Raw genomic sequence first — 135240 nt, 5'->3', positions numbered from 1 at the left:
AAAAGCCCAAACCGCTTTGTGCAATGAAGTACGTAAACTCTCCCTATCAGCATTGCTGCTTTGAGCAATTGAATTGTTCTACAGTCAACTGACAAGCCGACACGCTGCCCATCAAATGAGAACCAGAATGTGTGCCATTTGCAAGATGGGGCAGCAATAAGCTTTCGACCACTTTCCAGCAAGATCATGTCAAGCAAGGTGGTGTACTCATGGATTTTCTCCTCTGCAAAGCCATGAAGAAAACATGAACCGCAGTCCCCAAAGGCAAAGGAGCAAACTGAGGGAGAGCAGCTCATCGGTGCCTTTCAGAGCTTCAACAGTCTGGAGAAATGGGGAAAAAACCCCATACAAAGAGAAACAGCAGCCAAGAAGCACTTTTATAAAATGCATATTGGGGCCTGTTCCAGACCTCAGAATGACTTTCAATGTTGCTTTGCATGACTATTAGACCAAGGCCTAAAGTGGAGTGATAGCTTCTGCTTGCCGGGGCATGAGAAGATCCCTCAAATGAGCGACACAGTAACAAGTAAACACCAAAGGCAACAGCGGAGCTTACCATTTCCCTCCACTGGCGACCAGCTGTGCAGTAAACCAGCTTAACCAGCCTCCCTAAGGATGGCTCTAAAGTCACTGAAAAGGAAAAAAAGAAGGTAAGTTCCTAGCCTGGAATGCAAAGGCACCATCTTGGCTCCCAGGCAGGTGGCACTGATGGCCCAGCAGGGTCATGTCCCCACGTTCCAGGAAAGATAAAAAAAGTGCAGTGTTGCCTTCACAGGCACACGGTGACCTGGGTCAGGAACGGCATGGCGGCCGACCCCTGGCCGCGCGGTCCATTAGCTCACAGACACCAATGTGGTGGATGGCAAATGGCGTTTATTGCTGAACAGCGTGACACTATATAGCCTAGGTTTACACTGTCACTTCCGTTTGCTTACATCATAAACTAAAGCTGTTGGCTACATGGAGGGGGGCCCTGTGTTTCCGTACAGCGCGAGATCTTCCGGTCGCCAGGCCCTACCTAGCAACAGTGCAGGACGTGTTTGTGGGGTGGGTTTGATGCATCCTTTCCGTTTGGTGAAAGCCTGAGGAAGGATGTACCCCACGGTAGGACCGGTGGCACTTTAGACCTGAGGTTAAAAAAGTGCTGCACATCAGTGACACTGCCCAAGCTGCTTTCACCACCAAACAATAAAAGATTTGCTTTCTTCAGTATGGTGGGAATGATGCCATAAAGTCGGTCATGGAGAGAAACCCTCTAAGCCTTGCTTGCAAGTTTCAGAAGGCAGGCATTCTTTATGGCAGTGCTGGGAGCACGGGGGAATGTTTCCTCTGAGCGTGCTCACCCAGTTACTCGAGGGCACGCGCTATGGACAGCAGAGCACTTGCACACTCATAGCGCATTACACATGCATTTTCAGTCAGGCACAGGATGGGTTACAAGTTTCTTGCTTTAATACAAATGAGCACACACCCTCAGACAGCACTGCTGAGGTTTTTTACTAGCTCCCCATGCTCCCCAAGCGGGGCCTTGCCCTCTCTCGGGGGGCTATCTGAGTCAGAGGTCGCGATCTCCCCCCACAACAATTACCTCTGCCCGACTTCCAACCAACATTCTGCGGATCGCAGCACTCTATCGGCTTGTCTCCTCCTGTGGCCACAACGTCCTCACCCAGAGGCTCTTTCTGCATCACTGAAGAGAACGGAGTTCTTTTCCCCATCCATTCTTTGTTCCCCATCATTCCCAAGGCTGACTCCCTGGATGAGAGGTCCCTTAATTTGTCACTTCTAACAGCTTTAGAGAGTCAGCTTGGCCTAACCTTTGTGCGCAGGTGTGTTTAACGTAGAGCTAAACACCAAATCAGTGTGGTAACTGGGGAGCTCAGACATCTTGTCCCTTTGCCGAGCCAGCAGCCTTCCCTTAACAGAATCCCTGGACATAAACGTATATACAGTGGAATCTATACGGTGGCATCAAACGTCCGCCCAGACACCACATCCGTCCCTAAAATCCTTCCCCCCAAACAACCCTGAAAGACTTCCCTTGACCCCCTCCTCCACCCTGGCTGTTCCTGAAGTCATCCCCCACCTCCACCTCCCCGCCCTGTCCCTAAAACCTTTTCCCCCAGACCCTGGTCCAGCCCTCCCCCACCCTTGGCCCGTCCCTAAAATCCTTCCCCCAACCCCCCGGTTCTTCCCTAAAGGCCTCCATCAACCCCCCGTCCGTCCCTAAAACCCTTCCCTCAGGCCCCCCAATCTGTTCTCTAAATAACACACACACCCTCAACCCCCCCCACGCCCCCACCCCCGGTTTATCAATACACACACACACACCTCCCCCCACCCCCCACCCCCCCCACACCCACTCCCACAAACACACATCCTTGCCCCACCCCCACACACCCCGCTCCATCCCTAAACACCTTCATCCATTCCCACCCGTCCGTCCCTAAACCCCTTCCCCCCGCCCCCTCCCCTGCCCCCGTCCCTCTGTCCCTGGCACGGCCCAACTGCCCAGCACCACCAGACCACTCTGGCCCAAACACCGTAAGGCAATGGTTCCCACCTGCAAATAGCAAGTCGAGGAACATTTTTTCTTCTTAAATAGAGAGAGTTTTACTTCATACGATGCCGACTACGCCAAATTATGTTTTGCTGACTGACTGGATACACAGCAAAGCTGAACTCTACATCAAATATAATCAAATCTATCAAATATATCAAATGATGGAATATATCAAACGCAGTTTCTTATATTACAATAAAAGAAAATAGCATGCAATATGATAAAAGGAACCAGTAGCAGTTACTGTGAGCAATATGAGAAAAGAGCAACAGAAGCGAAGCATCCAATTGTTATTCCAAAGTGTTAACATGCCTAAGGAAAGGAGACATCACCAATTCCCACCCCAATTCCCTTCGGCTGGGAGCCCCCTTGCAGCTGGTGCCAGGAGTCTCTCGGGAACTGGGAAATTCCCCTGGAGAAGGTGCCAGGAAGGAATTCTCTTGCTGCTTCCCACCGTGCATGGTAGCCATGTGAGGCACAGCGCAAGGGTTCTGCTCCCTGCTTTCTGTGGTGAGAAAATTGACACAGCACTTTAGAACTCATACAGAAGCAAAAAACATGGCTTGGGAAAGTGCAGGGCTGCTCCCCTGGAGAGGGTTCCAGGCAGGAATTCTCTTGCTGCTTCTCACCCTGCCCTGGCAGCCATGTGAGGCACAGCACAAATGTGCTGCTCCCTGCTTTCTGTGCTGAGAAAACTGACCTCTTTTCAGTGGCAATAATGCACAGCCCAAAAAACTCACCTTGACAAAGTGCAGCAGTGCTCCCTGGAGAAGGTGCCAGGCAGGAATTCTCTTGCTGCTTCTCACCGTGCCCGGGCAGCCATGTGAGGCACAGCACAAGAGTTCTGCTCCCTGCTTTCTGTGGTGAGAAAATTGACCAAAACCTTGTGCACTCATGCAGCACCAGAGCTCACCTTGGCAAAGTGCAGCACTGCTCCCCTGGAGAGGGCTCCAGGCAGGAATTCTCTTGCTGCTTCTCACCCTGCCCTGGCAGCCATGTGAGGCACAGCACAAAAGTTCTGCTCCCTGCTTTGCGTGGTGAGAAAACTGACCTCTCACATTTGCAATCATGCAGAGCCGAAAAAACCCTCACTGTGGGTAAAGTGCAGCACGGCTCCCCTGGAGAAGGTGCCAGGAAGGAATTCTCTTGCTGCTTCTCACTCTGTCCTTGCAGCCATGTGAGGCACAGCACAAATGTTCTGCTCCCTAATTTCTGTGATCTGAAAATTAACCCCTCACATTTTCAATCATATAGAGCCAAAAAACCCTCACCTTGACAAGTGCAGCACGGCTCCCCTGGAGAAGGTGCCAGGCAGGAATTCTCTTGCTGTTTGTCACCCTGCCCTGGCAGCCATGTGAGGCACAGCACAAAAGTGCTGCTCCCTAATTTCTAAAGTTAGCAAAATTGACCGTTCACAGTTGTACTCATGTTGAGACAAGACTTTCTTACTCAAAAGCAAAACCCAAGAAACCACGTACCCGTGGGAACCCCCTTGTCCTTCCGTGTGGCTGGTGACTTCCCATGGCTCTTCCACAAGGCAGGACAGATAACCACGAATTTGGAAGCCCACGTTAGTTCAAGTACACTTAGTCCTCTGACAGTCACTACTTAGGGGCCAGCGGTCCTCTCACCCCTCCACAGATCTGCCTGTTAGTCCTCTAGCAGTCATTCTCCATGGAGGGACCACAAGTCCTCCACACCTACCTACCAGCTCACCAGAAATGAGTCAGACCACGCCAGAAGTGACACTGCCTGACCTGCAGGAGATCTATTAGACCACTAACGATGGTTTCAAGACAGAAAAGCCCACCACCATCCACCAGCACAGCAGAAAAACCACCAGAAGAAACTTCGTGCACAAACCAAAGGCACCCATCCGTACTGTACAAAGGAAAAAAAAGCTGAAAAAGACACTCTCCACAAAAAAAACCACCACACAGATCACAAGATAAGATAAAAATGCCATAACCCCAGGAACACAGGGCCAACAAACACAGATTCTGTCCATAACAGTAACACACTTTGACACTAACTCGCTTGACCTCTGGCATACCATAACCTTGTTGCCACCAAACCACAGCACATCGTACCCCTAAGGCAAGACAAAACGGAGCACAAAGTCCCTGGAGATCTCCGCCAGGGCAAAAGCAAAGCACAGAGCCACACAGGAGGGGGGGTTGGAAGGGACCCATGGAGGTCCTCTGGGCCAAGCCCTCTGCTCCAGCACGCTCGCCTCGAGCAGGTTGCTGAGAACTGTGTGCCCTTGGCCTTTGAAGATCCCCAAGGACAGAGACTGCACAACCTCCTTGGGCAACCTCTGCCAGCATTTGATCGCCCCGAGGGGGAAAATTTGCCATTTCTATCTCTCCTTTCACTGTACCACATTCCAGAACAGCCATGAGATGACAAGCTCAGGCTTGAAAGCCAGTGCTGTGGCTGGCCTGAAATTCTGTCCCCCTTTTTTTCATCCACTAGTAGCTAAAGGAGGACAAAGAAGGATTTCTTTCAAAGGAGAACTTCTCTTTTCCTCTGTCCTTCTTCTCTACCAGTGATCTGGATTCTGAGTGCTGTGCCACTGTCCTAATGGCTGGGATAGGGATACTTCTTGTAGGACAGGGAGGAGGTGACAGTGGAGATGATCAGGCTGGGGAAGCTGAAGGAAAACGCAAGCAACTGGAGTTGCCTGGAGCAAGAGTGGCCAGCTTCCGAGCTAGGTCACCTCGTGTCCTCAGCTCCCATGCAGGAGCTGAACCACACACATGGACTGCAAAGCAGTGTGACCCATAGAAAAAAGTTTGCTTGGCTCGGGATCGCCCAGGGGCATTTAACTGCAATTCCGCCCTTGTCAGCAGGAAGGAAACATGCCCTGCAAGCACACACTGAGGCACGACACCTTGCCCGGGGCTAAAGGGTACCTCAGGAGACCTACATGGGACCCCCCAGCACCTGGATTGCTGGCTGGAGGATGGGTAGGTCAAAGGACCCTGATGGGAGCCCTGCAGGCTCTCATACATTGGACCAACGGGCACCTTCCCTTGTCATACAGAGCATCCTCTCGGATGCTCTGGACAGTTTCTGGTAGATCTCTGGAGAAGAGCTTCTCCCCAGGCCTCTCCCATGGGCTTGCTCACCCCCGGAGCCCTTCCCAAGCACAGCCCCAGCAGGTGGATGCAACCGGCGTTGCAGGGAAGAACAAGCAGCAGGCACCACAGTCAGCACTGCGGGAAAGCTGGGACCCCAGACACCCACCCAGGCTCTCCAATCCCAGCCTGGCCCACAAGAGTGCCTTTATCTCCCTTTCCCAGAAGTGCTGAATTCCCCTTCCAGCATTAGCCACTGGACCCACGCTGCTTCTTGCTGCAGTGTACAACAGCCACAAGAGAATTTGCTAGATGTCTCTGATTTCCTGCATTTTTCCTGAACAGGGCGGGTGTGTAACTCTCTGAATCACTTCTGTTTGAAGCAAGGCATTGCTTAGGGTCAACAGTGAAACGAGACACGGGCCATCAAAAGCTGACTACTTTTCCCCTTCTTTGCCATGGTCACGGCCTACCCCACAGACTCGCCCCTGGCCGTGTCGGCCACCGGCTGGGTGAAGGTCATGGCTAACCGGGCAGGGGCTCCTGTGTGGCGCTCATCCAGCCCTGATTGCCAAGGGTGAAGCCTTAGCACCCAGGTGGAATAAAGCCTTCCCAAGCAAGGGTGGTGCTCCAGGGGCACCACAATTCCTGCCGAAGCTCACCACACATTTCATTTCCCTGTGGCGCCTGGCAGGACACGAGCGGCTCTTGACGGCTGCTAGTCCCCCCGTCTTTTGGTAAAAATGGAAGTTTTTCCTCCTGCTGGGCCTGCTCCAGTTCCAGCGCCTTGGGGCCTGAGGCCTGGCACGGCCTGTGTGCCAGAGGCCTTCCGACCGCTAGGCCGGCCTCCACCAAGAGGAGTCTGCCTCAGGCCACAACGGTCACCTCTAGGAAAAACAGCTTCTTTTATCGAGCAGGACCCTGTCCAAACCCCAGGGCAAAGCGCTGGCCGCAGGCGCAGGGAGGTGGCCCTTGCCCCCTGCCCTGTCCTGCGCGGGGCTCCCCGGGGCGAGGCAGGCCCGGCCATACTGGAGAGGGCCCCAGCCCCGCCCCGCAGGCCCCGCCCACTTTCCGTTGGGCTCAGACCGTTGGTCACGGGGAGCCCACGGCCACCACAGGCAGCAGGGCAGAGCCGTGCTGGCACGCAGCGGCGCTGGCAGGAGGCAGCCTCTGGCCCAGCAGCGCTGCCACAGCACCAGCACCCCGCTTCCCAGCCTCGCCGTCGCCGGCTGGGCCCCCTCCTCGCTGCACGGCCAGGGCCCTCCTCTCCCGGGCAGGATGGGCCAGGCCAGCTGCTGCTGCGGCTCCAGGTGGGCTCCCCCCGGGCTCGGGGACACGCGGGCACAGCTGGGCCACGCAGCACTGGCGTTGCTCACGCCCGCCGCTCTCTGCTCTGCAGGGAGGCTCTCAGCGACGCCGAGCCGGTGCTGAGCGCGGACGTGCGGCTGACGCGGGGCCGCAAGAGGAGCGAGAGGCGCCTTCTGCTCCTCCACGAGGAACTGGTGGTCGCCAAGTTGCGGTAAGACCCTCAGAGCCCAGATCCTTGCCCCCAGCCCCGGCCCAGGGACACCCTGGCACCAGCCCCAGGCCCCGGCCCCTCGGTGCTGGAGGCACCAATGTCCGTCCCAAGGGCAGGTGGGGGACAGGGCTCTGCGCGTGGGGACCCAGCCCAAGGAGCCCCCCTCCAGCTCGGTGCCCGCCTCTGCTCTCTGCAGACATGGCACCAGCCTGCGCCCACAGCTCCGCCTGGCGCTGGACCAGCTGTGGGTGCTCAGCAGCGGGAAGGAGGCTGCGGGGCAGGATGGACAGGAGGAGGAGGAAGGCACCGATGAGGACAGCACCTCTGTCATCCTCGCCTGGCCCACCGGCTCCTGCATCGCCACTTTTGGGTGAGTCGTGGTCGGGCAGCAGAGGTTCCCAGCCGTGCCCACGCCATCCCATGAACACAGGCCTCTGCCTTGCGTGCAGAGCTGGGCAGGGAGCAGGCAGCCCGGTGGCAGGGAGGGAGGGATGTGGGATGTTTCCCCATTCTGCATCCCCTGGTCGCCTTTTGGTCCCCAGAAGGGAAGGGCAAATGCAGCCGCTCAGGCAGGACAGAGCGACCCAGGGCTTGGACAGCACCTCTATCCTGCCCCACAGCACAGGGCTGTGCAGGCACCCACCTTTGCCCAGGGCTGGGGGCAGCAGGGCCTGACGCTCTCTCTCCTCTCTATCTGCAGATCCCAGGCACTGAAGGAGCTGTGGGTGGCCACGCTGCTGGGGTAAGCCGGGGGGATGCTCCAGGAGAAGCTGGATGGACGGGGGAACACAGCCCCCAGCTGGGGAAGGTGCCCCCGTGGCTGCGAGCAGCTCTCGGGCACAGCTGCCTGACAAGAGACAAGAGACGGCTTGGGGCTCACCCAGCTCTCTCCCTCTCCCTTCCCGGTGCACAGGACACCAGAAGGACGCAAGGGAGCCCGCGTCACCCATCTGACATCCATCAAGCTCCTGGAGAGGGAGCTGAGCCGCCGCCACGCCGTGAGTGTCTCTCTGCTCTGGGCCCTGTCCCCAAGCACTGCTCCTGCAGCCGAGCAGCAGAGCCATGGCTGCTCACCTTCTTCCCCTCCTTCTCTCCTGCCCAGTGGAGGACACTGCGCGCCAGGAGCCTGGAGAGGCTGATGGAGGCACAGGCAGAGGTGAGAATGGCTGCCTTGCTCCTGCCTCTGGCTGCGCCGGGATGCGCAGGGACTGGGGTGAGCTTGTGCGGGAGGGACAGAGGGTCTGATGGTGCCACTCAGGGAGCAGAGAGTTTTGGGAAGCCAGCAGCACGCCAGCACGTTCTGACTGGTGACACTGGGAGGAACCCTGCCACATGGGGAAGAGAGCCCGGGAGGGCAGAGGGTCCCAGCTCTGCCGCGCTCAGGCTGCTGGTGGCCCTTTCTGCTGCGGGGCTGCTCTCCAAGCACAGCCCGATTCTTGGTTCTTGCAGGCTCATCCCAAGCAAGGGCCTGCGACGGCCCCATCTGCAAACGCAGGGGGACTTTGCCCCGCACCAGGTGAGTTTGGGAAAGCAAGGCAACCTCCTGCAATGCTGTGCTCACTTGTCCCGAGTGTCGCCATGCAGGTTGGGCAGCCCACGGAAGGATGTCACCTGGACGGACAAGGACAACTGCTGGGCAGTGCCTGCTGGATATGCTTCTGCGGGGACACGGAGCCTCTGCTGCTGCCCGCAGCTTGCAGGAGGGCAGGGCGAAGGCTGGCACAGGCTGACCCCGTGGCACGATGGCTCTCAAGAGCCTCTAAGTCAACACCGCCGAGCCACAGCCGCGGTTCCAGCTGCTGCCTCCCTGCCCATCCTGCCGCACCACACAGCACCGTGCTGCCGGCAGGGCAGCGCAGGGCAGGGCAGGCGCTGGGACCGCTGGCCTGGGGTCTCCATTGGTGGTGTCTTACTCTGTTTTCCTCTGCAGCAGGAGGGAGCAGCAGCAGGAGCAGCACCAGCAGGAGGAGGATGGGGCTGCCCTGGCCCTTCGCCCTGCGGCGCACCCCGGCCGCTGCCCAGGCGCCAGGGCAGGCGGGCTCCAGCTGCAGCAGGGTGCTCTTTGGGCAGCCCCTGGCAGCCCTCTGTGGGGAGGACAACACGCTGCCCCGGCCCATCCAGGTAAGCCAGCCTGGACAGACGGGGTCCCCAGCCCTCCCTCCGGCTGCTCTGGAGAGGGCCTGCGTGTCCCCAGCAGCTGCGGGGACAGGGCACTGGGCTCTGCACCCCCAGAACCTGCTTCTGGTCCCAGACCCTTTGTGGCGCTTAGGCAACCACGTCTGGGGCAGAGCTCTGGTCCTTGCCACCGCTTGGTTCTTCAGCCAAGCAAGTGGCCTCCTGCCTCTCCTGCAGGAGCTGCTGGCTGTCCTGCGCCAGCAAGGACCAGCAACGGAGGGGATATTCCGCAGAGCTGCCGGTGGGACAGAACTTCGGCAGCTGCGCGAGGCCCTGGACCGCGGCAAGGACATCGACGTAGGAAGCCAGCCTGCGCTGCTGCTGGCCGTCATCTTGAAGGTGAGCACTTCTGACGTGCAGCTGGAGGAGCTCCTGGCTGGCCTGCAGCGTTCAAAGGCTCACCTGCAGCCCTTGGCATTGCAGGACTTCCTGCGAAGCATCCCCACCAAGCTCCTCGTCGTCGACCTCTACGAGGACTGGATGGCAGCCATGGAGAGGGCCAGCAAGCAGGCCAAGGTGGAGGAGCTGAAAGCGTAAGTGTGGGCAGCAGCCTGCCTGGTGAGCAGGGACCGGGAGAGTTCTGGGACCTGCCTGCAAAGGCACGGGCTCCTCAGAAAGCTGTCTTTTCGGGCAGCTGCAAAGCTGTGCAACACGGCCGCTGGCTCCCACCCGCCTGGGGCCAGCTGCAGGGACGGCTGTGGGCACCCTCTGCTTCATCAGCCTTGTCTTCCTCTTCCCTCAGGGTGGCCAACAAGTTGCCTGCGGCCAACCTCCTCCTCCTGAAGCGGCTGATGGCCCTGCTGCAGCACATCGGCCACAACGCAGCCACCAGCAGAATGAGCTGCAGCAACCTGGCCATCTGCGTCGGGCCCAACCTGCTGAGCCCACCCAACGAGGACCTGCTCCCGCTGCAGGCCATGCTGGCGGTGACCGAGAAGGTACGCCCTACCCAGCAGCCAGTGCTGCCTTCCCGGCCCATCGGAGCTTGGCTGTTGCGAGGTCCCTGGCTGCCTCCTCCCTTGGGCCAGTGCTGGTGGGCTGGGTGCCTGGAAGAGCAACCCCCAGCCGCAGCCGCCTGCGCAGGCGAAGGGTCAGCAGTGGGAAAGGCTGCTTGACACGTCTGCAGGCACCTGGCTTGAGACCAAGGCTTTGATGTCTGCAGGTGAACGTGCTGGTGGAGTTCCTCATTGAAAACTGCGGGGACATCTTTGGGGAGGAGGTGGCCGGCCTCTCCCCTCCATCAGCCGAGGAGGTGCCAGCACCCATGGACCGGGGCACAGGTAGGAGGCGGGACTGAGGCTTGTCACAGACACTGGGGCTTGGGATGCCAGAAACCTCAACGCTGACGAGACAAGTGGTGTAGGGCTCGGCTGGGCTTTGCTTAGGTGTTCTTGACTTCCAAGAAGTCGCGCTGCTGCACGTGCTTTTGCTTTCCAGAGCTGCGGTGCGAAGAGCAAAGTGGCCCTGCAGGCACAGCAGAGACCCAGCGTCCGGCAAAAGCCTTTCTGGATGCAGACGCCTCTCTGCTGGGCATCGACAGCGGAGCTGGGGGAGACACAGGGGCAGGGCCCAAAGCGGCAGAGGTACGGCAGCTCCACAGACGCTGGGGCAACATGTCTCAGGTGGGACAGTAATTTCCCAGGAGGCCAAGCAGCCGCTGGGCCTCCTCCTGGCAGCCGCTCTCTTGTGTCTTTGGGGTTCCTCCTCTCCCCCCAGAGTGGTGCGTGTTAAGGAAAACTGGAAAGGCTGTTTCTGGAATGCACTTCATTAAGTGTGATCTGCTTCATCAAACAAAACATGCCTACAAAATACCCACAAAAGGACAGAAAGGAGTAGCTGCCACCTTGAGAGGGCTTTTGCTCAAATCCTACTCCGTCGCAGCTTCATCATCTAGGCTGCGTTGGCTGGACTGTGCAAAATGTGCACGATGCAAACCAGCATCTCCTCTGTAGAGCTCATACAGCAATTTGGCAGTCAGGCCCTCACTACCCCAGGCTGTCACTTGCCACCCGTTACCTCCCAAGTTTCTGGTTTAGGCACCTCCAGATTTGCCTCCAGGCACCCCCGAGGGCACGGCAGAGTCCCTGGCACGCCTGCCACAACTGACCAGCCTGCCCCAGGAAACCAGGTAGGAAGAGCTCCCCTTGCCTGACCTGAGAGCTCGCTGCAGGGGCTTGGGGCTTTCCCCATCTCATCACGCTGTGGGATGGAAAGGTTTGCAGGCTCCCAGCAGGAGAAGGAAAAGTCAAGGAAAAGGAAGAGAAAAGAAGCCTGGGCAGAGGAGAGGGACAGCCAAGCACAAATAAAAAGGAGAAGAGAGGAAGTGATTTTGTGGACCCAAACCTGAGAAAATGCAGGAAGCTGCAGCACGTCAGGAAGGCCAGGTGCGTACCACGCGCTGCTGCCCATCTTTCCCAGCCCTGAACATGGCCCTAAGTCAGCCCAGCTGGCTGGCAAGGGCCGGCGAGGGCTGGTGCTGAGCAGGGTTTGGGATGAGCCCCACGGCAGCTCCCCGGGGGCTCCCCGTCGAGCCCTGCTGCGCGGCACAGGGGCACTGTCAGCATCCCTGCGCACGCACAGCTCCCTAGGGACATCACCCCTGGGGAGAAGGCACCGGAGCCGGCCTCGAGTGGAGGCCAGCAAGAGCTGTCCCTTCTGGGCCATGAGGAATTCCTCGGAAACAGCGTCCCCCAAAGAGGGGGGAACCAAATCCTGCCTCTTCCTGCCTCTGGGGGCTTATCAGAGCTTTCTGACTCTGTCGTTGCAGGTGCCGACTGATTTTCACCGGCTGAACAGCTGTGACTCCTGGGCCCCTGCAGCTGCTGTTGACAATAAAAGAATCTTTTCCCTCTCCTGACTGTGTCTGCCATAGGGTCTTGTGGAGTGGGGAGCGCTTGTGCTGGGGTGGACCCTCGGGGAGGAGATTGGGATGGTCCCTTGCCCCAGCACCCTTTCCAGCGGGCATCGGGGCTGAGCTGAGGGGCTTTAGGAGGAAAAGCAAAGCACAGAGCCACACAGGAGGGGGGGTTGGAAGGGACCCGTGGAGGTCCTCTGGGCCAAGCCCTCTGCTCCAGCACGCTCACCTCGAGCAGGTTGCTGAGAACTGTGTGCCCTTGGCCTTTGAAGATCCCCAAGGACAGAGACTGCACAACCTCCTTGGGCAACCTCTACCAGCATTTGATTGCCCCGAGGGGGAAAATTTGCCATTTCAGTCTCTCCTTTCACTGTACCACATTCCAGAACAGCCACGACATGACCAGCTCAGGCTTGAAACCAAGTGCTGTGGCCAGCCTTCAGGGCCAGCAGGGACCGGGGGCGAGGGGAAGTGTTTTAGGGACGGACCGTGGGGGCCGGAGGGAGGGATTTGAGGGACGGACGCCGAGGAAGGCCTCATCCCTGCAGCGATGGCTCAGGCCCAGGGCAGGGCTCTTCTCTGGGTGCCACGGGGTCGATTGCAAAGGACCAGGCCGCCCCACGCAGGGAGCAGGTGCGTGCCGGGGTGCCAGGGGCCCTGCCTGGCTGTTCCCAGCCCAGCCCCGGCTGGGGCCAGCCCTGCGCTGCAGCCCTGGGGCCGAGGCGCAAGGAGCCGGGCATTGCTGAGGGTGCTGCACCCTGCCGGGCCCCGCCGCCGGCTGCCGGCTGCCCTGGGCTGCCCCTCGCTCCCCCAGCTCTGCCTGCTGCCAGCGCCGGGGGCACCGCCACGGGGCTTGCCCCCTGCCCACAGCTGCCCTGACCCACAGCTGCAGCTGTACGTGGTGCCCACATCGCACAGCTGGGGCGGGGGTGGCAGGTCTCTCTGGTGGCAGCCTGGGACTGGGGGCAAAGCCAAGCCCATCCCTCGCTTGTGATCTTTGTCCCCAGGGAGAGCCAGTGCAGACGTGTGCTGCGCTGGGGAGTGTCCCGCGGGGAGGTGACGGCCGACTGCAGAGCAGCACTGAGACCCGCGCGACAGCAACGGCAGCCGGTGGCCGCAGAGCAGCCCAGGGGAGCTGGTTCCCTCGACGGGCCCCAAAGCAGCCTTCCTCAGCCCCTGCTTTTGGTGACGTGTGGAGCAGCGCAGGGATGTCTCTCAGGCTTCCAGGCCTGAGGAGGCTTTCCTCCTCAGGGGCACTGTCAGAAATCCTGCTCCCAGGATTAAAGCACCCCTCCCCCCATGGATCCGAGGCTGTGTGTCCAGCCCCCTGGAGCTGGGTACAGGTGCCCTGAGCGGTCTCTCAGGGAGGATGGGGCCCCCTGCCTGGTGGCTCTGACACAGAAATGATGAGCTGAAGCCCTGTGGTGGTGGAGGGCTGGCTCAAAGCCTCCGAGTGCCTCAGCCTCTCTGCCCAGGAGCGTTTATCTCAGGCCCTTTTCCAGGGTGTGAAGACACATGCCGGTGTTGTCCTGGTGCCTCCATCTTGTTCTCACTTGAAGGTTGTGATGCCTGAGGTCAGGGACCACCTGAAGGCCCTGGCGGAGATCTCCAGGGACTTTGTGTTCCATTTTGTGTTGCCTTAGGGCTACAGTGTGCTGGGGTTTGGTGGCAACAAGGTTATGGTATGCCAGAGGTCAAGCGAGTTAGTGTCAAAGTGTGTTACTGTTATGGACAGAATCTGTGTTTGTTGGCCCTGTGTTCCTGGGGTTATGGCATTTTTATCTTATCTTGTGATCTGTGTGGTGGTTTTTTTTGTGGAGAGTGTCTTTTTCAGCTTTTTTTTCCTTTGTACAGTACGGATGGGTGCCTTTGGTTTGTGCACGAAGTTTCTTCTGGTGGTTTTTCTGCTGTGCTGGTGGATGGTGGTGGGCTTTTCTGTCTTGAAACCATCGTTAGTGGTCTAATAGATCTCCTGCAGGTCAGGCAGTGTCACTTCTGGCGTGGTCTGACTCATTTCTGGTGAGCTGGTAGGTAGGTGTGGAGGACTTGTGGTCCCTCCATGGAGAATGACTGCTAGAGGACTAACAGGCAGATCTGTGGAGGGGTGAGAGGACCGCTGGCCCCTAAGTAGTGACTGTCAGAGGACTAAGTGAACTTGAACTAACGTGGGCTTCCAAATTCGTGGTTATCTGTCCTGCCTTGTGGAAGAGCCATGGGAAGTCACCAGCCACACGGAAGGACAAGGGGGTTCCCAGGGGTACGTGGCTTCTTGGGTTTTGCTTTTGAGTAAGAAAGTCTTATCTCTACATCAGTGCAACTGTGGACAGTCAATTTTGCTGACTTTGGAAATTAGGGAGCAGCACTTTTGTGCTGTGCCTCACATGGCTGCCAGGGCAGGGTGAGAAGCAGCAAGAGAATCCCCTTCTCCAGGGGAGCAGTGCTGCACTTGTCAAGGTGAGCCCTGGTTCTGCACGAGTGCAGGTGGTTTTGGTCAATGTTCTCACCACAGAAAGCAGGGAGCAGAACTTTAGTGCTGACTCACATGGCTGCCCGGGCAGGGTGAGAAGCAGCAAGAGAATTCCTTTCTGGCATGTTCTCCAGGGGGGCAGGGCTGCACTTTCCCAAGATGATTTTTATTGGCTCTTAACGACTGCAACTCTGAAGGGTCAATGTTCTCACCACAGAAAGCAGGGAGCAGCACTTTTCTGCTGTGCCTCACATGGCTGCCCGGGCAGGGTGAGAAGCAGCAAGAGAATTCCTGCCTGACACCTTCTCCAGGGGAGCAGCGCTGCACTTTGCTGAGGTGAGCTCTGGTTCTGCATGAGTGCAAAATGCTTGGGTCAAATTTCTTACCACTGAAAGCGGGGAGCAGAACTTTTGTGCTGTGCCTCACATGGCTGCCCGGGCAGGGTGAGAAGCAGCAACAGAATTCCTGCCTGACACCTTCTCCAGGGGAGCAGCGCTGCACTTTGCTGAGGTGAGCTCTGGTTCTGCATGAGTGCAAAATGCTTGGGTCAAATTTCTTACCACTGAAAGCGGGGAGCAGAACTTTTGTGCTGTGCCTCACATGGCTGCCAGGGCAGGGTGAGAAGCAGCAAGAGAATTCCTGCCTGGCATCTTCTCCAGGTAAGCAGCGCTGCGCTTTACGGTGATTTTTTTTTTCTGTGCATGATTGCCACTGAAAAGAGGTCAGTTTTCTCACCACAGAAAGCAGGGAGCAGCTCTTTTGTGCTGTGCCTCACATGGCTGCCAGGGCAGGGCGAGAAGCAGCAAGAGAATTCCTGCCTGGCACCTTCTCCAGGGGAGCTGTGCTGCACTTTCCCAAGATATATTTTTTTCTTTTGGCTCTACAGGAGTGCAAAAACTTTGGTTCCATTTTCTCACCACAGAAAGCAGGGAGCAGAACTTTTGTGCTGTGCCTCGCATGGCTGCCAGGGCAGGGTGAGAACAGCAAGAAAATTTTGTCCTGGTACCTTCTTTATGGGAGGAGTGCTGCACTTTCCCAAGGTGCCTTTTTTGGGCTCTTAACGGTTGCAGCTTTGAAGGGTCAGTTTTGCTCACCACAGGAAGCAGGGAGCAGAACTTTTGTGCTGTGCCTCACATGGCTGCCAGGGCAGGGTGAGAAGCAGCAAAAGAATTCCTTCCCGGCACCTTCTCCAGGGGGGAACAGTGCTGCACTTATGTCAAGGTCAGCTCTGGTTCTGCATGAGTGCAAAATTTTGGGGTCAATTTTATCACCACGCAAAGCAGGGAGCAGCACTTTTCTGCTGTGCCTCACATGGCTGCCAGGGCAGGGTGAGAAGCAGCAAGAGAATTCCTGCCTGGCACCTTCTCCAGGGGGACAGTGCAGCACTTTGCCAAGGTGGCTCTTTGGGGCTCTGCATGATTGCCAATGTAAAGGCGTCCAGTTTCTCACCACAGAGAGAAGGGTGCCGAACTTTTCTGCTGTGCCTGACGTGGCTGCAAGGACATGGTGAGAAGATCCCAGGCAGGAATTCTCTTGCTGTTTCCCACCGTGCCCTGGCAGCCATGAGAGGAACAGCACAAAAGTTCTGCTCCATGCATTCTGTTCTGAGAAATTTGACCTCTCATACTTGGAATCATTCACAGAACAAAAAAATCACCTTGGGAAAGCGCAGCGCTGCTCCCCTGGAGAAGATGCTAGGAAGGAATTGTTTTGCTGTTTCTCACCGTGCCCTGGCAGCCATGTGAGGTACAGCACAAAAGTTCTGCTCCCTGCTTTCTGTGGTGAGAAAACAGACCCCTCACATTTGAAATCATGCAGAGCCAAAAAACCTCACCTTGGCAAAGTGCAGCGCTGCTCCCCTGGAGAAGGTGCCAGGCAGGAATTCTCTTGCTGCTTCTCACCCTGCCCTGGCAGCCATGTGAGGCACAGCACAAAAGCAGAGCAGTACATAGTAGTAGGTACTGGAGTAAAGGGAGCGTGGGGGAGGGGGCTGGAGCTTGGCACCCTGCTCTGGCACATGTGGGTTTCCTGAGACACGTCAGGAATTGTACCCCAGCCCTGGGTATATTTCCTCATTGCTTTTCTGAGGTGATGGTAGCTGTTGTGTCCTGGCGCAGCTGGTTCCCCTGCCCAGGGTTGGGGCGTTCATGCTCTGAACCCACAGTCGAGGTGCCCGAGCCGTCTGTGCCCTGAGCCTGGAGCAGAGGGGCAGTTGCAGTCTGTCCTTAATTTCTGGGGGGGGTGAAGGGCTCTCTGAGGTGGGGAAGATGGAGCTCCCCGTGCAGCAGCCAGGGGTGGTGGCTGGAGGTGGGCTGTGTTGCGGTTGCTGTTTTGTCCTGCCCCCGCAGGAGAATGTGGCTGCTTTCTTAGTTCTGCTGCTTTCCTCCTAATGCAGGAGGCTGGTCCCTGCAGGCTCCAGGGAAGTGGGGCTGTGGAAGTGCCTAACTCTGGGGCTAGAGGGTAGGGGAAGCTGCTGGACTGGTATGGGGGCATGCAGACTGGAAGCCCTCTGGAAATAACTGGTGTGGGCATGATGAGCAGGATTAGTTTCAAGTGAAGTGAAATTACAGTTAGAAAATTGAAACAAATAATCCAGTTACTCTCAAGACCCAGTAATAAAGCACTGATACCCAGGTTAGTGTTGTATCATCCCCATTAGATTTCTCTCTTAACGAATAGTTATTTCTGGCTTTCAATCCGAGCTCCAGCTGCAGCATGCCCTTGTGTCCGTAGGACCGTGCTGTTCTCTCATGTTCCGGGCAAGGACAAAAGGAAACGGCAACCCTGTTGTTCCCTGAAACTATGAAGGGCCTGGTACCGTGAACATGCGCAATGCTGTAGCTGTTTCGGGAGTAATGAGCTGAAAGTATTGCCTCGTTTGCAGGATGTGGGTCAAACTTGAGGGGAAGGGAATGGTGGTCTTTGCATAGAATGGTGTCTAGCTGTGTACAGCAAGTCCACATGAAGAAAAATGATGTGGAACAGGAGGAAGCAGGAGGGGGTAGGATCTGTGATTTTTTACTTATTGTCAGGATGTAAAATAATTTTAGGGTAGAGCTGGGTTTGAGGCCACTGGTCTTTCAAGTCCCAGAAAAAAAAAGAGGTGGGGACATCCATCTGTTCCTTGGTCCAGTTAGCCAGAAAGGGAGGGGAAACGGTTTCTCGTCCAAAGTAGTGCTTAGTAAATGCTGTACATACTCACCTTTGACTTTTGTCGGTGCTTGAGACCCACTTTCTGGGGGTGTTTTCTTTCCCTTTCTTGCACACCCACTTTTTGAGAGACAGATGGGGAGGTTGTCAGCAGGCTGGTGATAGAAGAAGGATGGCCCATGGACCTGTCAAGCCATGCTGCCTGCAGGATAAGGATGCTTGAGAGGAACTGCCATTAGGATAGCCTGAAGTGGCCAAGCTGTCACATCTGTTGTATTTCTATTTGAGCTAATTGCTCATGCGACTTTAATGGTTTCATGCTTTTATTTCTGCTGCTACAGCTTTTCATGCCTGTAGGGAGCCTAGAGTTTGGGTGTTAGTAAGTGAAAAAAATAAGGCCCTCATTCTCCATGGAGAAAGGCTCTTGGGCATGGTAATTTCATGCCTGGAAGGAGTCATATTTGCTGGATAAGTTTTGTAACCTAACCAAATTAGCTTTGAGAAACCATAGTTGTTAATCAGAGTGTTGAACTCTATGGTCCCTTAGTTAAAAACATCACCAACCTCCTTGCACAAAGGATGGGCGTTTGGTTTGCAAAGTAGGAGAGCAGTCTGATTTTGATGCTTGGGGCAGCAGCGATCCCTGGGTTTAAGGTTGTTCATAATAGTCTGAGCACTTAGTAGGGTCAGGCACAAAGTCACATCGGGTCAGCTGTTTTTGCAAAATGAAGCAGTGAAGTGACATTGTTCCCACCAAAAAACTTTTAAAGAGTAATAAAGGACAGTTTGGGTATTAATAGAGATTTGGATAATAATTCCAGCAAATAGTTCCAAAATACATGGAAGAGGGGGAGAAGATGAGAAGTGGCCGCAGTCTTTGATGTGTGTTTGTGGCTTGTGGGACTGCGCCCACAGCAAAAGGCTGTTTTGGAGTGTTTGTTCTGGGCTTTTACTTCTATCAGTCTTAACTCTGCCACTGAAATACGGTCTAGTTATGAAACAGGGTGGGGATGCCGGCTGCTCTCCAGTTATGAAGGAGCCACAGCCCGGAGACACAGCTGTCTCCTTTGGGTCTGCCATGGAAGGGGATGCTGGGTTTTCCAAGTCCCGTTGCTGTTCCTTGCAGGTCAACTGAGGCATGGCCACTGGAAAGCCCCGCTGGTTCACGGGGTCCTCCAGGATGGCTGGTAGATTCCCGAGCCAAGTGGTAGTGCCTCGTAAGCCGAAGCTAGCCAGAGGGACAGAGAAGCCTGCAACTGTAAGTACCTGCTGCGGCCAGGTAGGAGCTGTGTAAGGCTGGAAACTGCCCCCGCGTCCTTCCTCTACCTGCCCCTCCTGTTGTCTGGCAGCACTGTGAAGCTGGACACCACCTCCCCGTCTCTCTGCTGCCATGCTTCTGTCGGAGGTGGTGACCATGGTGCGGTAGGGGATGGACTGTGTGCTGCTTCAGGGGAAGTCCAGAGTTGTGTCTGGATGTGCCACTGGAGCCATTTAAATGAACGTACCGGGCATTGCACCGGAATAGCTGAAGCGTGAGCGTGTGCTTCTCTCCGCCCCCTTTGTGTGGGCAGTAACGTTTTGTCACCTCGGGATGCTTGCCAGCGCTGCGCTGACCATACCTGCCCTCCAGGCAGCTGGGCACGTGGTGGGCTGCTCAAACTCTGCTTGAAGGTTTCGAGAGGTATGGCTGGTCCCAGATGGAACGGGTTCCAAAACAGTTGTTCTGTCCCGTATCCCGTGTGGAGCACAGATCCAGCGCTGCAGACAGCAGCGGAGTCAGGGCAATTCCTCCTCCCCATCCTCAGACAGCCCTTTGCTGACCAGAGCTCACTTGGCTGAAGATGACCTGGTGCTGAAGCTCTGTCGAGGAGATACCTTTGCATACTTCTGTGGAGGGGTCTCGGAGGCCCAAACAGAGAAAACAAGTGCTAATTCAAAAGAGATAACTAAAACTTGGAGCCATTCCTCTCCACCTCAGTCTTGGCACAACACTGCTTTTCTGCTTTCCTGACTCACCCAGCAGTGACATCTCCACATGTGTGGTGGTTGTGAGCGTTGTGCAAGGGTGGAGTTAAGGGATTTCTGGTAACTCCTCCCAACCTTTTTCAAAGGTCACTGGCTCACTCCGGCCAAACTGGAAAGGAAACAAATGCCCGAAGAGCAAAACCCCCAACATGTCACATCAAATCACGAAGGAGAAGCTAACGGGACAAAGCTACTTGTTTGGAGCATGTGTATTGCGCTCTCTATCATTAATTTACTAATGGTAAATATTTCAACAGGTAGTTATGGGACTTCCAGGACTATCCTAGCGGCTATGATCACAAATTATTCATCGGTGGCTCTTGAAGAAGAAAAGCCTTTCTGAATAAAGGCAGTTCTGTAGCTCTTGCTGGTGTTTTGCATTTCAGCTGACTCCCTCTGCCCTCCTGAAGGAGATGTCTCTTACCACCAAGCAGAGGCTGGCCAGCACTCGGGAGATGCGGCGACCCCAGATTATCCAGATTCTAGACATGAGCGAAGCCTCCCATCGTAAGGTAGCCTTTTCTTGCCCTTTTCCTTGCTGTTTGATGTGACGTTTGAAGAGAGCGCGTGCTTGTGACAGGCTTGCCTCCAGCTTATCTAAATGCCTTGGTGACTAAGTCCTGTTGTTGTTTCAGACTGCTGCTGGTGTGGAGTTCCTTCTGCTGGGGGAAAGGTAAAACATTTTTCCCCAGTGAGATGTTGAAGTCCTGACCTGCGCTAAGCCCATATAAACAACCTCTGTTGAAGTTGGTGGCTTTTGCTGGAGATGAGCTACTGCGGCTAAAGCATGATACTGGGGGAAGGCTGGGGCGGGCCACAAGGATGCAAGCTTGCAATTTCCCACCTTCCTGCTGAAATAGCCAGCCCTTGGTTTGGTGTAGTCTCTGTCGAACACTTGGGGTCATAGGATGCCCTCAGTGGTGGCAGCGTTGGCCTTTGAGGGCTGAGGGCCTACGGTAACTACTCAAGGTGTAGCTAAAGCAATTGCATGAATGCTTTGGGTTGGAACAACGAGTGGGACCCGTACAGGGTGTTAGATTTTTCAGGCTGCCAGGTACACAGGGGAATGGCCCTGGGCAGAGGGGAGTGGGTGTGCTTTATCTGGATCAATGTTTATTTACACGTGTGTTTAAAGCTGCTTTTCTTACAGATCTGCTTAGTATAACACACGTTCCAAAGGGGTAGATGACTGAGGTAGGCTGTTGAGTGGAAAACTGCCAGCGAGAGACCTGTAGCAAATTGGTTAAGGATTGCCCTAGACAGCGCGTGAGGTTGGGAACGCCTCGGACGAGCGCACACAGAACTGGCCGTGTGCTGTGGCCGCTGGCTTCAGCACGACCCTGACTCCTGTGGAGAAGCAGGAGACGTGCCTGTGTCTTGTGAGTGTGAAGAGTTCAGCTGGAAGGGGGGAGGCAGAGCAGGGAGGAGTTTTCTCAAAGTAACGCCTCGGCGCTGTAAGCATTTGCTGTTTCTGTATGTTTTCAGACCTGCTGCTGTAGTGGTATTAAAGAAAATGGCAATAATAGAATATAATGAAGCATCCATTTAAAGCTCGTGGGAAAAGGAGATGCCAAGTCCAGCTTTACTCAGATTGCCCAGTGATGCTGGGAAAGTACCTGGAACTTACCACCTCATCTGTCGCTTTCTTAACGGCGGTGTTCCTTTCTGGCCTGTCTTCTCTTCTTCCTGGTTTCTGGGCTGTGTGTCAAAAAAGAGATTTGAGGATGTGTTGGGCTCGGTCTCTGTGTCTCAATGTAAAGATGATCCCCAAATTGTTTCCCATGGGGTCTCCTGTAAATTCTTGGCTTTCCCTTGCTCCACGAGTGCTTACAGCTCTTGCAGTGAGTGCTCTGGAGCTGTGTGACCGTGTTAGCCCAGGGCTCTGCCGGAGGTAAGTGCTGCCTTGCCTGTTGGAGAAGGAGACCTGGAGAAACACCTGCCAAAAGAGCTGCTCGCTTGAGCCTGCTCTAGTGTGGCCCAGAAACTTTTGATCTGCTCAGAACACAGGTGGGTGAGCTTCTGTTCCCCTAGCGTGAGCTGGGCAGGCGTACTCACCAAGGGACTGTCCTTCGCTGGAGGCCAGTGTTGTATTCTCTCACCGATGAGTCTTTCTCCCCGCGGCTGAAACTCTCTGCTCTCTTTTGCATCTCCAGTTCTCGGCAGTTGCCCTGGAACAGAGCTTGTTCCGGCCTTTCCCATCAGAGGTGGTATTTCAGAGCTACGTCCCCGATGAGGTCTATGAAGTGCCACTGATTCTGAGGAACGTGGACAAGGTAAGTGCTGGGATGTGGAAGTTTAACCCTGTGCTGGAACTGGAGAGCAGTGTCATCCGTGCGGTGCACAGCACAGCCAGTCGCCTGCTGCAGCACAGCGCATCCAGAATAAAACGTCTCACCGCCTTTATTTTGCAAGACGGTGGAAATCTTGCCATGCTGAGGTTTCTCCCCCTGGTTTTGGCTGTGTGTTGGTGGTACCTAGCTGAAAGGAGCTTTTCTGGTCAGCACCTTTCCCCGTGGAAGCCCTGCACGGGTGGGAATGTTGGGGGCTGTACAGTTCTTCCCTGCCCTCGTGCTTTCCCTCGAGTGTGCACCGCGTCCTGGTGGCTCCGTGGTTAATCTCAGTTTCCACAGGGCACCTCTGCCTCTGGGTGAGCTGCACAGAGAGCTGAACGGGCTGTCAGAGCTCGGGGTGGGGTCTTCTCCACTTTATGCTGGAGTAAGTTATAATTAGTGGTAACAGCGCTTCAGGAAAGGTGTTTTGAAACAGCAGTGGAAGCAGGCTGATTTAGCAGCAGCAGCGGGAGGCCTTTAGGTGCCCCTTCAGGCTCCTGCTAAGCTTAATTGGGTTCTGCTCAGGTTTTCCTGAGACAACGTGATGCTCTGCTTCCCCTTTGGAGAGCCACGGCCTGTTTGGAGTAAAGTGCCCTCAAAGGTCTCCACCTTTACTTGAAAAAAACGATCATTTTGAGACTTCCCAAGAAAGTTGAGAATGGAAAAGTTGAAAAATGTCAGCAGTTTTGTTCCACTGTCAGGAGGGAAATTGGGACCTTTTGAACTTCAGCTGGGGAAACGTTTGCTGGAATGAGGCATGTGCCAAGGGCAAGCTGGTGGGAAAAGGCAGGAGGGAGGAAAGGAGCTGAGCTCGGTGTTCTCTCCCTGCGCACTTTCATACACGCAGGGGTTTCTCTTGATACATAGCAGTAAGTGCACGGGCAGTAGAGACAGGTCAGAAAGAGGGGTGTAATTAAGGATACTCTTCTGTAATGAAGAGGAAGGGGTATGCGTGAGGGCAGGGTGGGATGGGAAGATGGAAGTGTGCACAAGAGACGGTGAAGTCGCCTCCTTTCCAAATTTCCCTGTTGGGGAGGGCAAACAGGTGGACAACAAAAAAAAGCTGTCGAGGCATATTGCAGGTGGAAGAACAGCAAGTCCAAGTATCTCCTGAGATAACAGGTTGTGACAGGGATATGGGTGAAAATGGAAGACCCTTTGGCAAGGAAGGATGCGGGTGTGCTCCCTCAGTTATTCCGGGAGAGTACTGCACCATTCCTGGTCTGGCATTTAACTTGGGAACATTGATAAGATGCAGCATGTGTGCCTGCACCCGGGGGATGCCACTGGTGTGATCTGCGCTGAATTTTGGGCAGTCTTTGCTGTAGGTATCCTCGTCCCTGATTAAAATGTGCCTCAGTCCTCACTTTCTCTCTTCCTACTCTCTGCTTCATTCCCACTGAGTCTTTGGCTTCACCTGCTCCATTATCCATGCAGCACTTCAAAATGTTTATCTTTGCCAAGTACCAGCCAACAGGCAAACAGTTAATTTGCTCTATTCATGCTTCCTCAAGTGGAAAAGATCATCTGCATTAACATTTCTGCCATTCCCAGTAAATGATAATAAACTTGTACTGTGTAAAGCTGCACCTTGGGATTTACGTGCCCTGTGAAGGGGGAGGCAATGTGTGAACTGTGGTTTTTTTCCCAAAACAATGTCGTTTTGAAGCTAGTTAGAGCTCAACCACTGGAGAGCATGGGTGTAAAAGTAAGATAAGCTCCAGGAAAATCTTTGGTATGTTTTAAATACAGAAAGACAGAGAGGATAATCCTGCGAGGGTGTTATATTCTAAATTGGTTGGCTTTTGGCGATGTCCTGGAGAAAAGCAACGTTGTGCTCCGTCTCAAGTTTTTCGTGCCAGTTTCCCACATTCCTCTGAATCATACTGAGTTACACTGCATGGTAGCCTGAAGTTGTCTGCCCCATAAAAATCCAGCTGACAGCAAAATATATTCCGCATAGAGGCTCTGTAATCATGCAACTACAGAAGTGCTGTACTATATACTTCCTGCTCTTACCTGTGTTGTAAAAATTGCTTTTCTATTTTCAGGCTGTTCCTCAGCACCCTCAGATGTTCTGGGTGGCTTTTGCTGAAGGTCTGAGCCACACGTGCTCCCCTTCTAAGGGACATGGTGACCAAAATGCTTGTCTGCACTGTGAAGTTGGCTCCTGGAACTCGCTGCCCCAGGACATTGCTGGGTTCCAAGGGCGTTTGGAGAGTTCAGGACTGCCTTGGCCACGGGTTACCAGGCTCGGGTGGGTGGCGCAGAGTGAGCCTCCATTTTTTCCAAGCCTCATGTGGGGTTGTTGTTGATCCGTGAAGCTGCCCACCAGTCCAAATCACCTGCTTCAGACTTTGAGATTTGGCGCTCAGGGGTTGCTCTCTATGTGCTAGGAAAATGCCTGTGTGCTGTCTGTGTGCTGGTGGTGCCCCAGAGGGCAGAACCGTGCAGCAGGGTGCCTGCAGGGACTGCTGGGGGTGGGCAGGGGTCCCCAGGGATCTGGCTTGCCCGCGCTGGCAGCTGCCTGGCTACAGTCACAGGCAGCAGGAGCCTCCGGAGAGCAGAGGTTGGCTTTTAATAATGAAACCACCACCAGGCAGTGCCAGTCATGTATCTCGGGGCAGAAAATGCCTTTGAAGCCCCTAGTTGATAGGCACAGCCTGGGGGGTCGCCTGGCTTTCCATCACTTGGCCAGGTTGCTGGCTCTCATCCTCTGCATCAGCCTTTCCTTGTAGCATATTGTGCTTCTCCCTTGCTTCTTTCCAGCTCCCTTTGGATTTTCCCAGCCATCTCTCTGTTTCTGGGGTTGTCTCTTTGTCTTCCTGTGGTTCCTCCTTTTGCTCTTCATTTGCTGCTTTTATTCCCAGTAAGGCCACAGTATCTGTGGTCCCCTCTTGCTGGTCTGCCTACATGACTGTAGCACCGCAGCTTGACTGCCCCGCTCAAACCCAGCACGTTAAAGTGAATTTCTTCCTTCCGCCAGGATTAACACGTACTGTTTGGCGTTCAGATAATACATGCCCCTTCTAGGGGCATGTCTGCCTGGATGTGTACGGGCAGAAGCCAGCAGATTCTCTGGGCTTATTGAATACACGGGTGACTTGATTCAGATATTATACCGCCGTGCTGCTGGTGTCTTCCCTGCTTGGCCCTTCCTTCATCGCCCTGCTGCCTCTGGCCTCGAGCTGTTTTGCCCAGGCAGAAGGGATTAATGTTCACTCTTATGTGTTACGTGCATGTACCTCCAGAGCTAAAAGTGCTTTGTGAAGGTGGTATCACCAGGCCTCTTCTCCTCCTGTTTCCACAAGCTGCAAGATCATACTTTCCTCTCTTTTCTGCAGGTTCCTGGGCTGGTGAAGGTCATCTTGGAGAGCTCACCTTATTTCAAGCTGATCAGCCACCATGCTGTGTGCCGCAAGGTACTGCCTGGCATGCTTGCGACTTTCCGCATCGTTTTCTCCCCTGATGAGAACAAGGTGAGACTGGAGGTCCCGAGAGGTGTGTGCCTTCAGTGGGAGGTGAACCTGCGGGGCTGGGTTCAGAACAGGGCATCTGCTGTGGGTTTTGAGGCACTGTCCTGGTTTCGGTGGCATTGCACTGGATCTGCAGCTGGGGGAAACTTTTCCTGTGGTGAAGATGATGCTGTCATAGGCTGGAGGCTCTTCTATGCTTCAGACTGTGATTATCCTTTGGTGCTGGAACGTTTAATGCCATGTCTGTTGGCTTCAGGGATAAGAGTGCACTGTGTGGTGGGGTGGCCTCTCATGGTGTTGGTTTCTAGTATCTGACTATTGCTGCATAATTACGGGTTTGCTCTGATAATTATAAATACAAAAGCCTGTTTGCATAAATACAAACCTGTTGTTTGGAGGACCCAAAGCTGAGCCTGATCAGAGTGAGGACCACCACCTTTGAAAACTGGAGTTGCTTCTTGAATGCATGGCGTGTTGGCCGCAGTAGTGAGACGGCGGAACGTTCTGTCTGAAGCCGGCACTTTTCTTGCACACCGGTCATAGCCCATGCCGTGCTGCGAGGTTTGCTCTAGGCTGTGGTCAGGCAGCCTGCAGCTGGTCACATCCTGGCTGGCAGCACCATGCGATGCCACCGCAGCAGGGACTGACGAGCTGTGCGTTCCCTCCCTGTGCTTTCCTGGGCGTTTTCAGGGGAAGGCGCACGTGGGACAGTAGGGAAATGGCAGGGAGGGGTGCTGGTAAGGTGTTTAGCCATCGCACCTCTCTACTCGATGTTAGGGGCTTAATTATGATGGAAAACGCTAGGGGAATGGCTAGATCCAGAGAGCTTTCCCCTTTCCCGTCTGGCAACCAGTTCCCTGCCTCACCCTGGGCTGGAGCGAAGGTGATGCTTTTTCATACCCTCTGTGTTCCAGCCTTGCCGCTGTGCTGCCCCTGAGGATACTTGCCCACCTGTGCTCCAGCTGTGATTCTAGGGGAGAAGATGCGCTGTGCTCGTGGCAGGGAGGCAGCCTGGCCCAGACACGCTGAGCTCCAGATGTCTTTAACCAGCAGGAGGCTGGTGTGCTGCAGAGGACTGAGGCATCTGGAGCGCACACAGGAGTGAAGGGGCAGGTAGCATCTGCAGGCAGAGTGTTAGCCTGGAGCCTTTGGGCAGTCACGCTGGTGTGGCTGTGCCTGCGTGCATGGGGCTGTGGTTGCTGTGTCAGCTGGCACCTATTCCCTGCCCCGTGTGCCATGCTTTTGCTCGGAGGTTGGAACATCGGTGCTGTGGCCCTGGCAAGTCTGGCACTGTGCCGTGATGTGAAGGGGCGGCGGTGTTACCTGGAGGCTTGTTAACGCAAAAGGGTTTAGTACCTGGCATGGAAGGGAGGAAGCCCTGCAGGGGAACACAGACAGACAGGCTGACTCTTTACACCAGCACTCTGCTGCCTCTTGGCACAGTTCTTTGCGTGACTTTGTGGGTGATGCAAGGTGAGGGGGTCGCTCTGAGCCAGCTGGTGTTTCTGTGCCAGGCCAGAGGTGCAGGCTCTCTTTGGGCACAGCTGTTCTCTCATCTTCTGTTTGCTGCTTAGATGTAGTTGAACACCCTGTCCTATCCTCAAACAGCATGGCTGTAGCAAACTAGAGAGGAAATGCCCTGTGGTGCCTGGCTCCCCATGCTTGTGAAATGATCTGTTGCTTTGCGGAGGGACTGAGAAATTGTTTTACGTCATTCGTATGGAAGGTTAAAATGATGTTGGCTTAGGGCAGTTCTCCATACTGCCCAAGTGACATAAGAGCTTAATCTCACCGAGGTAGGCTTTGCAGGGGACACTGCTTCCTTTAAAATGTGATTGACTAGTATTCATGAGCATTCATTTTTGGGATGGAAGTAAATCGGTTCCCATGAAGGGCAAAGAGCTGCTCTTCAACTACAGAGAAGCAGCAGAGCAACACATGAACATCACCCCAAATAGAAGTAGGGTGAGGTAACTCCCAGGAACACTCATGTCCAGTACTTTGTCCCTTGTCTTGCCCTTGAACTGGTGAGTGTGTGGCATTAGGGAGCTGTGCCAGCGAGGTCCTCTGCACAGCTTGAGCGACACCCTGGCGGTTTCTGCCGACCTGGGTTTTGTGCTCCTTGCAGGGCATTGGGAGAGGGATGTGGGCTGCTTGGTGAGGAGCACATGGGGACTCTACAGCAGAACCAGAATGTTGTATAAATCGAACTTTTTGTCTCGTACTTGATGGAGTGTGAGTCAGGAAAGTGCCGGAGTGCTGTCGCTCAGCTAGAAATGCATCAGTAGCATGGTCAGGATGTGCAGAGCACCTTGAAAAGCCCTTAGCCAAGAGGCAGGCTTTGGGAGATGGTTCTGTAAAGCCACCTGTGCTGGGCTTGCAGTTGCTTGCCTGCAGAGTATCTGTGTGTTAGTTGTGGAAGGCTCAGGAGTGCTGCCTTTGAATAACTCCTACATCTCTGATACTGCATGATCCACAGGGACTGTGGGTAACCCAGTGAAGTGGGGTCTGGGTCTTCCTGATGAGGAGCCGGTTTGTGTCATTCTCTTGCTTTGAATCTGTTCTTCCCTGGAGTAAGTCTGACTTCAGTGAAGTCACTCCTGATTGAAAGGAGTAAAATTGTGCCTCAGCCCTAAGTAATAGGGCCATGTGAGTTGTTAGTGGCTGAAATGCCACGTAGCCCTTTCTTGGAAAATGAGCAGTTTCCTACTGTCTCGCAGTCATTTGGGAATGTGCCACGTGGTCAGACTGTCAGAAAAGGAATAGCTGACGCGCCTCTTGGTTTATTGGCACTCGTGTTATAAATGAACTGCTAATTTTTCTGCTGGGCAACATTTCCAGTTTGTTACTCTTGCTGCTTCTGATTTGCACGTTTCTGTTTTATGGCTCCATTGTACAGCGTGGGTGTTCTCGTGCCAGCCCCTGTTCCCGTGTGTTCTTGCGTTATGGTCTGACGGCCTCTGCTGAACTGGAAACCATTGTGGCACTGACCGGCAGATAAACAACAGACAGAAATACTTCCATTTGTGCGTCCTTCAGGCTTATTAGTAGTTTATTGTAAAGGAAGAAGGAAGCAAGAAGCACATAAAACCATAGCAGAGCTTATTCTGTGTTGTCCTCTTGCTCTTTTCACTGTAGCAGTGCACTGTTTTCAGGCAGTGCAAGTTCAGTCTGTGAGGTTTGTGAAATTCATTGCTGATGCTCAGTGGAGACTGAATTAATGCACATTGATTACTCTGAAATATGACAGGACGGTGAGTTATTGCATGACTGAAATGAAGTCCTTTAAAATTCAGCCCAGCCCTGCTAGATGTTTTGTTGTGCACAGAAGCTATTCCAAGAATACTTTTAAGATGACTCTTGTGAGGAGGAAAGGGGCAGAAGACCAAGGCAAATGGCGCGGCGCCACAGGAACCTGAAGCCAAGTGACTCATTTCAAAGACTCCTGCGAACCGGCGGCTGAGGGGGGCAGGCGCAGGGGCACCCCCTCTGCTGCGAACGGATCTTCATCCTCTGGTCTCTCCTCTGTTGTCACGGCCCTTATTTTCCAGCCTTTTTTTATATCAGGGTTTCAGCAGGAGCTTTCCCTGCTTGGCTTGCTGTGTTACCTCATGCTACAAGGATCTTTTCTGTGCAAGTTGGCTGCTGCAAGGAATTCAGTGAAGCATTTGGGATAGGTTATGCAGGGAAACTGACATCTGAGTTTGGGGTTCTGGGCAGTTAGGCTTGATATTGCTGCGACAGTAATTACTGTTAGCCTGAGTTTACAAAGAGCCTGAAACAACACCCAAGACGAGCAGCTGCTTCAGTCTCAGTGGGTGCCAGTTCAGACGCCAGTGGTGATACCTGGAAGGCCAGAGCTTGTAATTTACTGCTTGTCACAGGGGAGCACGAGAAGGGGAGCCATCGTACAACTGTCTGTATCTTCCGTGAAACTGAGAGGGGAGTTGTATGCAGGATGAAGTCGTGTTTTCATGAAAACCTATAGCCTGAAGCTGTGTCTAAACACAGCAAACTTTAAAGCATAGATGGGATGCAACCCCTCTGTCATCCAGGCACGTTTATTTAGAAACCTGGTCTTAAACAGTCTGCTAAGGGTTTGCAGTTGCGAAGCAGAACAACATTTTGAACGGGTCTCAACTGTGCCCCTAGGCTGCAAGCAAGTGCGTAGCAGGGTTAGTGCCCTGGTAACACGAGGCAGTGCTGCAGTAGAGACTTTGCAACCTGTTGCCCCCAAGGGAGGGCAATTCAGCTTTCAAAAGCTTAAGGGACCATGGGTTCACAGTGGCACAAACAGCCAGCTTCTGCCTAGCACCCCTCTTGCCTTGGGTTTCCCCCTGTTTGGGCTGGCGCTGCATTCAGCCTGGTGCAGGGTCCCACGTTGGTGGGGTGGTAGAGCGTGGCTGAAGGGTCAGCCCGCTCTGAAGTGCTGAGTCAAGCCTTGCACGGGATGCCATGTCCCACGGTGTCCCTGGAGAGGGGGCTTGGAGCATAATGTGCATCTGCATGAATGGCGAGAGGCATCTTTCTCTCTCAGGGTCGTGGTTGTCTCTGTGAAACCAAATCCTTGTTGCTTTAGCCTTGCCCTCAGGTCCCTGGAGAAATCCCTTGTGCATTGCTGTGCAGGTGGTCCCAGCGCCCCTCACCAGCAACGGAGCTGGGAAGGCTGCCTGTGCTTGCTTTTGGGGGGGATTTATTTCTTGGGCTCTTAATTGCATTGCTGTTGATCCATTTGCTCCTTAGCAATGACAACACCTTGACAATTACTTCCTTTTACTTGCTCCAAGTAGCTCCAGTTGTTGAAGTTCCTTTTTTCTTTATCCTCCTGCTGATCTGAACTTGCATCCTCCTCTGCCTACCTGGCACCTGGAAGAGGGAGCTAAGTAAATATGGCATGCCAAGACTTAATAAGGCAGGTAGCTTTCAATTGGCTTTGCAATGCCTTTGTTACAGTAGTGTGGCCAAAAGAACAACAACAACAAAAGCAAATAACATTCTTCATTTGCTAATGAGTTTCTGAGGATCGAAACAGTGCAGGACGTGAAGTAGCCAGATAATAGGTGCTTTAAATTCATATGGGCTGCCCATAGCTTTTATTTTAGAGGGCTTAGGCTGCAAGATTGAGTACAAAATTGCTAACTCAGAACGACTTGCTGAAGATGAAACGCTTTCCTGAAATGCGGTATTAAATCATGCAGGTTGCTTGCTGCAGTTCCCTTCCTAGTATTTTACCTTCCAAATAGGAAAAGCAAAAGCCCTTCTGCAGTTTCTAGGGTGAATATTTGAGATGTCTAGAAAAGGAGATTATTCTTTTTGTCTTGGATGGGGCAGCATCTGTACTGACAAGCTTAAACCCCAGCTGAGCAGGTGGTAGGCGAGGTGCTGGGTGGTGGGTGAGGCGCTGGCTGTCAGCGCTTGCGTTAGAGCAATAGGTACGTGTCTGTGCCTGGGCTGGCTGCCTTAGTGCCCTTCCAGGAGGGGATGGGGACAGGAGCAGGAAATCCCAGCTGTGGGGGAGTCTGGATCGGTTCTGCTGAAGGGAGTTTGCTGCTGTATGCAATTCCTAAATCATTAAAATCCTAAAGCGCTTGCTGCTTCAACAGTGATAAAAATATCAAATTAATTAAAAGCACTGAGGAAAAAATCAGGGCAGCCAGTGAGTGACGAGAAGCAGAGTTTTTATCAGCTCATCCATAAGAGCGCTGCTGGGGGTAATGGCTCCTGGCCCTATGGCAGCAGATTTACCACTGATTTCAGTGGGGGCAAGGTGATAGTTCCAGCGCAGCGATGCCACGCCATACATCTGGAGACTGCTCTGCTCATCTCTACAGTAACATGATTTTGGTAATTTGATTTGCCTTCCTGCTGCTAAACGCCAGACAGCCGGGGCGCGGGGGGGATTGCCTGGCTCTGTTCTGCAGAAGGCAGTGGCTGGGACTGCACAGCCGGCTTTGCTCTGGTGGGGTGTCTGAGTGTCCCCCGTGTGCAGCTCCCGATGCTGCCTGCCTGGGGTGGGTGTGCTAACCAGGCACGCCGTCACTTACTCCTCTAGAACAGACCTTACAGAGGGGTGTGATTACGGCATCAGCCAGAGCTGTCTCCTGTGCCCCCTGAGGCTGGGTGAGATGTAAAGGGAAACGGAGTTCAGACACAGGAAGAACTAACACCCTTTAATTCTAGCGCAGAGGTGGCATAGGCTGCTGAGGGCAGGGGTGGAACTGTTAGCACTTCTAGGTACTTGTGAAACCTCTCGCAAAAACAGTTTGGGTCTGGAGCTGAGCCAGCTCTGGTGTGGGGAGATGGATCAGGTGGCTTTTGAAGGGTGCGTGTCCCCAGCCTTGGCCCTATAACGCTGTGAGAAGGGGCAGGAAATACAGCCGTACCCTGCACTGCCCTGACGCTGCCGCAATTACCGTGTCCAGCTTGTGAAGTATTTCACCGAAGACTGACCATTGACTATGCATGTGGTGAAGTCCTTTTGAAAGTGTACCTGAGCATCCCCTGCCAAGCTTCAACGAGGTCGCCGCGTTGCTGGCACTGGAGTTAGTGCTGTGGCACAGCTGGGTTCTCAGTGGTGCTTCCAATAGTCTGCAGTGGCGATCGAAGCAGGTTGCGTTAGTGCTGTGATCCCTTGCATGAAGAGACTGTTCTGGTGTCTCAGAATCAAAGCATCAGATAATTGTGGTGCTGCCAGCTTGCTGCAAAAGCAGGTGAATCAATGGGGTTGTTTCTCCTTTGCAAGTTAACGACCCTGTGCAAGTCATGCTACTGGAATGAAAGCTCATGAAGGTAAAAAGTACTGTTGCGTTACTGAATGATACTGCTACAGCCATAGAAAACAGCAGTTTTCCTTCTGCCGTGGGGAAAGTACTAAAAGCATTGTGCCGAGATTGTTTCTTTCCCCGCAGGATTATTTCCACGAGCTCATCTGCATCACAGAAAGGGGAGAAGTTTGCTGTGCCTCTCCGAGCTATAGGTGCCCGAGCTATCCTGGACTTCCCCGACCAGGTGAACTTCTCAGCCTGTCCAGTCAAGTACAGCACCCAGAAAACACTGCTGGTTCGCAACATCGGTAACGGGGCGGCCCGCTACTGCATCAGCCCTCAGAGGTAGGGAGCTCATCTCTTTTTGTGCAAAACACTGTTGTGTGATAATGCAGTTGGTAAACAGCGACAAAAAGGAGCCAGAGCGTGTGAGCTGCTGTACTGCTGCCGTGGCTGGAAATGGGCAGGGCACGTGGGGTTTGCTGTTGATTATAGTGTTTGAAGCATGGCGCAGCCTCTGCTAAAACTCTGCAAGCTGCAGAGTGGAGTTTTATAGTGCAACGGTGTCTTCAGTGCACAGTCGTGCAAGACTGATTCTGTTAGATTGAACGAGCAAATGTAGGAAGGCAGCTGGACTGCCCTCGGGCTGTGTAAGATCCTGCGTGGCAGACGACAGCTCTAGGAGCTCAGTTCCTGAGGACCAAAGGCAGTGTTAAGAAATGGGCAAGCTCTGAGCTGGTGGAAGAGACATTTAAGAATTTATCATCAGCTTTACCAGCAGTTTGTCTATAGTAGCAAGTGCAATCAGAGATGATAGATCAAAGCAACTGGTATTGAGACCCTGACAAAAACCCTGTGGGGTCCAGAACCTGGTTTTCCAGTAGGTTTGATCTGGTCCCTGGGATCCACTATTCTTCATTAGAATGAGCTCTTAAGTGGAGATGAGCTGGCAGCGGCTTCAAACCTGCACTTTAGCCCCAAAGCAGAATGCCGATGGGCGCACAGGCAAAAGGTGCAGCAAATGCCTGGTGCGTGGGTTGGGAGCCTTTTCTAGAGCTTTGTCTCTCTCAGATCTCCTGGAAAGTGCTCTAGCATGCTGTGGTAGCTACCAGCAACCCCCTTGATCTTCAGTACCTTCTGAAATGGTTGTGTGGCCCTATTGGCCAAATATACCCATTCCCTGGGAGGCCACAAGCACGTGGCATTTCGGCAGTCTCCTGGTCAAGCGCCTGATGTGTGCTGTGTCGTGGACAGCCTGTACTGTTCCTCTTGGTCTGAGAAGACAGTCACTGGTTTTCCAGTTTGCTGAACTGGAGAGGGTAATGCGTTTTGGAAACTGCACCTGCAAGGAAACCACTTCAGCTGGCTGGTAGTTAGCTCCGTGTTGCTTGGTCCCAGAGGTTTTGGTGTAGGAGCTGAGGTCCAGAATGCAGCAAAGACGTGCCATCTGCCTTAGTGCACCTGAGTTGCTTCGGTTTCTTCCCCAGGAAAACAGGGGTCAAGAGAAGGCTCTTTGCTCTTTCTCCTGGGAAATGCGAAGGTCCAAGAGGCTTCTACCAAAGCCTGGCAAGGCTGTTGAAGCAGGCTTCCAGGATGCTGTTCAAGCAGGCTGCTTCTTTTCACTGTGGAAATACATAGGCAGGAACTTGTAAATCCCTGTACAGCTTCCCTCTGGGATTTCCAGATCTACTTGTCACCACCAAAACAAGTACCCAGTCGTGTGTAGCATCTCTTGGCAATGTCCTTGCCAACTGTTCTGTCGCGTGATACGGCGTACGTTGAATCCTGCTTGATATGGATTTTATGCTGAACTTCACCAATTGAATGTTTCAGTCCTGACTTGCAACAAAGGGATGGGAAGCGTTACGAAAGCTTTATTTCAAACTACACAAGAAAGTACAATTCTGAATAACTGGATTGCGTGTGCGCAGAGATCAAAAGCTGGTAAGATTTCCCATGTCAGCCAAAGGCATCAGTCATCTCTTCCATTTCGTTATGAACTTTTGAAAGCCAGTCTGAAATTTCAAACTGATGATCTTTGAATATAAGCAGCGTTTTATTCTAATTAGGTCGCCCCCACTTTCATTCAGATTTCTTTTTTAAATACTCTGAGGTTCCTGTCTTTCTGCTCTTTTATTTTTTTTTGCTTTAAGTGTTCAGCGAAATGTCATAATGAATTCCTCATTGGGAACTTTCTTAAAGGTTGAGTTCCTCTAATGCCTGTCTGTCTACCATCTGCCTATATATATGCACAGATGTATAAGAAATAATATGAGAAATTTGGGGAACACGTGAAATGGAATTGGGCTGCTGGAGAAGATAAAATCCTAGAATAACTTTGGAAGAGACCTCTGGAGATCATGTGAGCAAACACAGTGCTCAAAGCAAGACCAGTGTCAAAGTTTGATCAGGTGTGCACTCAACACGAAAAGTAAGACCAAGTGATACCAGCCTTCGTCTTTCCTTCTCAAGGCTGTGCAAAGCCATTTATCCCAGCATCTCCCTGTATGTGCTGTGCTCCAGCCCCTAAGCTCCTCTTCTGTAGAAAGGCTTTCGTGCCCACCAGCCTGCACTGCCAGGGATTCTTCCATCCCAAATACAGGTTTTTGCATTTTCCATCCCTCGGCTGCATGCGGTTCTGCTGTGTCCCCTGAATAGCAGCCCAGCCCTCCAGTATCTCGACTGTACTCCCCCAAGCTTGTATCCTCCACTCAAAATCCGAGTGCTCCCCACTCTTGACCAGGTCACCACGTCCCCTTGCAGCCTGGGAGCAGAACAACCACGTTCTCCCTGCGCGATGAGGCCATGGTGTGCCAGGAGTGGTTTCTCCAGCCAGTGCTGGGGACTGCGCTGGGTGACAGTGGGTTCCCTGCTGCTTGTGCTGTGAGAAGTTGCTCAGGTGCCTGCCCCGAGGTCCCAGGTGAGCTCAGTGGCTCCAGCAGCCCCAGCAGAAAAGAACTGGCCTCCCAGCTGGCATGACAAGTTGGCTGGAGAGTCTCACCAATACACTGCTCCACAGGCGAGTAGGTCATTAGCTGTTAATTGTCTTTGAACAACTCTACTTACAGAGGCTTTCGCGGGAGAGACCGTTTTCCTCCTCATGTCAGGGGATTAATTTCCCTGCGTTAGAGGCTGTGACCAAGGCTGCATCATTATTAACGACAGGGGAAGTTTTTAGTTTAATGTCATTGCATTCTTTTGAATGACTCCCGTAATGATTGTTCAGCATCACAAACACTTAAACCTGTGCTTTGGACATTAATGCGTGATGTTTCCTGTCCTGGAGAGCTTAATGTGTAGATACGAGACGCAGTATTTAAGAGTTATGGCATAGGTGGTAGGAGTGCCAGCCTTACAGACTTACATTCAGGACTGTTTTAGTCTCTTCCTATTTAGTGGAGAACTGAAGCAGCTTTAGTGTGTGCTTAACTTTTGCTGAGTACGGATGTAGTGTTGTGTTAAAGCCAACATCAATATCACATAATAGTTTTGTGTGCCGCTATGTGTAAGCATGCGTGCACGTGAGAGGGGGAGGAGGCTTAGTGGAGTAGAAGGGAATGAGAGATCAAAGTTTGCGGACCATCAGCTGGCCTCTGTGTCCTTCATTCTCTCTCTGCACAACTGAGACTTCTTAGTTGCTGCAACTTCTGTCTTCTGGCCTGGGCGAATTCAGGCTCTTGCCCCTTTGCAAGGCAGCTGCAGGCGCCACAGTTTCCTAGTCCAATGCGCCGCTCGTATCACTTCTCTCTGCCTCCTTTCTCAAAATTCCCTTGGCATCAAGTGTAACCTACCAGCTTTCACCTTCAGTGCATTTTTCAGCCCATCTCCAATGCTAACCTTTCCTCTCGGTCAGTACTGCGAGCTCTGCTCTTGCAGCGGGTCACTTCATAAGGACATTCCTTGCCTCTTACAACTTTATCTAAGGACTTGTATGGTGTATTTTACTCCACGGCAGAGCTCTCAAATGAATCCACGGGGCCAGTTCAGCATCCTTCTGCTGTTGCTTGTTCAGAACTCTCCCTTGCCGTGGTATCTACCAGAAAACATGGACACGTTTTGACTCCTCTTTCGTAAAGGGGGTGTGTGTGTGTGTGTGTGGGAACCCTGACACCAAAGCACTCCCCATTATGCAGCTTGGCTCTGTGCCTGTCCTCCCCCTGCATGTCCATACCCAGCTGTTCACTGCATAGTGTAGTAATAAAAAAAAATAACAATAGTATAAATATAAAAAGTCTTTTCCTGCCGTTCTCATTGTTAAGGCTGGGTAGTGAGTTTCTTCTCCACGGCATTCACGGAGATAAATGTCATTCCAGTACATTTCAGTTGAAAATGGTGCCTGGAAGCAGATCTCAGTGCAGCACTGCCTTTTCCTGACGTTACACTGTGCTGTGCTGTGGGTTAGAGAGGATCTGTCTGAGAAGGTCCATTTAGGAATGTCCCATTAAGCTCTGGAAGCTCAGGAAATGATCCTACATGGCACAGTGCCAGGAGCCGCCTTGCATCCCTCCCTGCAGTACCCATTATACTACATGGAGGTGTGGGGCTGGAGAGTTACCATGGGATGTACAGGGATGTGACAACAGAGCCTACGTGCAGGGAAAGAGGGAAAGAGAGAGCTTGTGAGATGCTGGCTCTGTGCAGGATTTTTTCAGTATGGAGATGGAGTCTTGGATGCTTTGACCTAACAGACTGTGTTTACTGGAGTGGTTACAGTGCTCGACTTTGGCTTTTATACCATTACCAAAACATTATGTATGCCAAGATTAAGTGATCTTTGGGGTTTTTTTCCTGCAATAGGTCTTAGTTGACAGAGGGGGCAATTCAATCACCAGTAATTTTACTGTCGGTCTTGGGGTTGGAGGCAGCTTTTAATGAAATCAATTCTCACAAACTCAGATGATTTTATAATGCAAATTAAGGCACCAGAGGAGTAAAGGGGTTTTGGTTGTAGAAGAGAAACATATCATGGGACGAAGTATGTTGCAGCCTCGTTGCACGCTGCACTGACTAAACGTATGGTTCCAGGAGGAAAGGCAGCGCGGTAGTCGGGAAAGCCTGAGCCACAGAACTGTCAGTGTTGTTCACTTGTCAGTTGGTTGCTAAATTGTCAGGAGTATTTTGCCCGTGGTATCCTCATGGGATTTAACTTTTGCCCAGCTTGGGGAGCTGATGCCTGGTGAAAGCAAGCAAGATGTAAACGCCAAGGCAGATCACAATGAAATTGCTTACTAATCTGGTGTTGTTCCCTTTCTGAAGGGCAATTACGGGCAAGATCTCAGCAGGTTCTGCTGGGAAGGTCTCCCTCAGATTGGTGCGGCTAGATGAGTTTATACAAGCTGGGGATTGCAAGGCACCGCTGGGAGATCTGGACCTTTGAAAGTTTAGATGTTGTACAACAAAGCAAACGTACAAATGGACGTAGTTGAAAAGCATGTCAGAAGAAGAGCTATTAATAAACCTCCAAACCTTATCTTTCCTGTTTTGTCAGGAGCAGTAGTTATTCATTACAAGGGTAGATCTAACAGGACAAGAATTACCGTAAAGAACAGCTCACAATTAATGGCTAAAAGGCCAAAGTTGAGCCTGCCAGCTTCATCTGTTGGCAGTGGTTTTCATGTGGCTATTAGTGTGTCAGGGACGTTTCCTTAGCATCTCTTATCTGTAGGCTGCAGGGAACAGCTTAGTGATGTGGACTGAAGTTCAGAGTTCAGGTGAAGCACGGACCTTACATCCCTCTGGGTCTTGGAGAAGCAGGTCTACGTGAGGGATACCAAGCTCCTGCTACATCAGGAACCAAGTTGTCCTGTGGGTACAGCGTGGGGTGGGAGGCAGGAGGTGCGGTGTCTGACTTGTGCTCTGTTTCTCCGTCCTGAGAATGAGTCCTGACCTCGGTGGGATCCTCTTCTCTGGTAATTTGAAGATGTGAAGGTATCTACTTTCTCGGGCATCCCCTGAAGTCATCCTCAGGAGTGTCATTCCCATCCCAGCTATCTGAGGGCAGGGGTATGCAGACATGGGGATGGAGTAGGAAGGGCATGGGATGGGAGGTAGTGCTGAAGTGTGGCCCTTAACCGGCAGCTTTTCTGTTCTGGCAATGTTTCTGGTAAAAACAACAAACTAAAAGAGGTGGGGGGGAATTTTTCTGTGCCTTTCCCACAGCAGGCAGTGATCCCCGCCAAGCACCAGCAGAGCCCTGCCCAGTATAACCAGGCACAACCCCCAGCGCAGGTGCAGGGCCATGTAGAGCAGCCCGGTTCTGAGGCTGGCGGCGCCTTGGCTTTCCTCCTCCCTCTCAAAAGCCTCAGGTCCAGCACGTGAACATTGCGGGCCCAATGCTTCCCCGTTAGTCACTGGCGATGTTCTTGCTAGTCGTGATGGGAGCAGGTCAGGCCTCCAATTGCATCAGTGTCTCCTTAATGAGCAGGAACTCCAGCAGTTTCATCAGCTGTCACTGCTTCCATGAGCGAAGCGAAGCTTGCGCATGGCTCCATTTTTTCTCATTATTTCTGTGGGCTGCACTCCCCAATCACTGTAAAACTCTGCAGAAAATATTTTTAAGGTGACAAATTGACCACCAGCAAAGCACTAAATCCAATAACTTTTGCTTTCTAAGTGAGGCTGTACAAGAGCCGCAAAGCCCAGCTGCTGTTATGCAGAAACATGTTGCATCTGACTTTTCCCTGAGCATTAAAGGACTGAATTATGTGTCTGTCAGCTGAGAGCTGTTTACCTGGCGACAAATCATAATTGCTCTTGTTAAATCTAAAGTACACCGACACATTTTCATACTATTTCCCACACATTGCACAGAATTTCTCTAGTAGGCCAAGCAAACAGTTACCAAGCCTGGATTACAACCCAGAGCCCCAGACTGCATTGCTTGTGAATACGCAGAAAACCTCCTGTTGAAGGTGCCTTGATATGCTCCTGCTAGCGGTGCTTCATTTAGCTAGAGATTTAATTGTTCAGGCTGTAAATGGGATACTCCTTTTGTGCCTTGTTTTCTTGTTTCTGTATCACTCTAATCTGCCTTTGCACTCGTACAGATTTTTCTTTGCTTAGAACAGCTTTCATTGAAATGCTGATAAAATGTGCCCTTTCTGAGGCAAACCCAGGATGCTTTCAAGGTAAAAAAAAAAAAAAAAAGAAAGATAGATTAATTCTGCCATTAAAGTCTAATTATTCTCCGGTCATTCAAGAATAAACTTCTGTTCTCCCTGTCTGATTTCCAGGCTGTAATCTCACTGGGACAGGTATTGCCTTGACATTTGCATCTCTTGAGGTTTATAGGTGGCAGGAAAAGACGGATTCCTGAGGAACTCAGTGTCAAGTTGTGCATGCAAATAACTCTTGCCATCTCCGTGCCCTTCAAAAACCCTCCTGCGATCGTATCGCTAGCAGTCAGACTCTTGAGCCTTGCTGCAGAAAACTGGATGCAGGGTATGGGGGAGACGAGGTCATTTTATCGCTTAGGATCTTCTGAGGGCTGGAGCTCTTCAGGAGTTGGGTCGGTGGCTCAGTTCCTGGCCCTGTATGTTCTCTTTTTCTGCTGCTGACTGTGGTTTCTTGGCCCCTTGCTAATACAGGTGAGCTGGAGTGAGCTGGACGGCAGAAGGAACGTAGTCCCCAAAGGTCCCACAATAATCCTGATGTGCCTCTCCGTGTTGCAGCCCTTTCTCTGTTGATGCCTCTGCTGGGACTCTTGGGATTGGCGATGCCATGCAAGTAACGGTGGACTTCCACCCAGAGAAGACTGGTGATTATTCCAGGCCCCTGACAGTTCACTATGACACAGGTAAGGTCTGGGCACTGCATGGTGCCCAGTCTCTGCGTCCTTCAAAACAGAGACCTTTCAAAGCAGAAAAATGTTAAGCTTGCTTTGCAGACTACTTCTAAAACCTTTTCTTTCAAAACCTCTGTATGTTTCGGTGCTTAAGTGAGCAGGTAAGGGGCAAAGGCTGCGTGTGCCCTCGTTCTGTGTGGCTGTGTGCCGGTCTCTCCCTGGGGGATGCTGGTGTCGGCTGGGTGCTCTCCACCCAGCACCCCCCATGACTGCCATCTGCCATCATTCCCTGTTGTCCCGGTCACCTTAATTGCCTCTCCAGGTGTATCTCCCCTGTCCCGGCTTTGCCTCAAAGAAAAGTGACAAATAGTTGGTGTTTAGGGGGCTTCTAAAGTGCATCCCCTCAAGCAGGAATGAGGTTTTTTGGAATCGGGTTTTGCTGGGAGTTGCTGAGTCGGAGGCGGGAGGAACCTTGATTCTCCGTTACGGTGTGCATATGCACGTGTGAAGCTTCATTCCTTGGCGGTGCTATGTTTGAAGCGCGACGTGGGAATGCGTGCCTCTGTCAGACTCGCTCCAATGCCGCTGTCTCTTACACATCTGTCCCCTGCACTGCTTCTACGTTGTTTTGCCGCAGAGCCTTGTTCTTTCTTTTTGCCTTCTCCCACAGCTCACGACATCAGGACTAATGCAGCCAGGACTTGAGGGCTCTTGGGATTTGGCAGGAAGAGCTCGCTGCCTCCCGAGATAGGTGTAACATTTATATTAGGCTAGGAGAAGCTGAGGTCAGGCCACAGAAACACCATCAGCTTTACGCTTCACTGAAGAGTAAGCGGGGAATATCTTTAGGAAAAGGCGCCATGTTAGAATGCTTCTGTCGGCCTTGGCTCAGCAGGGGTGTGTTGTGGTGCCGAACGAGGCGCTTCCTCAGTTGCGTGAAGGCACTTGGCGTGTGTTTCCTCTCGCCTGAGAGGGAGGTTTGGTTTGTCCCTGTTCCTCAGCGTTGGTCCTTGGAAGTGTGGTGTCCTAACCGAGGGGATACTGTGTGCTGCTTTAGCCCGGCAAAGAGCATTTTAGTTGTCTTGGGTTTGTGGAAGTTACAAGTGCTCCTGTATCTTCCAAACACTTATGTAGCCTCACGACTTATTTCAGCTTTGTCTAATGTTTTCCAGTTATTGACATATTCACGGAGAATGGTTGATGCTCACTCAGAGGAGCTTATTGTTTTGGGTAACAGTTTCTAGGACGGGTGACTGAAATATCAGCTAGGGAAGCACAAAAACGTGCCTTATTTGTATGCCTATACAGAATCTATAGGATAAAATTCAGAGGGCTAGAATTTCTCTGGGGCAGATGAGCAGTGACAGTGGAGATTAGGGCCGTAGGGTTTATACTTTGTGACGGAACAGAGTGAGCGAATAATTAGGGCCAGGATCTTCGTGGCTCGCTTTGAAAAACCTGAGAGTCTTGTTCTTACTGAAACAGCTGGTTCCCCCATAGTCAATCTTTGCAAAAGTGATTTGTGTGGGTAGGCCACGGGGATAAACTCTCTGCTGGCTCTGAGATGGGTGTTTTCCCAGGAACACGTGCAGCTCCCTGGGAGATGAACCCAGGATTTCATTCCTGCCTGCCAGTACAATGTTGCAGTTATTTTGAAATAAACTACGAATTGCGAAGGAGAGCAAGGGGATAATGAAGGGATTATCTCTCTAGCTTTGAAGCGTACAGGTAAGTGAAAGGCTGCTGAGATGAATGGCTAAAGTGAAGCAGAAACGTGTAATCAATCAGTCTTTCGAGGTGTGGTGCAGAGTTTATTGCAGGAGTAGTGCAGAGCACCAGACAGCGTTCCCTGACCTCGCGTGGCGAGCCCTGGCTCATGTGTCCGGCACCACGGCAGGCTCCCTGTGACGCGCGTACAGAAAGCAGCCGGGTTGCTCTTTCAGAGCCACCAACAGAGTGTTTATTAAGAAACAGAAGTGCTAAGAGCAAAACAGCAGTTTAAGGTGTTGGGAGGCGTTTCCCTCGCTTGGCTGTGTATCAGTACTGACTTGCTCGCAGGCAGCAGTCGTTCTCAATGGATCACACCCTTCTTAGGGTGACTTACGCAGGATCAGGTGAACATTGCTTAAATTTCTGCTGAAGCTGGGTCAGATCTGTCCCTAGCATTGCTTAAGCAAGCATGGAGCTCTTCCATGTGAACAAGTCACAATTTTTCCCTTAGCGTATGATTTGGTTGATTTAAATTGTGTGTCTTTTGGGCTGGTTAGGAGCACAGGTACTGTCCCCTGGATAGACTGTGTGTGTGGTGGCGGTTCTGTTGCTACAAATTTATGGATGAGTGTGGAGAAAATGTTTGCTGCTATGAGCGTAATGATTTACAATGAAAACTTGTCCTTCAGTGCTTTACATGCCTAAACTCCTCCTTTTCGCCTGTGTACATGTGTCTGGGTGTGAAAAATCCCAGCTCGTACTGAAATGAGGGTGACTTGGGATGTTCTGGGCTCCAGCATATCCCTGTCCAGCACCTTAACATCAGATTATGGTACTTGAAAGGGTTTCTGAAACCTGCGTGCGAAGCACTCGTACAGCTTTGGAAAAGGTTTCAATACCACTGAAAGTCCTGTCGGTCACTTGGCCTTTCCCAGATGACGTTCAGCCCACCCTGTGTGGACCGTGTGGATGTGGGAAAATAAGTTTATGGAGGTAAGTCCTAGTCTCAACCAATCCAGTATTCATAAAGTTTCGATATTCTTTCAGCTGTCAAGTCCTGCTCAAGTGAGATGATGCCCAAGCTGCTTGCCCTGAGTGCTGCTGATTGTACACCAAACCCAGTTTGCTGCAGTAACAACATTTATTGCAGCCTGGCAGCGTAGCACCAGCTTGGTGTGGGAAGGTGAGCTTTGCTCAGGGACACGTGGCTGAGGAGATGCATGACGGGTTCCCAGAGGTGTGCCAGAGGTGCAAAGCAAATCCACCAGTCCAATGCCATCCAAAACAATAACGTCTACGGCAGGTGCTCCATGCAGGTGAAGAAGGCTGCCAGAGACAGGAGGTGCCGGCGAGATGCTTGGAGTTGTGGAAGGAGAATTGCTTCTCTACTCAGAGCTCCCTAAATGCTGACTCACATTAGGCTCCTGTCTCCAACGAGTACTAGTATAGTATGATGGGTGGTCTTCAAGGTGTAGGACCAGATCCTGTGCCTGTATGTGGGTGCCTCCAGTGCCCACTGGCCCTTGTGGCAAGGCGCTACAACACGCTTCTAGCCCAGGGGATCTGTGGTGCGGTATTGAAATTCCTCTGTGCAGTTTTTCCCCATCGGTTGCTGCATCCCTTGGCATCTCTTTGTCAGCACAGAAAACTTCAGTAATTAGCAAAGCACCACTGAGCTTGTGCGTGGCCGACGGACGCTATGTATTGAGATGCTTTTATTGCTGTCAGTAATAAAAGTAGTGATGCGGATGGCTCTCTTTCAGTAGCTCTGTGAGTCTAATGCAGAAGTAAAAGCCTGGGGCAGGATCTCACCCTCTTTGAGGGGGGAGATCAGAACCCATACCCATAGGAGTATTTTAGGAGACAGCACACCCAAGAGGAGGCAGCCCTCAAGCAGAACTGCCTATTCCATTACTCTTCTGTCTCCCCTTGGTTCAGAGCCCCAAAAAGCGGTTTCCCCAGAAGAGAGGTAACGTGTGTGGCTCAGGAGTAGTTCTCGGTGGTTTTAGTCCTGCTGGAAGCCTCCAGCCTTGTGCTAAAAGCCTGCTGAGGAACCGTCTAGGTGTTTGGCAGATGAATACCCTGTTTTCCCTCAACTTCCCACACAGCTTGCAGGAGGGCTGACAGCTGCTGAGCAGGAGCTGTGCTAAAGCAAATCTTGGCTTGTTTGCTGTGGATGGCAGACCCAGGCTCAGAGCATCCTTTGTGGTTCTGCACGCCCAGGGCACAGATGGGGGAGTTCAGCCTCGGCTCCTCAATTGCTTACTTCAAGGGCAGGTAGAAAGTGCGAGCAGGGTCTGATTCTGGCTCCGTGGTTGTTAATCAGAGTGAGTTTTCCTGCGCTGGCTCAGTTCCTGTCCCCGTAGGAAGTGGGTGAAGTCATGTCTCCCCTCCTGAGCCCTGGGCAGCAAAACTTGCTCTGTGCCAGATTCAGGTTATTCCTATATGGCAGGAGGGAGCAGCTAAATAGGCTTCTTCAGTGCAGCACGCTGGGAGCTGGATGTGGAGCGGAGCTTGCCTTGCCCTGGGTCAGGGAGGGGTCTGGCTGCCTTGTTCCCCCGCCGCTGAGCTTTGCTGCCTGGCCCTGGAAGCAGGGGGTCCCCAGCACCGTTTTCTCCCCATTGCTGCTTGCTAGGCGTGGGGCAAATGCCAGCAGCCTCGTAGAATCATAGAATGATGGAGGTTGGAAAAGACCTTGAAGATGACCAAGTCCAACTTAACCCCGGATTGCCAAGCCCACCCGTGTCCCGAAGCACCACATCTGTGTGTTTGTCAAACGCGTCAGGGGTGGTGATTCCAGCCTGCAGCGTGGAGAAGCAAGCCCTGCCGGAGCCGTCTCCTCCCTGGCAGGCTCCCGCCAGCCCCCCAGTCCCGAAGGCTGGCCAGCAGCTGCTGCTTAGGCTGCCCGCACGCGGGGGGCTGCTGCAGGGGGGTTTGGTACTGAGCACCGGAGAGCTACTGGGATGTGTGGTTTGGGTTGGTCAGTAAGCGTGATGAGCTGGCCTCAGATCTTCCCCTTCCTCTAAGCCAGCACCAACACTTGCACGATAGACAAGATCTCCTTAGGGCAACGTAAGCATAAAAAATAATAACAAAAGAATTTCTTGGGTAGATCTGGAAGAACTGGCTGGGGATCACTGTATTTAGTGCGGCAGCAATGCTCAGGGTGGCAGGGGATGTCAGAAGAGGATCTGGGTCTTCTGCCCTACGCAGGACGGCCTGAGCCACTGCCCTGAGATGCCTCTGCCCTTCTCGGTCTAACCACAGGCAGCTTCTCTGTGCTGCAGCAGCCTCTGGAGCTGTGAGTGATAACCGCCAGCTTGAGAAAGCACCGAGGTTTCATCACAAATGGGGGAAAATGAGGCATGAGATCACAGGAAAAATCAAGGCATATGAAACACGATTAATTAGGGAGCTGATGTGGAGCTCTTCAGTCACCTGTGGCACGACAGAGAGTTTGGTGTGGTGTGTTAGAGCCATTTGGGTTTGGTGAAGATGACGGTAACTACAGAACCGGGTGTGCTCGGCTGGCAGCAGGGCAAGCACAGCCTGTGCATCTCGGCCGCGGTGGGAAACTGTGGTAGGGGCTGCATCGCGTTGCAAATGGGCCGAGGGGAATTGTCAGGGGCGTTGCTGACTGCTCAGCTCCTGCACAGATCAGCATGGGGTTCCCAGCCGGGAATGTCGGTGTGTTGGGGTGCTGAATCCCTTTCTTCAGCTGAAATTGATGCTGGGCTTAGCTGGATCAGCTTACGTTGGTAAATGAGGCCACCTCTGCAAGGGCTTGGCGGTGTGTTAGTGGCCACTGTACACACGCAGGAAGCTCATTAAATCCCAGCCCTACGTGTTTATTGATGTTTGAGGCTGAACGAGTAACGGCAGCACGGATGTGCCATCACCTCTGGGCATCTCAGCTACTCGCAAGAGTAAAACATTACCTTGCTGTGATATTAGTCTGTGGTTTTGTGCAGACTTTGGAGAAGACAACCACCTCTGCATGCCTCTCTTCTCTTTCCTTTAAGAACCCCCTTTCTACCGAAGGTCTTGTCATCTTGCCAGGCTGGCACTACCATCAGTAGCTTCCAGGAACTTGTTTGAAAACAAAATGAAAATCCTATTGACTTAGCCTCTAGATCAAGCCTTTTTCTTTGTCTTTTCTCTCTGCAAACCCACGGATGGATGTGGATAGGCAGCAGGGTTTAGCTGAGGTTCAGCCCTTGCTGTGTTGCGTTTCACGTTCCTGAGATCACTCAGGTTGCTGAGCCCTCGCGGTTTGTGCTGACTCCAGCCGGAGCGGAGGAGGCTCAGGACTTGCCTGAGCAAACCCTCTGCCTCGCTGCATCTTGACCGGAGCTGTGCCTGTGTCGTGCAGGGTACCAGGGTGGGAATGCCAAAACCATTTCTGGTTTTAACCTTGGTCTGGTGTGAGCGTTCACAGCGGCTCTGATGTCGCAGTGTGTTCGGTTCCTATCGAGCTAAATTCACGGCAACAGCCCCATAGCTTCTGGTGGCCACCGCTGTGTGCCACTGCTGGTCAGGTCTGTAGCTCTTCATCGCCGCGCAATTCTCCGATCCTTCAACACCAGGCAGGCTGGTAGTGGCTTCTTACCAGTGCTGGGAGGTGGGGAAACCTTCTGCTTCCCTAAGCAGCAGCCTCTCTTGGCTCCAAAGCTTTACTGTAGTGCGTGAACTGATGTAATTATTTCCGTTTGTGTTTAGTGCTAGCAGATGCAGACAAACTTGTTTTGTTTGGTGAGTTTTTAAAGATCTTGTTTCCTGTGTTATCCTAAGGTGTAAGCCAGGCTCTGACGCCGTGGTTATTACAAGAGGCTGCTCCAGCTTTTCCTTGGACTGCCAGGCATTTAAGAACTTTGCAAAGGGATTTTCCTTTCTGCTTGCCTCAGGTCGTGGGTGCATGTTGTGCTTTTCTTCCTTCACTTGTGAGAATTCCCAGCAGGATTGGCTAGTTTCTGTTGGACTTTTATGTTCTTGTACGTCTGCTTCAAAGCGAGTGCAGGGTGGCATATACTGTAGGCAAAAAAAGGTGTAAATAGGAGTTTGTGCAATTATATGTTGACTTTGCATCTTAATCGTAGCAGTGCTGCAGCGGACTGAGGATTGGTAACTAATACGTTATACAAATAATTGGTTATATAGGCTTTTATGGTTCAAATCAATTAGATTGATGGGTGAGTATAATTGCTCTCCAAAGTGTTCCTTTATGTCAGATCAGCTAACAGTTAACAACTGTTTCCTGTCTTTGTTCCCCTTTTCCACAACTGCCTGTAACAATGATTTTTCTTTATATATACTGTTTTAGATAAGGTTGTTAAATTTCTTGCAAACAGAGTATGGCCTTCGCCCCTCTCTAGGGCCTTCTGTTTCAAAGCCGATGGTCTGTCGCTTTGAGGGTAGAAGAAGAGGAATTAAGTTTGTGCTTCATTTGCTTGATCGTTTTTTTTTTTGTTAGTCATGGCTTTATATCTCCCAAACTATGTAACACCCCTTCTGACAAAAAAGCTGCTAAAGCAACCCGTGGCGTTGACTGCATGAGCACGGCTTGGGGGTGGGTGCTCGGAGGGTTATTTGGAGTTAAAAGTCTCCTTTTGGCTCTTTTGTTCATCCCCAGAAGCAGACTTCCATGTGACGCCGCCTATCCCGTTCTTAGCCTGTGAAGGATTTCTGGGAGAATGTAGTTTTCATCTCTTTGCAGGGCATCCTGGACTGCAGCTTGTCTCTTCTATCATCAGTGGAAATCACTAGTATGTTCTTAGGTGCCATGAACCCTGGATGCGTTTCGGGGCAGAACTGAGCATTCATTAGTCTCCTTTCCTGGTGGATCAATCAGCGTTTGCTGAGAAGCAGAAGAGTAGCTTGAAGGGGGATTGATTTATGAAGTGGCGTATTAAGCATGTCTTTGCCAGGCAATCAGAAGGAAGGTTCCTGCCCTGTCTTTCCCCGTGGGCCAAAAGCAGTGTTTCAGTGATCAGCAACCCCAGCGTATCATGGCTGTAGTACCAATAATGATTATATATAGCCCACGGCATCCTGGATATGCGGCAGCGCTGTCTTGTGTTATCCAACAGTTTCATTGTCCTTTCAGTCCATTCTGCGAGGCTCCTTCACACTGGGCAGCACAAAGGCTCTGTGCTGGCTCCCAGATATTCCTGCGCTGGAGTATTTCATCCCGTAAGAAAGCCAACAGCCCTTCCTAAGCACAGTGCGGAGGAGGTAATGGGGAATCCTTTGGGTGCTCCATTACAGGAGGATGCACAACAAGGAGCCTGGTGGAAAGCAAGGTGACTCCTAAGTGCAGGAGAGCCGTCTGAAGAGCCTGCGACCTGTCCCGTAGACGCTGTGGCTGGTCATTGCTCTCCATCTCCCTTTTCCTGCCCATCTGTTGTCTCACGGTGGCTTGCAGTGCTCTGGGGTAGCAGATCCTTTCCTTGCGATGGGCTGCATGGGCTCAGAGGGGGCTTTGCTGGGGGCTTTAGCTGTTGACAGCATCAGCTGTGGCAGCAGTGATGATTAGGGTGCCCTGAGCTTTGTTGTAGCCTGGGCAGTGGTCCTGTAGAAACCCCTGTGCTGGCAGCAGTTATTTAATGGTGAGGTTTATAAACAAGCTGCTCCTAGGGCTGGAGTAACTAGCACGATGGTTTTAATGATGTCTGAAGGTAGCTCATGAGCACTGCCTCCGAGAAGCACTTAAAAATGACTGTCGCTGCCCTGTGTTTTGCTCTAGTGCTGGAAATACGAGCATGGGGACTGACAGGTGGCCTTTGTCAGAGACCCAGCACACTTTGTAGGTGATGCCATTAGCTTCCTGACAGCAAAACAGCTCAGAGCAGCGCTCCTGACTCTGACCGAGGTAGCTCTGTGGGAGGTGCAGCCAAAAGCATATGGTGGGGAGGGCTGGATCCAGCCGCAGGGGACTCCTCTCGCTTTCCAGAGATCGTTAGCCTGGTGAAGTGACTCCCTTCTCCGGTGGTGAAGTGGTACCAGCAGACCTTTGCATGCTGTTTGAAAAACCAGAATATGCTGGTGATGGTGAGGCAGTTGGGTATCGTGATAGTAGCAGGAGCAAAAGAACTGCTCAAAGGGTCGATGTGGAGGTACAATGACACTTCTGAGTGAAGAGCTCGGCTTTCGTTGCTTGCTTGTATTTTCAGTGAAAAAGCAGCAGGACCTGTCTCTTTTAGAAGAGGTGAGAGCCAGGCATAGTTTTCTGACAAACTGGGCAAATTAACTTAAACTTGCTTTCCCTGTTACCCAAATATTCTGAACCTGACTGTCATGCACTCCTAGAAAGGTTTAAAATCCAAATTCAGCGAGGAGGGAGTTACAGGGATAGAGGGAGAATATTACGGTGAGGACGAAAGGCAGCAGAGTGCTGTTTTGTTTCTCTTCAGTCTAATCCATCTGGCTACCAGCTTCCTAATATTTAGAGCAGTAATCGATGGAGGAAGGTACTGGCTGTTGAATGCTGGGAACGCATTCTTCATAAAACCTGAAATTTGTTTTGAAATCTTGTTCAAGGGTTTGCTTAATATTCGGAAAGATATTTTAGCTCTTCTGTAAATTCCCTCTCCTCCTGCACAACAGGCCCCCCAGAGGATGACCCAGTGCTGGGTTTCTTACTTTCAGATAGTTAAAAGTTACCATGATGTGCTGAGATACCGGTGGCCATAGCCATGCAGATGGATGCTGGAATAAAACACGGTGGTGTTCCCGCTGTCTCAGAGAGCATCGCTCAGGAGTGCACAGCCCAAAGCACCTGCTCTACTGCTGTGTAAGAAGCCTCTCTTTTAATTTCAAGTTCAGGTGTTGCTTTGTTCAGGTTGCAGAGTGAGCTGTGTCCTGCTGTCTCTGGGAAATACGTCAAAAGCATGTAAGAATGAGAGAGCTGACAGCCTGTAATAAGATCATCGTGTTGTGTAAGTAACGATAGGGCAGGTACGTCTGGATTCAGTAAATGTGCTTTCATGGCAGCAAAGCATCCCAAAGCACAGACCCACGGACATTACCCCATCAGGTGAAATACCTAGGGCTACATTGCTGGTACAGTACAGAGATTGTTTTGTTGTTGTTTTTTTCTTTTCCTCCAGACTTATATATTAAACCATCAAGAGTCTTAAATAAATGTCACATCTAATTTGGCACCCAGGCCATGAAGCCTGAAGCTGCCCTGGGCCAACCCTGACAGCTCTGCTCTGTGTCAGTTTATCTGCCTGGCAGAAAGACCTGCTGCTCCCTCCTGACTCGCTGGCGTCTGCACGCTCTCGTCTGTACCGGGAGGTTTGTGGGTTTACACAGTCAGCACGATGCCAGATCCTTCTCTCTGTGGTAGAAGGTGCTCCGGCAAAGCCCTCCAGCCTTCAGAAGCGTCCTCGGTGCCTGCAGCCGGGAGTGTAAGTGCTCTCCAGGAGAGCAGCGGTAGGGGATGCTTAGCAAAGCGTGTAGAAGCAGGCAGTGCATATGCTTTCTCCCTCGTGGGCCTTGGAGGCAGCATTTTTCTGTGCTGGAGGCTTTATTCACGTCTTTGTTTAATCGCTTCTGATGGTTTTACCTTCCAAGCCTTTGTCCAGTTGCTTTGTGGATTTATAGCGATGAGCGCCTGTAGGCACCTATGGCAGTACGTTCCAAAGGAAGGAATATTCCTAGGAAAAGTACTAGAACTACTTTTCTCTCATTTTAACTAATACCATTTCAGGCCCTCGGGTTCCTGTTTTACAACAAATTGTGACAATTTTTTCCTTGTTCACTTTTTCCCAGGCCATTCATACTTCTACAAACCTACCTATCTCCTGTGTGGTTTCTAGGTTGAGGAATCCTGTTCAGTCTTCGTATAGAAGCTGCTCTGTACTTCGGAGAAGGGCAGAAAGAACGATTAAATTTCAAAGGCTTCAGGTTGGTTTTTAAGATCAGAACTATACCCATTATTTCAAGACCCACCTGGCCATGGGTTTAGACAGCGAGATCATGATAGTTTTCGTGGAGTTCATTTTGCAGTACTTTGTTGTCTTGTAGAGCATTTTTCATGTCATGTTTCCATGAACCCGAGCTGTACATGCTCAAAGCACTGTGCATGTCTCCCATTTCTTGGGTCCTGCTTCCTCTGCTTGCCAACGTACGCCGAGGATTCAGCGGAGGGGGGAGGCAGTGCTTATAAAGCACACCTGCCTCTGTAACGCTTCTGAACCTCAGTTATTTTTCTACGCTAAGTTGTCCGTTCCAGAAAGCAGGCTGTCCAGTCATTGGAGACGTCGCTGTTTCTCTCGCAACATAACTCATCTCTGGCCACGAGTCCCTCCCACTCCTCCTGGGCTCCCTTAAGAGCAGAGAAGTTGAGGTTATACAGGCACGAAGGCTGAACTCTCCATGTGTGGAGGTGAGGGAATGGCTTCAGAGATCTGTTTGAAGGGTGATTCATTCCCAACCTCCCTCCAAGAGAGGGGCTCTCTTTCTCCTGGCACGGCTGTGATTCGCCGCATTGTGTCTGCCTTAGGGTTTAAGGAGTCCGTGTAGGACACCGCCAGCTCTCCCCCATGCTGTTGCGTGGCTGCCTTGGAAAGGCAGGTCCATCCCCTGGCTGCCTTGCTGAGGTGGAAAGCAAAGGTGTGCTCGCTCGGGTTGTGGGACAGCTTGGGAATACTCGGTGCAGACTTGCACGCTCAGGCACAGGCACCGACAGGCTCCAGGCAGAAGAAATGGGCTTGCAGGGCTGTGATGGGCAGGTTGGCGTGGGCCGTGCCCCACCAGTCTCGTTCCGACCTGTCTGCACAGACACACAGCAAGTGAGGGTGCTGCTGCTCCAACACAGTGAAGTTCTCATCTGCGTCCCATCCTGCCGTGGGCTGTCACTTTGCTTGCCTCCCTCTTCTGCCTACATGCCCCAGGCACCTTGGCTTGTTGGCAACAAGGGATCAGGAGAGACACAACCCCGGTGGCGTGCTTGCAGGAGACTCTGGGCGAGCCGTGACCGAGGTGGGACTCCTGAGAGTCACCTGAACGACTCAGATGCAGAATTCCCTGGGACCCGAGTGGGATGGCAACCCAAAGGCCACCTGGGCACATCTGAAAAAGTCCCCCTGTAGACAGGGTCACCTTGGGGATAAATCTTCACAAGCCCACCCAGAAATAAGGTGCTTAAGGTGGTGTCCAGGACATCCTCGTGCTGTACACATGCAGCTATCAGGCTGTGATAAAGGTATTGATCTGTGGAACTGCTAATACAGCTAAAGGCTGTGACACTTCTGTTCCCTGTGGCTTCCTCTGTTCCTTGTACTCCCATCAGCAAGGGCGATGAGCAAAGTCTCGCTTTTGCTTTGTTCCAGGTGAAGATATTCACACAAGCCTTCATGGAGCCGCTGAAGATGTCAACATCAGGCTAGACAGGAACTCCTTGACAGCTGGGAAGACCTACATCACGCTGTCAAACCACAGATCCGTGGTCATCCACAATCGGAGTAAAGTCATAGCCCACTCCAGTGGAAGGCTTTTGTTAGTCAAGAAGAGGAGGATCAGGAGAAGCTGAGGTTCATTGGGAAGATTCATTTCAGTAAGACAGGCTGCCCAAGGGTAAAACTAACGTACGGCCTCAGAGGGATGTTGGTGCTTTTTTGAATGGCGTAGGACAAGTAAACCATCCACGACACCAGGGTGTCCCCCCCTGGGCTTCAGGGTAATGGAGCTCAGTGCTTCCCATTCCGGTTCCATCCATGTTCCAGCTCATGTTTTGGGGAGGAAAGGCTGCATTTCCTCGGAGAGCAAATTCCCATCTGTGGGAGCCCTAAGTCAGTGAGGCCAGGTCCCTGGGCTCGCAGAGGGTCTGTGAGGCTGAGGAAGGTGTCGGCACTCCTTACCTGGGACTGCGTTGAGCGGTAGCACCTAACAGCTGCAGGCAGCGTACCTGTTGTGATATTCACTGCAGTTTCTTCCCCTCCAGCTTTGATAAGATGGCAACCTTCTTCAGCCTTCTTGTCCAGTAGTGCGCAGGGCAGGGTGCTTTGCTGGCCCCGAACGTTGAGGCCATCCGGCTGTAGGATGCTGAATTGCCTTGCGCTGTCCCGGCTTCCAGCACAGCGAGGTATCCCTGCCCCTTCTCCGGGGCTCGGAGAGTTCGGAGGTGGAGGGTTCTGCGGGGAAGGCAGGGCAGCACAGGACTTGGAAGTGCCTTTGGGCGTCAGCACCTGTGTCTTCGTGGTGCTGAGAGGTGGGGCAGGCTCTCCACAGGGTGTCTCTGAAGCTTTGAAATTCCATTTGGGGCAGCAGGGAAACACTTCTAGCCCAAGGGGATGCACTGGAAAAGACACTTAGAAGCTGGGGTGATTTAGGGAGTCCTTGTGTGCCTTCTCAGAGCTGAATGGCTGTAGGTGTATAGGAGTTAGTCTGAACCCAGAGCTGGTCAGGAAACTGCCTTCAGCTGGAGAACTTTTTGAGGGCTTCTGAGCAAATAAAGTTCAGTGTAATTAGGTCAGAAATGCCTTGAAGGCCAAAACTAGTTTTCCACTCTTCTCTGTTTTTAATTGCGCAGTGTGTGACTTCTGTGCAAGATCAGTGTGTTAACAGAAAAAGTCTCATGACCTTCTCTTAGTACGTCCCTGCGCCATTCTTTTAGCATCTCTTCCCACCTGCCTATCTCAGATGGGACCCTGAGTGATCCTCTCTCCCCTCAGAAGCAACCAGGTTTCCCCACAGTTAACTTCAACCCATTTTTTTCCAATGGCACTTGATCTTATGCCAGCTCATGTTCTGTACTCTGAGCAGAGTGCTTTGTTCTTCCTTACTTGCAGTCTTAGGGGTGGTCATAGCTCCGAGGCCTCTGTGCTGCTGTAGCAGAAGCTTTTGAGATGTCAGAGCAGAGAGGACCTTTCCAATGGGAGGAGGCAGTTCAGCACCCTGTGCTTGGCTGTCACCCCAAAAGACCTGGATCATCACAAGGTCTACCCAGGGGTTTGCTCTGTCTCCCTCCTGCAGGACTTTCTGGGATTCAACAATGGAATTATTGTCTGTTGATGAAGGCTTAGTTGAGGGTTGCTCATCTCGGTGCCTGGAAGCCCCCCTCATGCACAGCGCTGTAGGTCAGCCGTGGAAAAACATTTCTCATGACACTCCACAGGGAGCAAGCCAAAGAAAGTATTTTTGGCACTGGTGACAGCATTTGCCCGAGGCTCTGTCTGCGTGCTGCTAGTAATGTCCATGGCTGTGTTTCCTTTCTAAATGCATTGGAATTTAGCTGGGTGGTGATTGCGGTCCTGTTTATACCACGTTGCCCTGATGTGCTGTGTATGGAGCCTTCCCCTCATCCCCCTCGAGTAGTCACCTGCTGGTCCTTGGTGGCCAGGGGACTGGAGCGTGAAGGGGGCACATCCACGTGCCAGCTGGGAAGCAAGTGCTCTGCAGCAGTGCTCCTTTCTCACCTCTCGGTTGCGAGCTTTAAACACTAGAATGATTGCTGCTACAACTACCGAGTGAGGGAGAGGTGACCTGTGTCAAAGCTCTGTGGAGAAGGCCAAAAAGAGAAAAATGTTGCAGTGGTTCAAGGCTGGATGTAAGGGTTTGCATTCAGAGATGCTGGTCCTGCCTTCGTTATTGGGTGATGCTAGGCAAAGTCCCTTCACCTCTCAGGGCCTCTGTCTTCATGCATATAAACCCATTAATTTCACTGAAGTGATGCAATGCCTGAAAGTCCGTGAGTTGGCTTTTCAAATGCTCTGGGATCCTCTGCTGGATGGCAGTGTAGGCAGTGGAGCAGATCTAGTTTGCTTATCCCTGCCAGTCCAAAAGGGAGGGTAAAAAAGAGTGATGCTGGTAACCTGCAGCTGAATCCCAGCTGCTCTCCCCTTGCCAGCGAAGCACTGCAGTGTGTGCTCCTTCATCTTCATCCATCTCCCCCAGCACCTCTACGGGAGGAAAAGCCATCTGAGGGTGTTGGTGGGTTGTCCATTAGTCGTGGCAGTAGCTTTGAGCCAGGAGGCTCTCCTGAGGGCTGCTAGCTTTCAAAAACCTCCTCTTAGCTCGTGAGTGTGGCGTAAAACTACCTGCCGTGCCAGCGAACAAGTGATAACCTGATCTGCTTGGGACCCCGTGGCTTGGGGTCAGCCCCTTGCTGAGCTGCTCCTGCTGTTCCTCCCCCAGTGCGTGGCTGCTCCTGCGCTTACGCGACAGTCTCTGCAAATATGTTGTTTATTAAATGATCTGCTTGGTTTGTGTCTCCCCATGGCTGCAGGTGCTGTCTCAGGCTGCAGAAGCAGGAGGAGAATGAGAGGGATTCTTTTCTCAAGCAGCGTGCAATGGACCCCACGCTCCAAGAACGCCTTTCCCTTCTCTCCCGTGCCTTCCAGAACCAGAGGGCAAAGGTGCGAGAAGACTCTATGCTTTTCTCCAGTGATATTTTTGCCATTGAGCCGGTGGTAAGCGATAGCTGAGAACCTCTCTTCCTCCTCCTCCTCCTCCCTGAATGAGGTCACTTGGCAGATACCCGCGTCAGCGTCTTGATGTGCCGAGAGGGAAGACATGAGGTTTCTAGTGAGGCTGGGAGAGGTTGTTGCAAAAAGCGTTTCTAAACAGTGAGCTCCTGGCAGGCGGCGAGAGCCTGCCTAAAGCTGAGCTCTGCTGCAAGGGCTGTAAATTAAGGGCACTTCATAAGTGTCCTTACAGTGTTCAGGGGTACTGATTATTATATATAAGGGCAGGCCTTACACGTAGCGTATGGGGATTAACCATGGGCTTTAGTTCACCTATTGAAGAATGAAAAGGTCCTCTATGGAAAGGAGGCCAAGTTCAGCCCGTTTAATCACGGAAAGACCAATCCCTTCATATAATCTGGATTTATACCATGTGTGACTCTCCCTCCCAGCATCGTCTGTGAGCCTGCACGCAAGGCTGGCAGCTTTAAACGAACTTTTTGAGTTTCACTGCAGACTTGGAGAAAACTTTTTGCTTTTGTGTTTGCGCAATCAAAACCTCATGTCCTTCAACGAAACAGAGCCCTGACTGAGTATTTGCATGGTCTGAGATGAAGAATGCCTGCTGCCTGAGCAATGCAAAATCCCTTCTCATCCTGTTGCAAACGCTAGAATAATCCGAGCCTCTTCTTTCTTTTATAGTAGGTGAAACTATTATTTTTTTTTTTTAAGGAAGGGGATCTTGTTCTCTTCTTGGTTACTCCTATAGCCCGAATGAGGCTGAGAGCCCCCCATGTGAGCACAGCTGCAGTTTCACACCACTGCAGCTGAGAGCAGCATGATGGGACCAAGAGCCTGTGTCAGAGCAGCGGGGGTATTGCAGAGAGCGGGAGCCGATCGCCTGAGCTGTGCCAGCTGGTTTTGGAGCATGTCGCAGGGCTCCTGCTTCATTACAACTGGGCTAGGTCTCCATAACGAGCTTAACCTGCTCTTGGGCTCCTGAAGTGCATTAGGGTGAGGTCCAGCAGCCTGGCTGCCCGCTGAGTCCTGGTGCTCCGTGTAGCGCTGTACGGACCCAGAGTGTAGCCTGGCCTCAAGTCTTGAGTGGAAACCTTTCCTGAATGGCTGTGTTGATGTTACAGTTTGCTTAGGACTGGGTGTAAGTGGGATACTACAGGAGTCGTTCCCCTCCTGGCTGGTTCAGCATTATCAGTCTTTAGATTTCCATTAATTCCATGATTTATGGACCAATGGGTTTCACATTCATAGTTTTGCTGATGTCTGTCTTCCCCCCTGGCGTACGGGTGTCTTCACATCAAATGTTAGTCTTTTTTCCTATCAAATGTAAAATCTAAAAATCCACTGCTGCTGACTTCCACAACCTTCTCCCCGGTGAGAGTCCCGTAACTTGTAGCGTGGACAGAGACCCTTCTTGCAGCGCCGTGTAAATCTGCTGGAGGGGCCCCACCAGAGCTGGGACCTTGCTGCCTCGGACCTTCTGGCCAAAAGCGGCGGCTGCTCTTCTCACCTATCACCTGTGGTGCCTGGGAGCACCCTATAGAAAGAATCAAACCCTTGGAACAAGTGGCTGGAGGTTCCCAGAGGTTAGGAGGCCGCTGGAGGGACGATAGCCTTGGAAAGGCTCTCTGGGCAGGGTGGCTTTGCAGGGTTTGTGCAGCAGCTTTGCTGTGTAAGCAGGCCGTTAGCTGCCAGGGGTTGCTCTCAGTGGAAGCTGCAGCAGGCTGTTTCAGCCTGTATAAGGTTAACTTGCTGATGAAAATAATAAGAGAAAAGAGGAGGAGCGGTTTTGCAGTCAGCCTGTGACCATGAACGTTTTGAGCAGCCGTCCAAGCCTGTGGGAAACAAGCTGTTCTGTAACTCTGACTTCCTGAGTGCATCTCAAAGTTGATTTATTTTTGCAAAGACGCATGGTATGTCAGCAGAAGCATCTGTGGTAGAAGCCCAGGTGGCTGTCAAAGGACAAAGTCCTTGCTTTTTGCTGCACCTTCCCCACCACAGCTTAGCTGTAAGTCACAGTACAGACACGTGGGAGCTGACTCCTTGGAAATGGAAACCAGAGGAAAGGGAGGAAAAGGATTTGTAATCATTGCTCTTACCTTGACAAGTCATCACTGTCTTGTCATTGCCTGGTAGCGACTCCTCAGTGCCACGTGTCAGCTCTGAGCCGATGGAGGTGGTCTTCAAGATGTGCAGGTTACGCAAGTGCTACTGCTGTTGGTGCAGAGGTTGGGCCAGGAGATAACAGCGATATTTGTTCCTGCAAACGTCCACCTCAGCTGAGGTGCCCAGCTGGTCCCCATCCAAATGAGAGGGGACTGCAGAGCACTTTGGTTTTTGGCAGAAGGCGCCATCTCCAGTGGGAGCTATGGTCCATCCCTCCGCTCGCTGTGGGTTCGGTTATTGATGGGAAGGGGCAGATACTGGCTTTGGCGCTGCCTTTTCCCTGAGTGCCCTGAACTAACAGGATGCACTTTGGGGAGTCACTTCAGTACTTGTGTTGCCAGCTCTGCCTTTGGGGGTTTTGGTGTGCTTTGAGCAGTGATTTCCTTTCCATGGATCACCTTCTCCCTCCACCAAACAAAGCAGGCCGACAGTTGGTGGTGCCCCGCTTTCCAAGACCAGCTTTTTCCTTTTCAGGCTGGTGGAGGTTGAGGAGATTCGCATTATTTAGGGGCTGAGGGAGGGGAAATAGGATCTGCATCTATTTATGGTTGGTCTCCTTATTGAGGTCACTTCTGTAGCGGTGAGTCATGGTGTGCCGTCCCCTCGGGTATCACGTTGGCATATGCTGTAGCAAAGCCAGGGCACAACAGCAGGAGTTTTTGTGCTGGATCATCATACATCCACCGTCTGTATTTTATGCCACCTGCCAGCTGCAGCCTGCCTGAGGCTGACATTAAGCCAGAAGTGTTGCAGTATCGTGTTCACAGCACTGCATAGTTGCATTTCTGCCCTGGCAAGCATCCACGGTAGTTTTCCATGATCTGACTCAACTGCCATCTTACGGAGAATATGCTAGCCGCGGCAGACCGCTGGCTCCTGCCGTGTCCTAGGGCTGGTACGCCTATGTAGCAGTAGCCCGCAAGGGTGAGTAGTGAAGTGTATCCTTTTAACCAGCAATTCTTTCTTCCCCGTGGGGTAGCAGGAATGTGAGGAACCTTTCCAACAGCCTATTTTCATTTCCCAGGAGAAATAGGTCACAATATTTTCCAGTTTTATGGTCTGACATACAGCAGTAATGAAGGGAGAAATGACAAAGGTTTCCCAAAACAGTCATGTCCTTCACAATTTTTTTTTAGCCACAGAATAGTAGAATAATGTGTAACTGATGATTTCTTCTTGCCCTCTCCCTTTGAGTCAAACAGTCTGGCGTGCAGCTTCACTGACAATACAGGGAAGCTGATTGTGGACGTACTGCCTGAAGTTTCTGTCCAAATACGTTGAATCCTGGAGAATGGTGATTTCATGTCAGAAGCTCAAGAGGTTTGAGTCTGTTAACTGCTGGTGCAGGTTTTCTTGGGAGTGAGGATATGAGTGCAAGGCTCCATCAATAATGCTGCGTTAGGATTGTTGCAGAGAGCTGTGCGGGTGCATATGAATACATGGGTTGTGTTGCTCGTCCGTAGGCTTGTCTCCTCTGATGCCTTAGAGCAGTCTCATCTGACTGTGCCTTGGGATCCAGCAGCACCCTGGATGTAGGGAGATATGTCCCTTACCAGGATCTTATTGCACCACTGACTGGCTTCCTGGAGCATGGCAGGACATCTGGTGAGTTATACAGCGTACAGAGAGATGCCAGCAACACTGCAGCGATCACCGTGGTCTCGGTGGTGTTGGGCAAATCATCCCGCTGGGGCCTCGGCCGCTGGGAATAACACCTGCAGGGACCCATCGCCACTCCCTCGCTGTTTGAAGATTTACGCTTGCAGGGTTCTCCCAGGTTCTTGCTGAAGCTGGATTTTTTTTGTGCAGCGGAAGTTCACCATTTTGGTGTTCGGTTTGGGTTATTTTGAGCCAGGATCACATTCTAGTGTCAGAGAAATGCCACGTGGGCACTGACCCAGCTCCGGTTCCGCTTCCGACAGCAGCGGTGATGCAGGAACGGGAGGAGGCCAGGACAACTAGGGCTTTGTGTCATGGGCAATGTCTCATACCCCCTGTGGAGACCTGCAGGCAGCTGGAGCAGATTGCAAAGCCCTGATATTCCTCTTCTGCCAGTTGTTGCCTGCAAGCAGAGGGAGGCTTGGACAGTGAGCCCTGGCCGGGGTAGCCAGCCCTGACGGGACCTTGCCTTTGTTTGTGAGCTGGTTTACAGATCTCTTCTGCAATGATGAAGGCAGGCATGGTTTTCTTTCTTTCTGTCTTTGTAACTAAGAATGGAAAAATCCATTTGACTTGCTAAATCTCTTCTGATCTGAGAAGACGTGTTCACATGGCTGTAGTGACACAGGGATATAAGGGAAGGTTTGGAGGGAAACCGTATCTTTTCTTTAGGTCAGCTGGCACTTCTGAAGAGATCCTTGATATGCCGAAGCCAGCCAGTTTAGTTCCTTTATTATAGCCCTAATTAAAAAAAAAAAAAAAAAAAAGGCAAGCCTTTACCGGGTGCTAGTTAAGGTAAGGGACTTAATTTTTTTCACAGCTGCTTCCAAAGTCTTACACATTTTGTAAGTGTTGTTTGCTCCTTGCTCATCATTGATGCTCTAAATAAAGGCTTACAGGGCTGTGGTTGAAAACAAGAAATGTAACGTTTGAAGGTAAATGGTTTGTTGTCTCCTGTCTTAGGAGGGAGATGTCTGGCCAAATTCTTCAGTTGAAATTTACGTGATCTTCAGACCCCGAGAAGCCAGAGTGTATCAACAGTCTGCTGCGACATCTCAGGTACAGCTCCTTTCTCCTCCTCCTGCTACCCACAGCAAAGGCGAGGCACAAATACTCTTCCAGCCCAGTTGGTTCCCACGGAATTCCTAGGAAGAGCCGGTGGTCAGCAGGGCAGTGCCAGCACCTTCCTGCTGTCCCCGTGGCTCCCAGCTGGTCTGTGCAGAGCCAGGGCTTAGCGCGCCTGGCTCCGACCGCTGATCCCAGAGCAGCCAAAGCAGCGAGCTTTCATACCATGCATTCGTTGTGCTGCAAGGTGTTTGTAAAGGCAGAGAGGTACTCGCAGAAGAGCTTTGGTGGACGAGCACTAAGCCCCTATAGACCTCCAGGATGAGCCTTTATTACGTGGATGCACCATCGGGCTCCTGAGGCGGTAGGAGCTGAGTGAAACGTGCTCCCTGCCCCTGGGTCACCTCCCGCTCTCCAGGCGCTGCCAGACCGTAGTGGCTGAGCCCTGCTGAGCGCAGGGTGTCTGTGAACGTACCACACGTGTGCTGCTGTCCCTGCGTGGGAATCGTCACCTCGTGGCTCAAGTCTATGCTTCATCTGGGTCGCGTGTTACAGGGCTCGCTGTCCTCAGCAGGGTGAGCACCCTCCCCAGAAGTCAGAGTGCGAGCAGCCTGCTAGACAAGCTTTATGCTCCTCCCGGCTGACAGAAGTGCTGTCGGGTCTTTTTCTGGGAGCGGTTATCACTGACCCACCGAGTTACGCCGCCTTTGCCCTTACAGAGGTGATGGCCTTGCTGTGCTGGCACGGGGCAGGGAATGCTTGCAGCAAGCTCCGTGGTTCAGGTTACCTTGTCCTTCCTCTCCGTCCGTGTGGTGCTGCTTGAGGTGTTTTTCAGGAGTGGGAGGTCCCTGTCAGATTTCCATCCAGGGAACGCTCTGGTTTTCCCCATCTAAGAGGAAGGAGGTGCGAGGCCCGTGGTCCCCAGCAGCCAGGCTCCCGTTCTGGAGGGTGCTGAGATCACTAACCCAGCTGCTTCGAGCCATTCCTTACTGCTCCAAGCTGACAGATACAAAGGCCATGAAACAGCTTTTTATTGATACGGTAATTGCGCAGGGTTTACTTGGCAAATGCCACCTACAGTAATTAACCAGGGCTCGTGTTAACAAACCGCCTTCCTGGCCGCCAGCTGCAGTTGTTAGAGCTGTGGAAGGAAAGGGTTGATTTAAAAAGTTGCTCCCAAGGGAATCCTGGCTCAGCGCTGTGCTCCTGGCCCTGGGATTTTTGCTGTGGTGGTGGGGCTGTCCATCACTTTGCTGCAGGGATCTCCAGGGGTTGTGCCTGGAGAGCTTTTGTTGTTGTTGTGGCAGAGAAATAGGAAAATTACTTACATGCAACCTGGGAGTTACAGGAAACAGAGCTGGGCAAGCGATCGGTGTTTAGAAAGAGGAGCCTGCTCTGGAAAAACCCTCGTGGTCCCTCAGGAGATCTGAACTCTTCCATGGGCCCCTTGGGAGAGGACCTCAAGGAGGTCACCTACCCCCCATCCCTCACAAAACAGAGCTGAGCTGCTGTATCGTCAGGGTGGAGACTGTCCCAGGGTGCAAAAAGAGTTTAAAGAAGAAACCCGTGATCTTTAACTAGGGAGTCATTAATTTTGCTTCTTGACGACTCTGAGCAGTGTGACTGCCTTCCTCGTGCATTTGCATGCCAGTCACAGATCCCTTTGGAGGACGATTTGCAGACAGCGTGTGCCCCTTGCAGGGAATATTTAGAAGCTTTGCCCTAGTGCAGCACTGTGAAATTGCAGTTGGATCTCGAGCCCCACGGGGAAGTGGCTGGCCTCCATGTGTGTTTTTGCAGTTGCCTCCATAAATTGCTTAGCCGAACGCTTCTGGATCAGGTGATTTACAGAACTCATCAGCACTGTGCAACTTGCAAAGCCAGCGGTTAAGAAGTGGTTTGAAATTTGTTTTGTTTAAGCTCAAAATGAACTTTCTTAGTTATTCATGCAAATAAAGCCATGGCTCTTGAGTGCTGGAAGGAAGCACGTGGTGGGGGGGCTCAATCACCTAAAATTCTTTTTTTGTTGTTTTTTTCTGGATATGGAAATGTACTGGGTTACATCTGATTTCTTCCAAAACCCATTTCTAAGCCGCTTTTGCAGGGAGAAGCAAAATCCTAAGTGCTGATCCTTCCTTCACTTGCCGTGTCCTACATCGTGTAAAACTGGATCTCTGTGTTGATGTGGTTGGTTGAGAATCACGTTCAAAACCAACCTCAAAACCTGGGGACGTTCCGTGGGCAAAAAAATGAGTGCCAGAAAGCAGCAGAAGTTAGGGACTTGGGAAACAGTTCTGTGCTGTTGGGCCACCCACACCCCTGTTTCTTTGAATGCCGAGTTGTAATCCCTCCATGATGTGCCAAGGTGTTAACCCGACTGAGATCCGAATTCTCACTCCACAGAACCAGGTGTGGCTTTGGGACTGAGGACAAGGAGGCTGCGGCCCCTCCATGCCCTGGTCCATGTGCTCTGGGACATGCTGTGGTGGGGGCATCACACGGTCCCAGCCCGGGGTACCCAGGCCTTGGCCAGCGGCTGGGTGCTCCTGGAAGCCCCAGCTGCTAGCGAGGAGCGGGACATACTCTCTTTTTTCTTTCTTTTTCTCTCGGCTGTCCTGAATGGTCTGTATTTTACTCTGCTCCTCCTCCTTTCAGGAGAGCACTCTCTGAGGTTCACCTGGAAGGAGAGAGCATAAAACTCCCAGGGTTTCCTAAAGTTCCAGCATCAATGGTGGGGCAGAAGAAAGGATAGCTTCCGCAGACCTTCCAGGAGAGGCTGAGGGCCTGCTGCAGAAGGGAAAGAATGGCCACTGATTTTTTTTGATGATAGTGGCCGTGGGGCATGCCTCACCCATGATTATGGGCAAAACTTGTCCCTTGGAAATCTTTGTCATTTCCTAAGAGCTTTGATGGTTTAGAACATCAAGTTTTTAATGAAAATTAGGCCACATGTGATGCAAGATGGAAAAATCTTCTGAACAGCGAGCACCCAGTACTGCCTCTTTTCGGGTGTCTGTGCAATAGAAGTACACAGCCCTCTGATGCGTGCCTGAGCTGTGAAGTGTAACTCATCTCTGCTGTCAGCTGGGCTGCGGCTGGATCCACTGAAAAACCACTGAATTCAGCAAAAGCTCCCTAGCTCTTCCTTTCTGGCTTTGGACGTGATCAAACATCCCCGTGCCACGGTTGCAAGCCCAAAGTCAGGGATCACTGAAAAGGCTGTTCCAGGAGGGTTTTTTCTGCGTTGTGATCTAGTCACACGTGGGCTGCTCTTTGCAGTAAGAAGTTGGTTTGGACATTCTGGAATGACTAAGCAGCAGACTTTTATAAAAAAAGAAATCAACTTTCAGTCCCTAAGCTTTAGTTAATGGTGGGTGTCACACAAAAGGAGCTCAAAGGATAGAGGAATAGTTTTGCACAAAAGCCACAGTGACGGTTGTGTACAACTTCTGGGGCTATCTTCTGCTCCTTGTGCTACTCGCTTTCCGTACAAGAGTAGAATGGGATGGCAGTGTTACCGAAATCTCGGAATGAAGAACTTACCGACACCAATGTGATGTAGATAAGCAGACATTTCTTTATGGACGGCCGGGTGCGTGAGTGAGTCCCCTCACGATCGACGCACACCATGGTTCAAAATCATACACCTTGTATAGAACTCATTCATACATATTCATTAAATATTCATGCATAATCGTAAGATTTCCCATAAATCATTAACATACTCTCCTCTCGTACCCGATTCTGCGCAGTAAAGGTTAGAAAGGTCCGGAAATGGGTCTGGGGTACGATTTGGGTAGGTGGTATGTGAGTCGGTGGTCTCGATCTCCCCCTGCCGGAATTACCTGCCACTTGAGGTAACTGTTTCTTGGCCGGCAACTATGGGTTGCTTCACTCGACTCTTCCCAGTTCACATAAATTCTCATTTTGACATTTTAGTACATCCTCCTAGGTTACATATAAACAATCATCTCAAATCTTAAGTCTGTTATCTAAGTTCTAAACATTCCTACTAGGTGATTCTGACCAATTCCTCCGGCCTTGGTACGGGGCTGTACAGAGGGGTTTTTATAGCCGCTTTTTACTATAACTATAAGTTTCATTAAAATATATTTTCTTATCCTCTTATATTTCTATTACATGATTGATTTTATAAAATCAAATAATCAATCAAATAAAGTCAATCTTAACTTATTAGCAAATCTATAACATTTCCCCATCCTCTTATATTTCTATTACATGATTGATTTTATAAAATCAAATAATAAATCAAATAAAGTCAATCAATCTTAACTTATTAGCAAATCTATAACATTTCCCCCCTTTGAAAGTGTTGAAAATCATTATTTCAATACTTTCACATTATTTACATATCATTTGTTTCAACATATTTTGGTGGTGGGCTATACCTTGGTGGACTGGTTGGTACTTCTCTCATGATCATACGATTGATTGCAATTCTATTGGTAAACTGCTTCTTCAAACATGCATATACCAACATGATCATCAAAAAGACAATCAGTAACAGAAACAAAGTTTTGATTAGGGATTGTATCCAAGAGCTCAAGTTCCTTCCTAATTTGTTAAAAATTTTCCCTAACCAGTCTTCTGACATATCTTCTTGAATTGATTCTGTTTCTTTTTCAATTTTATCTAATAAATCCAAATCATGTTCCACATCTTGTGTGACATTTGAAATGGGGATGCAACAGTGGTCCAGTTTATCTTTGAGATATCCACATACTCCATGTTCTTTAAGTAGGAGCATATCTAGTGCCATTCTATTTTGTAAAGTCATTCTAGAGGTCGCCTGTAATTGTATATTCAATTCCTTAAACCCCTTTTTGGTAACGTTTGCTAATTTTTCCACTTGACCAGTTAACTTATAAAGCCATGCTCTGTTTCTATATGATGCTATAGGATTTAAAAGTGATTCAATTGCCCAGCCAATTTTCACTCCTGTAGATGGTTCATTCCAAGTACCATCATTTGTCTCAGATCTCTTTGTTCGTTTCAGTTCTAAATTTTCTAGAGATCCTCTAAACGGTGATTTCTTCCAAATCGGACACAATGTTGGCACGCCTAAAGTTATTTGTTTCACTTTACCATCTAATGGTAGATGAGTTGTCCAGGTTCCATCACTCAATGCCCAAATTAAATGTCCTGGACTTTGAATAGTAGATTTTCTACAACTAAACATAATTCCTCTTCTGGGTATATAGGCGCTAGATAGATTGAGAGTATTCTTAAGACCTCGACAAAAACAACCATATTTTAAAGCGGCAGCCAAAGGAGGGATTCTTTGAATTATTAAGTCTGCATTGCTACAATCATACACTTTTTCACATTTCCACCATGGCACTATTTTATTCTCCTTTTCTCCCAATGAAGTTGATCTATCATTGACCCAGGGTAATACTGAAAACACTTTTCCATCCCAGGTAAAACACCAAGGAGTTTTTGCCATATACTGAAAATGGGAATATAAGGTCATAGACCAAACCGAATCCCAAACTATTTCCTTTTCCTGTAGGGTTCGATTCTTTTTCTCACATTTTGTCTCGGTTATCCATACACTGGTGTTTGTTGTAGCCATTTTAGGCTAGTAACACCATCCCTTGTTCCCTAAATCTCCATATAATCCCGGTTTAGCTACAAATCATCCTTTACATTCCCAAATGGTTGAATATACTGGTGATTCTTCCCCAACTTTAACCTTTTGCAATTCCCAAGTTTCCCTAGGTTCTTGTTTACAATCCATTGTCTCATTTTCATATTCTAATTTGGTCAGATTCATGGTTAAGATTCCCCATGGAATAGATTCACCTACTGCCCTCGGTATTGGTAAACAAGCAGTGATCTGCATAACATTTTGTAAATTGGCAAATCCTTTAATCAATCCTACCATCAAATTTTCCTCAGCCGTTTGTTTGGGAATTTCAATCACTTGTTCTGTCTCTATTTGTCTTCCATTCCTGTCCACCAAGTCAGCCCATGATCCTGCCAACACTACCAACCCAAATGGAATCCAAAGAACGATCATAACCTGATATGAAAAATTAGACATTTTTCAAAGTCAAATTTAAAGTCTTTGGGTCACGGTTGATAATCTTCCATGGAATAGGTGCTTTCTTCACTCGAGTATAATGGATCCAAGCATCCGATTCTGCTATCTTGATAGCCGTAAAAGTGGTTAACAGTACTTGGAAAGGTGCTTTCCAGCGTTCCTGTAAAGGTTCAGAGGTCCAGGTCTTCACATAGACATAATCTCCTGGTTGGAAATCATGCACTGAATTTTCCAGGGATAAAGGTCTATTCCAAATTACTGCACTCCGAATTGCAGCCGGAGTTTTTCCTAGAGAAAGCAAATAGTTATATACATCCTGCTTTCCTTTTACATGTACGTTTGGATTTGGTTCTGGAGACTCATATGGTTTTCCATATAATAATTCATAAGGACTGAGTGAGGTTCCACTCTTTGGCTGTACGCTGATACGTAATAATGCCAATGGGAGCGCCTGAGGCCACTTTAGACTGGTTTCTTGACAAATTTTACTTATTTGTGGTTTCAAAGTTTGATTCATCCTTTCCACTTTCCCACTAGATTGGGGTCTCCAAGATAAATGTAGGTCACAATTAATACCCAATACTTTGCTAACGCTTTGGACTACTTCAGCAACAAAGTGTGGACCTCTGTCAGAAGAAATTCCAATAGGAACTCCAAATCTCGGAATTATTTCTTGTAATAACCACTTCACCACTTCTTTTGCTTGTGTAGTGCGACAGGGAAGGGCTTCTGGCCATCCTGTAAAAGTATCAACCCCTACCAGGATGTACCGGTACCCATTTTGTCTGGGTAGCTCTGAAAAATCTACTTGCCAATCATCTCCAGGTTCTACACCAGATTTCAGTCTACCCATTTGAACCTTTTTCTTAATCATTGGATTATTTTTCAAACATACTTCACACTTTGCAGTTACCATTTTAGCTATTCCCAACATCTTAACTGATATTACTTGTTTTCGTAAAGATGTTACAAAGGCTTCTGCTCCCCAGTGACATTCCTGATGTCTCGTTTGAATTATCTCTCTCATCAGAAGAGGTGGAATTACTACCTGTCCATTAGGGGTTACCCACCATCCCGCTAAGTTTTTCTTAGCATTTAATAACGGACTCAATTTGTCATCTTCCTCTGAGTATCTTGGGTTTTCCCTAGGAAGGGTTACTGTTTTAGAAGGAATTATTGCCATTTGCGATGCTTGTTTCTTTGCTACCTTTTTTTTTTTTTTGCTGTTCTATCAGCTAAATTATTCCCAGCTATTATTTTTGTATTCCCAATCTGGTGTGCCTTACAGTGCATGATTGCTACTTGATCTGGCTTTTGAACTGCTTGCAATAATCATAAAATTTCTTTTTGATGCTTAATGTTTGATCCTTGAGAGGACAATAACCCCCTCTCTTTCCACAAAGCTCCATGGACATGCACTACCCCAAAGGCATATTTTGAATCAGTCCAAATATTTACTCTCTTTGCTTAGTTCTAAGGCTCGAATTAAAGCGATGAGTTCCGCCTTTTGGGCTGATGTGGTACTCACCAATGCTCCTGCTTCTATAACTGTGGTCTCTGTTGTTACCGCATATCCAGCGTATCGGACTCCTTGTTCCATGAAGCTGCTTCCATCAGTATACAATTCCCAGTCTGGTTGCTCCAGTGGTACATCCTTCAGATCCTCAGGACTGGAATAAACATACTCGATGGCAGCCAAGCAATCATGTTCCAGTCGTCCTTCTTCCTGTATGGAACTTAAAAACACTGCAGGATTTACCAGGTTAGTTGTCTTTAGAATCCCATCATCCTGTTCAGTCAGTACCACCTGGTACTTCATCATTCGGCTGGGAGACAGCCAGTGTCCCCCCTTCTGTTCTAGGACAGTTATCACCATGTGTGGGACATAGACTGTTATTGTTCTTCCCAAAGTCAATTTCCGAGCTTCTTGTATGAGCATCACTGTTGCTGCCACTGCTCGAAGGCAGTTTGGCCACCCTCTACTCACTGTGTCCAGTTGTTTAGAGAAATATCCGACTGGTCGTTTCCAGCTTCCTATCCTCGGGGTTAACACGCCCGGTGCAAGGTGTTGCCTTTCATGAACAAACAACTGGAAATCTTTGGTTAGATCCGGCAGTCCCAAAGCAGGTGCAGACACTAAGGCACGTTTCAACTCTACAAAAGCCTTTTGTTGTTGTGGGCCCCATGCAAAGGGAGAGTTCTTTTGGGCCTCGTACAGCGGTTTAGCTATTAGCCCATAGTTCATGATCCAAAGGCGACACCACCCAGTCATTCCCAAAAATGCTCTGAGTTCATGAATATTTCTCGGCTCAGGTATACCACAAATAGCTTCTTTGCGATCTTTTCCTAATTGTCGTTGTCCTTCTGAAATCTCAAAGCCCAGATATATCACAGTCTGGCAGGCTGTCTGGGCTTTCTTCCTGGACACTTTGTATCCATTTAGTCCCAGGAAATTCAAGAGGTCGATAGTCACCTGTATACAGGTAAGTCTTTCTTCTGTAGCAATCAATATGTCATCCACATATTGTAAAAGTAAATGCCCAGCTCTTGATTTATCCTGTTTCCACATTTCAAGTTCCTTTGCTAATTGATTTCCAAAGATAGTTGGACTGTTTTTAAATCCTTGGGGTAATCTAGTCCATGTCAACTGCATCTTTCGCCCGGTTTGAGGATTTTCCCATTCAAAAGCAAACAGTTTTCTGCTTTCTTTTTCCAAAGGTATACAAAAGAAAGCATCTTTTAAATCAAGCACTGTAAACCGTTGATAAGTGTCCCTTAATGCTGTTAACAGTGTGTAAGGATTTGCTACTACAGGATAAATGTCCTTAACTAGTTGATTTACTGCTCTCAAACCTTGTACCAGCCTATATTCACCCGAGGGTTTTCTGACTGGTAAAATAGGAGTCTTATACTCAGATTCACATTCTTCCAAAATGTTATACTCCAAAAATTTATCACTCAATTTCTTCAATTCCTGTCTCACTTCTGATTTGATTGGATATTGTTTAATTCTCACTGTTCCTGCGCCTTCCTTCAAATCTATTTTAACAGGCTCTGCTAGTTTCGATTTACCAGGAATATCTGTTTCCCATACAGTAGGGATCACTGCCAAATCCACCTCCGGTGGAATTTCTTGTTCCTTTACTCTTTCTTGTATCATCAAGATTTCTCCCGTTTTTGACTCAGGTATTTTCAAGAAAAGTTCTCCTTCATCAAAAACAATTTGTGCATTTAATTTAGACAACAAATCTCTTCCTAACAAGGGTATCGGACATTCTGGTACATAGAAAAATTCATGTGTAATTATCTTATTTCCAAATTTCAAATCTAGGTGTTGTAGGAATGGCCTGGTTTTCTTCTTTCCCTGTTGCTCCTATTATATTGGCTGGTTTTGTTCCTATTTTTCCTTTACATGTATTTAATACCGAAAATGTCGCTCCTGTATCTACTAAAAATTTAACTTCTTTATCTCCCAGCTAAATTTTAACCAGAGGTTCAGCTGGGTTCCCCTCCGGTCCCCTTCAGTCGTCTAAAATCATTATCTTGGCAAGGTCGTGAGAAACACTCTTGTTTCTAGGGCAATCCTTTTTCCAATGTCCTTCCTCTCTACACAAAGCACACTGATTTACTCCTAAGGGGGTATTAAATTTCCGATGGCCACAGTGCATACAACCTCCCCTCCCATTAAATCCTCGTCCTCTTCCTCTGCCCCTTCCTCTGTCTACCGTTCCTGTCATTACTGCCAATAAATCTGTTCTCCTTGATTTTCTTTCTTCTCTTTCCCTGTTGTTATATACTCTCCATGCAACTTCCAGCATTGTATTCAAACTCCTTGAATTCTCTCCCTCCAGAAGTTTTTTCCTTATATCTGGTGCCAATTGCCCCATAAAAATCAAAGCCAGTTGCATTTGTGCTGCCCCTGTTTCCACTCTCAATTCAGTATATTTTCTGGCAGCTTCCTTTAATCGTTCCAAAAATGCTGAGGGAGATTCATTTTTATCTTGTCTTACTTCATATAATTTAGACCAATTCAGAGATTTAGGCATGGCATGTCTAATCCCATATAAAACCCATTTCTGATACCGTCTCAGTCTTTCTCTATGTGTTACATTATTTGGATCCCACTGCGGATCCCCAGATGGAAAATTCTGTTCTATTGTTCCACCTGTAATTCCACTCATCACATCCAACTCTGCCTGAGCTTTACCAGCTTTTGATACCGTTTGCTTCTCTGTATCATCTAACACATTATCCAGGATCACCTGTAAATCATTCCAGTCTGGATTCTGTGTTCTAGTTATAGTATCTGCCACCTTGCCCACTTTTTCAGGATCTTCTCTATAATTTCCTGCTGCCTGCTTCCAAGTCATCAAATCCATAGCTGTAAAAGGTACTTTCACATAGACCGGTCCATCACTACCAACTCCCTGTCGCAGGGGAGCTATAGTCTGTGTCTGTTGCCGAGTTCTCCGTGAAACAGGAGTATGAATTACAATCTCCGATAATCTCTCTTCCACATCTCCTGTTCCACTGCTATCCGGTTCAATCGCCTGTTCTCGTGCCCTAGATTCTCGACCCTGATTCCTTTCTCTCCTAAGAGGGGATATATCTAATTCTGGTCCATCATCACTCTCAGTGACAATCTTTTTCTTTAAACAACCTTTCCCGATCTCACAAGTTGAGCAACACCTTTTTACTTTCTTGTTATCAGCAGTTACAGCCATCACAAAATTATCTCCATCAGTTAACTTGCATTCATCCTGCCAGTCTTTTCTCTGTCTCAGGTAAAAGAACAAATCCACATATGGCATTTCACTCCATTTCCCTTCCCTTTTACAGTATAACATTAACTGCAGAATAGTATTATAATTCAGTGTTCCATTTATGGGCCACTTTTCCTGATTTTCCAATGTATACAGAGGCCACCAATTATTACAATACTCAATCATCTGGCTTTTTGGCAAATCCTCATATAAATCTCCCCAATGTGCCAATGAACATCCCAATGGAGAATTTTTCGGGATTTTATCATTTACAGCAAGATTACGCATGCTTTTACTTTTAAACAACCGAGTTAACTTAGTTGCCATGGTATAATCACTCACAGTACAATACACAATTATTCAACTCTGTCTCCCCGATCCGCGGATCCACGCTCCACACTCGCTTTCGTGCTTAATTGCACGTCTCACCCTTACAGCCACACTCACACTTTTCCACAATTGTTACTTTAAACAAAGACATAAAACACAATATTATACACTTCTTAATTTTCTTCTCGATACACAGACACAATAAACAATTCTGTATCAGAAGAAAAACCCCTCCTAACTTCTTGTTAGAGGCACCACCTTAGAGAACACTAGAGCATGCAGGTTCTCTTGTTTCCACTTTCGTCCAACCCTGCAATAGCTTTCGCTTATGTCTTACGGGCAGGCGCCTAGGCTTCCTCTTCCACAAGGATCCTTATAGTCCAACCCTGCGCAGCTCTCACCGCGTCTGACAGGCAGACTTACTCAGTGAGACTCAAACCCACTGGTGGGTCTCCAACCCACTCCTTACCATACACTTATTATAGTGGGACTCCTACCCACTTACTACAATTACAAGAAGAAGTGTCTTACCAAAATCCAGGGAACGTCGTGAAGAGCCTTACGGATCGGGGATCGATGGGTATCCCCGAGAAATCCTCGGTGCCGGCTGGAACCGATCAGGTCCCCGACTCCTCCGGTCTCCTTCAGCGAGGTCCCATCTGGGTCGCCAAAACTGTTACCGAAATCTCGGAATGAAGAACTTATCGACACCAATGTGATGTAGATAAGCAGACATTTCTTTATGGACGGCCGGGTGCGTGAGCGAGTCCCCTCACGATTGACGCACACCATGGTTCAAAATCATACACCTTATATAGAACTCATTCATACATATTCATTAAATATCCATGCATAATCGTAAGATTTCCCATAAATCATTAACATACTCTCCTCTCGTACCCGATTCTGCGCAGTAAAGGTTAGAAAGGTCCGGAAATGGGTCTGGGGTACGATTTGGGTAGGTGGTATGTGAGTCGGTGGTCTCGATCTCCCCCTGCCGGAATTACCTGCCACTTGAGGTAACTGTTTCTTGGCCGGCAACTATGGGTTGCTTCACTCGACTCTTCCCAGTTCACATAAATTCTCATTTTGACATTTTAGTACATCCTCCTAGGTTACATATAAACAATCATCTCAAATCTTAAGTCTGTTATCTAAGTTCTAAACATTCCTACTAGGTGATTCTGACCAATTCCTCCGGCCTTGGTACGGGGCTGTACAGAGGGGTTTTTATAGCAGCTTTTTACTATAACTATAAGTTTCATTAAAATATATTTTCTTATCCTCTTATATTTCTATTACATGATTGATTTTATAAAATCAAAATAATCAATCAAATAAAGTCAATCAATCTTAACTTATTAGCAAATCTATAACAGCAGGGGGACCTAAGCCAAAACCTGAGCTAGAATTCAGGCACTTTAGGCTGCTCCAGTGGTTCAAGAAAGGCTTCAGACTGAAAGATCCTGCACTATGCCATCTTAGCAGACTTAAGGAAGAAACTCAGCATCCTGGAGTTCAGCTGTAAGCCTTGTGGTCTCAGTTGCCTTTGCAGCAAGGGATATGTGTGTTAGCAGTACACTTAGAGCTTATCTGGTTTCAGTAGCGAGGAGGCTGGTTTTCCGTAACTGCTCAGTATGCTTCAGGTGGGGCGTCTTTACAAAGCTGAGCTCTTGGTTTGATGGTGGGAACAGGTGAGTGCTGCTCTCTGGAGACCGTAAAGCCCCGTCTTAACAAGGCGCTGCTGCAGGCGGTGAGCCCTGGAGCACCCCGGTACGGAGCCCTGCGTTAGGCGCAGGTGGTGGCTGAGATGCTCTGCCTGCTTGAGGCAGCGCTCGGGTGCGCGTGTCGCTGTCAGCAGGCTGCTGGGGTATCGCTGTCAGCAGGCTGCTCTGCCTTGCTTGGGCTCATACTTCTCAGCTCCCGTGCGGTCGTCTCCGATTGCAGCGATACAGACAGCAGATTTTTCTCTCCGGCTCTGTTTTGTGAGCTTTGTGCCTTCTCTGAATGGATTTCAAAGCTCGTTTAAGTGCATGGGAAGGAATTCAGAAATCATGTTTTATACGCAGCATCACTTTCTGAGGGTGCAAACTGATCGCTAAGTTACAAACCAGCCCAAGGGCTCCGTCAGAAGTTAGAAACCAGCCGCAAAGTTGATGTGCTGAGGGAAGAGAAGGGTCCCGTATCTTCTCGCGGAGCATCTAGTGCTGGTGCCACCCAGCCCGGAGTCGGGGACTGGCTCTGAGGCTGCCTGGAAAATCCAGGCGAACCGAAGGAATTCTGTACTGACATGGCAACCTCTCCCCAGGCCGTGAGACCAGGCTGCCCCTGCGCATCAAAGGGAGCGGCATAGGGCCCCAGCTGCGCTTCAGCTTTGACCAGCTGGACATCGGGAAGGTTTTTGTTGCATCAGCCCCCAGCTACGAGGTGAGCAGTGGGGCTTGCTGGGGTTGGGGTGGATCCTGATGGCCCCTGGGGCAGCAGTGAGCTTTGTGCACCTGCTGGATTTCTGGCAACACAGGCAGTTATGTGCACGCATTATTTGATGTAAGTTAAATGTGGGAGTTTTTGCAGAATCTGGATAGTTTTGATGGGGTCTGAAAGGTGTGTATGTTGTCCACAAAGCCCCGATCCCTGCGTTTTGGCAACCTCCCTTTGAGACCAGCTGGGAGGCTTCATGCAGAAAATCCAGCCCTTGACACATGAAAGCAACACCGGGTCAAAAAGGTCAGGATCCAGAGGCTTTTGTTTCAGCCCTAGATGCACTGCGCCCTGGTACCCTGGCGGTTAAAAAGCAGCTGGAGCAAAGGTGTTGTGTTCCGACTCGAGTCCGTTGCAAACACCTTTCAGTGAAGCGCAACTTGCTGGATCCTGGCGCCGGAGGGAAGCCGGGCAGCCTCCCCGTGCAGAGCTGCCCGCGCAGGCACCGGGAGCGCTGTCCCTGCTGAGCAGCCTCCTGCCACCCTTCAGACCTGGTGCCCCTCTGGCTCTATGAACAGAGCAGGGCAGTTCTGGAAATGAAGCAAAGGAGCTTTCTGGGTATTTGCCTCCCCCCGCCGATGGTGGCAAGTTTTCTCAAAAAAAAACAACCAAAAAAACCCCCAAGATACAGCAACTGGAGGCGGTAGAAAATGAGGCAGTACATGGTGCCAGACACTTTCAAAAGCTTGACTGTTGCAGGGAAGGACACGTTAAGGTGTTTTCTTGCCAAAATATTGTGCACTGTATGTATGCATTTTTTAATGCTGATTCTTTATTGATTCTATATATATCAATGTGTTGGTTTCATTACTGGAGAAAATGTGAATAAGTAGATGGTACTCCAAGTGCTGTATTAAGTAGCCAGACTGGAGGTAAACTTCAGTGTAGGATCCCTAAGTGCAATTTGTAATTAAGGTGTAAAACATATGAGTAGTTTCCAAGTTACCAGTGCAGAATTTGAATACAGGAATGTTTTCAACAGCAGCTGCAAAATTAAAAAAATAAGGGCTGTACCTCTGCTTCTGTCTCAGTTTTTCTGACAGGTTTTGCGAGGACAAAACTTAGGGAAAATAACTGCCAAGCAGGTAGATAAGTCCACAGAAATGGCCGGATTTCACCTGCAGCCTTCGGAAACTGTAGAGCTTTGCTTTGGGTAGGTTTGGTGACCACCAGTGTGCTGATACTCACAGGCAGGTGTGGGCATTTCTTGCTGAATCTCAGCAAATGCTGCAGGATTGTGTAGCTTGTTGGAACAGTAAATAATGGTAAATTAGTAGATGATGGCTGTGAATATTTATGAAAGAGATTCTTTAGAGCAGGTGGAGCTGCTATGCCCCTCACTCTCATCCTTTCTTGACATGTCTGGTTGAGCAAAGACAAAGAGACTCTCAGATCAAAGAAAAGAACAAAATGCGCCTCACTGACGTACCCTAGCAGAGTCGGGGAGTGCTGCTGAAGCTGGTTATGGGGCTGTCCCAAGGTATTTTCTACATCCAGTAAACTTGCTGGCTGTAACGGGAGCTGAATGTGTTTTGCCCTTGGCAGGACTGGGCTCATCTGGAGCGGGAGCAGTTAGGTGACGATTCGCTGTAATGCTGCGACCGCCCTTTGCTGCTCTTTGGGGCAGGTCTGCATCGCCTTGGTGATGCTGAGCACATCCTCAGCCCTGCAAGTCCAAGCGGACTGCTCTGTGTCAGTGGAATAAACCCAGAGTGACTCTGTTTATGTGAAGTTATCACTGGGGTTTTTTGCATGCAAAAACCCAAAGGCAGAAACTGTCCTGTTGTGTTTTCTTTGGCTTCAGCCAAGCAGCAGCACGCAGCATCTTCTGCCTTTTGTAGAAGTTTAATTAGAAAACAAATCAGCCTTCTGTAAGGAAAGAAGATTCCTCATGTATTTCCATTTTGCTTTCTTGCTGCTGCAGGTGATCCTGTTTAACAAAGGAGTCATTGATGCCCCCTCCAAGTTGGTCCTTCCGGCGACCGCTCTGGGCTCCTGCTTCTCCTTTCTCCCCCAGGAGGGCATCGTTTTACCAGATGTCCTCCAAGTCATCCAGATCTCCTTCAGTTCCACCGCCCTGGGGCAGTTCACAGAAGGATTCCGGTTCAGTGTGGATGGGTCCCCTGAGCCCGTGACCTTGACCGTCAGGTGAGGAGGGTTACAGGAGCCTGGGGGGTGCCTCCACAGTAATTCCCACTGCAGACTCCTCTCCTCGAGATGGCATCTGCCTCCTTGCTTTCTGTCTTGCCTTTGTTCCAAGGACCCCTGTCCAGCCCTTATCTCTCATTCTCCAGCCCCACAACTCAAGCTGTTTGTTTCAAATGCTTTTGAGATGCCCACCCACCGGGGCAAGCCGAGCCTCCCTCTTCAGGGGGGGTTGTGCACTGGATTTAGTTCTCCAGGGAGGGAAAAACTCCCAGTTCTTTTGAGTGGAGATGAGCTGGCTGGTGGGACATGGGGCTGCAGAGGAAGGAACAGCGGTGGGAGTGCAGGTGGTTCCTCTCCTACCTTGTGCTCCTTCCTGCTCTGCGAGGACCCCGATCTCCCTTCAGAAGCACTATTGGAAGATGTGGCTGTTGCCATAAAGACTGCCCTCTTCCCCCGTTCTCTTGCAAGCTGCGCTGTTACCGGCTGTAGCGCACAGGGCTCTGGGCTGGCTGCTTGGCCGAGCCCTCTGGGCAGTCCTTCAGGTCTGACTTCCTTGAGCACAGCTCCTGTGTGCTCAGCAGAAACGGCAGTTATTTCCCCCCTCGCTGCAAGGCTCACCCTTGGCAGTTTCCCAGTGTGAGACCCAGTTGTGGCTGGTTTGGAGGCAGTTTTCTGTTGTCTTTTGGCAAGTGCTATTACGGAAAGCATGTCTGCTCCCTTTGCTCCATCCAGAGTAGGATGCTGGGGCTTGGCAGGTTAAGTCTGATTACGTGAGGTCCTTGGAGAGGGAACCTCATTGCCAGAAGGGATTTGCTACCTAACTTGTTCTCAGGAACGGATTCAGCTCCAGGAATCGAGAATTAGCATGGGATTGAAACTCCTGAAAGTCAGATTTTGAGTGCTTTTTGATCGTGCAGTCAGAAGATGCCCAAACCATAGGTGATCACTCTTTGCTTGGAAACAGACCTGACGAGGTCCTGAACGCTTGTTCTTTTGCTCTTTAGAAAGGGATGCTGGAACTGGGACACCACGGGTGAGTGCAGGTCCCTCCTGCGGGAGGCTGGGGTCTGTTCATGTGTACGAGAGACCCGGTGGCAGTCCTGTGAATAAAACTAGGAGGCACGGGTCACTGTGCTCCTTGATCTGTATTTGTTTTTTTCACCAAGAGGCAGAGCTGGCATTGATTGGCATCAACCATGAAATTAATGAATGTTGTGCAGCTTCAAGTGCTGATTTCAGTGGATGTTGGTGAGTTTGGGAGTTTGGAACCTCTCTGAATTTAGGGATGGGCGGGCTGGTGTGGTGGCTTCAGGACACTCATGTTTGGTGGTGCAAATAGTCTTGCTCTTGGATGTGTCAGCCGGTGCACTGGTGACAAGCTGATACTTTCCTCCAAGATTCCGCCATCCACTGTGTAGAACTTGTGCTGCGTTTCTCAGTAGATGTCTGGGGCTCCTGTGGATTCGTGCCTCAAAATCCTGCACGCATAATGGTAGTGTGGAATAGGGTCTGAGGAAGATGTCCATCTAGCCCGTGGAAAGGCCAGTTCCAGCAAAGAGATACCAAAGCAGGGAACCTGTGGCTGAGAGGGCTAGTTACAATGAACCTGCTTCTGCATGGACAGCTCTGCCCGTCACACGACAGATGGGGAAACTGAGGCACAGAGCCATCACTTGTTCAGGGTCCTTCACTGGGCCAGCAGCAACCTGGGGGTGTACCCTGCCTGCCCTGGTGCCCTGAGCCACCTCAGCAGCTGCCACCTGCTGACCACATTGCTTTGGCTGCCCCTGTGCACAGGGATGCTGTGCCGAGCGCAGGGGTGACGGGTTGATTTGAAACCCACCGTGCTGCTGAGACCAGCTTCTATCCGTCCCGGTGGTAACGAAAGCCGAACACTTTGCAGTTCTTTTTAACCAAGCCAGTTCCTCCTCTGCCTTTGTCCTTACAGGGGCTGTGTCATCGGACCGACTTTCCCTTTCCATGTACCTTCCCTCCATTCGGCGACGTCTCCTTTGGTGAGTGTGCCCTGGGCTTGGACCGCTGGTGGGGAGGTCTGTGCCTTACTGAAATGAAGCGCTTTGGGAGCGTCTGTCACTTGTGTTCCTCCACAGCAGCCTTCAGGGTGTTAGAACCAGGGCTGCCGCTTGCTCAGGTGGTATTTTGCTGCCGTGAGATCAAACAGGACCAAAGGAATAGAAAGTCAGGATTTTCCTGGTGCCCTCAGAGCCTGCTCAGCCCCAACCTCCCAATCCTTGGCGGCAGAATGATGGTGAAAGCCCTTGTCCCAGAAGGGCCCAGGGGATGGGGCTGCAGGAGAAGGGAGTTGGAGCCACACGCTAGCCTGTGGCTGCTCAGGGTGAACGTTCCTGTTGCAAGGCGAGGACACCACTTACCCACTTGACCTTTAGTGTGAGCTGTTAATTTGTGCTGTGAGGGCTCCTCGTTATCACCTGCCCGGTAATAAGCCCAGGCAGTAGCTCGGCATTGGTTTGGGCAGTGATGTCTCCAGAGATGTGGGCTCCTTCTCCTTCCCCAGCCGAAGCACTGCTCCACTGACGGAGCCGGTGGCTGAGCACCCAGAGCATCTCCACTGAAATGCAGATTCTGATTCTCCATCTCGAGTCTCAGAGAAAAGGCTTTGTACTGAGATGATCTAAAGTTTACATGTGAAATCAATTGGGGATTGATTGAAGGGCCATGATCATTCTGTGCCCAGGATGCCTCTGTGGTTTCATGCGGTTCGTGGACTTTCTAGGAAATCTCAATACTTTCCCCGAGCCACTTCCCCCTCTCCCTGCATCACCACTCGGCCACTTCTCTGCTTCCTTTTGAATAAATAGACCCACAAGAAACGCACCGGCAGAAATGCGGTTGTGTAATAGGAGGTTCATCCTACTTTAATCTGATTTCATTAACAAGGCCTTTTCAGCTGAAGGCAGCTATTGTATTTTTGCTTCTTGTCACTGTGCTGCTGGCTGTTGTCTGCATCTGGTGACTTCGGTCCCATTTGGGGCTGTGCAGTGGGTCAGTCGGTGCATGTCCTTTCTGTGCCCCACCCCCGCCTCCCTGCCGGAGTAATTGCTGGCGGTGGGCAATGGTCACTGCTGCTGGGCACAGAGAAACTATCTGCTGTGTCTGCAGGTGGTTTTCCTCCCTGTCTTTATTCAAATAGCACTTGGTAAGCAGGGCATGGGAGGTGTCTTCTGGCAGAGCTGGTGTCCGCTCCAGACCAAGCTGCGGGCTGGTGTCCTGCCTCTGCAGAACAGCCACCCCCTCACCCAGTGTGGTTGTACCACTGGTTTTCCGTTGTGGAAAGCAAGTGTCAGAGCTGGAGTGATGTCAGGCTTTGTGGGCAGTAATCAAAGGCAGTGTGGATGTGATGTCCCCGTTTGTTAGGTAAGGTGAGACACAGTTCCTGCTCATTTCTAAGGAAGCATCAGGTTTGCCTGCAGTGAGGTGGGCCGAGTTGTCATGTGCTCAGTCTGGTTGCCCAGAAACAGGAGATGCCTTAAGGGTCCTGCCTAGAGAAACTGCATTAGAGTGCAATGCATCATGTTGTAGTGCCCGGTCTCATCCTTTCTTTTCCTTACATGACAATGCCCTACTTTCATATATTGAAAACTGGGGGAATGTTCATGGAGTTAATGGGGGATTTTACAGACTGAATTTTCAGAATAAATGCTCTGTCTGGGTGCACACTGATCAGTGAGAAAGAGTTGGGGCTGGTTTGGGGGCAGGTGAGAGAGCTCCTCACAGGTAGAGACAGCTCTTCAGCACCAACGGCACTGCCCATTGCCAAGGAAGCAAGCTGTGCCATCCATGGAAAAAGCAACTTCAGTCACAACTCACTCCTCCCTGAGCTTCTCCATTACCTCTCATTCACACTGAAAAGAGATAAACAACAAGCACCGGTCTATCCTAACAGGAGAGTCACACCAGGAATCACGGGATAACCGGGGACTTGACTGATATTTGTCTCACCTTCCCAGGCTTTCCTCGCACCCTGCCGTGTCGCCTCACTAACACCTCCTTGGTTCCCATGACTTTCAACCTTCGCATCCCTGGCGAAGGCTCAGGACAGCGCAGCGTCACCAGTTTTGCTCAGATATCAGACAACACTTGCCCGTCCTGGAGAAAGGGAGCCCAACATCACATCAAGCCAACTGAATTCACCATAATGCCCTGCAAGGGGACCATCCGCTCCCAAGGAGCCCTGGGTATCCAGGTATGGCACGAGCCCGGCCATACGTGCTTCAGCAGGTGGAGCTGAAGCTTCACTGGTGCGCAGGAGGGCTGTAGTGCTGCTGGCTTTGGGCATAACGCAAGTAAGAGATCGGTGTTCGTGTTAGGTTTTTGTGAGCTGGGGTACTCTGGGGCGGAGCACCGTTTTGTTTCCAAAGTTGTAAGCCAAGGGTCATGTACCCTACGGTGAAGCACAGAAGCCATGCGTGTGTGTCTGAGCTGCTTAGAGCAATTTGATTTAAAGTGGGCCGAGGAAGGATGGGGACAGAAGGTGACTGTTAAAAGAAAGATGTCATTGCATAAAGCAGTTTGCTATTCTTCCCGGCCTTATCTTTCCTCTCGTGTGGAGCAGAATGGTTGCATCCACTGCAGCGAGGACTGGAAAAGCTCCAGCAGCCATGAGCTGCACAGCTGCTGCTGGGCCACGTTTTGCCCTCGGCTTCCCACTGTAAAGCTGGACTCATTCTGTGAAAGTCAACAGATTTCCTCTGGATTTATGCTGTTGTAGTCGAGAGTAAAAATTGGTCCCAGTGGCAAGTAGAACATGAATTGTGCTTTAATTTAGCTTACATATGCCCTGGTATGCAAGGCGTACTTAATAAATCGGATATCGCCAGAAGAGTTTTGTTACTCGGAAAGACAGTGGTCTACACGTGGACCAGCAGGAGAACTAAGGCAAAATATCGCTCCCTTTCCTGACCGTGGGTGAGAGCCAGAGGACACCACGCGTGGCTGATGGCTTCTGGCAGTGATTAAGTATCTGACGCTCTTCTCCTCTACCAGGTCACCCTGTGTTCCAACACGGTGGGGCGATACGAGCTGGCGCTGGTGGTGGGCGTGGATGGTGTTGGCCAGGAGGTGTTGGCGTGCCTCTCACAGCCAGGTACCGGCGCTTTCCTTGCAGCTGGCCACCTTTCCCCGCGTACCCATGCCCAGCACGCTGCCTGGCGTGGGGTGTCCTGGCTTCAGCTCCAAATGAGAAATGTTGCTTAACGAGCTAGTTCTGCCCAGCTCGCTGTGAGCACAGCCGTGCTTTGAAAGCAGCCCATGTTGAGAGGCACCTGTGCTCAGTGCTCAGGGCCATGCCTCTGTCTTTTTTTTTTTGGTTTATTTTATTTTTAAGGGAGCAGTGATTATATTCACTATTGGCCTGTTGTCTGGGACGTGAGGAGTAATGAATCTCCAAAGGACTGCCCCTGCTTCTCCCTGCAAGCGGTGGGCTTGTGCTGGGTTGGCCCAAAATGCAGCATTTGTTTGGAAGGCGGCGAGCAGCCTGCTGAAAGCTGGGGTCTGGCTCAGTTAGTGAAGGCGTGTGCAAATGGGAAAGGGGCTTACGGCAGGAGTGGTGAGGGGAAACTAGTCCTTGGTGTGGCAGGTGAGCTCAGGTTTCTCTGGTTCTCTTGAGCATGAACGTTCCCAGACTTAAGCCAAAAGCTGCAGCGTCGTTCAATGCCGTTGCGCCGCAGCGGGTGCCAGTTTAATGACGAGAGGGACGCAGTTGCTGGTGCTGTTCCCTCTCCCCGGCAGAGTCACCCACTGGGTGCCTGGGCTGCAATTTTGTAAAACGAGTGGGAATGGGAAGAGTCAGTGTGTGGGCTGGTGTGTGGAGGACCCAGGCAGCTGCAGGAGCTGGGAGAGGCTGGTCACCCACTGCGAGAGGCAGGCGGTGCTGGTGCCCTCCATCGCGGGGGCAAGCGGCTGAGGTTTCAGGCAGGGCGAGAGCGGTACGGGAGAGGAGGGAGTTGCTTTTACTGAGATGCGGGAGTCTTGTTTTCCTTGAGCTTTGGGGAGCGCTGGTCCTCAGCGGGAAGGCTCCCGCAGAGCTCGTGCCTTGCTGGGACTGTGGGAGGGTCCTTGCCGGCCTCCTGGGGCAAGGGAGGGGCAAAGCTTGATGAGAGAGCACTGGGGCAGGGCACTGGGCAGCCTCTGCCACGGGAGTCTGGGGCTGCCCCTCCTTTACAAGAGTCTGTTGAGTAAGAAGAAGTTAGAGGTGATCGATTGCCGTAGAGGTAGGAAATGTCTATCTGGCAGAGACAAATGCCTTGTGTCTGTTTCATGCTGTTTGGGGAGTAAACAACTTCTACATTCTCTCAGTGTCTCTAATTCCCTTTGGTCATCTCTTCACCCGGATGTGTCGTTCCTCCACTGCCCGTGCTCAGCCCTGTTCTGACATTTGGACGGTGCTTTCTGAAGTTCCCTTGCGAGTGGATGCTGACCCTTGTGAACGACAGCGATCTTCCAGGCTGCTGTGGAGTCCTTCCTCAGGCTTGGCGTCGTGTTCGCCTCCTGCCCTCAAACGTCGTTATCGAGGGGTTTGTTAGGAAAAAAACGGGGTTTGGATAAGACCTTGCTGTTTTATATTCAAACCTAAAGTTTTGGAGAGAACGGGAAGCTACCTGAATATGAACTTCAGGAGCGGTTTGAACTCTTCAGAAAGCAGTTTCGGTTCTAGTCTTTGGGGTGCTTTCATGCAGGAGAACTTGGAGGGTTGTGAAAAGCTGCTGCAAGGAGGCCGCCAGCACCGGAGTGGGCGTTTGCGAGTGCAGCAGCTTTTGGACCCTGTGAGGATGCTAATTAGGCCCATACAAATCTTGCTCCTTGTGTTGTGCCTTTCTGCTTTCTCCTAGGGATTTTTAAAAATGTGGGTGAATTGCCGTTGTGGTGGATGTTAAGAAGCTTGGAGTTTCCTCAGAGGTCACTCTGAAGTTGTCTTTGATTCTGTCCCTTATAGGAGCACAAGGAGGATGCTGCTGTGTGGTACTCCAGCCCTGTGCCGTGTGGGATTATCCAGCCTCACAGCTCGGTGGAGATCCCGTTGACGCTGGAAGCCCAGGCGATAGGAAGGCAGGACACTGTGGCTAGTGTCTCAGTGTTTGGGAATGAAAGATCCCCGCTGGTGAGTGCTAGGCGAGATGCGTGCCTTTGTGTGACTCATCTTGTTGGGCATAAAGTGTACAGGGGTTCTGCCAGGGAAAAGGAGAACGTGACAATACGTGGCTGGTGCGGACACGGAAAGAAGGGATTCATGGCATAAGTAGCAGCTAATGCCTAGAGAAGGGTGGTGTCCTCTTAGGTGGAAATCTAAGTGTCTGAGATGGTGTTTAATTACGGACGTGTGAGGCGGGATAACAAGCCCAGTCTGAAACCCAGAGCAATTCCTGGGTCTCTCGCTCTCCTGCGTTACGAGATGAGCAGCAACCGCTGCTTCATTAGAACTCTTGTTCGGGAGCGCACGGGGACATCGCTGAATACCACTAAAGCAAGAGCGGTGTAAGAGACCGTGCTGAAATGATGATTTCTGTAAAGCTGGATTTAAGCTTTCCTGAAAGTCAGGTCCATCCCGCCTGAGAAATATCCATCATATCTCTTTGCCAAAAGCCCCAGCCAAAGACGCATGAGACTCCACACTGCTTGCATCTGGAGCACAAGCTTTTTTTTCTTTTCTTTTTTTTTCCCTACCAAGCTTGAAAAGGGGTGAGGCAAAGCATTCCTGGACTAAAGGCTCCTACAGGACATTTGCATTCAGGCATATACAGCAGCAACAACAAAGTGTAGGCAAGAGAACGTTGTATCTGGTGTCCTGGCTTCCACTGGCTGAAATCGAGAACAAATTTAGTTAATTAAACTTTAATTTAAAAGGATACTAACTTTTGAAGCAGCTGTTTTAAAATGTCTTGTCCTCTCTCTGAGCACGGAAGGGGATATCAGAGGATTCCCGAGAACGTGAAGCTTTCTGTAACAGAAAGGAAGGCTGACATTTTGAAAACAATTGCAGGGATATAAACTTTTTATAAACCGAATTGAAACGATGATGCCAAATCCCTTGGATGCCACTGGTCATCTCAACCCTGGCTGCTGGGGATGTGCATGTAAACCAGTCAACAGCAAGGCCAGGCAATGCAGGCTTTGCAGGGAAGTCTCACGTTTGACAAAACAGTTGCTTGCAAACAGAAGGCATGCTTCCCCGAAAGAGGAGGGTTTCTCCCCACTGGAATAACCAGTTGTTTAAATGTCAGCTGGATTTTGAACTACAGGTACCTTGAAAAGCTTTTACGCTTGGGCTAACAATTTATAAATTGAAAGTTGACCTTACCTTAATCTTTTCTGTTTGGACGTGAACGTGTCAATGTTTTGCCCAAAGGGCGAGCATTTCAGCTGGAGAAGCGTAGCTGTGCCTAAAGAAAGGACTAGATGCGTTGCATTTTCTATAGGTCTGTCTTCTGGTTGCAGTGCAGTTCCAGTAGTTCCCTGGTAGCTGACGCACCCAAAGCTTTCTGGGCTGGCAGAAGAGCTGGCTGTCTTGTTACGTGTCCTGCGCTGGTGGCAGATCCTACCCGTACGGCTGCAAGTCTGACCTTGGGAATCGCTGCAGTGTGTTCCAGTAGAACTTCAAAGCTCGTTCTTGCCTTAGGCTGGGGTGCCCAGTGTCGATGCCTGGTCTTTACCACCGTTTCAGGCAGAACGTGGTACAGATCTTTCATCCAGGTTGTGCAGAGTCCCTCCACAGCTCCGTTGTCGGGTATTTTGTTTGCAGGTGAACGCGTGCCAGCTCCAGTCTGGCGTGTGTCATCTGCATGAAGGAGCTGGTAAATCCCAGCGCTGGCGTTACTGGTGGCAGAGCTGCCATCGCTTGTTGCTGCCTTTCCCTGTGCCATGTTGCCTGTAACGCTGTTGCATGGCATTTTCCTTGTCCCTTTTAGAACCCTGTAGATGAAGGGGTTGGGGTTTTTGAAGCCCTCTCCTTGGTGGTGAGGATGCGTGGTGTTAGTACACAGGCTGACAGAAGGCAGCTCTCCTGGGCATCCTCCAGATGTTGTTCCGCTCATCCCCAAAGGGCTCTGCCCTGCCTTTGCTGCTGCTGTCCCGCTGTCACCGGGAAGCTGAGCTGGCTGGCGAGGCGCAGCTCTTCCCTGCAGCTCCTCCTTCCCGGGAGCTTTGGGCAGCATCGCCCAGACATGCATCATCGTGCATGGCTTCAGTTCCTTATTTTGGAGGCCCCAGCCTTGGTAGGTGAGGTTTTTGGCTCTTAGTTGCACGCAGCAGTGCCCTGCCAAGGGATGAGCATTTCTGGATGCTGCTGCTTCTGGCTGAGTTGGGCTGGTGATTCTGACAGCGGTCAATACCACTTCCTTGAGCCAGACATCATTAAAGGTTTTACATCGTGGAAGCTGGTTTCTTTTTCGGTTAAATCGTACTCTGTGCCCTCCAGTGAATCCTACGGCGTCTGGTCAGTGTTGGGAGTTCTATGCATTCAGATCCTGTTGAAGTGTTGAGGTGTTTGGAACCAGTGAAATCCACCGCAAGAGTGCACAAATTCTCGTTGTTTTTAATGATGTGGGAAGGTGGTTTAGCAAAGGGATCTGTGTTCCTCCTCCAGTAGTCTGTGCCAGTTCTGCAAGGAGAAAGCTTTTGGTTCTGACTGTCAAGAGAAAAAACACCACTTGAATGATGTCATGAATAATTAATGCCTGTTATTCATGCCATACCAGGAATACACATAAGCACACATCAGAGGCCATAACTTGCACGATCTCTGCTCTGAAGAGCCTGCTTCGCTTCTGGCTTGTGCTGGTTTTCAGAGGTGCATTTTTGGGAATGTCAGAGAAGTAACTGTCCAAGTGTCGCTGTGCAGCAGCAGCGGTCAGGGAGGTTTGGGGCAAGGCTGAGCGGCAGAAGGAGCGGGAGCAGGCACAAGGCAGAGAAAGGAGAGCTAACTGTGGAGGAGGTCTGGAAAGGAGAGCGTGGGACCCAGGGTTTCTCTGTCCCCTGAGAACGGGAGCTTGTGGCTTTCAGATGGGGTCACTCCCGAGCCTGCACTTGCCCCAGGCCTTCTGTTTCAGCCTTGCAACACTGAAAACTTCCAACAGCCGTACTTATCGCCCAGTCGAGGAGGACACTTAGAGCTGTCTCATATTTTTTAACTTCCCCTGCTTTTCTTTTTTCTTTCCTACCTGCTTCCTGGAGCAGAATACCTGTTTAGTGAGCATTGGAGAAGAACGGGTTGTCTACGTGCATCTGAGTGAGATAAATTCCAGCAGTATTGAAGTTCTACAAGATGCGTCCAAAACTCTCCACCTCTCCAATCAGGCTGTCATCCCTGCTTCCTTCTGTGTAGAGATGGTAAGTATCTGTGGGACTATTTCCCAATGAAAATTGACTGGTCTGTAGCAGCCTGTGGCCTGATTTTTACATGCAACGTTCCCATATTGCTGTCTCGGAGAGAAAGCAAGATATTCCGTCCCAACGCAGCGAGAGGAGCCTGGCTCTGGGGGCAGTTTTAGCTGGGGCACCCCTCAGTAAAATAGACAGCTTGCATAGATGTTTGTGCAGAAATGAGTCTGGATCATCTTTACAAGTTTTCCCTCTGTTTTCTGGACGGTATTTAACGGAGAGTCGTGTCTTTGGAGCTCTGAGATCAAGAGGCCCCTGTGGCCCTTTGCTCCTGGACGGGCATGGATTTCCCGACGCTTTCCCCATTAGGTCTGCGTTTGCTTTGTGTCAGACTGCTGTTTGTGACAGAGTCTGGGGCGTGAAGTTTGTCCTCAGCCTGCCTGTGGTGAGGTGAGTTTCACACCTGCTGGGGGCCCAACCAGCTGTGGTGTTGCACAAAAATATAACGGTAAGGGTTGTGTAGCTACAGAGCGTGTGGGCTCCGTCGCGTTGCAGGGCATCTCCGGAGGCCAGCCGCAGGGAAAGGCCGTTGAACTGATGGAGGCTGCAGCTGACAAGCTGCGTGGCAGGTGGCAGGAGGCGGTTGGGTCGCTGCCCTGGCAGGGGGGGGCAGGGCTGGTGCAGCCAGGGAGGGCTCCTGTGCGGACGCTGGGTGGGATGTGCCGCTCACTGGAGGTGGGATCTGTGAGGGGCTTAAAAACAGGGTTGGGAGGAGGTTTGTTCTGCTCCACGCTAGGTGGGCTGGATTTGTGGAGCTGGTTCACCCAGGCCTGGCTCTGTGGGCTTGGTTGGGTCTGCGGGTAAAGCATCAGGCAGCGTGCGAGAGGCCAGGCTCAGCCTCCTGGGCCAAGGGGGAGGGGGGCAAATTTCCTCCTTGCTGCTTTTCCAGCTGTTTGGGGGACAACAGTAACCTCCAAGTGGGGGAGGGATTCCCAGGGCAGCTTTCTTTGAATCCACCATGAAAACCCGCTTTCCACCTGTGGCGAGAGCAAGCCACCAGGGATGGCTGGTACTGGTGTTGAAATGATGGGTTTGCATGCCTGTCGCAGGCAGTGACCCGCAGAGCTGTTCGGGTCCTGCTGCCCCGGTGCAATGCCTCCCTCCTCCCCGGGCAGCTCGCGGTGTAGCCGGGGGGCTTGCAGGGTACATCTGCCCCTCCGTTGCCTCAGGGCCCTAACCCATGGGACTGGGCAATAAAGCCTGTCGTGCTTCACCGCCATCTCTGCCAGTCCTGGGGCTGATCAGTCACTAGAGCAGTAATACGAGGCGGCTCAGGGACGGTTTCTTTCCCTGCAATAAAGACGGGCTCTGCTTGAGCAGTGGCTTGGACCAGATGATCTCCAGAGGTCTCGCCAGCCCCAGCCGCTCTGTGACTCTGTGTGTGTGATGATCCCCCCTGCTGACTCCACGGGGCTGAGTTCCCCCATGGTGAGCATCTCTGCTTTTCAGGGCAGCTGCTGCTCTCATGGAGACGTGCCAGGAGGCAGGTCCTGGGAACCTGCTCCATCAGCCGCTTCACCAAAGGCTCTTCAGACAGACTCCGGGCACGGTGCTGCTGAGGCTGCCTGATGGGAGCAGCGCGGGCGTGGGCGAGATGTGCCCGAGCTGCGCCCTGGCCCTCAGCAGCTGCCTGCTCTGCCGCTCTTTTGCTGCCCCAGTTGAAGTTTTGCCCTTGGCTGCCTTACGCTGCCTGGCAGCTCCTTGACGGGAAGCAGAGGGGACTGAATAATTGTGGAGATAAAGCCTGAGATGCAGTCGGGTGTCAGGGTGACGTGCACGTGTCCACCTGAGAGCGGAGCAGGCTGCGCTGTGCCTTAGCCCAGCTGATGGGTGACACGGGCATCCTTCATTCCCCCGTGTCCCTGAACCCAAGCCTTGTGTCCTCTAAAGCGCCAAAGCCGCTGCTCTGATTCCTGCTTGGAGGTTGCTGCAGGGTGGTGAGCCGTCATTTCCCTGTCTCCCATTTGTTGGCCAATCTGCAAACGGTGGCTGTGAGGCTCAGAGATCATGGTCCCCAATTGAAAGGGCGAGTTATCGACTGAAATTTTCACAGGAGCGTTGCATCGGGAATGTTATGCAGACTGACGGACAGCCTGACAAACTGAATGAGGTTAATTTAAGGGGCGGCAACAGGGCAAACGAAAGGCTGGTGTCTTGTTTGAAACAGAAAAGGAAAATGCTGTAATGCAGGTGGCCGTGCTGCCACCCCGGTGGTACTCTTAACCCTCGAGTGATAATTGCTCTTCCTGTTAAGGCAAGCTTGCTGCTGGCGTTGTGGGAGACAAGATCATTACCTGAGCAAGCCAGCATGATTTGTGGTGAACTTCACTTTGGGATAGTGACTTCAGGAATTCCTTGCAGTCCCCCTCAGGCACCAGCTTCCCTGTACCCCTCTCCTCTCTGCTGGGTGAGTTGTGTCTGTTCTATTCTCAGTTGCAGGGAGCAGCAGGGAGGGAGTATCTCTGCCACCAGAAGAAAATAAGTAAAAACCCGCCAAATCTGTGTGTTGAGACGGGGCTTTTTGGGTTGGAAGAGGGGTGTAGGGACTGCATACCTGCGTCCTCGGTTGGCTTATCCCTGCTTGCCAGGCTGTCTGCAGATCTGCGACCCTTGGGACCAGTGTGTCGTCCTGTGCTCACACTGTCAAATCCTGTGTCTGTCGGGTGTGCTTTTCCCTGTCAGATTGCTTTCCCAGCTGCCAGGCAGCCCAGCGTGTTAGGGAATCCTCTGGATCCAGCAAGGGGAGGATTTGTGTCTGTCTTGGGTAAAAAAAGACTGGAGGAATGAGTCAACATGAAGGAGCTGTTGCAGCTTAGCTGGGGGCTGATGTAACCTGCTGACAAAAGTGGCTGTTTCTCCTCCTTGCTCCATTGTCATCTTCTTTTCCTGCCTCCCTAAGTGCCTGATTTTTGCCGTATTGACAAGTGCCAAAGGCTTGTTATGGACTGATGGAAGTGTTTGCTCTCCCTGCAGAAAGGAAAAAGCACCATTCTTAGGTCATTTCCTACTTGTTCTTTGTCATGCTGTCTTCTCGGAGATGTTTTATGTGGCTGCTAAGGCTGACATCTCTTGGCATCACAGAAGGCAGCTGCATGTCACGTCTCTGTGATCAGGAAAGAAGAGACAGGCCTAGGGTGTAAGGTTTCTTAATCAGTGGCAGCTTTTTTCTGCCTGCATAACCCCCGTGCTGGGTCTGTTATGTGCTGCCACAGGGCGCAAATGGTTTCCCAGCGCCTTGTAACGAGGGAGGAGGCAGAAGACCTTCCTTGGGATTTCCTCTTCTCATGACAGTCGTAATGCGGGGTCCTGTCTCCTTCAGCCTGGTCCCTGACCTCCCTGATCCAGAGCCCTGTGCTCCAGGTGAAGCTCGCTGCTGCCTGGTTTCCAGCAGCGGTCGTACAGCCAGCTGCTTCGTCTTCAGGAGGGTGCCTGGTGGCTCAGTGCAGATCCCCTTCGGCGTTCCCAGGGATGCGCTGCTGTCACATTCAACTGGAGCTGACCTTGCAGAAGAGACCAAGTTTTGTTTGTTTTTTAAAAAAAGAAAAAAAGCTGTAACTATTTGTCTTGTCACTGGGATTCACTGCAGATAACTGATTTTTCAGGCAATGTATAAAGGCTCTTGGTCAGGTGTGGTGTAAGCAAGGGCAGAACACGCAGTTCCCATTCCCATACTGGCTTCTCCCCTCTAGCACACAATTTTTTTCATTTACTAATTTAATTGTTTATTACCTCAAGCCTTTGGCGACACTGCCTTTATTAACAAAACGGCCATATGGAGAGACAGCAAAACACGGAGGAGATAAACTTAAAAACAGTGCCGATGAGGGGATGCTGCTTTAGTGATTCTGTTCCTTGTTCTGGCTGACGGGCAATTCTGTTGCTCTCTGAGCAAACCGTGCAGGCTGGGGGCAGTGAAGGCTTTGAAGAGCATGTCAGCATTGACTGCAGTTCTCCCCAGCTGCTCTCACTGAAGTCGGAGCAGACTTGAATTGGCAAGAGGGTGGTTTTTAAATCTACTGCAAATTAACACCACCACCACCCCCACCCCCGCCCCCCAAAGCAGCTGAATAATTAGCCAGCGGGTCAGTGTTTGCTCCTAGTGAGACAGAGGCAGACAGTGCTGTGCCCTTCAAATGGTATCTGCAGTGCTATTTAGAAATTAGGGTTAAATTAACCTTCCAGGGTACGGGCAGCGCTAGCCCTGCATATGTGGCCTCTTCCAAGGTGAGCAGAACTTTTGAAGATGCGTAGGCTTAACTCTTTCCAGAGCTGTCCCACCAGAGCCTCATGGTGCTCCAACAGCTGACCTTTAGAATTAAACCCTTGGTTTGGGTTTAAAGGCTGTGCTGCTTATACAGCAGTACCAGTTTCTGATTTCCACCCAGTTTGGTTTTGCCAGAGCTGTAGGGAGCTTGTCATGTCGTGGCTGTTCTGGAATGTGGTACAGTGAAAGGAGAGATAGAAATGGCAAATTTTTCCCCCCAGGGCGGTCAAATGCTGGCAGAGGTTGCCCAAGGAGGTTGTGCAGTCTCTGTCCTTGGGGATCTTCAAAGGCCAAGGGCACACAGTTCTCAGCAACCTGCTCGAGGCGAGCGTGCTGGAGCAGAGGGCTTGGCCCAGAGGACCTCCACGGGTCCCTTCCAACCCCCCCCTCCTGTGTGGCTCTGTGCTTTGCTTTTCCTCCTAAAGCCCCTCAGCTCAGCCCCGATGCCCGCTGGAAAGGGTGCTGGGGCAAGGGACCATCCCAATCTCCTCCCCGAGGGTCCACCCCAGCACAAGCGCTCCCCACTCCACAAGACCCTATGGCAGACACAGTCAGGAGAGGGAAAAGATTCTTTTATTGTCAACAGCAGCTGCAGGGGCCCAGGAGTCACAGCTGTTCAGCCGGTGAAAATCAGTCGGCACCTGCAACGACAGAGTCAGAAAGCTCTGATAAGCCCCCAGAGGCAGGAAGAGGCAGGATTTGGTTCCCCCCTCTTTGGGGGACGCTGTTTCCGAGGAATTCCTCATGGCCCAGAAGGGACAGCTCTTGCTGGCCTCCACTCGAGGCCAGCTCCGGTGCCTTCTCCCCAGGGGTGATGTCCTTAGGGAGCTGTGCGTGCGCAGGGATGCTGACAGTGCCCCTGTGCCGCGCAGCAGGGCTCGATGGGGAGCCCCCGGGGAGCTGCCGTGGGGCTCATCCCAAACCCTGCTCAGCACCAGCCCTCGCCGGCCCTTGCCAGCCAGCTGGGCTGACTTAGGGCCGTGTTCAGGGCTGGGAAAGATGGGCAGCAGCGCGTGGTACGCACCTGGCCTTCCTGACGTGCTGCAGCTTCCTGCATTTTCTCAGGTTTGGGTCCACAAAATCACTTCCTCTCTTCTCCTTTTTATTTGTGCTTGGCTGTCCCTCTCCTCTGCCCAGGCTTCTTTTCTCTTCCTTTTCCTTGACTTTTCCTTCTCCTGGTGGGAGCCTGCAAACCTTTCCATCCCACAGCGTGATGAGATGGGGAAAGCCCCAAGCCCCTGCAGCGAGCTCTCAGGTCAGGCAAGGGGAGCTCTTCCTACCTGGTTTCCTGGGGCAGGCTGGTCAGTTGTGGCAGGCGTGCCAGGGACTCTGCCGTGCCCTCGGGGGTGCCTGGAGGCAAATCTGGAGGTGCCTAAACCAGAAACTTGGGAGGTAACGGGTGGCAAGTGACAGCCTGGGGTAGTGAGGGCCTGACTGCCAAATTGCTGTATGAGCTCTACAGAGGAGATGCTGGTTTGCATCGTGCACATTTTGCACAGTCCAGCCAACGCAGCCTAGACTTGATGAAGCTGCGACGGAGTAGGATTTGAGCAAAAGCCCTCTCAAGGTGGCAGCTACTCCTTTCTGTCCTTTTGTGGGTATTTTGTAGCTATGTTTTGTTTGATGAAGCAGATCACACTTAATGAAGTGCATTCCAGAAACAGCCTTTCCAGTTTTCCTTAACACGCACCACTCTGGGGGGAGAGGAGGGACCCCAAAGGCACAAGAGAGCGGCTGCCAGGAGGAGGCCCAGCGGCTGCTTGGCCTCCTGGGAAATTACTGTCCCACTTGAGACATGTTGCCCCAGCGTCTGTGGAGCTGCCGTACCTCTGCCGCTTTGGGCCCTGCCCCTGTGTCTCCCCCATCTCCGCTGTCGATGCCCAGCAGAGAGGCGTCTGCATCCAGAAAGGCTTTTGCCGGACGCTGGGTCTCTGCTGTGCCTGCAGGGCCACTTTGCTCTTCGCACCGCAGCTCTGGAAAGCAAAAGCACGTGCAGCAGCGCGACTTCTTGGAAGTCAAGAACACCTAAGCAAAGCCCAGCCGAGCCCTACACCACTTGTCTGGTCAGCGTTGAGGTTTCTGGCATCCCAAGCCCCAGTGTCTGTGACAAGCCTCAGTCCCGCCTCCTACCTGTGTCCCTGTCCATGGGTGCTGGCACCTCCTCGGCTGATGGAGGGGAGAGGCCGGCCACCTCCTCCCCAAAGATGTCCCCGCAGTTTTCAATGAGGAACTCCACCAGCACGTTCACCTGCAGACATCAAAGCCTTGGTCTCAAGCCAGGTGCCTGCAGACGTGTCAAGCAGCCTTTCCCACTGCTGACCCTTCGCCTGCGCAGGCGGCTGCGGCTGGGGGTTGCTCTTCCAGGCACCCAGCCCACCAGCACTGGCCCAAGGGAGGAGGCAGCCAGGGACCTCGCAACAGCCAAGCTCCGATGGGCCGGGAAGGCAGCACTGGCTGCTGGGTAGGGCGTACCTTCTCGGTCACCGCCAGCATGGCCTGCAGCGGGAGCAGGTCCTCGTTGGGTGGGCTCAGCAGGTTGGGCCCGATGCAGATGGCCAGGTTGCTGCAGCTCATTCTGCTGGTGGCTGCGTTGTGGCCGATGTGCTGCAGCAGGGCCATCAGCCGCTTCAGGAGGAGGAGGTTGGCCGCAGGCAACTTGTCGGCCACCCTGAGGGAAGAGGAAGACAAGGCTGATGAAGCAGAGGGTGCCCACAGCCGTCCCTGCAGCTGGCCCCAGGTGGGTGGGAGCCAGCGGCCGTGTTGCACAGCTTTGCAGCTGCCCGAAAAGACAGCTTTCTGAGGAGCCCGTGCCTTTGCAGGCAGGTCCCAGAACTCTCCCGGTCCCTGCTCACCAGGCAGGCTGCTGCCCACACTTACGCTTTCAGCTCCTCCACCTTGGCCTGCTTGCTGGCCCTCTCCATGGCTGCCATCCAGTCCTCGTAGAGGTCGACGACGAGGAGCTTGGTGGGGATGCTTCGCAGGAAGTCCTGCAATGCCAAGGGCTGCAGGTGAGCCTTTGAACGCTGCAGGCCAGCCAGGAGCTCCTCCAGCTGCACGTCAGAAGTGCTCACCTTCAAGATGACGGCCAGCAGCAGCGCAGGCTGGCTTCCTACGTCGATGTCCTTGCCGCGGTCCAGGGCCTCGCGCAGCTGCCGAAGTTCTGTCCCACCGGCAGCTCTTCGGAATATCCCCTCCGTTGCTGGTCCTTGCTGGTGCAGGACAGCCAGCAGCTCCTGCAGGAGAGGCAGGAGGCCACTTGCTTGGCTGAAGAACCAAGCGGTGGCAAGGACCAGAGCTCTGCCCCAGACGTGGTTGCCTAAGCACCACAAAGGGTCTGGGACCAGAAGCAGGTTCTGGGGGTGCAGAGCCCAGTGCCCTGTCCCCGCAGCTGCTGGGGACACGCAGGCCCTCTCCAGAGCAGCCGGAGGGACGGCTGGGGACCCCGTCTGTCCAGGCTGGCTTACCTGGATGGGCCAGGGCAGCGTGTTGTCCTCCCCACAGAGGGCTGCCAGGGGCTGCCCAAAGAGCACCCTGCTGCAGCTGGAGCCCGCCTGCCCTGGCGCCTGGGCAGCGGCCGGGGTGTGCCGCAGGGCGAAGGGCCAAGGCAGCCCCATCCTCCTCCTGCTGGTGCTGCTCCTGCTGCTGCTCCCTCCTGCTGCAGAGGAAAACAGAGTAAGACACCACCAATGGAGACCCCAGGCCAGCGGTCCCAGCGCCTGCCCTGCCCTGCGCTGCCCTGCCAGCAGCACGGTGCTGTGTGGTGCGGCAGGATGGGCAGGGAGGCAGCAGCTGGAACCGCGGCTGTGGCTCGGAGGTGTTGACTTAGAGGCTCTTGAGAGCCATCGTGCCACGGGGTCAGCCTGTGCCAGCCTTCGCCCTGCCCTCCTGCAAGCTGCGGGCAGCAGCAGAGGCTCCGTGTCCCCGCAGAAGCATATCCAGCAGGCACTGCCCAACAGTTGTCCTTGTCCGTCCAGGTGACATCCTTCCGTGGGCTGCCCAACCTGCATGGCGACACTCGGGACAAGTGAGCACAGCATTGCAGGAGGTTGCCTTGCTTTCCCAAACTCACCTGGTGCGGGGCAAAGTCCCCCTGCGTTTGCAGATGGAGCCGTCGCAGGCCCTTGCTTGGGATGAGCCTGCAAGAACCAAGAATCGGGCTGTGCTTGGAGAGCAGCCCCGCAGCAGAAAGGGCCACCAGCAGCCTGAGCGCGGCAGAGCTGGGACCCTCTGCCCTCCCGGGCTCTCTTCCCCATGTGGCAGGGTTCCTCCCAGTGTCACCAGTCAGAACGTGCTGGCGTGCTGCTGGCTTCCCAAAACTCTCTGCTCCCTGAGTGGCACCATCAGACCCTCTGTCCCTCCCGCACAAGCTCACCCCAGTCCCTGCGCATCCCGGCACAGCCAGAGGCAGGTGCAAGGCAGCCATTCTCACCTCTGCCTGTGCCTCCATCAGCCTCTCCAGGCTCCTGGTGCACAGTGTCCTCCACTGGGCAGGAGAGAAGGAGGGGAAGAAGGTGAGCAGCCATGGCTCTGCTGCTCGGCTGCAGGAGCAGTGCTTGGGGACAGGGCCCAGAGCAGAGAGACACTCACGGCGTGGCGGCGGCTCAGCTCCCTCTCCAGGAGCTTGATGGATGTCAGATGGGTGACGCGGGCTCCCTTGCGTCCTTCTGGTGTCCTGTGCACCGGGAAGGGAGAGGGAGAGAGCTGGGTGAGCCCCAAGCCGTCTCTTGTCTCTTGTCAGGCAGCTGTGCCCGAGAGCTGCTCGCAGCCACGGGGGCACCTTCCCCAGCTGGGGGCTGTGTTCCCCCGTCCATCCAGCTTCTCCTGGAGCATCCCCCCGGCTTACCCCAGCAGCGTGGCCACCCACAGCTCCTTCAGTGCCTGGGATCTACAGATAGAGAGGAGAGAGAGCGTCAGGCCCTGCTGCCCCCAGCCCTGGGCAAAGGTGGGTGCCTGCACAGCCCTGTGCTGTGGGGCAGGACAGAGGCGCTGTCCAAGCCCTGGGTCGCTCTGTCCTGCCTGAGCGGCTGCATTTGCCCTTCCCTTCTGGGGACCAAAAGGTGACCAGGGGATGCAGGATGGGGAAACATCCCACATCCCTCCCTCCCTGCCACCGGGCTGCCTGCTCCCTGCCCAGCTCTGCACGCAAGGCAGAGGCCTGTGTTCATGGGATGGCGTGGGCACGGCTGGGAACCTCTGCTGCCCGACCACGACTCACCCAAAAGTGGCGATGCAGGAGCCGGTGGGCCAGGCGAGGATGACAGAGGTGCTGTCCTCATCGGTGCCTTCCTCCTCCTCCTGTCCATCCTGCCCCGCAGCCTCCTTCCCGCTGCTGAGCACCCACAGCTGGTCCAGCGCCAGGCGGAGCTGTGGGCGCAGGCTGGTGCCGTGTCTGCAGAGAGCAGAGGCGGGCACTGAGCTGGAGGGGGGCTCCTTGGGCTGGGTCCCCACGCGCAGAGCCCTGTCCCCCACCTGCCCTTGGGACGGACATTGGTGCCTCCAGCACCGAGGGGCCGGGGCCTGGGGCTGGTGCCAGGGTGTCCCTGGGCCGGGGCTGGGGGCAAGGATCTGGGCTCTGAGGGTCTTACCGCAACTTGGCGACCACCAGTTCCTCGTGGAGGAGCAGAAGGCGCCTCTCGCTCCTCTTGCGGCCCCGCGTCAGCCGCACGTCCGCGCTCAGCACCGGCTCGGCGTCGCTGAGAGCCTCCCTGCAGAGCAGAGAGCGGCGGGCGTGAGCAACGCCAGTGCTGCGTGGCCCAGCTGTGCCCGCGTGTCCCCGAGCCCGGGGGGAGCCCACCTGGAGCCGCAGCAGCAGCTGGCCTGGCCCATCCTGCCCGGGAGAGGAGGGCCCTGGCCGTGCAGCGAGGAGGGGGCCCAGCCGGCGACGGCGAGGCTGGGAAGCGGGGTGCTGGTGCTGTGGCAGCGCTGCTGGGCCAGAGGCTGCCTCCTGCCAGCGCCGCTGCGTGCCAGCACGGCTCTGCCCTGCTGCCTGTGGTGGCCGTGGGCTCCCCGTGACCAACGGTCTGAGCCCAACGGAAAGTGGGCGGGGCCTGCGGGGCGGGGCTGGGGCCCTCTCCAGTATGGCCGGGCCTGCCTCGCCCCGGGGAGCCCCGCGCAGGACAGGGCAGGGGGCAAGGGCCACCTCCCTGCGCCTGCGGCCAGCGCTTTGCCCTGGGGTTTGGACAGGGTCCTGCTCGATAAAAGAAGCCGTTTTTCCTAGAGATGACCGTTGTGGCCTGAGGCAGACTCCTCTTGGTGGAGGCCGGCCTAGCGGTCGGAAGGCCTCTGGCACACAGGCCGTGCCAGGCCTCAGGCCCCAAGGCGCTGGAACTGGAGCAGGCCCAGCAGGAGGAAAAACTTCCATTTTTACCAAAAGACGGGGGGACTAGCAGCAGTCAAGAGCCGCTCGTGTCCTGCCAGGCGCCACAGGGAAATGAAATGTGTGGTGAGCTTCGGCAGGAATTGTGGTGCCCCTGGAGCACCACCCTTGCTTGGGAAGGCTTTATTCCACCTGGGTGCTAAGGCTTCACCCTTGGCAATCAGGGCTGGATGAGCGCCACACAGGAGCCCCTGCCCGGTTAGCCATGACCTTCACCCAGCCGGTGGCCGACACGGCCAGGGGCGAGTCTGTGGGGTAGGCCGTGACCATGGCAAAGAAGGGGAAAAGTAGTCAGCTTTTGATGGCCCGTGTCTCGTTTCACTGTTGACCCTAAGCAATGCCTTGCTTCAAATAGAAGTGATTCAGAGAGTTACACACCCGCCCTGTTCAGGAAAAATGCAGGAAATCAGAGACATCTAGCAAATTCTCTTGTGGCTGTTGTACACTGCAGCAAGAAGCAGCGTGGGTCCAGTGGCTAATGCTGGAAGGGGAATTCAGCACTTCTGGGAAAGGGAGATAAAGGCACTCTTGTGGGCCAGGCTGGGATTGGAGAGCCTGGGTGGGTGTCTGGGGTCCCAGCTTTCCCGCAGTGCTGACTGTGGTGCCTGCTGCTTGTTCTTCCCTGCAACGCCGGTTGCATCCACCTGCTGGGGCTGTGCTTGGGAAGGGCTCCGGGGGTGAGCAAGCCCATGGGAGAGGCCTGGGGAGAAGCTCTTCTCCAGAGATCTACCAGAAACTGTCCAGAGCATCCGAGAGGATGCTCTGTATGACAAGGGAAGGTGCCCGTTGGTCCAATGTACGAGAGCCTGCAGGGCTCCCATCAGGGTCCTTTGACCTACCCATCCTCCAGCCAGCAATCCAGGTGCTGGGGGGTCCCATGTAGGTCTCCTGAGGTACCCTTTAGCCCCGGGCAAGGTGTCGTGCCTCAGTGTGTGCTTGCAGGGCATGTTTCCTTCCTGCTGACAAGGGCGGAATTGCAGTTAAATGCCCCTGGGCGATCCCGAGCCAAGCAAACTTTTTTCTATGGGTCACACTGCTTTGCAGTCCATGTGTGTGGTTCAGCTCCTGCATGGGAGCTGAGGACACGAGGTGACCTAGCTCGGAAGCTGGCCACTCTTGCTCCAGGCAACTCCAGTTGCTTGCGTTTTCCTTCAGCTTCCCCAGCCTGATCATCTCCACTGTCACCTCCTCCCTGTCCTACAAGAAGTATCCCTATCCCAGCCATTAGGACAGTGGCACAGCACTCAGAATCCAGATCACTGGTAGAGAAGAAGGACAGAGGAAAAGAGACGTTCTCCTTTGAAAGAAATCCTTCTTTGTCCTCCTTTAGCTACTAGTGGATGAAAAAAAGGGGGACAGAATTTCAGGCCAGCCACAGCACTGGCTTTCAAGCCTGAGCTTGTCATCTCATGGCTGTTCTGGAATGCGGTACAGTGAAAGGAGAGAGAGAAATGGCAAATTTTCCCCCTCGGGGCGATCAAATGCTGGCAGAGGTTGCCCAAGGAGGTTGTGCAGTCTCTGTCCTTGGGGATCTTCAAAGGCCAAGGGCACACAGTTCTCAGCAACCTGCTCGAGGCGAGCGTGCTGGAGCAGAGGGCTTGGCCCAGAGGACCTCCACGGGTCCCTTCCAACCCCACCCTCCTGTGTGGCTCTGTGCTTTGCTTTTGCCCTGGCGGAGATCTTCAGGGACTTTGTGCTCCGTTTTGTCTTGCCTTAGGGGTACGATGTGCTGTGGTTTGGGGGCAACAAGGTCAAGTATGTCAGAGGTCAAGCGAGTTAGTGTCAAAGTGTGTTACTGTTATGGACAGAATCTGTGTTTGTTGGCCCTGTGTTCCTGGGGTTATGGCATTTTTATCTTATCTTGTGATCTGTGTGGTGGGTTTTTTTTGTGGAGAGTGTCTTTTTTCAGCTATTTTGCCTTTGTGGGGTACGGATGGGTGCCTTTGGTTTGTGTATGATGTTTCTTCTGGTTGTTTTTCTGCTGTGCTGGTGGATGGTGGTGGGCTTTTCTGTCTTGAAACCATCGATACTGGTCTAATAGATCTCCTGCAGGTCAGGCAGTGTCACTTCTGGCGTGGTCTGACTCATTTCTGGTGAGCTGGTAGGTAGGTGTGGAGGACTTGTGGTCCCTCCATGGAGAATGACTGCTAGAGGACTAACAGGGAGATCTGTGGAGGGGTGAGAGGACCGCTGGCCCATAAGTAGTGACTGTCAGAGGACTAAGTGTACTTGAATTTACGTGGGCTTCCAAATTCATGGTTATTTCTCCTGCCTTGTGGAAGAGCCATGGGAAGTCACCAGCCACACGGAAGGACAAGGGGGTTCCCAGGGGTATGTGGTTTCTTGGGTTTTGCTTTTGAGTAAGAAAGTCTTGTCTCAACATGAGTACAACTGTGAACGGTCAATTTTGCTAACTTTACAAATTAGGGAGCAGCACTTTTATGCTGTGCCTCACATGGCTGCCAGGGCACGGTGAGAAACAGCAAGAGAATTCCTTCCTGTCACTTCTCCAGGGGAGCAGCGCTGCACTTGTCAAGGTGAGGGTTTTTTGGCTCTATATGATTGAAAAGGTGAGGGGTTAATTTTCAGATCACAGAAATTAGGGAGCAGAACATTTGTGCTGTGCCTCACATGGCTGCCAGGGCAGGGCGAGAAGCAGCAAGAGAATTCCTTCCTGGCACCTTCTCCAGGGGAGCCGTGCTGCACTTACCCATAGTGAGGGTTTTTTTGGCTCTTCATGATTGCAAATGTGAGAGGTCCATTTTCTCACCACAGAACGCAGGGAGCAAAACTTTTGTGTTTCGCCTCACATGGCTGCCAGGGCACGGTGAGAAACAGCAAGAGAATTCCTTCATGGCACCTTCTCCAGGGGAGCAGTGCTGCACTTTGACAGGGTGAGCTCTGGTTCTGCATGAGTGCACAAGGTTTTGGTCGATTTTCTCACCACAGGAAGCAGGGAGCAGAACTCTTGTGCTGTGCCTCACATGGCTGCCAGGGCAGGGTGAGAAGCAGCAAGAGAATTCCTTCCTCACACCTTCTCCAGGGGAGCTGTGCTGCACTTGGACAAGGTGACTTTTTTTTGGTTCTGCACCATTTCAAAAGTGATGGTTCTGTTTTCTGACCACAGAAAGCAGGGAGCAGAAATTTTCTTTTGTGCCTCACATGGCTGCCCGGGCACGGTGAGAAGCAGCAAGAGAATTCCTGCCTGGCACCTTCTCCAGGGAGCACTGCTGCACTTTGTCAGGGTGAGTTTTTTGGGCTGTGCATTATTGCCACTGAAAAGAGGTCAGTTTTCTCAGCACAGAAAGCAGGGAGCAGCACATTTGTGCTGTGCCTCACATGGCTGCCAGGGCAGGGTGAGAAGCAGCAAGAGAATTCCTGCCTGGAACCCTCTCCAGGGGAGCAGCCCTGCACTTTCCCAAGCCATGTTTTTTGCTTCTGTATGAGTTCTAAAGTGCTGTGTCAATTTTCTCACCACAGAAAGCAGGGAGCAGAACCCTTGCGCTGTGCCTCACATGGCTACCATGCACGGTGGGAAGCAGCAAGAGAATTCCTTCCTGGCACCTTCTCCAGGGGAATTTCCCAGTTCCCGAGAGACTCCTGGCACCAGCTGCAAGGGGGCTCCCAGCCGAAGGGAATTGGGGTGGGAATTGGTGATGTCTCCTTTCCTTAGGCATGTTAACACTTTGGAATAACAATTGGATGCTTCGCTTCTGTTGCTCTTTTCTCATATTGCTCACAGTAACTGCTACTGGTTCCTTTTATCATATTGCATGCTATTTTCTTTTATTGTAATATAAGAAACTGCGTTTGATATATTCCATCATTTGATATATTTGATAGATTTGATTATATTTGATGTAGAGTTCAGCTTTGCTGTGTATCCAGTCAGTCAGCAAAACATAATTTGGCGTAGTCGGCATCGTATGAAGTAAAACTCTCTCTATTTAAGAAGAAAAAATGTTCCTCGACTTGCTATTGGCAGGTGGGAACCATTGCCTTACGGTGTTTGGGCCAGAGTGGTCTGGTGGTGCTGGGCAGTTGGGCCGTGCCAGGGACAGAGGGACGGGGGCAGGGGAGGGGGGCGGGGGGAAGGGGTTTAGGGACGGACGGGTGGGAATGGATGAAGGTGTTTAGGGATGGAGCGGGGTGTGTGGGGGTGGGGCAAGGATGTGTGTTTGTGGGAGTGGGTGTGGGGGGGGTGGGGGGTGGGGGGAGGTGTGTGTGTGTGTATTGATAAACCGGGGGTGGGGGCGTGGGGGGGGTTGAGGGTGTGTGTGTTATTTAGAGAACAGATTGGGGGGCCTGGGGGAAGGGTTTTAGGGACGGACGGGGGGTTAATGGAGGCCTTTAGGGAAGAACCGGGGGGTTGGGGGAAGGATTTTAGGGACGGGCCGAGGGTGGGGGAGGGCTGGACCAGGGTCTGGGGGAAAAGGTTTTAGGGACAGGGCGGGGAGGTGGAGGTGGGGGATGACTTCAGGAACAGCCAGGGTGGAGGAGGGGGTCAAGGGAAGTCTTTCAGGGTTGTTTGGGGGGAAGGATTTTAGGGACGGATGTGGTGTCTGGGCGGACGTTTGATGCCACCGTATAGATTCCACTGTATATACGTTTATGTCCAGGGACTCTGTTAAGGGAAGGCTGCTGGCTCGGCAAAGGGACAAGATGTCTGAGCTCCCCAGTTACCACACTGATTTGGTGTTTAGCTCTACGTTAAACACACCTGCGCACAAAGGTTAGGCCAAGCTGACTCTCTAAAGCTGTTAGAAGTGACAAATTAAGGGACCTCTCATCCAGGGAGTCAGCCTTGGGAAGGATGGGGAACAAAGAATGGATGGGGAAAAGATCTCCGTTCTCTTCAGTGATGCAGAAAGAGCCTCTGGGTGAGGACGTTGTGGCCACAGGAGGAGACAAGCCGATAGAGTGCTGCGATCCGCAGACTGTTGGTTGGAAGTCGGGCAGAGGTAATTGTTGTGGGGGGAGATCGCGACCTCTGACTCAGATAGCCCCCCGAGAGAGGGCAAGGCCCCGCTTGGGGAGCATGGGGAGCTAGTAAAAAACCTCAGCAGTGCTGTCTGAGGGTGTGTGCTCATTTGTATTAAAGCAAGAAACTTGTAACCCATCCTGTGCCTGACTGAAAATGCATGTGTAATGCGCTGAGTGTGCAAGTGCTCTGCTGTCCATAGCGCGTGCCCTCGAGTAACTGGGTGAGCACGCTCAGAGGAAACATTCCCCCGTGCTCCCAGCACTGCCATAAAGAATGCCTGCCTTCTGAAACTTGCAAGCAAGGCTTAGAGGGTTTCTCTCCATGACCGACTTTATGGCATCATTCCCACCATACTGGAGAAAGCAAATCTTTTTTTGTTTGGTGGTGAAAGCAGCTTGGGCAGTGTCACTGATGTGCAGCACTTTTTTAACCTCAGGTCTAAAGTGCCACCGGTCCCACCGTGGGGTACATCCTTCCTCAGGCTTTCACCAAACGGAAAGGATGCATCAAACCCACCCCACAAACACGTCCTGCACTTTTTTTATCTTTCCTGGAATGTGGGGACATGACCCTGCTGGGCCATCAGTGCCACCTGCCTGGGAGCCAAGATGGTGCCTTTGCATTCCAGGCTAGGAACTTACCTTCTTTTTTTCCTTTTCAGTGACTTTAGAGCCATCCTTAGGGAGGCTGGTTAAGCTGGTTTACTGCACAGCTGGTCGCCAGTGGAGGGAAATGGTAAGCTCCGCTGTTGCCTTTGGTGTTTACTTGTTACTGTGTCGCTCATTTGAGGGATCTTCTCATGCCCCGGCAAGCAGAAGCTATCACTCCACTTTAGGCCTTGGTCTAATAGTCATGCAAAGCAATATTGAAAGTCATTCTGAGGTCTGGAACAGGCCCCAATATGCATTTTATAAAAGTGCTTCTTGGCTGCTGTTTCTCTTTGTATGGGTTTTTTTCCCATTTCCCCAGACTGCTGAAGCTCTGAAAGGCGCCGATGAGCTGCTCTCCCTCAGTTTGCTCCTTTGCCTTTGGGGAGTGCGGTTCATGTTTTCTTCATGGCTTTGCAGAGGAGAAAATCCATGAGTACACCACCTTGGTTTTTTCACCTAAGCTAATTTCAGAAACTGCCTCCTTTAACTTAAACATGAAACTCTTCTTCACCTCTTTGTGCACTTGTAGAAAAGCAGGGTGGGGTGGGGGGTGGGGGTGTCTTCAGGAAGTGCCTGCAAAAGAGCCTTTGGGAGATCCTGTCCCTTGACTCACATGTGGGGTAGTGAAGAGTCTGAGAAAGTCATGGGTGTTTTGGTGTTCACCTAAGCAGGTTTTCGTTTTGGTTTTTTTCTTTTTTCTTTTTTATCTTATGTAGCTTATGTCACCAGGTAGTGACAGCCTGGGGATGACAGGAGGGGACAGCAGGCAGTGGCAGTGTGGAGTGTGACCAGAGGGGACTGTAGGCAGGGACAGGCCTGGGGGTTACCGGAGGGGACAGCAGGCAGTGACAGCCTGGGTGGTGACAGGAGGGGACAGCAGGCCATGACAGCCTGGGAGGTGACAGGAGGGGACAGCAGGCCGTGAAAACCTGGGGATGACAGGAGGGGACAGCAGATTGGGACAGCATGGGGGTGACAGGAGGGGACAGCAGGCCATGACAGCCTGCGTGGTGACAGGAGGGGACGGCAGGCAGTGGCAGCATCGAGGGTGACAGGAGGGGACAGCAGGCCGTGACAGCCTGGGGGGTGACAGGGCACGGGGCGGTGACAGGCTGGGGGACAGCAGGGACACCGGCGGCCCAGGCGGGGCTGATGAAGGCCCCTCCCCCAGGGGCGCTGAGTGGCCCCCTGAGCCCCTCTGTCACAATGCGGAGCCGCCTGGGTTGCCATAGCGAGCAGCTTGGCCTGGCAGCGCTGGTGCGAGGAGGGAGCGGAGGCCGAGCCAGGGCCTGTCCCCATCGTCCTCCCACCGGGGCTGCGAGGAGGAGCCGGCGGGCTCAGCCCGTGCTGCTGGCCCCAGCCCCTCGGTGGGCCCTGACCTGCTGTGGGGGCCGCGAGGCCAGCTGCTGCGTGAGGTGCCATCGCGGAGCGGGCACCGCCTGGCCCCGGCCATGTCGTGTGTCCACTACAAGTTCTCCTCCAGGCTGAACTCCGATGTGGTCACCTTTCACGGCCCCCACATCTCCCTGCGCGACCTCAGGCGCCAGATCATGGGCCGCGAGAGGCTGAAGGCGACCCACTGCGACCTGCAGGTCACCAACGCCCAGACCATGGAAGGTGCGTGGGGGCGGCAGGCGCGGGGACCGGGGACCGGCCGGCTGGCGATGGCGCAGGCGGCCAGTGAGGCGGTTGGGCCACGGCCGGCAGCGGTGACTTGTGCTGGGGCCTCAGAGCTGCTCTTCCGTGGTTGTGCGCTGGCAGCTGCCGTCAGGGCTGTGTGCGCAGCCAGGCACAGCAGCGTACGGGGTCCGTGTGCGACACCGCGCGTGGAAGAGGTTTGGTTTCTGGGAACCCTTCTAGCTAAAACGATAAGGGAATGTGGGACAATGCCTTGTCATCACAGACCTGCCAGATTTCTTTGAAAGCCGGCAGAGAAGGCTGAACATGATAGAAAAGGAGTGGGTGGCTAATTTAAAGGGGCAAAAAAAGTGGGTTTGGTGACTGAAATTTGTCTTCAGCTACTTTTACTCCACCGCATTGGAAAAGCGGTGCTTGGCTGCTGCAGAAACTGCTCAGTAGCAACGTTTTGGATCAAGGGTGTATCTGTGAGTGAGAATCTATGCAGACCCTGGAAAGCCATCTTGTAGACGAGTGTTCTGTCTAAAGTATACTTGGCATTTCTTGCTAATACAGCTTCTTTGCTGCACCATGCTACACATTCATTCAGATGCTGTTGAGCATCATTTCTTCATTTCTTTCAAACGGTGCATTTTTGTCGTGGTACTGCGTGTTAAACGGTGTCAGGGCAGTACTGAAGTTTTATGGCAGATCAGTTATGGTGAATATACCTAGAAATGTTCTTAGAGAAACCCTAAGTTCTTTTGAATCTGAGAAATGGTGCTTGATTCTCAGAGACGGTAATGGTTTTGTATTACTTAGTGTGCTGTTTCAGTTTGGTAATCTACCGTCTGGCAAAGCTTGCATGTGATTAAAGACTTTGGAATATGACTTGTCAGAAATACAAAGACTTGGAAACCATCTCCATTCCTTAAACATTCAAATTTTATCGGTTGGGGTTTTTTTTCTTTTTTCTTGTGGTTCTGTGACATTCCCACAACAGTCTTGTCTTTACAATGTGTACTCATAGGATTTTTTCCTCTTCCTCTTTGATGTATTAAAACTTAAACAGAATAACATGCCTGCTGCGGTAACTGTAACTTTGGCTCCAGCCTTTCAAGTGGTTGGACCTAAACACGCTGTTTACCTACAGATAGGTAAAGTAGGTTCAGGAGAGTATCTGTGAGCAGACTTAACAGCACGGTGTTAGGGGTCTTGGGGGTGTTACGGGATCGCGTGTCATATACAGCAGTAGAGACAGACATGCAGGTAGAGGCAGACGTACAGGTTGTGACACAGATGCTTACTGGAACTTTTGTAAGGGTGTTTTCCCCGTGAAAATGCAAAAAATCCCCCAGCGGTTGTCAGAGCAAAGCTAAGGAATACATTTCGGTGTCATTTATGTGTATGCCAGATTTTGGGGTTTTATACATAACCGTGACTTTCCGTTTTTATTGGACAGCATCTACGTGCTTAAAGTCACCTTCAGAAGATGAAGGAAAGAACTAGGCCTGGATGCTCTGCCTAAAGGGGGTTCTTGGAGATCCTCCCTGTGGAGATATGGTAGTGGGTTTTATAACTTTGTGCAGGAGTCCTGACTAAATGTTGGCATGATCTTGGAAAGACCCTTCAGTGAACCTTGAGTGAAGATGGCCAACTTGTTCAGAGTTTTCCGAGCCGCGTGATCACGGAAATCTCGTAATAGAAGCAATGCTAATAGAAGCTAAAAGTAAACAGGATTTTACACATCACTGGGGGGAAAAAAAAGAGATGGTGGACTCTTTTTGAAGATGGTGGGAAGGCAAAATGGATGGTTGGGATGTGTTTTAAAAGGTGGGAGGCGGGGTGGGAGTGTCCTCTTCCGTGCTCGCTATTATAGAGACATGTTCTAGGGTTTTGTAAGCTAACAGGAGCAAAAGCAATGAAAGTTAGATCAGGAAAGAGCCTCATGTTTTAGCAGACTCTGCTTTAGTGACTTTAGAGACCATTTTGCTGTTGGCATTGAAACGATTCAAAACAAATGGAAAAGATTTTGCTGCTTGTGTTTGACTATCAGACCTGAAGATTTCTGGAAAGGTACCGTGAGTGTGTGGACATGATAAAAGCATGACGCTGTGTGTAAAATGTTGCTTTTCTATCCGTAAAGGGTTCCCTGAAGTGCTATGTCACGACATATTAATATCACTCTTACGAACTGACTGATGCTTTCTCTGTATTGATGTTGTTTTCAGAATACACAGATGACAATGCCCTGATTCCAAGGCACTCATCGGTAACTGTTAGGAGAGTCTCTGTTAGAGGAGTTAAAGCTACCGGCAAGACAGACCTTGGGTAAGTAGCCATAACGCGTTGTGTTCTTTGGGAGGGGTTTCAGTGTGTTCACCTTCTTTGTGGCTGTTGGTTTACGGAGGCATTCCGGTTGTCTCTTTCTTGTTAAAGCTGCTGTTAAATTGTGTTGTGACAGGGCAGATCTGAATGTATCTGTCCCAAAGCAGACTTAGATTTTTCAGCCCGCTGGGACGTGGCATTCAAAGTCCAACAGTGGTAGCTGTTCAGACGTTTGAATTGGGTTTGTTCTTGGGGTTGGTTTTTCTGAGAGTCAAGTTCTCCATCCTGTTTCCTCTATGCAGAGAGATTCCTTATTTTATGCTTTTGCTTGTATTGCTTTTAGAGTAAACGGAGAGACACATTGCAGTGTGAACTGGTAATTGGTTCCCATCTGCCAGCAGTCCGAGTCCCAGTGTTTGACTGCTTCCTTTGTTTGGGGGCGGGGGGGCAGGGTATTCTTACACCCCAGAGGGGTGGGGGTGGCGGGGCTGCATGCTGTCTCCAGAGGAAAGACTGAGAGTGGCCAGCTGGCAAACCGTGCGAACAAGAAGTTTCATTCTTAAGTGATTCCTATTAGTTTCCTAAAGACAATGCCTGTGTCGGGCAAGAGAAAAAGAGCAACGTCCTAAAGCGTATTGCCTTTTGTGCCAGGACGGTGAAGGAGCAGTTGATCTTTTCCAAACCTGAAGCTCAGAAAGCAGTTGAGCACATTCCCAAATGTTGGTAGTTACCTTTCTAAGTTTGATTTCACCCTAAGCTGCTCTCTGTGCTCCAGGTATTACTGCTGTATTCCTCAGATTTATGGAGGACAGAGATCTGATTACAATTGCAGATATTCAAATGTAAGCCTGACTACAGCATTGTTGCTGGCATCGATGTATTCGTTCAGTCCAGTTCTGTATCAGCTGCATCAGCATGGTTTGAATGGTCATGTTTTCCAGCCTTCTTCAAGACAGACCTCTCCTCCACCATTAGTAGATATTATTGACTTGTGGTTATGCCGTGTCTTTCTAATGTTAGTTCTCAATAAATAAAGTATACCGGCGAGTTTCAGCGTGTCTCAAACAAACAGTACAGCAGCATCCTAGTACCCATGAAGCATCTGCAAGCAAACCCCCCTGAATTTATGTGGCTCTCCTGTAAGCTTTGGGCATATTAGTGCTTTCAGGCACTACCAAGAGTTTCTGGATGCCACAGCGCTGTGCTGCTAAGCATGGCCTTGTTTGGGGGGTTAATTTAGATCGGGATGCTTAGTGCTGTCTTGTCAATATAGCCTCCATTTCTGGTTGGATGACACCCTCTCCTGGTTTTGGAATGCTGCCCTAAAATGAGAGGCTAGGTGCCACTAGCATCAAAGATCCAAGAAGCACCTGCACGTGGGGATAAGGGATGAATGCCGCTGCTCTGCTAAAGTTGCAAATGGATCAGGCAGGTCAGCTTTCTATTCCTTCAGCTGGAACCATTGTGGAAACAACTGGTAGAGTTGTTAATGTTTGGGAATGGTGAATGCATGCTGTCATGGTGGAGAGGCCTTCAGGAATGCGTTAGTCACCTTGTAGTATCTTCCTCAAGGCAAGTGGATGAAGAAACCATGGTGTGGTAATCTAAAGCTTTTCCTCGCGCTTCCTCATCTTCAGGAGGTACGTGGCTGTACTTGCGAGCCTGGTGGTGGTGTAGCAGTGGCAGGAAGTATGAGCCTTTCTATTTGTGCAGGACTTGCACAGCAGCCTTTGGGTTGCCTCTGCTCGTGGGACGCTTTGGATGAGGTATGAATTGTTTGTTAACTAGATGGGCGGTTGCATGTTTGATTCATGAGTAGCATGCAGGTACAGACCAATGAGTATGTGGAATCTCGGCAAGGGCTTGTGTGTCATAAGTGTTCCCTAAAATATTGTAGCATGTTCAAGATGATCTTAAAGGAAGTTCTGGTAATCAAGACTTTTTTTCTTATTTTTTTAACACAGGCCTCCTCGATCTCAGAAAATCCTAGGAACTGCTTTCAGGTGATGTTTCTACTGCTATTTGTAGTCACTTTAGGCTAAGTATGGTAGGTACCTGAACACAGTGCTTGGGCTTCCACCAAGAAACACTTTTCTACAGACAACTGTTCTCGTTTTGTCAGAGGAGTGTAGAAACCAAAGTGCTCTATCTGGTACCTATTTGTGGTAGTGGGGCTATACAGATTGCCTGAAGGTGCCTTCGTATTTGGATGGCTGACTATTTAAGAACAGAAAAATGTAGCACAGTCTTCACAGTTTTGGTACTTAGAGAGCAGAAAGAAAATATCTGAGGACTTCTTCTTGCACTGCTGTATTCTGTATCTTAGAGTCATTGGGGGCAAAGAAGGAATGGGATTTTGGGTTTTATTTCAATTGCACTGAATGCACCAGGAGAGCACACTTTATGTATAGAAATAAATTTCCGTATTCATAAGACTACCAGTACACAATGTTTTGATGTTCAGGTTTTATAAACTGTTTTCCCTGCTTTATGTTGGTTACGAGTGCTTTATTTTAAGTTCTGATCATCTTTCTTTCTTCTTCTAGAAGTCGAACTGGGCCAGCGAGTAGAACATCAAAAGAGGTATGTAAAAACACAAGCTGAAACTTTTTTCTACATGCTGCACCTAAGTCTAAGAAATGTAGCCTTGTACTAATTTTTTAATATATATAAAAATATATAAAATATATATGTTTTATATATAATATTTATAATATATATATCTCAAACATATTTTCCAGTGAAACATAGTGTATGCTGTAAATCCAATGTATTTGATTCAGCATAGTGAAAACTGAGCAATGCCAACATTTGCGCGGTTCTAATGTGAATAATGGTATTTGTGCCTAGTAACGCATTGCATTTCGTACTGAATAGGCTAGAATATTTCTTGTGTGACTGTGTGTTGTACCGATAATGTATGCTCATTTTTAGAGCTTGTAGGTTCAAGGTTTGCACCACTGAACTTGGTGCCACTCTTCAGTACGCCACCACTTTGAATTTACATTTGGAAAAGGGGCAGCATTTTTCTTCCGGTCAGAAAACACTGTTGTTCTGCTGCTAAGACATGAATAAGTAACTCGAGGAGACACTTGACTAGTAATGGCCTAGATCTCCACTTGGCCCTTGGGGGGTATGCTACGTGCAACGATGCATTTCAAAATAGCCCTCATAGTACAAACATTACTTTGTGGTGGTGGTTGGTTTTCATCTGTAAGTATAACTGCTTGTTCTTCACTAGAATGGAGTGAGGCATTACATGAGCTCTAGGTCACTGGATCTGATCACTTTGTAAGCTCTTAGGATAACTTAATCTAGAAATTCGTGAACTTGGGGTCTAATTAAAGTAAATGAAAGACAGCGCAAAAACTATACTGCATTCATGAATCATACTTGTGTGCATTTAGTAGATGATGAGCTATTAACTGATTAATTTATAAACTGCACTGACAATGTTTCCTGTAGTGACACTTCCTACTCAAATAAACGGAAATAATTTTTTTAGATCCTTTCGAGCTGCAAATGGACAGCTTCCTTAACCCTCCGTCTTTTAAGCAGTTGTGAGCATTTGACAAGGGTCCCCCTCTGAGGTATTCTGAGCAATAGGTTGATCTCAGGAGGGGTTGGTTGCTTTAGTTTCTTCTCATTAACAACGTAGGCATACTTAAGCTGTTTAAGGTTTGGACTTTGTTTTGAACGAGTATAAATTCCACTGGCTTGGAGGTGGCTCTTCCAGTGACACTCAGAGGATATAGCGCAGGCTTTCATACAGCAGTAGGGGTGAACTATTGCTCTGTTTTGATTGTAGAACTTGAGTATGTGTTTAATTTTTCTGAATAGATTGGCGACCCTTCCGCACCTCTTTCTCTGGCCCAGCTTATTAAGGTATGCTTAGATGTACTTGCTTGTGAAATAGTGTTAAAAAGAAAGGGGTGGGTGTGGGTGTGTATCCTTGTATTTTCAAACCTTACACTGTGCTCTCTAGCTGGATAACTGCTGTAATATGAGCAAAACATTAATTGTTAATAATTCAGAGTGTTTCTCCTAACTTTAAAATATTACTTTGATACTATCCTGTAGAGAGTAGTTCCCAGCTTGGGAAGATGGAAGGGGAGCACCTTATTGGCCTCAGTGTAATGCTGCAGTGTTACTCATCTGCAAGACACAAAGAAGCAGCACTTCAGAAGCTGTTTACCATTTTTCATACGTCCCGCTCATTGTTCATTGGAAACTAACACCATTTTTACAGCAGGATTTAATTGGCTGTAAGTCATGGACATTTCTAGGGCCTTTGCAACAGCCGGAACAGACGTGTTTCTGGAACATGGACAATTGCATGGCTGTTTTTGAATTTTTAGTCATTACAGTTACAGATCCATTCTTTGAATGGTGCGGGACTGCTTGAATTGTGGCATACAGATAGAGGACGACGCAACCTAATTTGTTTACGTGCAGACTGTGAAAAGTGTGCAAGTGCACCTAATTGTTGATAGGACTGTGCCAGTGTTTATGCGAGGCACATCAGCAGACGTGACCGCCTGAAAGCATATTTTGTAATGGAACTGCTTGTATTTTGTGCTCAGCAACGTGTAACGTTGTCTGGGGAAACACTAGTGATTGCACTTGGTGAAGAGGCGTAGTGCTAGCCACAGAAGTGATTAAAAGCATAGTCTTTAAAGTTACAAAGACTAGAGAAGGCAGGGCCTAACGCAGAGGAGCTAGTTCTTTCCTCTGAAAATGAAGGCCAGAGCTCATGTCCAAGAGAAAGAAATCCTTCCCACTGGGAACGTCTTCCCTCGCTCGCTGCATTTATTTATTTTCTTAATAAATTTAATTGTGTTAATTAACATTTTGCGGCAGGGTGGGGGTGGGGGTGGAGGTGTGTGCAGAATTAGTTTGGGAAGCAGCCACCAAAAGACATTGGTCTCCCTCAGGGCTGTCCCTTGGTTCTGTAAAGTCATGTGAAATTTACTCTAAAATGTGGAAAACTGTCCAAGCTTTTGAGAAATTCAAAGATTTCAGAAATACGGAGATAGGTAACAAAGCAGCTCCGAACTGTTACCCTAGCCTCTTTAGTGCAGGCTGGCACAGGAGGCAATGTGTAGTAAGAACTTTTCTGCTTTGTTATGACTATGTATTGAATGCCATATTTGAATGGTGGTCTGTTCCTAGAAATGTGTTGTGGGTTTTGGATGTGTTTTGTAAACCATTTGGGTTCAGACAAATCAGTCAAGTGTCTATAAAAGTTCTCTGCAAATGTTACTGGAAATGATTTCATAGATGGAGATCTGGATTATGTTCCTGTGTATATGGAACAGCTAGATGAAGTAACATGTGGAAACTAGTTGGTTGCTTTCGTGAGTGAATGCATGTAAAAAGGAAAACATGAGCAGTTGGTCTGTAGGATAGGTGCTTGAAGTTCCAAATAATTTACAGTCACCCCCTTTGACCCTGCTTGTATCTGGACTAGTGTGTAATAGAAACATTTGAAGAAGTACTGTGTAAAAAAAACCATCTGGCTTCCATAGTTCGAAGATCTAGTTCTGCGTAAGGTTTATATTACAATTTGCGTGTTAAAAGGACAGTGCCAACTGGAAAAAAATTGTAGTTCAGTCACTTCCTATGAAGAAGCGAGTGGCGGTGGGGGAGGGGGCGGAACCGTGCGGTTTGGACTGCCTACAGCACATGATGGTCAGATGTCTGCTGAAAAGAATCTTTTCTCTTGCTGAGGGATTGTAGAAAGCTTGATTCCTTTTAATGCTTCTGGGTCTGAAGCTGAATTTCAGCAAGCAAAACCAACTGCCACGACTCTGAAGTTGTGTGTCCTTTTGACACTGCAGAATGTAAATACTGCTACTTGCACACATCTTTCTCAGTTAAATGTACCATGGCTAGCTTCTTTGACTAGTCTGGAGCTTAAAGACCAGCTTCAAAATGCTGGCTGGTGGGCTTTTTTCTACACATAGCTTCAGTCCGCTTGGACAAAACTTGGATTGGCTTCACAAGTCTTTATGTAAGGTACAAAGAGAGCCTATTTGTAGCCTAATGTGTGTGTCAAATAACCATTACCTGTTAAACAGACTGCCAACCTGGCTGAAGCCAATGCTTCCGAAGAGGATAAGATAAAGGCGATGATGATACAGTCCTGCCATGAATACGATCCATCCAAGTAAGTATCAAATGTGATCTTCAAAGGTTATGGAAAAAGTATGGAGATGTTTCTTTTAAGAAGAGAGACACATGCATAGCTTTTCCTTTTTTTCCCCAAACCTTCTAGTTACTTGAGGGAACCCTTGGATCTGCCTCCACCATCATCCAGTTGCTTTTGCTGTGGAAAACCTGGCCACTATGCCAAGAACTGCCCGGTAAATAGGGTAAGATTGGGGCAGGCCTCTGGTGTTACCGAGCTTTTAGGGTTTTTTACCTTGGCATTTATGTGACAAAGACATGAACACTCCCAGTAAGAATTGTTTCTCTCGGGGCGAAATGTTACATGGCAATGTTGCAAAGCCCTCCCAAATTCAAGGGAAACTTGGAATTCTAAATGTGAAACTTTTTTTTTCTCTAGGTCACAGACATTAAAGATGTCCATAGATCTTTCTCAGTGAACTTTCATACATATTTGTATCTATTTCAATAGTACTGGAAATGTTCCTGGTTCTAACTCTTTCTAATGACAGTTCAAAGTTGTTGGTATTTCCTCTAAAAACAAGAGGTTTCTGTCGACCCCGTCTATTGAGTATCTGTCAGTTTTAACTACAGAAGCCTCTGGCTGAATATTCATGCCGTTTAACATCAGTCCCTGAATGTACGTGCAGGAGGGATGAATTCAGCCTTCCTATATAGATGTGAATGTAAGTTTCCATGGGGGCTGATTTGGAGACCCTGAATTAAGCTCTCACACGTTGCCCAGGAGCTTTGGAGGGGGAACAGGTTTGTGCCTCTGCTCTGAGCGGACGGTGAGCAAAGGGCTGTTTCACCCTGAAGGGTCCTGAAGTTAAGCCAAAGAATGACGACTGGGTTCAAAACTCTGCTCAAACCTGTGGTACGTCCTGGCTATGCTCGTTGGGGAAAGCAGGAGTTTGAGTCGAGCAGCCATTATGTTAGGTAAAAGGAGGGGATTAAAGGCTTTCGCTGCTTAAAATTATCTCTGAAACGTCATTTTAAGTGTGCGTCTGAAGAGGAGAGATGTCTGCATTTCTGTTCTCAACAGGACAAAAATGTGGAGCCTGTTTGCAGAATTAAAAGGAGCACCGGAATTCCAAGGAGTTTCCTGGTGGAGGTGAAGGATCCCAACACAAAAGGTGCCATGCTGACAAAGGCTGGGAAATACGCAATACCAACTATTAATGCGTAAGTATGGAATTAATCGGACCGACCAAAATGCGAATGAGAGCAACCATGCGTAAATGTCTGAGTGGCAATGCAGCCGAGGTGGCCAGCCTCTAATTACGAGGGAGGAAGCACTACCGTCGTATCTTAACCTTAAAATCTGCAATACTTGCCCATATTGAAATAGAGTAGTCCTACTGTTCATGCCCCGGGAAGCTGGCTGACCTTGGGGTATGCTAAGAACCTGTATTTCTGCAAGGCATTTCAGTAGTGTTTCCAGCTGGCATCATTCTCTCTGAATGCTCATTTTGCTTCTGGTTTATGTTTCAAAGGCTTCTTGCAAAATTTAACAAATAGCCCTTGGACTGAGATTTCCTCCTCCTCTGACTTTTAACAAATCTCATGTGTGAAACGGGCTGAAGTGTTCCTGTTGCTATAAACTAAGAAATTACTGCTGTGTGCTGACAGGAGTGGCTGTTGGAAAGTGCACTCGGTAGCACTTCCCTTTTTCTGTCATGGATCTCCTGTTGTAGAAGCTGTAGCACAGACTTCTTTCATTTACAAAATGAAATTACTTGGGGACGAACTTTACCCTGATCCAGCAATTTGCACTTACCCTCTGGCAAAGGAGAGGTGGGATTCCTTTCCCCTGCTCTCTAGCTGTCAAGCAATTATTTTTCTAGTCTGAGCTCATTTCGTAGTTGATCCAACGGATGGGAGAGTTCTGCAGAAGGAAAAATGTTCCCCCCTCCTTCTTCTTCTGATAGTGTGGCTCTAGAGAAGTCATTTAGCGTAAATGCCTACGTTGTAGAAAGCCAATGTGGAGTGAGAAGACTTCCATCTATTACCTTTGTTTGATAAAATCCAAAGCTTGGAAAATTTTTCCTTTCCCATCTTTCACTTTTTTCTTTTTCCTTCCCCACCTGCCCTCCAGGGAAGCTTATGCTAGAGAGAAAAAGGAAAAGCCACCCTTTTTACCAGAGGAGCCCTCCTCCTCCTCCGCAGACAGGCCTGTTCCAAACGAGTTGTTATGTCCCATTTGTAAAGATCCAGTGACGGACGCAGCGCTTATTCCATGCTGTGGAGCAAGTTATTGTGACGAATGTAAGTGCGTAATGTAATGTAAGGAGTAAACTCCCCTCCCGTGTTTTTTAATCCAAAACACCACATCAGATCTTCTGAAAGCAGGAATAGGAGATCACCTGTGCTACCAGGTCTATTTCATACTTCAGTACGCCCGGAGTAGGAAAGGCCTCTTCTCCGTAATGGGGGGGAAAAAAAAAACCCCAAAGGCCAAAGAGCTTTTTTCCCTTTCTGTGTATCTAGTCAAATCTTCTTCACATGCGGAAGGTCGAGTACGAGAAGAGTGCATAATTGTGCAGGTGAATACAGTATTAGATATGGAATGCACGTAGTTTGTCCACAGCTCTTTCTCTCATACACAACTATAGAGCCAGCTCTGGTGACTGACTCTGGTCCGCCACAAACAGGCAGTCGGGCATTTAATCTACATTCTTTGCCACAGGAGTTGGTTAAACCTTCAAAACTCGAACCGACTCATGGCTTTTTGAGATGTGCTTTGTTCATTAGCCTTGATGTTGGTGGCTTCTTGCTGTACTCGGTAGTAGAAAAAAGACTAGTCCAAACATCAGGACACAGCCCACTCTATGGTCTTCAGCTGTTACAACAGGGAAATGTCAAAACTGTATAGCGATTTGCTGCATACTGGGCATTTTTTACACTAATGAACATTTATAGCTTCATGCTCTCCATTCAAGACCATATCCAGCCATTAATCGTCTGTGTGTTCTTATAATTGATGAGAACCCCAAAGATTTCCCTACTTTGGCTGAAACCTATTTTGACGCTTCTAATTACACACAGGTATTAGAACAGCTTTACTGGAATCGGAGGAACATACTTGCCCGGCGTGTCATCAGACAGGTGTTTCTCCTGACGCTTTAGTTGCCAACAACTTCCTGCGCCAGGTAACGTGGTGACTTTTTCATCAACTGTTTGTAAGGAAAGTCTGTTTGTAAAAAGCTGAAAGGGAGGAAATTATTGACATCTCCTTAAAGAAGGATAAACTGAATAAGGCTGCATTTACTTTTCAAATGCATTGTCTGTTGTTACAGAAGCTGACAACTCTTTAGAGATAATCAGGCAAACTCAGGTCAAACTTTTGTCTAAACATGCTTGCCTGCCTCTCAGATTCGCTGTTAACACTGAAGTCCTTTAACTACAGATACTCTGAGCTACCAGTCCTTAATAGCAGTGTTTCATGTGATGTGTTCCTATCTCTGTGTGCTGCTTTACTCTAGGCTTGATAGCATGTACAGGACTATACAAGTCATTTTACCCTGTGGAGGCTTTTCTTCATCTATTGTCATCATAATCTGACACTTTGATCTTTTTGTCCATGTTCTTCTGCCTCTAGGCTGTGAACAACTTCCACAATGGAACCGGCTACACAACAGGGCTCCATAAGGAGATTCAGCAGCAGCAGCGACAGCCGCCGTCACCGCCTGCACGACCACTTGTGACTGTGACACCTGCTGCTCAGGTGACTGCCACCAAACTTTCTAAATCTTCCTCTCTGTCAGTCAGCGGTCTGTTAAGTTTTATTTCAACATATGCTTTTGAAATACAGTATTTATTAGAGCTTATTTTCCAACTGTTTGCATTTATTCACAAGGGCTTTCTGGTTCCTGTAGCAAGACAACCGGCAGTACCATGTCTTCTGGGCCCCCAAGAGCAAAAAATACCCACACCTGGTGAGTGACCGTAACTTTAGAATTTCTTCTAAAAAAATTATCTTCAGATGAACTGAATGGGATTTATTTCTTTTTCCTCTCCCCACTCCAAAAGGTCATCCGATGAGAGCCAGTGCGGTTCGCTCAGCAGGTGGCAGACCAGGCTGGGGACTGTAAGTATTTCACAGAAATTCAGTCTCTGACGACTTGTAACCTGTTAAACCAGGCTGTAACACCTACATTACTTCTACAGTAGCTGATTTATAATGAAATGCATATGCACAGATAGCTGTGGAGAATACAAGTGGCAATTCATTTTTAAGTGGCTCAGCTTGAGTTGGCTCTAACAAAGGGGATCTGTGCTTGCAGTAAAACGATTACAAATAAAACTCCAGTATGTGACCCAAAAGTAGACTCTGAAAAAGAAACGCTTTTGGAGGAAACCGTAAGTATATATCAAAATTAAACACAACGACAGGATGAGGTGCAAAGCCACCCTTTCGAATTACTTACTGGCTGGATAGGGCTGAAGAAACTGATTTCCCAATTGAAGTCAGCCTCCAACATTTGATTCTTAATGACTTAGTGATGGAGCAAATTGTTGGAAGAGTCAGTGCTGGTTTTTTATGACCATTTTGAATTTCTTTAGTCTAGTCATCTCAAATAGCCAAGCTGCTTTCTCTCCGTTGGAGAGAGAGGAATCTGTTTTTGCTGTTATTGCCCTACCAGTTAGTTCTTCCTTTTGGTATGTATTTGTTATGGATAGATTATAAGTGTGCATCGTGTTTATAAAATCTTAAAGATAAATCAAAAGAAAACACAGCAATCCGTCCCAGAGATACCTAAAATTCTCAGGTTCAGTAAGCAAGGAAAGAACAGTTCAGGGACAAGACCAGGCCAAACAGATCATCACGAGGCAACAACCTAGGAAGTTTGTGGGGAAGAACTGAAAGGAAGTTGGAGAGAAGCTTGGTTAATATCTGTGCAGTACTTTGAAGCTCGGAAGTGTGAAGTAGGAGGTGTATCGAGGAGTGGCAGAGGAGCCGTGGGCACCTGGCACCTGGGAGATAGGAGTCTCCTTTAAGCATGGGCAGCCTCTGCCCACAGTCACAAAGCTGAATGTAGGGGGAGAAGCCTGAGGCAACTACTTGGGGTGAGGATGTGGAAGGCAAGTGTGAGGATCCAGAAATGAGGGTAGGCTCAAATGGACAGGAAGCTGCCAGAAAAATGCTCAGGTTGAGAACAAGAAGGGCTCGCCACCGTGCTCCCGCTTCATTCACATTCCTCTTTAAAATCAGGGCAGAGTGTGACAGTGACACGCGGGTTTGGGTTTCTCTGGGAGTTCAAATGGAGGACATCCACGTAGCACACGTACCCAGAGGACTCAGGCCCCGACACTGCCATCATCAACAGCAGCCTCTGTACCTGTGCCTCCACCTCCCTTGCATCCTCCCCCACCCCAGGCGCTTCCTTTCCCGCTGGCGGTACCACCACCACCACTACCTCCTCAGTTTCCACCTGGTCAGCCTCCATCTGCTGGGTATACCCCCGCCCCGCTCCAGAATATCCCCCAGCTCCTGCAAACATGTCATCAGCCAACAGCACGGCCAGCGACTCATTCAAATACCCTCCCAGCGACACCAGCACTTTCTTTATAGAATCACAGGGTCATTTAGGTTTAGTTGGAAAAGACCTTTAAGATCATTGAGTCCAGCAGTTAACCTAAACCTACAAAGTCTGCCATTACAGCAGGTCCCTAAGCGCCACCTCTACATTTCTTTTAATACACCCAGGGATGGTGACCCAACCGCTTCCTTGGGCAGCCTGTTCCAACGCTTGACAAACCTTTTGGTGAAGGAATTTTCCCGAATATCCCATCTCAAGCTCCTGTGGCGCAACTTGAGGCCATTTCCTTTCCTCCTATCGATTGTTACCTGGGAAAAAAAGAGACTGACCCCCACCTCACTACAGCTGCCTCTCAGGTAGTTGCAGGGAGCAGTGAGGTCTCCCCTCAGCCTCCTTTTCCCCAGGTTAACCAACCCCAGTTCCCTCAGCTGCTCCTCACAGGACTTGTGCTCCAGAGCCTTCAGCAGCTTTGTTGCTCTTCTCTGGACACACTGCAGCACCTCAGTGTCTTTCTTGTAGTGAGGGGCCCAAAACCGAACCCAGTGTTGGAGGTGCAGCCTCACCAGGGCTGAGTACAGAGGGACAATCCCTTCCCTGGTCCTGCTGGCCACCGTATTTCAGGCAGAAGCCAGGATGCCGTTGGCCTCCCTTGTCTAGGGAGGAGTTTTACGGGAACAATGGAGACTTCAAAAGGAGTAAGTGTTTGGCTCCAGGAAGTTGCACGGGTTTGCGCTTTGGTATTTCGTTAGCACCTTGGACTGCAGTTACACTAAAGTGCATCTGGCAGAAGCAAAAATGGCATCGTGTTTTATCCAGCAGACCTTTTCATTGCAGATGGTAAATGTGCAAAACTCAAGCAAGACAAATGGAGTTGTAGAACTTTCCCTGAATCCTGGGGGAATTCTAAACTCGTTTTGCTTGACTAGGATGTTCGTGTTTGGCATTACATGCAGTAAACATTTTCTCATCTTGGCCGTGTTTTGTATTTTGGTGTCTGTTTGGAATAAATATCCAACTATAATTGTAATAATGGTCAAACTGATTTTAACAGGGAAGAGAAAAAGCCCAGACCCGAAGTGTTCACAAACACTTCTTCTATGGAATTGGTGGCACGTGAGGAGTTTCAGGAGGAGCGCAGGCATTCATTTCCCAGGTAATTGCGTTGCATGTCCCTAACGGAGAAGCAGATTGTCTAGAAGAATCAGGAGGAGTTCCAGTCCACCTCTCTATCCTGAGGTGGGTTGGATGGTTCAAGGGACGAGCAGTGATGGGAGCTCCACATGTAGGTCACTAGCTCAAAGATGGCAGGGATTACAGGTGACTGATAGTTATAACTGGGCAGCAGTTGAGAAGGAACGGGTGTCTCTTTTGCCAAAGCTTCTCTGTAGTGACATGCTTCGCCTCCTGACAGCCCTGAGGAGGCTAGAAACTGGACAGGTGTGGATTCCTGTGCCTCCGTGCTCTGACTGTAACTGTTACCTCAAAGCACTTTGGAGGAGATATGTGAGAGGAATTGCCTTTGTTGCCTCTGTCGTCTAATCTCGCACAGACGGATTGCAACCTGGACTGCAAACTGGCGCCTTTTGCTCAGATTCTGCTGACATCCTTAAATTTTTCTTACAAATTAAAAGATCAGACTTGCGTAAGGAAATCTTAAGTTGGAGGAGGAATGAACATACGTGGAATAACTTGTGAAGAAAAATCTAAAGATAGCTGCTGTCTTCTGTCCTTAAAAAGCCCTTGGGCAGGAATCTGAAGAGCTCTCTGTAGTAATGCTGTCAGTATCTTTCCCAGAGTAGTGGCATTCCGTCAGCTTACTGGAGACTGAGTTTAGAAGCTTTTAGCTAGGATTTTTCTTGAAATGCAGTCACCGGCCTTGGCTGGAGCTAGAGGTATGTGCAGAATTTGGCTACCACTGGCTAGAAGTGGGGCATTTTGCATGCTGTACAAATTGCCAAATACGTAGTGAAGTTAAATAGACTAAGCTGGCATTTTCAAATGGAGCTTTACTGCCTCCAGGCTAAACCCTGCTTTCCTGACAGTTGATACTGCGCTGTAGCCATTGAGACTCACTTGTTTTGCATCTTACGGCAACAAGAGTGATTTGCGCTGCAGGTGGATGCTGGGTAGTGAGACATCTGCATGTCCATGTACCAGCAGAGACCAGTAGACACCCCTGAAATCCATCCATAGCTAGGGCAGTCCATGCGATAGAAGTGAGTGGGAACAGACTTACCCTTCCTGCGTGTTTTTACACTACCACAGCAGCAGCCGTTCTGGCTCGTAAGCAGAAACCTTTACACGCCGCCATGCTCTTCGGTTTGCAGCAGCAGTATATCAGCAGCTGAAAGAAGCTTTGACATAAGCGTATGGAGAGGAAAAAACCCCAAACCCAAACAAATTTGGGAGAAAAAAAAATGGTGTGAGTGACTGTTTTGAATTAACTTCATTCATTTCCTTTGTGTTGCGTTTTGTTTTTTAAGGTCCAGGTCTCCCTATGCCAGTTCTTCTCGCTCTAGAAGTTCGCATACCTACTGCAAGTCAAGATCAGGTCCTTCCCACCCTCGCTGCTGCTCTCAATCATCTAGTCATGCCCCCTCTCATTCCTACCCACGATCAGCACCATATCCAAGAAGAGGCAGAGAGAAGAGTCGGGGCTGTCATTCTAGGTCAAGGTCACGTGGTTATCCCCGCTCAAGGTCAAGGTCACATGGCTCTCCCCGCTCGTGCTAGTGGACTCACCCTTTCTCTCGTCTTCCTTAACTGAACATTTTTGGAAAAAATACTGCAGATACAGAATTTAAATAAAAGCTATTTTATGAAGCGTTACAAAAGATGACAGTGTGCACCGCGCCCGTTGCGACTGGACTGCGCCCTTTTTTCCTCTTGGCACTGGTTCTACCAGAGGAAGCCCCGTCAGACAGAGTGAATAAAAGCCAGTTACAAAAGGAACCATCATTAATACCATGGAGGAGTACAACAAGGACAACACTGCGACACCCTGAGATGTCCCCTTCCTGCGCTGTCCCTGCGGTGCAGGCAGCCAAGTGCCACTCGGCAGAGCCCCAGCATCTCCCCCAGGCTGCCTTGGGACAGGAGGGGACAGCAGGTGGGGACAGCCTGGGGGTGACAAGAGGGGACAGCTGGTAGTAACAGGCCTGGGGGGTGAAGGGAGAGACAGCTGGTGGGGACAGCCTGGTGGGTGACAGGAGGGAACAACTGTTTGGGACAGCCTGGGGGTGATGGGAAGGGTCAGTGGCTGGGGACAGCCTGGGTGTGACAGGAGGAAACAGCAAGCAGTGGCAGCCTGGGGGTGACAGGAGGGGACAGCAGGCCGTGGCAGCATGGAGGGTGACAGGAGGGGACAGCAGGCTGTGACAGCATGGGGGGTGACAGGAGAGGACAGCAGGCAGTGGCAGCCTGGGGAGTGACAGGAGGGGACAGCAGGCAGTCGCAGCCTGGAGGGTGACAGGAGGGGACAGCTGGCAGCGGCAGCGTGGGGGGTGACAGGAGGGGACAGCAGGCCATGACAGCCTGCGTGGTGACAGGAGGGGACAGCAGGCAGTGGCAGCATGGAGGATGACAGGAGGGGACAGCAGGCAGTGACAGCCTGAGGGGGGACAGGAGGGGACAGCAAGCCGTGACAGCCTGGGGGGTGACAGGGCACGGGGCGGTGATGTGCCCAGGGCTGTTGGGAGAGCCACTACAGGCACAGGGGCTGACAGGTGACACTGGGTGTTGAAGGCCCCAGGGGGTGACAGCAGGGACACCGCAGCCCTGGGGGGTGACAGGGCACGGGGCGGTGACAGGCTGGGGGACAGCAGGGACACCGGCGGCCCAGGCGGGGCTGATGAAGGCCCCTCCCCCAGGGGCGCTGAGTGGCCCCCTGAGCCCCTCTGTCACAATGCGGAGCCGCCTGGGTTGCCATAGCGAGCAGCTTGGCCTGGCAGCGCTGGTGCGAGGAGGGAGCGGAGGCCGAGCCAGGGCCTGTCCCCATCGTCCTCCCACCGGGGCTGCGAGGAGGAGCCGGCGGGCTCAGCCCGCGCTGCTGGCCCCAGCCCCTCGGTGGGCCCTGACCTGCTGTGGGGGCCGCGAGGCCAGCTGCTGCGTGAGGTGCCATCGCGGAGCGGGCACCGCCTGGCCCCGGCCATGTCGTGTGTCCACTACAAGTTCTCCTCCAGGCTGAACTCCGATGTGGTCACCTTTCACGGCCCCCACATCTCCCTGCGCGACCTCAGGCACCAGATCATGGGCCGCGAGAGGCTGGAGGCGACCCACTGCGACCTGCAGGTCACCAACACCCAGACCATGGAAGGTGCGTGGGGGCGGCGGGCGCGGGGACCGGGGACCGGCCGGCTGGCGGCGGCGCAGGCGGCCAGTGAGGCGGTTGGGCCACGGCCGGCAGCGGTGACTTGTGCTGGGGCCTCAGAGCTGCTCTTCCGTGGTTGTGCGCTGGCAGCTGCCGTCAGGGCTGTGTGCGCAGCCAGGCACAGCAGCGTACGGGGTCCGTGTGCGACACCGCACGTGGAAGAGGTTTGATTTCTGGGAACCCTTCTAGGTAAAATGATAAGGGAATGTGGGACAATGCCTTGTCATCACAGACCTGCTGGATTTCTTTGAAAGCCGGCAGAGAAGGCTGAACGTGATAGAAAAGGAGTGGGTGGCTAATTTAAAGGGGAAAAAAAAGTGGGTTTGGTGACTGAAATTTGTCTGAGTTGAAACACGGAATAAGTCCCCCACCCCATCAGAACACTGCGCTCAGGAATTGTTCGTGAACGATTTGTTGTGAATCGTGGAATAGAACCATGGTACACCCCAGACTTGCGAACCCTTATTCCAGGCATGTGTCCTTGTTGGGATTTTCAGGCACCAGGGTTTAAACTGCATAACACGTTTGCAGAACAGGTTTGCAGGTTTGGAGATCCCACGTGTTATGCAAAAACTACCAATCAAGGAAACACATTGCAATATGCAGTTTTGCTTACCCACAAAACAAAATGAATTTTGTGTGAGAAGGAAAAAAAACATGCTACAACCCATCAACACACTCCACCGTTCAATATCCAGCCCCTCAGGGTCCTTTCTGAGCATGTTCAGATGGGAAGATGTACTTTGCACTAACTACTTCCTCAAAATTATTTACATATGCATAAGGCACTTGCACATGTCACTTTGTTCCTGGGGGCCTTTCTTGGGGTCTTTAGAGATTGTTGGTGGTCAACAACCTGGTGAACTTCAGCTGAACTTTCCTGGGGCACCTGTACTCTACGTGTGGTTATAGAACTTCATTTCTTCTCTGTGCTGTATGGTCTTGAAGGCAACGCACCGTTACCCCACTACCCTCATCTATCGGTATAGCCCAGGTGCCTCAGAAAGCTGCCACCCCTTACTGAGCTTATTCAATAAGTCGAGTTAATCACTGCTTTAGCTGCAGCCTCTCCGAGTGATTCTTCATAACTTAATCCTGTCAGCGAGGAGAAGTGTCCAGCTCTGCCACTGAAGGCAGCAGCCTCGAGTCACCAGGCTGCTCCCTACAGGAAGCAATCCCGACTGCCTGGATCTGGCCGCTGAGAGGCTGTATTTAAAAATGAAGTGTTTTCTAGCAAGGGAAACAAGGCTGGAGCACTCATACTCTGGCTGGTGACTCTCCCAGGCAGCTGCATGTTCCCAGTCCCTCAGCAGGACAGGTGTAGCCAGAGCCCTGTCAGAGTCAGCAGAAAAACACGCTGGCCCTATTCCTGCAGGACCTACAGACGCCGGGGCGGCTCCAGGGGGCTCTGTGAGTCGGGGTGCCCGGGGCACCTGCCGGCGCCTCTTTCCCTCCTTGGCTCTCAGCTCACTCCCAGGGCTGCCCCGGCCAGGCCTGACTCCAGCTGCCCCGGGGCCTGGCACAGCAGGGGGCTGGAACCCCCCCACAGAACCCCCGGGCAGCCAGCAGGCAGCAGACACCCCTGTGCTAGCCCAAGGGGCATCCCTCGCCCCACGGCCAGCCACAGATCCCCTCAGCCGGGCCACAGCCCCAGCACAGGCTGTGCCTGCCCAGCCCAACACGGCTGCCAGGAGGGTGAGGGTGGGAAATGGCAGCTCCCAGCATGCCCCGGGAACAACCTGGCCATGGGGCGGCCCCGGGCCTACAGCTCCCAGCATGCTCTGGGAACAACCGGGCCATGGGGCGGCCCTGGGCCTACAGCTCCCAGCATGCTCTGGGAACAACCTGGCCATGGGGTGGCCCCGGGCCTACAGCTCCCAGCATGCCCTGGGAACAACCTGGCCATGGGGCGGCCCCGGGCCTACAGCTCCCAGCATGCCCCGGGAACAACCAGGCCATGGGGTGGCCCTGGGCCTACAGCTCCCAGCATGCCCCAGGACCAACCTGGCCATGGGGCGGCCCCAGGCCTACAGCTGCCAGCACGCCCTGGGAACAACATGGCCATGGGGCAGCCCCCGGCCTACAGCTCCCAGCATGCCCTGGGACCAACCTGGCCATGGGGCAGCCCCGGGCCTACAGCTCCCAGCATGCCCTGGGACCAACCTGGCCATGGGGCAGCCCCGGGCCTACAGCTCCCAGCATGCCCCGGGGCACGCCTTCTCCCAGCAGGCCATGGGACATCGCTGCCCTGCAGTTGGGCCCTGGGGGGACACCAGCCCCCAGCCCGGGCCCTGTAGGCCCCATGGCCCCTTCCCAGGGCTGCCCAAGCACAGGCCCCGGCCCCGGAGCCCCCGTGGGACAGGGACGAGGGGAAGGGAGGCACCAAGCGGCAGGGAGAGGTGGGTCAAGGCGGAGGGGTGGCCGGAGAGGGACAGGAGGCGGCCAGAGGGGCAGGGGGAGCAGGAGGGGCTGGGCAGGGATGGAGAAAGGACAGGGACTGGGCAGAGGGGTGGAGCGGGACAGAGATAGAGGGGCAGGGGGTGCCGCAGAGAATGCAGGATCAGCAGCAGGAGAGAGGGCTAGGGAGTGGAGCGGAGGGGCGGGAAGGGGGACAGAGGCACAGACCAGCACAGGCAGGGCGAGGGGACAGGATGAGCAGGCTGTGGCCTTGGCAGTGGGCGGCAAAGCTGCTTCTGTGGGTCTTTCCTTTCCCCCTCTGCCCTTATCCCCTCCCCACCCTTCCCCTCGGTGAGGCTGTGTCTGTGGTGTGCCTGCTCTGGTGAAAGGAGCTCCTGCACCAGCCTGAGGGCAAAAGAAGAGGGGCAAGGAGCAAGCTGTCCCAGTCCTTAGTTTGCAGGTTTAATGTATCGGCCCTGTTCAGAAAACACAGCGTGTCTGTGTGTCAGTGGTGCCGGCAGATTTTTATTCTTTATAGCAATTTTTTTAAATACCGGGCTTCGTGCAGAAGGTTCACACGGTGCTGTGCTTGTAGTAAACGCAATTGCTTTTATGCATGCTGCATTCTGGAGGTGGCAAGTGCCAGGTTAGAGATGAAGATGGAAATGAAAGCAAGTGACGCACACGCATGGTGAGCCTGCCACAAGCATGCTGTGTATTGACCTGGGAGAACGCTGCAGGGACTCTCAGAAGTCAAGGTTTTCAGTGCTGTTTCTGTGTTTGATACCCAAGGGATGGTTTCCCTCTGCATGCGTTTCTGGGCAGGCATGTGCATGGACCATAGGTGTGTCTCTATGGTGCGGTAAGTGGGACTGCTGGTAGCTTTTCATTTCATTCCAACTCAAAAGTAAAGAAAGATTGTACCTGCAAAAGAATTCAAACGGCCGTCTTTGTTTCCCAGAGCGAGCATACAAGCATGGGGGAGCGGTTTACAGGTTCAGAACTTCAGCCAGCTCTGGATGGTAAACCCTCAGGAGAGGAAAGAGAAGCCCCACTTTTTTAACTACAGCTCTGCTTCCCTTAATGTGTCTTCTTGTTAGATTGTGTCGGTAGTCAGATTAAAAGCACATGATTAAACTGTGCTTCTTTATGAAGATATTTGAGGGTAATTTACTGTCTTCAATCCTCTTACGAGTGGGGCACTTTGTTGCCCTGTGGGCAGTACAGTGTCGTGACTGGTAATTTTCCTTTTCTTGCCTAGTGTACGGATGCATTTATGAAGGCAAGTGTTGGGTCTTATTGGCGCCGCACAAGAAACCAACGTGTGAAACCCAGACATTCACTGTTAGAAACAGGAAGAAGCTGTGGGCCCTTGCTTCAGATTCTGCAAAAGATGTACCAAGGCTGAGGAAATTGGCAAAAAGGGAAGAAATGCCGTAGCATAACTTTGGGATGGCAGGTGAGGTTTCCATCAGTCTTCCTCAAACGTAGCAGCCTCATTTGGTTTGCGGATGTGGTGTTGAACTCAAACTGTGAGACTAGTTTCCTTTATTGTGGGTGGTACTGTAGCACACGTACCTTTCATGTCCCAAGTGAAGTTGCCAAGGCTCTAGTTAAACTTCTGCAGAACCACCTCAAATTTTCCATAGTGCGTGATTTCCTTCAACAGTCAAGTCCAGGTCTGTGGCATACAATAACCCCTACCCCATTTGGGATCTGGATGTGGTTGATTTTTAATTCAGACTTATCTGCTGTTAGAGATGTTCGGGTTTTGGTCCAAATAGGGAAATGCTGATTGTTTCATTCTTTTGCTTTTTCATAGTGTTGTTCCATGTTTAGTCATTTGTTCCTTACAAAAATAATGTATGGGTGACTATGGAGCTGGAGGTGTTTACGTTCTTGTGGCTGAATGTAGCAGTGGAGCTATCTTGCTGTATTTAAATCAAGAGGAGCATAATGTAACTTCACTTAAAATCTGGTCTTGGTAGGCAGATCCTACCCTGATAAGCATTTAAAACAAAACAAAAAAAAAAATCAAAAAAAATCAAATCTGTGACAAGGTATAGGTGGAGCACCTGAACGGGTGCAAGGCAGCAATTCTCTTGCTGATATCCACACATTGCAGAACTGTTGCCATCATGACCTTGAAATAGTGAGCCGTTAATGTTAACTACTAGCAGCTTGTGAACCTAACACCTAAAGGTAGAAAATAATTTCCCACTGCCACCTTTTTTTAATTTTCTTTTATGTTTTAAAGTTTCTGATTTGATACTTTCTGATGTATTTGAAACCTGTGTCATATCCTACGAAGTTTGTGACAAGTGTGTGGCAGATGGGACTTTTCTGCTTGGAGAGGTAGTGAGATGGAGAGTGGAGAATGGTTTTATGGCACAAGTGTAGAAGTATAAAAAGAGATTAAGAGGCTTGTGTACCTTGCTGCCAGTTCAGTGGCATGAGAATTCCTGTAATAACAAATTCCTTCTGGCTCTGAAGGAATGAACGTGCCAGCCTGCTGAGTTTCCAACCAGAGCAACACTAGCAACGGATGTCGTTCCCAAATGGTGAGGTGGTTGTAAGCTTCATCAGTAGTAGAAGCTGTGGAGAAAGTCACGAATCATCTGCCGTTCTGCAAGTCAAGTGCTTGGCTCTTTTGTCACTAGTGTTGATTTAAGGGTGCATTGCTTATAAATAGCACTTGACCTTTGTAATTCTTCATACTGCTAAGTTCTGGGTGCCATCAGAGAACCACTGTGCTGTGAAGGCCCTGTAAACATACGGCGATGTTTGTGTTTATCCATTTTGCCTTCCCTTAGATGATGTTATTTTGTCATTTGAAACCTTAGTGGCAGGATTTGGGGCTTTATCCTGATCAGGCATCTAAGGGCCAGCTCTCGGCTGCAGCTGCAGCATAAGTATTCAGGTGGTTTGAGCACCAAATGAAACTTCCACTTGGCTGTCATTTTGGCTTTTCCCTTCCTCTTAATTTTCATATTTTAATTAAGAGTTTTAAGTATTTGGCTTCCTTACAGAAAAAAACCCCAGTGCTATCCTTGTCCTGTTATGATAAGGCCCTAATCTGGAGGGCAGAAAGCTGAGACCACCAGGAAGATGTTGAGAGGAAGGGGAAGAATGCTAGAGCCATGAGTTGGGTGTTCTGAGATCTGAGGAGATGGAAAAGGTGCCTCCCAGGTAGCTAAAGGGAAGTACAGGAGAGCAGCTGGGAGCCAGAAGTGTGGTGTGGGCATATGGAAGTGCTACGCTGTGGTGTGTTAGGCAAATTATTTTTAGGAACCTTCACGTTTGTTGTCATTTCCCAGGCTCCTGAGGTGCAGGAATGCTGGAGGCAAGAAGCTGCCAGCATCAACTACGTGGAGAATGAACACTTCTATCTCCATTTCACTTTCCTCACTTCTGTGTTGCGGTGGCAGGGCAGTACAGACCCTGACCCGGACCCGGACCCTGACCCTGACCCTGCGAGTACGCAGGCAGCTTGTGTGGCCAGTGCCAGTGTGGTTCTGGCACAGAGGATCAAGCTCTTCATGCTTCAGAGCTTTCAGGCTGACACTCTTCAGCACTCAATGAAGCTCTAAATTACAGCTAAAGGAAGACAGAAGTTTTGCTTCAGAGCTTGATAATGTCATTCTGATCCATCCTTTTGCTTGTTCAGTGGCTACAGAAGGGAACCACTGCCTTGGTGGGAGCATCCATTGAGTTCTTCATGTGTGATATTAGAGGATCATTGTGTCTGTTTATGCATGAGACCATTACAGTAGGTGTTTTGAAGATGTTCACGTGTGGTACATAAAACCTTTGCCAGTAAAACAGTAAATCCACGCAGTGGGGTCTAAAGCACACAGATCCAGTGCGATCCTCCAAAGAGCTTTGAAAGTGTCTCCCCAAGGGTACAGACCTGGCTGTTGGTGATTCTGTTGAACTGCCTTTTATAGCAGGTTGCTTGGAGAAGTTGCTATGTCTGAAGTCATCTTCTGGGGGCCGAATGCTGCAAATGGTAGAATGTTTAAGGAAGCAAATGAATAACCTTCAGACTTGATTTTACTCTTTTAACAGATTGTACACAAATGGGAGGCCTGAGCAGGCTGCATTTAGCAGGGGAACATGACCTGACTGCACAGGAGGCAAGGAACTCTCTTCTCTCGCTGACCATGAGCCCTCAGTTTCAAGGCAGATGTGAAGAGGAATATTTGACCCGTGGGAAATGCAACTTCAGATACGTAACCCAGGTGGGACTGCCATGTGAGCCCTGTGATAGGAGCCGTGTATCCCAACCATGAACGTAGAGATTGGGCCCAGTTTTTAGCTTGGTTCAGTATGAACTCTGCTGACTGATTCTGTGATCAAGAGCAGGCAAGTCTGCCCCCTGAGAGGATGTTGTCGTGGGTGGAAGGGTTGAAGTGCAGTGACTGAATCAACAAACAGGTGGTTTGAAAAGTCTTTTGGGCGAGGATCTGGTACGCTGGTGTAATGCCTTTTCCCTTTACAAAGGTGTCCAGTAAACACAAGTGTTCCTGCATGTGTCCAGTAGCGCAGAGACCTCTGTACTTTCTTTGAACTGATTGTTGTGTAAGATCTGGGGGTTTGGGGACAGTTCTGAAAATTGTTCAAAAGGTGTCTTGAATGTTGGGTGAAATGGGTCATCACTTCCATAAACCTCTAGCCTGTAAAGAAGAGCCATGGATGTAAGGAGATTTTCTTTTTTTCTCTTTTTATTGTTACTGGGAGGAAAAGCAGTGATTAACTATTGGCCTGTGATACCCCCAGGTGCAGACTGTGCAGTGCATTTGAGGTGGATCACTCCTGTACTGCCAGGACTGAGCCCAGACTCCTCAATGCTTTGCACACTGGCACTGGAAGTCCTTGTGCAGCTGTGGGTACTGGCTTTCTGTGCTGCAGTGTGAAAAACACAAAACACTGGGGTTAAGGTTTGCAGAGAAGTGGGAAAAAGTTGATTATTTTGTGCTAGGAAGGGAATGTCCTGTAGTTTTCAAACTTTGCACCTCTCCACTTGGCATTTAAAACTGCTTTTAACTCTGCTGCTATGTTTCAACGAGAGGGAAGGTGTCTGGTTGTCACAGATGATGTGTCCCATCAAGAAGGATCTTTCCCTTCTGAGTTGAGCTTTCTTTGCTTGACGTGGAAAGTGCCTTAACCTGAACGATTTCAGATGGCAGTGAAGGAATTACATCGACATGGGGATTTAGAGACAAATCCAAACGTATGTCGTCTTACATTTCAGTATATGATTTTTTAAAATCAGGATTTGCTGGGTTTTGAGCAGCAGACCCATTTTGCATGTGCCTACATAAACCCCATTTTTATGGATAGATGCATGCAGTATGTTTCGTGATGTGATACTTAATTACATATAAGCTGTTCTATGCTGTGCTTTTCTGGGATTGTCGTAGTCCTTTGAAACGCAGCCCTGCGCATCAAAGGGGCAAGCTGTGTCATCTGCTTTCCCCCACAACACAGAGCAATGTAACTGTCATAAATACAGGCTGAGCAAAACTAGTTGAGAGATTTGTGGGCTACTGTTAGCATCACAGTGGGCCAGGAATTAGCCCATGCTTACTAATAAGTTCCTGTATTTTAATTGTCCTATGCCACCTGAGAGGCAGGACAGTGTCAGGACACTTTCCCAGGGAATAAAACTGGACATGTTTGCTTCTCTCCGAGGGTCCCCTATGTACAAAGCATCCTTCAGCACAATCTGGGTGCTTGGTGTTCTCAAAAGGACCCAAAGGGATGAAGTTCACTCCTCCTGCCTGTGTGACAGCAGGAATTATGTCTGCAGCTGTGCTTCTGCGCACTTCGAAACTGCCTCCGTTTCTTTGCTTAGCCAACCAGAGAAAAAAGCCAAAAAACCCTAAGCTGAGTTGGCAACAGTGTCTTGCTGTCCTCTCTGAAGGAAGTAATTTACCATCATCTCGCAGCTTGTCAAACGTGCACCAAGTGTGAAGAAGAACATGATGTGCACTGTCCTAAGCTCTCAGCAGGTCAGGTTTTGCTGTCCTCTGGAAACTGTCTAGCTCCTCAGTTTTTCTCCACAAAGGACACATTGTTTGGAGTAGTGATGAGGTGGCCCCCCAGATGCCCCAGCTTTATTTCTAAGTCCTATTGAAGTATTTTGCCTCCTGAAGAGACTGTGTTCCTCATGAGGAACGGTTACTTCGAAATAAAGTGACCCCCTTTCCGTCTAAAGGGATGGAGCTTGAGACTGTGGAGGTGGAGGTGCTTGGTGAGGGAGGCAGTCAGGCAGGGCCAGTCTGGGGTGCCCAGCTGCGCAGGGCAGTGATGGCACCCGTGTGCCTGGCGAATGCTTCTCTCGCAGTGTCGCAGGGAGAAGGTGCGAGGGTGCTGGGAGAGAGCTGGCGCCCCTGGGAATGACAGCAGCTAAAGGTGAGGGCTGGCTGCGTGGGCAGCAAAGGGTGAGCCAGCCATTCCCTTTGCAAATGCAGTGGAGAGGGAGGGAGCCCCTCCATCAGCACAGCAACGTCTGCTGGGGCAGGGCCAGAGGCACCGGCACCCAGGGCAGGGCTGGCAGGGGGTCTGAGAGAGCCACTCCGCCACCGCCTTGCTTACTGACCTTGTGGGGAAATCGCTTTGGGGGCAGCGATTAAAAAGTGCGTGCAAAGTTTTTAGGTCCAATTGGAACACTGAGAAGGGGTTCGGGGCCTTTCTCAGAGCGCCGCACGTTGCATAGTCATGTGTCATACACAGGTTTGGTGGCTGGTTTCTGGCTTCTAATGCAAACGCGTACGCATCCTCAGTAGCACTGCTGAAGTGTTTTACGGACTACGCATGCTCCCCAAGTGGGATTTTGGCCTCTTTGGGGCAGAACTATTTCAGTTAGAGGTCCCCATCTCCCACTGCCACCATTATCTTTGTCCTATTTTAAACTCATTTTCTGTTGATGTCAGTGGATCCCAAGACCTGATCAGCTTGTGTTCTCTTGCAGCCAGAACTTTCCTCATTGGAAGTCTTCTTCCTGCGCAACTTAGATAACGGTGCTCTTTTCGCTACCTGCTCTTTGTTTCTCACCCCTGCCAAGGCTGCCTCCCTTGATGGGAAGTCCCTTCATTTGTAAATACTTTAGAGAGTGGGTCAGCTCGGTGGAGGTGTCACCTCGACAGAGGAGAAGGTGGAGCGTCAGATCTCTGCATGTGGCAGGGGCTGCATTAACCCTCATCTCCCGCTGCGTGAATGACCGCAGGCAGAGGCACTGTGCAAGGAACATCAAACCTTTAATGAATTAAGAAAGACAGATCTGGTAGAGGGCTGGGGCTGCAGTGGGTGGGTGCAGGTCACACGTCAGAGGGATCTGTGCTCCACACCTTCTCTATCAATATATCAACGGTGACTGGAGCAGCGTGGAGCACCTTGTCTCCCAGTGTTCCTCAGGGTTCTGGCTCGCTTGCTGGGCACGTAGTCGCTATTGGATGGCCTCTGCTTGCTGCTGCCCCCCTGCTCCCCACTACAGCCCACTGCCGTGGCATCCCTGTGTGGCTTCCCCTCCCAGAGGGTTTTGGAGCTTTTTGCCACCGGGCACACCACCATCTTCTTCCTCTTCTTGGGTGGCATGCTGCCCCATGGGGACATCTCTGGCATCCCGAGGGTGTCAGCCAATGTGGGGCGCTTGGCCTGTTTACCAGCAGCCTTGCCTGATCTGGGCACCACCCGGCAGGAGAAGATGCCCGGTGGTGGTGGCAAGCGGGTCAAAATGACCGGGGGCTGCCTCCGCAGCACCTCCTCCACCAGCTGGGCCATGCGGGGCAGATGATGCTGGGGTGCAGTCGGGGGGCTGGCCAGGGGACTATTCAGCAGGATCTGCTGAGGACCCTCTGGGAGACCCTTGTGGGCACCCTCTGAGCATCCCTTCAAGGGGCTCTCCTCTGAAGTGTCCATAGGACCCTCCTGAGAGGGCTCCATGGGGCTCTCTGGCAGCCGGGTGGGGAAGACCGCTGCCAGCCCACCCTGCTTGCCTTTGGCGTCCAGCAGGGGGGATGTTGCCACCCTCTGCCAGGAGGGGTTGGTGTCCTCCTGCATTGCGGCCACCACTTGGTCCTTGGGACAGTTGCCCTCCATCATGCACTCTAAGAGGTCAGGGATCCTGTTGTAGGTGGTGGTCAAGACAGGGACATCAGGGACGCCATGGTTGGTGTCCTCGCTGTCCCCCAGCCCTGCCGCCAGCGATTGCTCCTTAGAGCAGCCACCCTTTGCCACATACTGTGAGAGCTCTGGGAGCTTGTTGAGGAGGGTGGTCAAGCAGGAGCCGCTGAGAACTTCAGGGAGCTCCAGGATGCTGTCGAGCCAGGCGAGCGGGTCGCTGCTGTCCACGGTGGACAAATGCTCATCCTGAAACTGCAGATTGTCCTCTGCCAGCTCAGGGAAGGCCTCGTTGAAGGCATCTGGCCCCAGCTCGGGCAGGTCCAGGAGATTCTCTGGGCTTGGCGGGGTGGTCACCACTTCTGAAAAAGCAAACGAAGCCAAGCCACCCCCAGGGTGATGCAAGCCTTCCTTGGTGCAGGTCACCCCCTATGGGCTCTGCCACCCTGCAGACCTCACCTTGGTGCTTGATCCTGCTTCTGCCAGAGAGCATATCCAGGGCGGGCTGGCAGGGGGTGGCAGCAGGGACGCCATCCTCACTGGCCACCACGTCGTTGTTAAAGGCCTCCAACAGCTTCTGGGCGCTGCCAGGATGGGTGCGGAGCACAGGGGAGACCTGCACGCAATGCTGAGCCGCAGGGTGTTGGGGTGGCAGGGGCCCAGCATGGGCAGGGACATTCAGCACAGTGCAGCCCGTAGGGTAGAGGGGCTGTCCCTGGCCCACGTCCCATGGGCCCAGCCCCACTGGCTGGTGGGGCAAAGTGTCCCCATCACCACTTGCTGTCCCTGGCCATAGGCAGGGGGACAAGGAGCAGGCAGAGGGGGCAGCTGCACACCGCTGGGGAGCTGCAGCACGTGTGGCAGCTGCACGACCTGCCCCGAGTCCCCCAGGGGGCCCTGCACCCCCTGCCAGGTTGCCTGGGCGGGCTGGTGGGTGACAATGTGGAGCTGGGAAGGCCGAACGGTGATCAGCAGCCCCGGGACAGAGGGCAGCACACCAGAAGTGACCGGTGGCGGCATGGTCAGGGTGGTGAAGCTCATGCTGGGCACCTCTGGTCCTGTCGGCAGCTGGAGGGGGAACCTCTCTGTGGGCAGAAGCGAAGGGGGGTGATGGGGTGAGATGCTGGCCGGCACAGCTGGTTGGGGGTTACCCGAAGGGCAGGAGCACCACGAGGAGCGTGCTGCTCTGTGCTGCGGCAGTTGGCCAGTGTGGCATTTGTTGGGGCAGTGTTCTGGGGTTCCATCTCCATGGCGATCATTATGCCAGCACCTGCGTCAGCCAGCGTTGTGACAGTTTGACTTTTAATGACAGAACAACTTCCCAACTCAATGGTTTCCCATCCTGCTGATGCCTTCCTGCCCTCAGCGCTGATTTCCCACCCCCACCATAGTTTCCCATCACAACTGTTTTTTGGGTTGGGAGTTGAGTTTCATGTCAAAGGGGAGTTTTCACCTAAATTTCTGTTGATGTCAGTGGATCCCAAGACCTGGTCAGCTTGTATTCTCTTGCAGCCAGAACTTCCCTCATTTGAAGGCTTCTTTCTGCCTTCTTTCAGCCAGGGCAGGGCTGGGAGGGAGTTTGAGAGAGCCACTCCTCCACTGCCTTGCTTAGGGACCCTGTGGGGAAATTGCTTTGGGGTGGGGGCAATTCGAGAAAAGTGGGACCTCAGAGAAGCATAGTATTACAGGAAACTTTTTAGGGTAAGAGACAGCTATCGCTTTCAGGATGGCTGGCATTCACCATCCTAAATGTGTGCTGCCACGGCTCCCTAAGCAGCGCAGCCTGCAACCTCAGCACGTGCTGACAGGAGTAACGGGGGCTGGAGCGGAGTGGAGACCCCGCGGCCAGGCCCTGTTATGCTCCTGCAGGAAGGGGAACTTGACGGTACCACAGAGCTGATGAGATGTCCACTGCCATGATTTTCCCTTTTATAACAAATTCTACCAGGGACGAGCAATGACGGAAAAGGCAGGAATATGGTTACGCCAGTACTTCACAGTCCCTTGA

At 51.2% G+C, this 135240-nt stretch overlaps 1 protein-coding gene, 2 long non-coding RNA genes and 1 pseudogene across 5 annotated transcripts; all 4 read left to right on the top strand.

Annotated features, from left to right (window-relative positions):
- Positions 1-18936: 18936 nt before the first annotated feature.
- Positions 18937-88117, top strand: LOC130157027 (hydrocephalus-inducing protein homolog; annotated as a pseudogene).
- A 16015-nt stretch (positions 88118-104132) lies between these two features.
- Positions 104133-108308, top strand: LOC130157026 (E3 ubiquitin-protein ligase RBBP6-like). The gene is made up of 3 exons (XM_056356176.1): positions 104133-104303; positions 106535-106634; positions 108269-108308. The coding sequence occupies exons 1-3, from the start codon at positions 104138-104140 to the stop codon at positions 108306-108308; spliced, it is 306 nt and encodes a 101-aa protein (XP_056212151.1). The 5' UTR covers positions 104133-104137.
- A 6718-nt stretch (positions 108309-115026) lies between these two features.
- LOC130157013 (uncharacterized) lies at positions 115027-116539 on the top strand. 2 transcript variants are annotated; one of them, XR_008824680.1, is made up of 3 exons: positions 115027-115067; positions 115848-115951; positions 116401-116539. It is a non-coding gene; the product is annotated as an uncharacterized LOC130157013 (long non-coding RNA). The 2 variants fall into 2 exon arrangements; XR_008824681.1 differs by having other exon boundaries at positions 116441-116523.
- Positions 116540-124973: 8434 nt separating this feature from the next.
- On the top strand, positions 124974-132275 carry LOC130157012 (uncharacterized). 2 transcript variants are annotated; one of them, XR_008824679.1, is made up of 4 exons: positions 124976-125110; positions 126370-126567; positions 129177-129349; positions 132085-132275. It is a non-coding gene; the product is annotated as an uncharacterized LOC130157012 (long non-coding RNA). The 2 variants fall into 2 exon arrangements; XR_008824678.1 differs by lacking the exon at positions 132085-132275 and having other exon boundaries at positions 124974-125110; positions 129177-130181.
- The last annotated feature ends 2965 nt before the right edge of the window (positions 132276-135240 follow it).

Source organism: Falco biarmicus, chromosome 11 (genome assembly GCF_023638135.1).
Source record: "Falco biarmicus isolate bFalBia1 chromosome 11, bFalBia1.pri, whole genome shotgun sequence".
Taxonomy (NCBI): domain Eukaryota; kingdom Metazoa; phylum Chordata; class Aves; order Falconiformes; family Falconidae; genus Falco; species Falco biarmicus.
Note: the sequence above shows the minus strand (reverse complement) of the source record. Positions and strands in the feature narration are given on the sequence as shown.

Excerpts from the sequence above, each read along its gene's own strand:
- LOC130157026 (XM_056356176.1), top strand. The coding sequence starts at position 104,138 with ATGTCGTGTGTCCACTACAAGTTCTCCTCCAGGCTGAACTCCGATGTG. Across the intron at positions 104,304-106,534 it reads CAACGCCCAGACCATGGAAG|AATACACAGATGACAATGCC; the intron begins GTGCGTGGGGGC and ends TGTTGTTTTCAG. Across the intron at positions 106,635-108,268 it reads ACCGGCAAGACAGACCTTGG|GAGGTACGTGGCTGTACTTG; the intron begins GTAAGTAGCCAT and ends CCTCATCTTCAG.